Source organism: Oncorhynchus nerka, linkage group LG8, assembly GCF_034236695.1.
Source record: "Oncorhynchus nerka isolate Pitt River linkage group LG8, Oner_Uvic_2.0, whole genome shotgun sequence".
Lineage (NCBI taxonomy): Eukaryota > Metazoa > Chordata > Actinopteri > Salmoniformes > Salmonidae > Oncorhynchus > Oncorhynchus nerka.
This window is the reverse complement of record NC_088403.1, coordinates 25628722-25760382: the sequence shown is the minus strand read 5'-3', so window position 1 is coordinate 25760382 and position 131661 is coordinate 25628722. Positions and strand designations below refer to the sequence as shown.

General features: G+C 42.9%; 2 protein-coding genes across 5 annotated transcripts; both read left to right on the top strand.

Moving 5' to 3' along the window:
* Nucleotides 1-12409: 12409 nt before the first annotated feature.
* On the top strand, nt 12410-28837 carry LOC115133009 (putative ferric-chelate reductase 1). Of its 3 annotated transcripts, none has more exons than XM_029665806.2 (15): nt 12410-12694; nt 12893-13026; nt 21036-21133; nt 21318-21459; nt 22669-22863; nt 23159-23260; nt 23445-23589; nt 23922-24029; nt 24182-24297; nt 24683-24769; nt 24936-25027; nt 25138-25196; nt 25341-25478; nt 25740-25765; nt 25898-28837. In XM_029665806.2, exons 1-15 carry the CDS (start codon nt 12502-12504, stop codon nt 25985-25987), a joined length of 1725 nt encoding a protein of 574 aa, XP_029521666.2. In that variant the 5' UTR covers nt 12410-12501; the 3' UTR covers nt 25988-28837. The 3 variants fall into 3 exon arrangements, with proteins under 3 accessions (XP_029521666.2, XP_029521668.2, XP_029521667.2); XM_029665807.2 differs by lacking the exon at nt 12410-12694 and adding an exon at nt 13645-13735 and having other exon boundaries at nt 12939-13026; XM_029665808.2 differs by lacking the exon at nt 12893-13026 and having other exon boundaries at nt 12600-12694.
* A 13643-nt stretch (nt 28838-42480) lies between these two features.
* LOC115133008 (PRKC apoptosis WT1 regulator protein) lies at nt 42481-127370 on the top strand. 2 transcript variants are annotated; one of them, XM_029665804.2, is made up of 7 exons: nt 42481-42618; nt 42929-43646; nt 97232-97363; nt 115406-115440; nt 117752-117878; nt 120229-120333; nt 124125-127370. In XM_029665804.2, the coding sequence occupies exons 2-7, from the start codon at nt 43086-43088 to the stop codon at nt 124209-124211; spliced, it is 1047 nt and encodes a 348-aa protein (XP_029521664.1). In that variant the 5' UTR covers nt 42481-42618; nt 42929-43085; the 3' UTR covers nt 124212-127370. The 2 variants fall into 2 exon arrangements, with proteins under 2 accessions (XP_029521664.1, XP_029521665.1); XM_029665805.2 differs by having other exon boundaries at nt 42486-42618; nt 117755-117878.
* Nucleotides 127371-131661: the final 4291 nt, after the last annotated feature.

Sequence of the window (131661 nt, the reverse complement as noted above, 5' to 3'; positions counted from 1 at the left end):
ACCCTGCCTAGAAGGCAAACATCCCAGAGTTGCCTCTTCACTGTTGACATTGAGACTGGTGTCTGAATATAACCTCGGGCTTCACTCATTGTCTTTCTATTGTCACTAATGGGAAGGGTAGGGATTTCAGCACTTGTGTCCTTATCTTGTTCACCAGACACTTACTGGTTACTTGGCGTCTATTAGGAACCCCGAAAGGTTCTACCTGGAACCAAAAGGGGTTCTTTATAGTTCTTCGGCTGTCCCTATAGGAAACTATTTTGGTTCTAGATATGACCTTTTTTTCTACTATTGGAAGTTGATTTAAAGTGAACAATAATGTTATTTCAACAATTCATGTACAAATACCCTTTAGTGACATATTTTGAGATGATAGTAGATCAATTATATTTAAATGTTTGTAGGCTATAAAATATATATATTTTATATGGCCATCTAAATGGTTATAAAGGGTTAATTAATAATAATCATTTCTATTTTACTTTATTATTGTAATACAGTCCATCTGAAGCTCTGTGAGATGGAAAGATGCCATGTCTGAAGTAGGCCATCTGTGAAGGAGAGGCTTCTTCACTAGAGGCATTGGACTCTTTTGAATGTGTATGAAAGTTATTTCTTCAGAGCAAGCGTATTTGTATGTTTTGTATTCATCAACATTCAAATCCTTCCATAGCCTACTCAGCGCTTATTATCAGTCCCAAATGTAAGCAGTTAATTGTTTAAGTATTTCATTTGTCTTAATTTTGAGTAGCTACGTTTTGAATGGCAGGTCACACTACAGGTGTACCTGATTAGTTAATTGCTCAAGCCACAGTAAAAAACAAAACCAGTGTTTTTAGAATGTTCTAATCTAGAAGGTCCATGTCTGAAAGGTTAGATGTTGTTTTATCACATGATACTGCCATTTAGTTTTGTTTTATCGTTTTTGCTAAATGAAAGCTGCAATATGTAACTATATAGAGTTATAGATCAGTCATTCTCATTGAAAGCAAGTCTAAGAAGTTGTAGATCTCTTCTATGTGAGCAATTTCTATGCTTCCCATTCTTAAGTTTAGTTTTCGTGCATTTTACTTTAGGTTTTGTTCCCCAGCTTCATACAGATGAAAATACAATATTTGTGGTTACTGAAAATATATTTCACAGTGGTTTAGATGGTACAATGATTCTGTACACCAACTCTTACCCTACGAGGTCCGGAGCCTGATAGTTTTCTGTTCCAACTGATAATTAATTGCACACACCTGGTGTCCCAGGTCTAAATCAGTCCCTGATTAGAGGGGAACAATGAAAAAATGCAGTGGCACTGGCTTGGAGGTCTGGAGTTGAGTTTGGGACTCTACACCTGCTTGTTTTGTCACATAAACTGAAATTCGATAAACGATTTTAAAAAATTGCAACCACGAAATGGCGAAGAGATTTCTCCACCTTTAAGTATTTTTAAAAAATGTTTTACCTTCAATACACTTTTTAAGTCTTTAAGTCACGTGTCAAACTCATTCCACGGAGGGCCAAGTGTCTGCGGGTTTTCGATCCACCCTTCTACTTGATTGATGAATTAAGGTCACTAATTAGTAAGGAACTCCCCTAACCTGGATGTCTTGGTCTTAATTGAAATGAAAAAACACACAGACACTCAGCCCTTCGTGGAATGAGTTTCACACCCCTGCTTTAAGTGCTCAAGGCTACAGCCAGCTTTGTCACACTAGCTATCCAGGGCCGGTTTCCCAAAAGCGTCTTAAGGCTAAGTACGTCGTAGGCGCATTGTTAAATCTCCGATCTGTTTCCCAAAACCATTTTTTGCACTTGAAAACGACAGTAATCTAACACCTGTCTCAGACCGCTTGTAGAACAGTTCAGTGGGTTGTTAGATGCATTTTCCCCTTGTGCGTCACTTTATAAACAGAAGATCTCCGCTAAATATAGAATCACATGGTTTATCTGCCTACCTGTGACACCAATAACTTCAAAACAAGGTTGACTACAAATTCAAGGTTGCGATGTCTTTGCAATTGATACAAACAAGTGAAATATAAAAAGACGCTTCAAATTAAAACTGAGATGACTCATTAAAATATACTATACAGTAGACTATAGGCCTATTTCAATGGCTACCCCTACCCTGGTCAACAGCTCTGCACCCCCCACAGCAACTTTCCCAAGCCTCCCCCATTTCTCCTTCACCCAAATCCAGATAGCGGATGTTCTGAAAGAGCTGCAAAATCTGGACACCTACAAATCAGCTGGACTAGACAATCTGGACCCTCTCTTTCTAAAACTATCAGCCTAAATTGTTGCAACCCCTATTACTAGCCTGTTCAACCTCTTAGGTATCGTCTGAGATCCCCAAAGATTGTTAAACTGTCGCGTTCGTCCCTTTTTCAAAGAGGGAGACACTAGACCCAAACTATTACAGACCTATATCATTACTACCCTGCCTTTCCAAGGTCTTCGAAAGCCAAGTTAACAAACAGATCACCGACCATTTTGAATCCCACCGTACCTTCTCCGCTATGCAATCTGGTTTCCAAACTGGTCATGGGTGGACAGCCACGCTCAAGGTCCTAAACGATATCATAACCGCCATCGATAAGAGACAATACTGTGCAGCCGTATTCATCGACCTGGCCAAGGCTTTCGACTCTGTCAATCACCGCATTCTTATTGGCGGGCTCAACAGCCTTGGTTTCTCAAATGACTGCCTCGCCTGATTCACCAACTACTTCTCAGACAGAGTTCAGTGTGTCAAATCAGAGGGCCTGTTGTCCGGACCTCTGGCAGTCTCTATGGGGGTGCCACAGGGTTCAATTCTCAAGCCGACTCTTTTTTTTCTGTATACATCAATGAGGTCACTCTTGCTGCTGGTGATTCTCTGATCCACCTCTACGCAGACAACATCATTCTGTATACTTCTGGAACTTCTTTGGACACTGTGTTAACAAACCTCCAGACGAGCTTCAATGCCATACAACTCTCCTTCGTGGCCTCCAACTGCTCTTAAATGAAAGTAAAACTAAATGCATGCTCTTCAACCGATCGCTGCCCGCACCTGCCCGCCCGTCTAGCATCACTACTCTGGAGGGTTCTGACTTAGAATATGTGGACAACTACAAATACCTAGGTGTCTGGTTAGACTGTAAACTCTCCTTTCAGACTCACATTAAGCATCTCCAATCCAAAATGAAATCTAGAATCAGTTTCCTATTTTGCAACAAAGCATCCTTCACTCATGCTGCCAAACATACCCTCGTAAAACTGACTATCCTACCGATCCTTGACATTGGTGATGTCATTTACGAAATAGACTCCAACACTCTACTCAGCAAATTGGATGCAGTCCATCACAGTGCCATCCGTTTCGTCACCAAAGCCCCATATACTACCCACCACTGCGGCCTGTATGTTCTTGTTGGCTGGCCCTCGCTTCATATTCGTCGCCAAACCCACTGGCTCCAGGTAATCTATAAGTCTTTGCTAGGTAAAGCCTGGCCTTATCTCAGCTCACTGGTCACCATAGCAGCACCCATCCGTACCACACGCTCCAGCAGGTATATTTCACTGGTCACCTCCAAAGCCAATTCCTCCTTTGGCCGCCTTTCCTTCCAGTTCTCTGCTGCCAATGATTGGAACAAATTTCAAACATCACTGAAGCTGGAGATTCATATCTCCCTCACTAACTTTAAGCATCAGCTATCAGAGCAGCTTACAAATCATTGCACCTGTACACAGCTCATCTATAATTTTTGCTCCTTTGCACCCGGTATCTCTACTTGTACGTTCATCTTCTGCACATCTACCACTCCAGTTATTAATTGCTAAATTGGAATGATTTCTCCACTATGGCCTATTTATTGCCTTACCTCCCTAATCTTACTTAATTTGCACACACTGTATAGAGTACACCGGTATAAATAGAGGCGGCAGGTAGCCTAGTGGTTAGAGCGTTGGACCAGTAACTGAAAGGTTGCTTGATTGAATCCCCGAGCTGATAAGGAAAATATCTGTCATTCTGCCCCTGAGCAAGGCAATTAACCCACTGTTCCCCGGGCGCCGAAGATGTGTCTGTCGATTATGGCAGCCCTCCGCACCTCTGTGATTCAGAGAGGTTGGGTTAAATGTGGAAGTCACATTTCAGTTGAAAGCATTGTTGTACATGAACATCCGTTCATTGTGTGGACCGACCACAACAAGTGACAAGTATCCCCCTTTCCCTAAATACACCTGGAGGGGGTGGAGACAAGCACAAAGACAGGTGAAACAGATCAGACAGTACCCCCCCTGGAAACAGGAGACAAACGGCTATGAGACATGGGTTTTGATTCTAGACACATGAAAAGTGGGTTGTATACAGAGGGTACGGGGCAACTTAAGATAAACAGTAGAGGGGCTAATGACCTTGGAGTTGGGTCCGATAAACCGGGGGGAAAGTTTACGGGACTACACCCGGAGGGGCAGATCCCGGATGGATAGCCATACCTTCTGCCTGAGACGATGCCGGGGTCTGTTGGTGGTCCACTTGTCATCGATACCTGGAGGTGGTCTTGAGAAGGGCCGACCGGGCTCTCTTCCAGGTACAACGACAGTGACGGACAAACATCTGGGTGGCCGAAGGTATGCCAACCTCTTGGTTAGGGAAGAGCGGTGGCTGATAACCCAGGGAACGCTCAAAGGGAGAGTGTTGCGAGCGTATTCGATCCACACTAGTTGCTGACTCCAGGTGGTGGGGTTGGTGGAGACCTGGCAGTGAAGAGTTGTCTCCAGGTCTTGGTTGGCTCGCTCCGACTGGCCGTTAGACTGGGGGTGGAACCCGGAGGACAGGCTGGCCGACGACCCAATGAGTGTGCAGAACACCTTCCAGAACCGGGACGAGAACTGAGAACCCTGGTCGAGGACCATGTCCACTGGGAGTCCATGGAGCTGGGCCGTCTCTTTGGGAGAGGGTAGCTTGGGGAAAGGAATGAAGTGGGCGGCTTTGGAAAACCGGTCCACTACTGTCAGGATTGCGGTGTTGTCATCAGATGGGGGGAGACCCGTGACAAAGTCCAGGGACGTTGAGGGACAGGCAGAGGTTGAAGGAGGCCAGCTGGAGCTTGCTGAGGAGTCTTGTTCTGCGCACAGATCATGTATACGGCAACGAACACGGAGACGTCAGGAACCATGGTATACCACCAAAAGCGCTGTCGCACAAAGGCAGGAGTCCACCCGGGAGCCTGGGTGGCAGGCAAGCCTGGAGAAGTGGGCCCACTCAAGGACCGAGGAGCCGACCGCATCAGGTTACCCCCCGGGGATCGGCTGGGAATACTGCATCTCACGGAAATGCTTCCCTATTGTCCAACTGTGTGCCATCACCAGGCACTAGTTGTGAAGGATGGTTCCGGGGTCTTAGCCGTGGGGCTATAGCGGCTTGACAGTGCATCCGGCTTCTTGGATTCCGGTCCGTATGAGAGGGAGAACATGAACTGGGTGAAAAGCAGGGCTCACCTAGCTTGCCTGGAATTGAGACACTTGGTGGTGCGGAGATATTCCAAGTTCTTGTGGTCGGTCCACACAATGAACGGACGTTCTGCCCCCTCCAGCCAGTGCCTCCACTCATCCAACGCCATCTTCAACGTGAGAAGCTCACGATTCCCCACATCATAGTTCCTCTCCATGGCATTGAAGCGATGGGAGAAGGCAGCACAGGGATGGGGTCCAGGGCAGAACGCTGGGACAGGACAGCCCCCACTCCGATATCCAAAGCATTGGCTTCCACCACGAACTGGCGGGACGTGTCAGGATGAACCAAGATGGGAGCTGTGGTGAAATGGTGTTTGAGATCCCGGAAAGCCCGGTCAGCAGTTGGGGACAATGTGAACGGAACGTTGGGAGAGGCGAGTGCAGATGCTGTGACCCTGGATAAAGCAGCGATAAAAGTTGGCGAATCCCAGGAATCGTTGCTGCTGCACACTGGACGAAGGCTTGGGCCAATCCACCACCGCTCACACCTTCCTGGGATCCATCTGTACACTCCCTGCAGCGATGATGTAACCTAGGAATGGGAGCAATGGAATTCGCACTTCTCTGCTTTCACAAAAAGCTGGTTTGCCAGGAGGCGTTGGAGAATCAGTCGGACGTGGAGCACGTGTTCTTGGGTGGTCAGGGGGGAGACGAGGATGTCGTTGAGGAAGACTAACCGTTTCAACATGTCGCAGAGAACATCATTGACCAGTGCCTGGAACACTGCTGGGGTGTTAAGGCCAAATGGCATGACCAGATACTCGTAGTGACCGCTGGCCGCATTGAAAGCAGTCTTTCACTCGTCCTCTTCCCGTATCCTCATCTGGTGATAGGCATTCCGTAGGTCCAGCTTGGAGAACACTGTGACCCCCTGGAGCGGCTCGAAGGCCGAGGAGATGAGTGGTAGCGGGTAGCGGTTCTTCACCATGATGTCATTGAGGCTCTGGTAGTCGATGAACAGGGGCAGGGTTTTTGTCCTTCTCCACAAAGAAGAACCCTGCACTGGCAGAGGAGAATGCAGGGCAAATGAACCCTGCAGCTAGGGAGTCCTCAATGTAGGTCTCCATAGCCTCTGTCTTTGGACCCAACAGAGAGTACAGTCGTCCCCGGGGGAGGAATGGTGCCTGTGAGAAGGTCAATCCCGCAGTCATAGGGTCGGTATGGTGGAAGCGAAGTGGCCCGGACCTCCCGGATGTCCTGGTTCTCCTCTGGAATGGCGGAGAGGTCCGGGGCAACTTCCGAGCCCTTAGGAAGACATCCCGGGGCAGGCTGCGCTGACTTCTGGCAATGAGTGTGGCAGAATGGGCTCAAGCCCATTATGGGCTTGTTTCGCTGGAGGCAAGAGAATCCCAATACCATGGGAACCTGATGAGACTTAATGAGCAGGAATTGGATCGTCTCGCTGTGGTTCTCTGACACACGTAGGTTGATGGGGGTGGTAATTGTGGGTGACCCGGCCTATATAGCACCTGTCCAGCGCTCTAACGTCCATGGGAATGGCGAGGGGCTGAGTGAGGATGCCCAGTCCATAATCACTTAACCGTTTGGTAAACCTATAGATTTTAAACTGTCTTTCCTACTACAGATTTTGAGAACTACAGAACGAAAATGTATGTTTGTAAAGAATTAACATATAAAGTATGATATACTGTCATACTATTATGATGATTTATTATTTTACCCAGGAAGTTTGAAACAATCTGATTTGGACAAGATCAGAGATGTATTCTTCTTAACACAATGACTTCGGTCTTAATTGTTATCTGTTTTATCTTGTCAAAGTGTATTGTTTCAATTTTCTTCTGTTTTAGAGAAAATTGAGTGTCAAATTTGCAGTAACTACAAAATCCAAGTAAAAACTAAGGAAGACAGCAGTAAGTAAAGTTACTGCACTCTGGCTTGGTTCAACCATGTTTTGACTGCAGTTACTACGGTTTGCCTTGGTATTCTATCGGGTTCCGAGTTCAGGCCATCACGATCATGACACACCACGAGACGGCCAAGAAAGTTGGATAAACACATTTGCTTTACCCATGTAGTTTTAAGGTCATACAAAGGCAGAGTGCAGTATCAGCAATCCGCCTCCTGTCCCTCCTATCGCCATAGGTACACCTTCCTGAGAACTATGGCACTATACTTTGCTTAAACCTGTTCTGCCTTAAAGATTAGATGCCTTTAAAGATTAGAATGTTCCATTGTGGTTAGCCAAAAAGATGACAAAATAGTTCACACATTCATCATTCAGGGTTACTGTCAGAGATATGGTCAGATTTACGTTTTGTCCACAACATTTTCCCTACTTGTAGCAGGTCGCGTTTACAGAAATCTTTTTCTATAACCATGATTTCATGAGAAAATGTTTCTGCAGTGCAGGGTGTGTAATGCAAGTCAAGGTGTCCTTGGATGAATGTCAACAAACTGTATAAACAGCATTGTTAAATGGCAACCACTTTTCAACATATTATCTCCAGACTCAAACCGGGGCCTACATGTGAAAATGGTGTGTTTCTGTGGTGAAAAGGATTAGAAGAAGAGTCCAAATGTAAGAAAAACTGTGATTTTCAAAACTGGCAATGAGTTTCTAGCCAGAGGGAGGGTATTTTCTTGCTCCCCATGTTACTGCGAATCTCAGTGTTTGAAAAATCAGTTTTTTAAATGTAACTTATCATGTCATCCGGTAGAACTGTAAGGTTATATTTTTTTCCACAAAATGAAGATTGCACCATTTTCACATACTGATTTGGAGCTGGAGATAATGAATGAGGTTGAAAAGTGGCAGTTAATTTGTGGAATTTCTTTCCTTCTTAATGTGTTTGAGCCAATCAGCTGTGTTGTGACAGGGTATGCAACCTTTATTAAACTAGGCAAGTTAGTTAGGAACAAATTCTTATTTACAATGATGGCCTACCAGGGAACAGTGGGTTAACTGCCTTGTTCAGGGGCAGAAGACAGGTTTTTTACCTTGTCAGCTCGGGGAATTGATCCAGCAAAATGTTGTTTACTGGCCCAACGCGCTAGGTGTGATATACAGAAAATATCCCTATTTGGCAAGAACAGTTCAAATAAGCAAAGAGAAATGACAGTCCATCATTACTTTAAGACAAAGTCAGTTAATCCGGAAAAAGTAAAGAACTTTGACAAAAAAAAAAAAGTCAAGAACTTTCTTCAAGTGCAGTCGAAAAAACCATCAAGCGCTATCATGAAACTGGCTCTCATGAGGATCGCCAAAGGAATGGAAGACAGAGTTACCTCTGTTGCAGAGGATATGTTCATTAGAGTTACCAGCCTCAGATATTGCAGCCCAAATAAATGCTTCACAGAGTGAAGACACATCTCAACATCAACTGCTCAGAGGAGACTGCGTGAATCAGGCCAAAGTTGAATTGCTGCAAAGAAACCACTACTAAAGGACACCAATAAGAGACTTGCTTGTGCCAAGAAACACGAGCAATGGATATTAGACTGGTGGAAAACTTTACTTTGGTCTGATAATTCTACATTTTAGATTTTTGGTTCCAACCGCTGTGTTTTTATCGGAGTAGGTGAACGGATGATCTCTGCATGTGTGGTTCCCACAATGAAGAATGGAGGAGGAGTTGTGATGGTGTGGGGGTGCTTGCTGGTGACTGTCAGAGATTTATTTCAAATTCAGGGCAGGCTTAACCAGCATGGCTACCACAGCATTATACAGTGATACACCACCATATTTTATTTTATTTAACCTTTATTTAATTAGGCAAGTCAGGCTGTGTAAGGGCTATTTGACAAAGGAGGGATGGAGTGCTGTATCAGATGACTTGGCCTCCGCAATCACCCGACCTCAACCCAATTGAGATGGTTTGGGATGAGTTGGACCGCAGAGTGAAGGAAAATCAGCAAACCAGTGCTCAGCATATGTGGGAACGCCTTCAAGACTCTTGGAAAAGCATTGTGCAAAGCTGTCATCAAGGCAAAGGGTACTTTGAAGAATCAAAAATATATTTTTATTTGTTTAACACTTGTTTTGGTTACTACATGATTCCATATGTGTTATTTCATAGTTTTGATGTCTTCACTGTTATTCTACAATGTAGAAAATAGTACAAATAAAGAAAAACCCTTGAATGAGTAGGTGTCCGAACTTTTGACTGGTACTGTATGTGAGGCTTGATGTTTTTTCCCCCAGGTGTATGAACAATGAGGACAGTTACTGTGATGTCGATGAGAACCAATGGCCAAATGCTCAAGACGGGCTTGATTCAAACTAGTAGCTGCTAAACGTTATGTTTCATTCAATTCCTTCGTTTCATTTGATTACAGTTATCGGTTTGGATTTTTGTACTAAGAGTTTAGAAAATTGACCACATATAGTGGGGCAAAAAAGTATTTAGTCAGCCACCAATTGTGCAAGTTTTCCCACTTAAAAAGATGAGAGGCCTGTAATTTTCATCATAGGTACAACTTCAACTATGACAGACAAAATGAGAAAAAAAATCCAGAAAATCACATTGTGGGATTTTTTTATGAATTTATTTGCAAATTATTATACCCTTTGTTGGCAATGACAGAGGTCAAACGTTTTCTGTAAGTCTTCACAAGGTTTTCACATACTGTTGCTGGTATTTTTGCCCATTCCTCCATGCAGATCTCCTCTAGAGCAGTGATGTTTTGGGGCTGTTGCTGGGCAACACGGACTTTCAACTCCCTCCAAAGATTTTCTATGGGGTTGAGATCTGGAGACTGGCTAGGCCACTCCAGGACCTTGAAATGCTTCTTACGAAGCCACTCCTTCGTTGCCCGGGCGGTGTGTTTAGGATCATTGTCATGCTGAAAGACCCAGCCACGTTTCATCTTCAATTCCCTTGCTGATGGAAGGAGGTTTTCACTCAAAATCTCACGATACATGGCCCCATTCATTCTTTCCTTTACACGGTCCTGGTCCCTTTGCAGAAAAACAGCCCCAAAGCATGATGTTTCCACCCCCATGCTTCACAGTAGGTATGGTGTTCTTTGGATGCAACTCAGCATTCTTTGTCCTCCAAACACGACGAGTTGAGTTTTTACCAAAAAGTTGTATTTTGGTTTCATCTGACCATATGACATTCTCCCAATCTTCTTCTGGATCATCCAAATGCTCTCTAGCAAACTTCAGACGGGCCTGGACATGTACTGGCTTAAGCAGGGGGACACGTCTGGCACTGCAGGATTTGAGTCCCTGGCGGCGTAGTGTTTTACTGATGGTAGGCTTTGTTACTTTGGTCCCAGCTCTCTGCAGGTCATTCACTAGGTCCCCCCGTGTGGTTCTGGGATTTTTGCTCACTGTTCTTGTGATCATTTTGACCCCACGGGGTGAGATCTTGCGTGGAGCCCCAGATCGAGGAAGATTATCAGTGGTCTTGTATGTCTTCCATTTCCTAATAATTGCTCCCACAGTTGATTTCTTCAAACCAAGCTGCTTACCTATTGCAGATTCAGTTTTCCCAGCCTGGTGCAGGTCTACAATTTTGTTTCTGGTGTCCTTTGACAGCTCTTTGGTCTTGGCCATAGTGGAGTTTGGAGTGTGACGGTTTGAGGTTGTGGACAGGTGTCTTTTATACTGATAACAAGTTCAAACAGGTGCCATTAATACAGGTAACGAGTGGAGAACAGAGGAGCCTCTTAAAGAAGTTACAGGTCTGTGAGAGCCAGAAATCTTGCTTGTTTGTAGGTGACCAAATACTTATTTTCCACCATAATTTGCAAATAAATTTGTTAAAAATCCTACAATGTGATTTTCTGTTTTTTTTTTCTCATTTTGTCTGTCATAGTTGAAGTGTACCTATGATGAAAATTGCAGGTCTCTCTCATCTTTTTAAGTGGGAGAACTTGCACAATTGGTGACTGACTAAATACTTTTTTGCCCCACTGTACTTGTGATAATTGCACCAAAGCTAATGTAGAAAACCGTAAGCCTGGAAGGAACATTGGTACGGTATTGTGGGAAGCAAACATAGAGATGTATACAGCCCCACAGTGGAGGTGAACTAATACCATAAAACCTAGCGGTCAAAATTTTGATAAATGTCAACTTGTCCAAGAGATTTACACAGTTATTAAAACGTCACGCCAGGGTAAGCCTACACGAAACACAGCTCTTATTTTAAATGTTTCTAAAATCCCCTATGGGAAAACTGAATGGTGGAAAAACGATTGGAATCTTTTTCCTGTTTGACCACTAGATTTTATGAGTATTATGACTCATACTGTGGTACTCTATAGAGGTCTCGAGTGCCCAAAAAACAGTTTTAGCATGGGCAGCACCATTGAGGACTTTCACCATTTTAAAGTAGTCAACTGGATGGGAACTAGATTCGGCCACGGGCCATTTTTTTTCTTGAGTGGATGGTCAGGGGCCCGGAACATAATAACAAACAATAACATAACAAAACAGCTCTATACATCTCTATGGAAGCAACCTGTTATACCCTGCATTCATAACCCAGTGGGAAGGTGGTATTTACCATATACGACTGAAAAATCCACCTGAATGGCCCTCCAACTGGTAATTACTAAAGGAAAACTCGTCTATCATACCTGATCTCCGACTTCTCCCACATGCTGACCTCTGAAATCAAGGAAGTGACCTCGATAACAGCATTTTCGGCAGTTAAATGCAACAACAAAATACTATTTAAAAATAATCTATTAATGTGTTTTTTGAACACTATCATTCGTTTACAAGCATAATAGCTGTACTTTAGTTCATGGTTGATGGAGCTTGTTGGCGAACTTGGCCATTAGCCAATCAGGATTCTGTCAAGGAGTGAATGCATCCAACTTGTATTTACGACGTCACAATTGGTCCTTTCCACCATCCCACTTGGTTATGAACGCAGCATAACCTGTCGCGACAAGTCTACTCTCCACCCACAAGGCACTATAATACAAATTCTGCCCCTCACCCAAACTTCACAATTTGCCGGCATCGGTGGTTTATGGTCTCCATCAGTAGGCAATTTTTACAGTTTTCGTTTTAATAATTGAATCTAAATGGAACGATACATATTTATCATTGTGTTACTGGTGTGTTGTCTGCGTGCGGTGCGGTGCTACAGCTCCGGAAAGGTGACTGGGGCGTGTGACAATATGACACCGCAACACAAAAAAGGCGCGCAGCAAAGCCCCGCTCCATTCTCTGTCACCACTGACCGGTTCAGCTTCAAGGAGGGCGATGAAATTATCGGTGAGACATCATGAAGTTTTCTCTATTACTGGAGGGTTCATGCAGAGATATTGAACCCTCACCACTAGGCCTTTTGGTTTTATTAATCTATGGTTTGGCTGTTATGGGTAGATATGCTGAAAAGTAGATATGGAATTAATAACGGTCTCCATTTTCTATGGTGGTGTTTAAATCAACTAAACACGGTGTTGTTTACAGTCAGGCTCCTGGCAGCTTCCACTCCATTCATTGGGTTTATGTTACAAGCCAGAGAGGTTGGAGGAAGCAGTCCTCTGGGATCCTTCACTGTAACAAGTGGAGAGGCCCAGCTACTCACCTGCAACGGACTATCTGTGAGTCTATAACCATAGACTGTATAAATCCATTTCATTCTGTTTATTCCCACCTATCTATTACCACCTGACCTATTGCCTACTTTTCTGTTATGTTATGAGAGCTACAGTATTACATATAACCAGGGGCACAACTTTGGTTTTAGTAGTGGGGGGGGGGCATAACTTTTTTTTTGTATTATTATTTTTATCCACTCGGATTAACACTCCAAACAGCCTACCCGACCGCTCGGTATCTGCATGGTCCTAAAGCACACCATTGCCTCGTTTTGTATCACATTCCAATTATAGGGATCCCGAGTGGCGCAGCACTGCATCTCAGTGCTTGAGGCGTCACTACATACACCCTGGTTCGAATCCAGGCTGTATCACACCCGGCCGTGATGGAGTCCCATAGGGTGGCGCACAATTGGCCTAGCGTTGTCTGGGTTTGGCCGGGGTAGGCCGTCATTGTAAATAAGAATTTGTTCTTAACTGACTTGCCTAGTTAAATAATGGTTTAAAAAAATGCAATTTCAGAATGGGAAAGTTGCATCTCTGCATTTAACATTGAAACAGTAATGGTTGTTTAGATCTTAAATGTATTTATGAGACAGCATTCTTGTTTTACAAAAACAGATCAGTTATTCCGTGTTCCTGCATGGGTCCTCCTGCTACCCCGTGTTCCTGCATGGGTCCTCCTGCTACCCTGTCGGGTAGAGTAGAGGCTGTAAGTCTACACTGAAAACCTTTAACAATGCAGTATAAAAAAAAAATAGCAGTGTCAATATAAAAGTAAAAAATAAAAATAAATGTAAGTGTCAATGCCAGTAGAGAAAGAACACAAGAATGTACATGTACTGATATGACTGCAGGGATACTGGAGATACAGTTGAAGTCGGAAGTTTACATACACCTTAGCCAAATGCATTTAAACTCAGTTTTTCACCATTCCTGACATTTAATCCTACTAAAAATTAGGATAGGATCACCACTTTATTTTAAGAATGTGAAATGTCAGAATAATAGTAGAGAGAATGGTTTATTTCAGTTTGTATTACTTTCACCACATTCCCAGCGGGTAAGAGTTTATATACACTCAATTAGTATTTGGTAGCATTGCCTTTAAATTATTTAACTTGGGTCAAACATTTCAGGTAGCATTCCACAAGCTTCCCACAATAAGTTGGTTGGATTTTGGCCCAATCCTCCTGACAGAGCTGGTGTAACTGAGTCAGGTTTGTAGGCCTCCTTGATCGCACATGCTTTTTCAGTTCTGCCCACACATTTTCTATGGGATTGAGGTCAGGGCTTTGTGATGGCCACTCCAATACCTTTACTTTGTTGTCTTTAAGCCATTTTGCTACAACTTTGGAAGTATGCTTGGGGTCATTGTCCATTTGGAAGACCCATTTGCGAGCAAGCTTTAACTTCCTGATTGATGTCTTGAGATGTTGCTTCAATATATCCCCATAATTTTCCTCCCTCATGATGCCATCTATTTTGTGAAGTGCACCAGTCCCTCCTGCAGCAAAGCACCCCCACAACATGATACTGCCACCCCCTTGCTTCACGGTTGGGATGGTGTTCTTCATCTTGCAAGCTTCCCCCTTTTTCCTCCAAACATAACGATGGTCATTATGGCCAAACAGTTCAATTTTTGTTTCATCAGACCAGAGGACATTTCTCCAAAAGTACAATCTTTGTACCCATGTGCAGTTGCAAACCGTAGTTTGGCTTCTTTATGGCGGTTTTGGAGCAGTGGCTTCTTCCTTGCTGAGCAGCTTTTCAGGTTATGTCAATATAGGACTCGTTTTACTGTGGATATAGATACTTTTGTACCTGTTTCCTCCAGCATCTTCACAAGGTCCTTTGCTGTTCTGGGATTTATTTGCAATTTTCGCCCCAAAGTATGTTAAACTCTAGGAGACAGAACGCACCTTCTTCCTGAGCGGTATGACGACTGTGTGGTTCCATGGTGTTTATACTTGCATACTATTGTTTGTACAGATGAACGTGGTACCTTAAGGCGTTTGGAAATTGCTCCCAAGGATGAATCAGACTTGTGGAGGTCTACAATTTTTTTTCTGAGGTCTTGGCTGATTTCTTTTGATTTCCCCATGATATCAAGCAAAGAGGCACTGAGTTTGAAGGTAGGCCTTGAAATACATCCACAGGTACACCTCCAATTGACTCAAATGATGTCAATTAGCCTATCAGAAGCTTCTAAAGCCATGACATTTTCTGGAATTTTCCAAGCTGTTTAAAGGCACAGTCAACTTAGTGTATGTAAACTGGAATTGTGATACAGTGAATTATAAGTGAAATAATCTGTCTGTAAACAATTGTTGGAAAAGTTACTTGTGTCATGCACAAAGTAGATGTCCTAACCAACTTGCCTAAACTATAGTTTGTTAACAAGAAATTTGTGGAGTGGTTGAAAAACAAGTTTTAATGACTCCAACCTAAGTGTATGTAAATTTCTGACTTCAAATGTAGATGAGGTAGTTAAAAGCATACAATGAAGGGTAAAGTGGCTGAGAAAAAGGATATATTTATGTAAGGTTGTGTGTGTTTGTTTAACTATCCTTGTGGGCAAGGTAAAACAAGGAAAATTCCGGGACATTTTGCCGGTCCCCATGAGGAAAAACCCTATTTTAGGTTTAGGGATTATGTTTAGGGTTACAATTAGGTTTGGGGTTAGGAGTTATGATTAGGTATAGTTTTAGGATTAGGGGTTTAGGGTTATGGTTAGGTTAGGTTTAGATTTAGGGTTAGGGAAAATAGGATTTTGGATGGGAATCAATTCTTTGCTTCCCACAAGGATAGCAATACAAAACTGTGTGTGTGTTAGGAGAGCACATCCTGTAATTGTGCATAATCAGTGCAGATCAAAAATAGTGACTAAAATATGTCAAACACCTATTTGTCAGTGGCAACTGACAAGACTATAGCTGACTAAATAGACCCAGAAAAAAACTATACTTAAGCAACCATTACTTTTCATTTCAGTTGACTAAAACGAGACGATCAACAATATTGTAGTTAATCCACAATACTAATCTAATTGACACAGTGAAAGATGGAAGCATGTACAGAATAAAAAATATTCCAAAACATGCATCCTGTTTGCAATTCACTTTTTGTCCTGAATACAAATTTGGGTCAAATACAACACATTACTGAGTACCACGCTACATATTTTCAAGCATAGTGCTGGCTGCATCATGTTATGGGTATGCTTGTAATCGTTAAGGACTGGGGAGTTTTTCACAATAAAAATAAATGGAAAAGGAGCTAAGCACTGGCAAACTCCTAGAGGAAAACCTTTCAGCAGGACAAGAACCTAAAACAAAAGGCTAAAATGACACTGGAGTTGCTTACCAAGATGACAGTGAATGTTCCGGAGTGGTCGAGTTACAGTTTTGACTTAACTTCTACAGGATCGGTGCCGGTTGGGGGGGGGGGGGAACATTCACAATGTTTCTACAGGACGGTTGAGCTAACGTAGGCTAATGTGATTAGCATGAGGTTGTAATTAACAAGAATATTTCCCACAAACTTCAAAGTGTTTCCTTTCAAATGGTATCAAGAATATGCATATCCTTGCTTCAGGCCCTGAGCTTACAGGCAGTTAGATTTGGGTATGTCATTTTAGGCAAACATTTAAAAAAAGGTCCAGTCTTTTTAAATCTGCTTGAAAAATCTATGGCAAGACCTGAAAATGGTTGTCAAGCAATGATCAGCAACCAATTTGACAAAACAGGAAGAGTTTTGAAAATAAATGGGTAAATGTTTCACAATCTAGGTGTGGAAAGCTCTTATAGACTTATTAGTAAGAAAGACTCACAGCTGTAAACGCTGCCAAAGGTGATTCTAACATGTATTGACTCGGGGGGTTGAATACCTGTCTAATCATGATATTTTAGTGTTATTTTTTATGAATCTTTTACAATGTTAGGCATTTTCTTCCACTTTGACATTAGAGCATTTTGTGTAGATTGTTGACAAAAAAAGACAAATCAATTTGAATCCCACTTTGTAACACAACAAAATGTGGAAAACGTCAAGGGGTGTGAATACTTTCTGAAGGCACTGTATAGCCTAAGGTTTGTATCACAACTAAAGTTGCATAATTAACTCTAAATTAAGCATATAGGAGGACCTGTTTCTAATGATCACTTTGTTAACCATTCAACATAGAATAGCCACATGTACCCACTCCCTCAGAAATATCATTTCTATTTATTCAGCTATGTTGAATTGTATTCTTCTTACTATAACATATTTTAAAATAATGCCACAGGAATTATTAAATTAGCTATTGTAGCCCACAGCCATATGACATTGCCAGATCAGGGCCTAACATATGGACCACTCAGAATATGCTATTTGGTTCTTCTGAAATTGTAACAGCTTTCTTCCGCTGAAGGAGAGGAGGACCAAAATGCAGCGTGGTTAGAGTTCAACATGTTTAATAAAGACCGTACACGAGAACACTACAAAATACAAAACAACAAATGTGAAAACCGAAACAGTCCTATCTGGTGCAATGACACAAAGACAGAAGACAAACACCCACAAAGTACCCACCGAATATGGCTGCCTAAATATGGTTCCCAATCAGAGACAACGATAGACAGCTGCCACTAATTGAGAACCAATCTAGGCAACCAAACTATCTAGAAAGGAAACAGCCACATAAACATACAAAAACCCCTAGACCAGACAAAACACATAAATCCCCCATGTCACACCCTGACCTAACCAAAATAATAAAGAAAACAAAGATAACTAAGGCCAGGGCGTGACAGAAATAGACTACATTTTCTTCATATCATGTTTCTTTAGACCTGCCTTAAATAAATTATGGATTTATTATGATTGTATAGGTTAAATTAAATTGTTTGGAGTTTTTAAAATTTATATTTTCCAAAGGTCTGCATCAGAGACAGGGAACTACTAGTGTCAAGCACTTCAGTGAGACTTTGACCATTTGCTTTCACAGGTAGCAAGACTGACTCTCTCCCACTCTGCCTATCCTGAACACCATCTCCCTCTCTGGGCACTCAGTTACCTGAGAGCTTGGACTTACGTGGTGGACACATTGAAGCTTTGTGCCCTTGCTGCTGACAATAAAAACAGGTCCCTCACATCTGATCCCTTACTTACTCCTCCCAGACACAACCCCCCCAGAGTTACCTCCATCTTTGGTGTTCCAGGTGTCCCTTATGCCTCTGAAGCTTCTTGGAGTGGATGCTGCAGGTTGTGATGGGCCCCCTTTTCGTATGTTGATGTACTGCAGTGCCCGCTTGGCCGCCATAAGCCCATCCTTGGGCTCGTGCTCTCGGATCCGAGTGTTATGTAGAAGAACTTGTAGAAGTTGTTCGAGGATGACGACCTCACCGATCTTGTCCTGTGTCTTCTCCTCCGGTCGAACCCATCGGCAGTAGAAGTCCCTGAGGCGGTGGGAAGTCTTCGTCTGTGACTCTCTCGATGGTGTTGATCCAGCTCTGAAGCGTTGAAGGTAGGTGTCTGGGGAGATGTCCAACTTCACCAGCAGTGCTTCCTTCAGGTCCTTGTAGACTTTGGACAACCCCTCATCAGTTGCTGTGTAAGCCTCTATGGCCTTTCCCTTGAGCAATGGATTTAGATGGCAGGCCCACTCTTCCTCTTGCCACCGCCAAGCCTTGGCCATTCGTTAAAAACCTCAGCAGGTCATTTTCAATGTCCACCCTCTGCTGGTAAGAAGGCATTTTCGGCTCCTTCCTCAGGAATGCTGGAGGGTTGACATTGGTGCTGCTGGACTGGTCTCCTGGTGCTGGGGTTGAGATTAACATCATTGCTACTTCAAAACCCTGCTGTGGAGTTGAAGTCCCTGCTACGTCGACCCTCAGTCGACTTGGTGTTGGCAGACCCATTCATGGGCTCTGGCTGGCAAGCTCCGCTTGGGAGACGTGAGGGATGTGAGGATAGATTGTCATAGACCCTGGATCTCCTGCTTGAGGTCTTTGTCCCGCCTCTCCAGGTTACCATGGTTGGATTTGGTTCTGGGCCCTCCACCAGTTCTCCAGCCGCTCCTTCAGTCGAGCTGCTCCCATGGACCTTCTCTGGTTGTATCTGATTATTCCATCGGCAGCTCACGCAGGTCGGAAAACCTTTAACTTACGCAAATATTTGCGACGCAGGTAGGTTCTGTCGCTTGTATTTTCAATCTGTTGATGCATTGCGCGTGATGCACAATATGTAAACAATAGCTGAATGTAGTCGACAAAGGGAACGTTTTCTCGGCAGTTCGGATAGGCTCGGCCATATTGTGCAAGTGTTTGTCACATGTGAATTGCATCAGTATTGGAAATAAAAAATGTAAATAAAAATTAAATACAGACCAGCATACTGAAGGTCAGGTTGATAACACTACTCTGTGGATATTTGATGTCACATTCTTACCTGCTAAAGGACCAACCTCACGGACAACCGGTAAAGTATCATTTTATTCATCATTCTGGTTGGTAGAGGTCGTGAGAGGAAACTTTGCTCAACCAAACGCACATATCTGCCCAGATTAGAATTCTATGCAATACAACATCGGGTCTTCAGGCTAAGTTTAATTTTTTACATTTTATTTCACCTTTATTTAACTAGGTAAGTCTTTTATCAAATGGGGCTATCTTCTGTATACCACCCCTACCTTGTCACAACAAAGCTGATTGGCTCAAATGCATTAAGAAGGAAACTTAACAACTTTTAACAAGGCACACCTGTTAATGCATTCCAGAAAGAGTTCCAAGAGTGTGCAAAGCTGTCATCAAGGCAAAGGGTGGCTACTTTGAATAATCTCAAATATAAAACATATTTTGATTTGTTTAACACTTCTTTGGTTGCGACATGATTCCATATGTGTTATTTCATAGTTTTGATGTCTTTACTGTTATTCTACAATGTAGAAAATAGTAAGAATACAGAAAAACCCTTGAATAAGTAGGTGTGTCCAAACCTTTGACTGGTACTGTATGTATACTGCCTGAATCTCAGGTGGGAACAGTTCCGGCGACCTTTATGATTGCACATTCGGCAAATCACCAGCAGACAGAGTTCCATTTGAATCCATTTTCCCATTCACTGTGTTGGTGGTGCTCATAAAATGTATCATAACTCAAAGGTGGCGCCACAGATCCCAGAGTGGTGGGGCGATTATTTTCTTCTTCCTGAATGTAACCAGGTAAAACTCAGAAACCTGATTGTAGCAGGCACCTTAAGGGTTCCCCTATTTCCTGGGGCAAGTAGACTGAGAAGTCTTGGTTATTCCAAACGTCTTCCATTTAAGAATGATGGAGGCTAATGTGTTCTTGGGGACCTTCAATGCTGCAGAAATGTTTTGGTACCCTTCCCTAGACACAATCCTGTCTCGGAGCTCTACGGACAATTCCTTAGACTTAATGGCTTGGTTTTTGCTCTGACATGCAATGTCAATTGTTGGACCTTATATAGCCAGGTGTGTGCCTTTCCAAATCATGTCCAATTAATTGAATTGACCACAGGTGGACTCCAATCAAGTTGTAGAAACATCTCAAGGGTTATCAATGGAAACAGGATGCACTTTAGCTCAATTTAGAGGCTCCATGGAAAAAGCTCTGTATACTTATGTAAAGAAGGTATTTCTAAAAACCTGTTTTCACTTTGTCATTATGGGGTAATGGGTGTAGATTGACAATGAAAACATTTAATTTAATGCATTTTAGATTAAGGCTGTAAAATAACATTATTTGGAAAAAGTCAAGGTGTCTGAATACTTTCCCAATGCACTGTAGGTCTAAAAGGGCCTAAAATGGCCACTTTCATCATGATGCCCCCCAAAAAAAATGTAAGAAGCATAACAAACATCCCTCCTCCCAATTAAATTTATATGTGAGAATAGCCAGAACAATCTAAGAAACCCGAAATATCTTTGGGTCTCCCTGGCATGGAATCACCCTGTTGCATCTGAATAAAACCATCTTCATGGATCCTTTTTTTTCTCCTTTTCTCAGAATTCTGCAGTTTCTCACACATCAGATTCACCTAAATCCTCCATCCAGGGAATATGGAGGGCCCCCATATCAGGCAACCTCAACTCTATCCAATTCAGGTGATTCAACCATCCAATATCCCCTAGCTCGTGAAGCAGAATGTTCACGTCTTATAGCCTGGGGCCCGGTTTCCGGTACACAGATTAAGCCTCGTTCTCGGCTAAAACGCACTTTCAATGGAAAATCCGTCCCTTAATGTTATTACATTGCTTTACTATATGTTCTGCCATGCCATTTTTACAGTGCATCCTTTGTAAAAGATTACTCCACCTTCTGGGTTGGAGTGAGAAGTTCTCCAGTCACATACAACATCGCTGCTGCACCCCCAACTAACAGCAAATCCATATCCATCACCTCTACCTCCTCCTTCGCCTCATCCTCAAAAGTGAGTAAGATTACATGCACACAATAATACGATTATTGTGAATATTCAGATTAATATAATAATTTGATTAAAACATTTGCATGCTTTGCAAGAAGAATGATTTTCCTAATAATCCTGTTTATATGGACATGAAATCAGGCTCCTGATGGGACTTTGATAAATGCAGAAAATTGCCAATCAAAATATGTGCTACCATGTTATTTTTGGGAAGCCTAATTTGATTCTGACATTTTTAACTCCCTTCACTTGTGCAAAGGAGGGAGGCTTGCACTGCTGGTTTTATCACATGCGCAGATCAAATACACCCTGGAACTACGATTAAAGTGTTTACCCTTAAAGGTTATTCGGCTGTCCCCACAGGAGAACCCTTTGAAGAACCCCTTTTGGTTCCATGTAGAATCATTTTGGGTTCCATGTAGAACCCTTTTCACAGAGGGTTCTACATAGAACGCAAAAGAGTTCTACCCTGGAACCTTAAAGTCCCCTTCTATGGGGACAGCTGCAGAACCCTTTTGGAACTCTTTTTTTCTAAAGAGTGTACATGTCCTAATAATTCTAAAGGTTCCTCGGAAACCAGATGTTTTAATCGGCGTATGCTTACTTAGATTATGAATTTATGCCAATTAAGATAAGCAGAGTAAGTTGTTTACATGACTAATGCCATACTCGGCCTACTGCCATAATCAGTTTATCGAATTATTAGTGTGCATGTAAATGTACTCAGTATTTCCATTGAAATCCTTAGTACTTATGGTAATAGATAATAGTACAGATATGTTTTTATCTAAAACATAAACTTGTCTTAACAATGTATCACAAGTGTAATTGATAGTCTATCAAAGGGGGGTATTTGTCCTGTTTCATTGTATGTAGAAGTGGGTAACCTGTACGAGTGTGAGGTGAGAAATGGAAATGTGTTTTTTGCATTTTCCCAACTCCCCCTGAGAGTGGGGTCATTGACGGCGACCCTGGAGCAATTAGGGTTAAGTGCCTTGCTCAAAGGCAGATCAACAGATTTTTCACCTTGTCGGGTCAGTGATTCGAACTAGCAACCTTTCAGTTACTGGCCCAACACTCTAACCGCTAGGCTACCTGCCGCTCACTCTCAGACAATATTGTCATATTACATTTTCAAACAAACAATAACATTTATTTTTACATCAGTTGTCCCAAAGTGCTTTACAATAACGTTGAATATGTTTGTAATAGTTGTCCAACTCCAGCACTGGATGTGGCAGCACTAAGGTCTGTTTCAGCCAACCTCTGAACTGTGACCCTGGGGTCAGCCCAGACTGTTACTTCCTGTCTGCTATGACTTCTCCCGGTGATACAGCCGTCCAGTTGGAGATGACCGGCCCTTCAGATGGCTACATCGCCATCGGCTTCTCAGATGACCAGAGTATGGTAATGTAGCCTTTTCAGAAGTAGTGCATGCACATCCTGCAATTCAATATGCTTATTTAAATTTTGAGGCACTCGTCCAGATACTTTCACTTCAATGAAAACGGTGAACAAGTTTATTTTTAAAGAGGGATTGTATGAGGGCAGTTGAAAGGCAGCCTATAAACTGCAGGAGCATTCAACAGTGTGCTATTTTTATTTGATGAACTTTTGTTTCTTGTACCCTGCACCTTCAAGTAGCCTGTGGCAGGGTTGATTGCGTTCCTCTCATAATCTGTTTTCCTTTGCATCACATAAGGGAAATGATGACATCTATATTTGTGGACGGGACAGTGGCGGGCTCATCCAATTGCAACACGCCTTTTCAACAGGAAGGAAGATACCGGACATACTTCCTCTGGTACTTGCTTGCTATTATGACATATGAAATGCAAAGAGGAGGATAGAAATTGGAATATGGACTGGAATTAAAGTTCTGATTTTGACTGATTTGAAATGGAATGTACCCCCAACCCTGATGCTATAATGACTCGCAAAACAATCAAAAGTAATGACTCAAATGTCTCTTGTTTGTCCTTTTCTAGGGAAATGTTTCTGATGTTAAATCCTCAGTGAATAATAGTATCATTAGCTGTTCCTTCACGACTAGGAACCCCATTTCAACTCAGCGATCCGGAGGGTCCAGTTCCCTCTACTATCTCATGATCGTTCACGGACCCTCCAGTAGTGGTACAGTATGAGCCAAAAGCTTACAGCATAGTAGCACCAGTACTGGTACAGAGGAAGTGGTTGTATCCCTCTGTCATTTTATTTACATAGTACTATGACATCTTTAGGTAATAATGAGTGACATTACATGGACATGGAAGATGGGCTCTTAAATCAGCACTCCTACTCTGACATATTTTATCAATACGGGCCCTGTTATCTAATAAGGATTCAAATATTGTGGGCCTGGTACTGATGAAGAAAGCGGTCCGCTTCAGTCAAGCAGTCATATGTTTCATAATATCATTTCATTCTATTTCTCTTCCATTTCACTTTTCGGTTGACTTTGACAGGGACAATCGGCTTTCATACTGGCACCTTCATCAGTGACACTAAAGTGGACATTTCAAGTCCTCAAGTTGTTACAAGTGAAAAAGAGCCACCTATTATTAAAGCACATGGTAAGGTTGCCGTTTCCTTAGTGAGGAGAGTTTGCATGCATAACCTTGAACAAATTGTTATACGGTAATACACTGATTATAACTACATATACAAGCTTATAGATTTGTGTATTGATTATGGATAATTTATTTATTATCCTGTTGTGCTTCAGGTTCCCTGATGTTGATAGCGTGGATGACCACGGGTAGTTTGGGAATGATCATAGCCAGGTATCTGAAAGGTGTGGCCAAGGGGAAACATTATTTTGGAAAAGATGTTTGGTTTCTGGTGAGTTTCTATAATACTGTCCCTAATGTGTAAGTGTAACAAAATTAGATTGTACCGTAATTTAGATTGTACTTGAAATGTTTTCACTGCTATCGAATTGGTGCCTTTTCCACATATAGCGTGACTGGGAGAGTGTGTCAAGCAGGCGAGGAAGCTATACTGTTACTTAAGCAAGCAGACACGTTTCAAGTTTTATTAGTCTTATGTACGGGATACACATGGTATACACTGTCCAACAAAATGCTGACTTGCAGGTTCCTTCTCGACAATACAACAACAATAAGAAAAATATATATATAAGATTATGAACATAAACATTAGTAATGTTTTTAGTTCCAAATAATAATGTCATATAATCTGTACTCTTGACTTGCATGTTCCTCAGGCGCACGTGTCTCTTATGACACTCACTGTTGCCGCCACCATCATCGCCTTCATTTTGGCCTTCTCAGAAGTTGGAGGCTGGAGTGGGGTATGTATCAGAAACAATCGGCGCGCAGTAAAGGTTATTTAAAACAAACAGACCTGTCTGACAAATGCTGTGCCGTCTACAGTTTTATGAAACCTACTCTATTATGGAAGGCTCCGATAATTGAAATAGTTACGAGAGACAGTTTATGAGCCCAGTGTGTTTATAGGGAGCCCATCCTGTGTTGGGCTGCATCGTTATGATCCTGGCCTTCTTCCAGCCAATCGGTGCCATGTTCCGATGTGGACCTCATCATCACTGGTAAGGGATCCAGACTCATACCTAGTGTATGTCAGTTTGCTCATGTGTATGTAAATCCAAAAGTGGCTTGTTTTCTCAAGGTAATGTATTATATTTGTGTTTTTTCACAGGCGATTCCTCTTCAATTGGTCGCATGCTTTGAATGCAGTGGCAATAAAAGGTTTAGCTGGTAAGGAACTGTGATCATGACATTGTTTCTGTTGGATTTTATTAGCATAGTACAAAGTACCATATCTTCTCAGCCAATATCTGTCAAACATGGTTGCTGTTGCACTACTACCATGTTAGTAATTGTGTTGACATTATCTTCCAGTGGCAGCCATCTTCACTGGGCTGTCGTATTTTAGCACCTCTGAGGATAGTTGGCTTCTGAAGGTGATGGGTGGGTTTGTTGGATGGGAGGCAACGATGTACATCCTGCTAGAACTCCACATGCGCTGGAAGCTCAATGGTGAGATCAAATACATAATGATATCGATCTTAATTTTGTTAATGATATATGATGATATATAGCCCCCCTATAATATTGAATAACCTCATACTGTGGATCTGCCATATAATTTTTGTCGGCCTCTTGGCGCACGTCAAAAGCTCTGACGAAGGATAAAAGGCCGACACGTACTCTTGAATAAACAAAGTGATACAAGCAAGAGAAGTGTGCAGGTTTCTATTTTCTTTTCAAATACTTCAATAACTTTGGTTGTTCTTCTAGATCATGCAGAGAGTGCTTCTGAATCGGTACGCTGATTTCCACCATTTAATCCCACACATTTAAATGTACTTATTGTGTCAGTGAATTAGAAAAGTGACTCATTCTTAACAACTATTTTGTCTGCCACGGCTGTACTTGACTTTTCATTTCTCCCCCAGACAAGAATGGAGTTGTTACTGCTGGTCTTGTTTTTCCTTGGAAATATAGCCTTTTTGGTGGCACTACTTGTTGGAATTGGCTCGTCATGAAGATCTGCTGAGCAATGGACTGAGATCGGAATGTTGTGATACAGTACATCTATAAAATAGCTCACTGTACAGTATATTTTTAAGTTGTTTTATATTTGTTTGTTGTCAAATGTTTTAAAGTATCTGTCCATTGATTGAGGATTGAATGCGATCAGATCCTCAATTTATACAGTATCCCTCCATATAAGTATGACAGACTTTCCACGAGGACGGGCATATTGGAAATTTAACCAGGGTTTATTGACTGACTCTACTTTCTTAACACAAAGTAAGGAATTCTTAACGTACTTTTTCTTGCACAATACTGGTTCAGTGGACCCAATTATTGTACCTTTAGAAGCCATTCAATTCAATTTTCATCCCTAAAATGGTATCGGTCAACAGAGAAAAGAATTTCAACAGAAATAGAACATCTAACATTACACATCAATGGTGTTGAATGTAGTACTACAGAATCCCTGAATAATCTACACACAAAACAAAAGGAGATTGAGGAATTTATTCAGGAAAGACCAGGTTTATTATTATTTTGTTTTCCCAGAGCAAATTCAATATAGTAACCCGACCAAAAAGAACCTACAGAAAAAAAGTTACAAACGATGGAGAAATCCTTCTCACCAAAGGAGATTCTGAATGAGGAAGGTCCTCCAACCTGAGTTGATGATGAGTTGTGTGATATACAGTACCAGTCAAAAGTTTGGACACACCTACTCATTCAAGGGTTTTTCTTTATTTTTACTATTTTGTACCTTGTAGAATAATAGTGAAGACATCAAAACTATGAAACAACACATATTGAATTATGTAGTAACCAACAGTATAAAACAAATCAAAATATGTTTTATTCAAAGTAGCCACCCTTTGCCTTGATGACAGCTTTGCATACTCTTGTCATTCTCTCAACCAGCTTCATGAGGTAGTCACCTGGAATGCATTTCAATTAACAGGTGTGCCTTGGTAAAAGGTAATTTGTGGAATTTCTTTCCTTCTTAATGCGTTCGAGCCAATCAGTTGTGTTGTGACAAGGTAGTGGTGGTATACAGAAGATCTCTTTGGTAAAAGACCAAGTCCATATTATGGCAAGAACAGCTCAAATAAGGAAAGAGAAAAGACAGTCCATCATTACTTTAAGACATGGTCAGTCAATTTGTAAAATTTCAAGAACTTTGAAAGTTTCTTGAAGTGCAGTTGCAAAAACCATCAAGCTCTATGATGAAACTGGCTCTCATGAGGACCGCCACAGGAAAGGAAGATCCAGAGTTACCTCTGCTGCAGAGGGTAAGTTCATTAGATTTAACTGCACCTCAGATTGCAGCCCAAATAAATGCTTTACAGAGTTCAACAGACACATCTCAACATCAACTGTTCAGAGGAGACTGCGTGAATCAGGCCTTCATGGTCGATTTACTGCAAAGAAACCACTACTAAAGGACACCAATAATATGGAGAGACTTGCTTGGGCCAAGAAACATGAGCAATGGACATTAGACTGGTGGAAATCTTCCCTTTGGTCTGATGAGGCCAAATTTGAGATTTTTGGTTCCAACCGCCATGTCTTTGTGAGACAGAGTAGGTGAACGGGTGACCTCTGCATGTGTGGTTCCCACCTTGAAGCATGGAGGAGAATGTGTGATGGTGTGGGGGTGCTTTGCTGGTGACACTGTCAGTGATTTATTTAGAGTTCAAGGCACAACTAACCAGCATGGCTACCACAGCATTCTGCAGCAATATGCCATCCCATCTGGTTAGCGCTTAGTGGGACTATCATTTGTTTTCAACAGGACAATGACCCAACACACCACCAGGCTGTGTAAGGGCTATTTGACCAAGAAGGGGAGTGCTGTATCAGATGACCTGGCCTCCACAATCACCCGACCTCAACCAAATTGAGATGGTTTGGGATGAGTTGGACCGCAGAGTGAAGGAAAAGCAGCCAACAAGTTCTCAGCATATGTGGGAACACCTTCAAGACTGTTGGAAAAGCATTCCTCATGCATTTGGTTGAGAGAATGCCAAGTGTGCCAAGCTGTCATCAAAGCAAAGGGTGGCTACTTTGAATCTTAAATATAAAACATATTTTGATTTGTTTAACACTTTTTTGGTTACTACATGATTCCAGAATGTGTTATTTCATAGTTTTGATGTCTTCACTATTATTCTACAATGTAGAAAATAGTAAAAAGAAAGAAAAACCCTTGAATGAGTAGATGTGGCCAAACTCTTAACTGGTACTGTACGTTTCCCCCAAAATCATGTTAGACTATCTGCTACACAAAAATATATTGTGAAGGCCTAATTTCACAGGACTAACTATGATTGGCAATTGATTACTTTCAGACGGGGAAAATGCCTGGCCTCGATGGCATTCCAATAGAGAGAGGCTTTTTATAAACTACTGAAAGATCAATTAATGTCATAGTTTATATACGAGTAATTAAAACATCAGACACACAAAATGAGAGACTGATCTCTCTCCTACTGAAGCAGGAGCAGGGGGGCAGTAAAAGAGCCAGTCTCTTAAAAAAAAATTGGAGTCAACCCACCATGCTAAAATATTGGCAAAATGTACTGCTCATAGAATTAAAAAGGTCCTACCGGTAAATTAAGAGTCAACAACATTATTTGGGTATTAGCAAACAGAATATGAGCTTTAAAAATTAGATAAAAAAATACAACAAGATTTTCACTGGACAGTTACTTTAAAGAATTTGCTGTGAGAATCATGCCACAGAAATACCTATTTTTTTCATTGGATGGCAAAGTTGTGTTTTATACTCTGTCACACCATTATCATTGTATTACATGACATTTAATAGTGGAACTGATTTATAATAAAGTGATTTTACAACATTTTACAAATAATTAGTTTCTTATTTACATTGCTATTATAATCATACAGTATATTGGCACCCTTGCACTTTTCTTCAAATAAATTGGACAAATATAAACATTTAATATCTTTGGCTATGAGTGAAAGCCAAAATATAAGAATTTTATTCGTCCAATGTCATGTTTTTGGATAACGTGATGACATCGTCACTTCTCCTTGTGTGCACTGCGTGCTAGTGCGCAGGCGTAGTAATCCCAGTAAAACTGGCTCTAGAAAGATGGCAAACCTCACGAAACGGCATATTACGAACGTCTTTCTTTGATGCTGTCTCTACAGTCTCTTGTGACAAGGTAGGGTTGGTATACAGAAGATAGCCCTATTTGGTAAAACACCAAGTCCATATTATGGCAAGAACAGCTCAAATAAGCAAAGAGAAACGACAGTCCATCATTACTTTAAGACATGAAGGTCAATCAATTGGACGGACAAAGAAGATGCACGAAGCTGAAAAGTTATCACCGTTTCGTTAGAACTACAACTCCCACCAGCTGAATGTCTCACGTTCTCCACTTTTTGGGGGGCATTTTCTAAAAGTACTGGCAGTCAGTAAAAAAAAACGGCCTGCCTCAGTTCAAACAGGCACGCTCCGGCATGCTATCAAGGCGGAAGGAGAAGGCTAGTTCAATTGAGATTTTTCTAATTTTCGGCGAGGTGTCGTACTTGTGTCAAATATGTTTTATAAAAGGCATTTGGTATGAGTCAATGGGACAAGTGAGAAATTCTTCCTTAGTTGTTAATTATCTGTAAATATAGAGGCACAACCTAGAGTCGAGCCAATGTCTTAAGTAGATGGACATGTTGTGACTCCAATCTCGTGAAAGTGATAACTGCAATGTTTTAATTTAGGTCAAAAGGAACTTTATATCGAAGGAGTGCCTTTGATTTGTCAGTGCACATGCACAGTTCGCAAAACAAGACCGTTAGACCCGATGACGTGTTTCTGCGCATGAGCTTAGCTAGCCAACGTCGCCATGACATCGACTACAAGTGTGATCTAGTCTTTCTATTGGAGAAGTTGTTTCTGCCTTTCTTGATACTGTACTGTGTTTGATATTAGTTTGACACTTTTTTCAAACATAAAAGAAGCGAATGTACTACTTATGAATGAAAATAGCCTTAAAAACCGCAGCAGCCAAGCCCAAAAATAAGGCCTCTTTCCATCTCTATTGATTGACAGCCTTGCACTTTTCTCTATATCTTTTAAAATAAGTTGCTTGTTTTGCAGTTCACTTGTCTGTGCAACCAAGTATCAAATAAAATTGACGATCCAAAATGTTGTGGAGACCACAATATATATATATATATTTTTATTTCAACTTATTTGAAGAAAAGTGCAAGGGTGACAATATACTTGACTATCACCGTATGATTATAATAGCAAGGTAAATAAGACATTCATAATATGTAAAATGTTGTACAGATTGAGCAATCACTTGATTATAAATCAGTTCCACTATTAAATGCCATGTAATATAATGATAATGGTGTGACAGAGTATAAAAACAACTTTGCCACCCAGTGTTAGTGTGCCTGTTTGAACTGAGGATTTACAGAATGGTAAGAACCCATTAGTTACAGGCCACTTTTTTATTTACTGACTGCCAGTACTTTTAGAAAATGCCCCCCAAAAAGTGGAGAAAGTGAGATATTCAGCTGGTGGGTTGTTGTAGTTCTAATGAAACGGTGATAACTTTTAAGCTTCGTGCTTCTTCTTGGCCGTCCAAACGATTGACCTTCATGTCTTAAAGTAATGATGGACTGTCGTTTCTCTTTGCTTATTTGAGCTGTTCTTGCTCTCATATGGACATGGTCTTTTACCAAATATGGCTATCTTCTGTATACCAACCCTACCTTGTCACAAGAGACTGTAGAGACAGCATCCAAGATGGACGTTCATATACACCGTTTCATGAGGCTTGCCATCTTTCTAGAGCCAGTTTTACTGGGATTACAACGCCTGCGCACTAGCACTCAGTGCACACAAGGAGCAGTGACAATGTGATCACGTTATCCAAAAACATGACAGACATTGGACGAATACACTTTTTTATATCTTTGGCTTTCACTCACATCCGAAGATATTACAATTTTATATTTGTCCAATGTCATGTTTTTGGATAACGTGATGACATCGTCACTGCTCCTTGTGTGCACTGAGTGCGCAGGCATAATAATCCCAGTAAAACTGGCTCTAGAAAGATGGCATGCCCCATGAAGCGGCATATACGAACATTCACCTTGAATGCTGTCTCTACAGTCTCTTGGGCACCCCCTACTCGGGCACGGGGCAATGAGTAGACCATAGTGGTCCAGGTCCAGGAAAAAAATGGATGTGGAATGTCTTGTTGTCGCTACCATCTCTAGCACAGAAGAGAGATAGAGAGCAGTTGCTTAGGTACAGTATCTCTACCTGACAGAAACAATTTAAAAAACTCAGTATAATTGATTGATAGTTGTTATTCAGCAGTCTTAAAGTATGCCTTATCTATTTTTAAGAACTATTGAAATAGTGATTTCGTCAGGCAGCAGACAGTTTGTTGTTTATTTCTCTCATGATTATACTGTATGTTCCATGTATTGGGCCTAATTACTCTATTTAAACTGCGCTTTAGTATTTAATTTTCTTCTGTTTGTTTTTTCTTTCTTTATTGTAGTTGTTGTTTTATCTTTTTGTTGTCAATGTGGAAGATTAAATTCCAATAAGAACATTATTACAAAATTAGAGAAAAAAAATCTATATATCTATATACAGTATATTATTACAAAATTAGGCTGATGGCATCCCCTGGTGGATGCAGTGTGTTATGGCTGCTTGCAGAAAGTAAGTCATTGGCCATACCTACCCTCTACAGTTATGATATCGACAAACATAGAGGGCTATATTAGCCATGTTAGTATCTCTGTCAAAACTGCTACCTGTATTTTGTTTATAACAAACGAGTGTACATGTTTTTAGAAACTACTCATTCCTATTCATGTGTACCAAGTAAAAGTTCACGTTTGTTTTAACACACATCGAAAGGAAACACCCAGCTCAGCCGGGGAGAGCCCAACAACCATGCTCCTCTAGGCCTACATCCACCACCACCTCAGGTCAGTTTGTTTTAACACACATTGAAAGGAAACACCCAGCTCAGCCGGGGAGAGCCCAACAACCATGCTCATCTAGGCCTACATCCACCACCACCTCAGGTCAGTTTGTTTCACTTGCATTAATAGGGATGTGATTTAGACCCATGTCAACCATGGATTAGTTTCTCCTGGCCCATAGATTACTTTCAGGTTTGTGTTTTTTGTCATGAATCTTGTTCTGGAGGTAGCTCTGCAAAGTGGTCACTAGCTGGCACAGCCACAAAGTCATAAAATCAGATTTTAACCTTAACCACACTGCTAACTCTAATGGCTAACCTTAGATGAAGACCTAAAAGGTCATTTTTGTTTTCAATATAGACAATTTTGACTTTGAAACTGGCCTGTCTAAGGGGATATTGCTCATTTCTGCCTCCAGGACAAGACACATGACAATAAATGTCAAACTACTTCAGGGTTGTGGAACTGACTAACATCAACTTAACTAGGCTGGTGGCGCCCCCAGGGGTTGCAGTGTGTTATGGCCACTTGCAGAAAGCAAGTCATTGGCTATACCTACCCCTCAACAATTCTAATATCTATGAACATAGAGGGCTATGAGTGGTCTGGCTGACACAATTAAATGTTCAAATATTACAGTAACATCTGTGTGTTTATGCGTGCCATCATGTGCTTAATTGTATAGTTGATGGAAACTGGGGCGAGTGAGAGATGGACCAGTCCTAGTGAAGTAAGCCAGCAGAGGGGCTGAGCATAGCCCTGAGTCCCTTCTTAAAATAAGATGCTCTTCCTCAAGGTTGGGTTGCTGTTAAACACTTTGTGACAAATATTGCTTTTCTGCTATGCCGTGGTTGAGGACGAGTACACAGGACCAAAGCTTAAAGGAGGTAAGGTTATGTCGATAATACAATGCTTTGTACTCATATGCATGGTACGGTATAGAGGCCACTGCAACTCATACCATGCTAGACTATGGACTCTATGGAATCTCCAGTGGTGTAAAGTACTTAATTAGAAATAGTGTAAAGTACTACTTAAGTAGTTTTTTTGGGTATCTGTACTTTACTATTTCTATTTTAATTAATTTTACTTCGCTACATTCCTAAAGAAAATAATGTACTTTTTACTCCCTACATTTTCCCTGATACCCTAATGTACACATTACATTTTGAATGCTTAGCAGGACAGGAAAAATGTCTAATTCACACACTTATCAATAGAACATCTCTGGTCATCCCTCTAACTCTGATCTGGCAGACTCACTAAATACACACGATTCATTTGTAAATTATGTCTGAGTTACAGTTGAAGTTGGCAGTTTACATACACCTTAGCCAAATACATTTAAACTCCGTTTTTGACAATTCCTGACATTTAATCCTAGTAAAAATTCCCTGTTTTAGGTCAGTTAGGATCACCACTTTATTTAAAAAATGTGAAACGTAAGAATAATAGTAGAGAGAATTGTTTATTTCAGCTTTTATTTCCTTCATCACATTCCCATGGGTCAGAAGTTTACATACACTCAATTAGTATGTGGTAGAAACTAATCCATGTATCTGAGTCAGATTTGTAGGCCTCCTTGCTCGCACATGTTTTTTCAGTTCTGCCCACACATTTTTCTAAAGGATTGAGGTCAGGGCTTTGTGATGGCCACTTCAATACCTTGACTTTGTTGTCCTTAAGCCATTTTTCCACAACTTTGGAAGTATGCTTGGGGTCATTGTCCATTTGGAAGACCCATTTGCGACCAAGCTTCAAATTCTTGACTGATGTCTTGAGATGTTGCGTCAAAATATCCACATAATGCTCCTCCCTCATGATGCCATCTATTTTGTGAAGTGCACCTGTCCCTCCTACAGCAAAGCACCCCCACAACATGATGCTGCCACCCCCGTGCTTCACGGTTGTGATGGTGTTCTTTGGCTTGCAAGCCACCCCCTTTTTCCTCCAAACATAACGACGGTCATTATGGCCAAACAGTTCTATTTTTGTTTCAACAGACCAGAGGATATTTCTCCAAAAAGTACGATCTTTGTCCCCATATGCAGTTGCAAACCATAGTCTGGCTTTTTTATGGAGGTTTTGGAGCAGAGGCTTCTTCCTTGCTGAGCGGCCTTTCAGGTTATGTCGATATAGGACTCGTTTTACTGTGGATATAAATACTTTTTTACTTGTTTCCTCCATCATCTTCACAAGGTCCTTTGCTGTTGTTCTGGGATTGATTTGCACTTCTCGCACCAAAGTACGTTAATCTCTAGGAGATAGAACCCGTCTCCGTCCTGAGCGGTATGACGGCTGCGTGGTCCCATGGTGTTTATACTTGCGTACTATTGTTTGTACAGATGAACGTGGTACCTTCAGGCGTTTGGAAATTGCTCCCAAGGATGAGCCAGACTTGTGGAGGTCTACAATTATTTTCTGAGGTCTTGGCTGATTTAATTTTCCCATGATGTCAAGCAAAGAGCCACTGAGTTTGAAGGGTGGCCTTGAAATAGATCCACAGGTACACCTCCAATTGACGTCAATTAGCCTATCAGAAGCTTCTAAAGACATGACATCCTTTTCTGATTTTGTCCAAGCTGTTTAAAGGCACAGTCAACTTAGTGTATGTAAACATCTGACCCACTGGAATTGTGATACAGTGAATTATAAGTGAAATATCCTGTCGGTAAACAATTGTTGTAAAAATGACTTGTGTCATGCACAAAGTAGATGTCCTAACCAACTGGCCAAAACTATAGTTTGTTAACAAGAAATTTGTGAAGTGGTTGAAAAACAAGATTTAATGACTCTAACTTAAGTGTATGTAAACTTCCGACTTCAACTATGTCTGAGTGTTGGAGCGTGCCCTTGGCTATCTGTCATAAAAAAATTAAATGGTGCCTTCTGGTACGCTTAATACCAGAAATTTGAAATGATTTATACTTTTAAGTTTTAAACCAAATACTTTTAGACTTTTACTCAAGTAGTATTTTACTTGGTGACGCTCACTTTTACTTGAGTCATTTTCTGTTGTCCTGACGTTGTATTAGTTAATGTGACGACTGTTGCTCATCGAATGATTAAAGGTTTCTAATTGCGTGATTAACTGAATCAAGCAATTAACTCATTAACCTGGGGCACCATGGGAAAATTAGTTTTATTGAGTTTCTATTTCCCAAATTAACTAAAAGAATATCGATTTTACAACAGCCGCTAATTAATCAGTTACCTCTACAGTCTCGTTCTGAACGTCGCATAATCTGGGAATCTGCACGGACCCGGGTCTCACCAATGAGTTCGTACCACACCAATCTTAGTTGAGTATTTATTTACTAGAAAGCTAAAATGATGATAAAAGATATACATACACAAAAACACATTCTAGGCTATTAATTAGAACTTTGTATAACGGGCCAACACAATATGGCGCGTGTTACCCAAAATGGGGATTTAAAAGAGAGAGAAAAAGAGAAAGAACATGAGAGAAATATACATTTGGGTGAATTTGTCAGCTATGCTTATTCTAACCCTAGCCTTGCCCCAAACTGCCGCTCTTATGGGTCAGCATATAATGATGTAATTACGTGGGGAAGGTCTCTGTGGATTCTCCGCGTGAACCGCTCAGGCTGCACAATGACGCACTTCTCCGGCGCAACTCTTTGGTTGTCCTTTGGCTTAGGAGTCTGTTGTGTGGCCTAAGATTTACCAGGGTTGTGAGGGGTCATAAAAACCCCACATCTTCAGACCCCTAGATCTCTCCTCCTCTGTTGGGGTTGAGAGATAATCTGTAGGGTTGTGGTCTCCTGTAACCTGACCTGATCAGGACAGTCATGACATGACATCTTTACTTTTAAGTATGATGAGTGGGTACTTTTACCACCGCTGGGAATATCCCATCAAATGTGACATCTATTGTTTTAAACTTTCTTGTCTGTTCCTCTTCTTTTTCTCTCTCCCAAATCAAATCCGAGTTGATTTGTCACATGCACAGGATACAGCCAGTGTAAACAGTATAGTGAAATGCTTGCTGCTTGCAAGCTCCTTCTCAACAATGCAGTAAAACTAAGTTATATAAAATAAATACACACAAGAATATACACTACAAGGTCAATATCAGTGGCAACCAATGTCATGGATACTGCTGACAGTTATTTAATCAGGGTTAATTGATCCAGGGATCAGATGGGGAACAAATGATCTTACATCCACCTAAGAGGATCAGACCTCAAGCCAGAGTTTCAACAGTTCACTGCTGTGGTCAGTACATATCTCTAATCAAACCGATGGAGTTGCTTATTAATAAAGAGTATTTAATCATTTACATTGACTGCTCTTGGCAGAGAGAATGCCCTGCTCCAATGGTGCTCTTCAAAGAACCAACTCCAAGCTTAGATAATACTTTGGGGATAAGAGTCAGCATGCAAAATACTTGTATTTTTCCATTTCCTTTTTGCACAATGATAGTGGGACTGAGCCTGGTCTGTGTCTGGAGTCCATATGGACTTCCCTCCATAGCTACCTCAAACACATTGTCTTCTTCAGGACCTTGCGCAAAGCTAATGGGAAAAATATCAGTTGGGTAGCTTCCCAGGTTTAGAAAATGACCAGAGATAATTATAGAAACAAATGGATTTAATTAGTGTAGTCTATTCATTGCTTTCCCAGCATCCCCAAGGGAGAGAGTACAATGGTACTGTAGACCAGAAATTGTCATAATGTCATATGCTTGCATTACAGACCAAGTGTTTGAGAAACATAGTCAGGACACTGCGTATGTGGAGTTCTTATTAGTATCTGATGATACCATTATGATCCAACCAAACACATCTAGAGGACGTTTGTAGTGGTTTCTGTGTGTTTAATAACACACACACGCAGGGGCTGGAATCGCTCTTTTCACTGCAAAGGATGAACGTGTTCTGTTTTGCCTGATCTCCACTGTGAACCTGTGGACCAGACAGAAAACACTTAGATAACAACCTATCTGTTTCCCTGAGATTTCAGTAGGTAAATAGAATGAAGCATAAACATTTCATCAGAGGCAGACTTCATCTGTTGTATTTGATAGGGTAGAATTTTCCCTCACTGAGGCTCAAAGCAAATCACTGGGGGCTTAGAACCAAAAGCTGCTTATGATTGGTAGCGAAGCCTGATTCTTTGATTCCTGACAACTGTTCTGCCACAAGATTATGTGCTTTTCTGGGTTTGAAATCACCCAGAGAGGGGAATTAGATCTCCACAGCAGCTCCTGTCGTACACCGCGTTCTGATCCCTTCCCTTCTCTCCTCATTTTTCCCACCGCTGTCTGTGCCTTATTCATCTCCCTTTCCTCTGTCCTGCACTTTGCTGAAGTTGCAGAGTGTGGTGTGAGCTAACTAACAGAGGCAGAACAGAGCAGCTGACGAGCACAAAGCTCTCTGCCGCCCGTATCAGACACGCTGGGTGAACAAAGCCCCTCTGCTCCACAGACAGACAATGGTACAATAGCTGACCGGGCTGTTCCAACATGTGCCATACTCACATTATGGAAGCACAGATCTGGTAGATTGGACAATTCAAACGAGTTGGATGCATGATTAATGAAAACGCAGTGTTAATTGGAGCAATTAGAAGAACATTGTGCTTTGGAAGTGTTCAAATTGCCTCTGTGTCCGCTGTCATTCCCCACATACAGGACAGTACAGTAGGGCGGTTGGGAACGGAGTTACAAAACATTGGGAGTTGCCATTCCCACCCCCATACTCTCTGCTCCCTCACACTGAGGTGTCAAACAGGGAGTCATAAACATAGCCTTACTGCAGCAGACATACCACATATTATTCAGACACTCAGGGTATAGGAATGGATTAGACCAAAGCAAGTTCAGACAAGACAACACCACTTTTATGCAGCTAACCATATTAGCCTATTCTAGCCATGTTTATACATGGTTCTAACATGCAGCCTTTGTCCTGATCTTGTCCACACTCTGATTGTGCCAACATTTTTAGTGTAGATGATTATAAGACGCATTGTGATCGGACTGTGATCAGACCTTATAAGTGTAAATATACTAAATCAGGTCAAGATCAGGAGGACGAAGGATACATGCTAATGGAAGACAGAAATAGGGCTATCGATTCATGCACACACTGCCTACGGTGGTATGATACTTCTACTGATGCATCATCTGTAGCTGACATCCTGTTGGCTAAACCACAGTAGAAGCCAATCAGCAGAGGGATGTACTGACTCTGTGGTACAGAACATGGAACAGGTTGGCTAACTGTCCCACTTAGTCACCCACCACATCACACTCACCAGATGGCACCCCGCAGATGGCATGAGAAGCCGTTGGAGGGCACAGGAGGGGTAACGGACCTACACATACTGGACAGAGAGAGAGAGACGAATGGATCCATAGAGTCAGAGTTCACATCACCAGAGGAGTACAGGCAACCCTAAACCTGACTGGGGCCTTTGGTTCAGTAGAGAAGGATCTGGTTCTGATGTGGCTAGTCAACTTCTTTGCATGTCATTTGGGGTAGTCTCTCTCTCTTCCCTCACTCCCTCAGTGTGTGAGGAAGTCTCACCCAGGACTCTGTTGTCCGTCTGCCTCACTTCCTTCCTGCCTCTGGCCAAGCTTCTTTCAGAGGGCCAGCCAGCAATGCTGTTCATTCTACTGAGAGGCATATGCATTCTCCTCAGCTCTTCTGGTATGTCAAACACTCACAAGACTTGTAAGGCGTATGGTGCAGTCTGTGTTGTGAGTCTGATTGTCCAGTCACTTATAGAAAGGAGACAATGACTCAGACCATAACATTAAATATTATGACCCAAAATGGGTAAATAAGGGAACGTTATGTAGTGGTGAGGGATGATGCCGTTTGGTGAGAGTATCCCTTCAGAATGTGAATGTTTTCATAGAGTTAGTACAATATACACAGAGTGTACAAATCATTAAGAACACCTTCCTAATACTGAGTTGTACAACCCAATAAGGGATCATAGCTTTAACCGGGTCAGTTTATGTCATGTTTTGTCCACTCAGTCTAAGTTTATATCCAAGAAAAAGATCCAGTTGAAACTGAATAAAGGGAAATAATTTTCCTTTTATAGACCACCTCATGGCTTTTAACTTAATACATAACTGTGGGATGGATAAAAAAACTGTGAAACAAAAATGTTGGATATTATGTTATGTTTTGAGATGACTGGCTATGAAGATTTTACTGTTCGACTGCACTCTGTATTTTTCTACAACTCCACCAGAAATGAGCAGTCTGGGCTATGTGTAACATGGAGGAAAAAGTTCTCTTGGCATTTATTGAAAGTACCAGACTGCTTTTACAGAATGTCTTTAACCCACCAGAGATAAGAGTTAACACTGTGAGACATTCAGAAAGGGAGTTCACACAGTTATCTCTCCCAGGGGAAATGCATTATTGGAATGCTAAGTGGGGCTTAGTTGAAAGAGGAGCACAGTTTGTGTTGGCATGGAGCGAGCCTCTGTGAGCGACAACAACTGCCCTCTCGTATTTCAGCTTCCCAAAAAGCAGACAGAAAAATGCTAAATATGCAGCAGTGTGACCTCAACCCTTAGATGAGCCACTATTTTAAGACAACGGTGTCTAATTCCTTTCACCTAGGTACTTTTCTCCTTTATCTCCAATAAATAATTTCAGCACATGTACAATACTGTCTAATATATGTAGTTTACAAACAGTAGATTATTATATAGACATTGTATAATGTAGTTCAATTGCTAATGGATGACCTCATTGTTGAGGAATGTGTTTTACTTCTTAAATTGCTAGTAATATTGTATGTACTAATTATGTTGTACTGTATGTTTCAATGTTGTACATTTTATCAATTGTGTTCATGCAGGGGCTCCCTTGGAAAAGAGGCCTTGGTCGCAATAGGACTCCCTGCTAAAGGTTAAAAAAAGAAAAAAAAAGGTTTTCTAGGGCCTGGAGCTTTTCCTGGTCAGGTCACATGGTCAGAAAAAAAACCTGTCCTCTGACTGTGTGCCATGTCGTTATTGAACACATATCTGGACAATGTTGCCTAAACACCAGTGCAACTTTAGGAAACAGGCTATAGCTTCCTGCATACCTACCCTGAGCACACTCCTTCAGCAGTAACCAACCCAGTGCAGCAGCACAGCTAAGCTGTGGAGCCATTATCACGGCATGAAATTAGGTTTCAAACAGCAAGAGCCTATAAGTTTAGGGCTTGTCCGGGGCGAGTAGAGATGGAGTAATGGGCCCTCAGAGGGAGGCAAGAGCTGCACAGAGAAGTGGAATGGGAACACAGATTGAATAGCTAGGAATGTCAACCAGAGTTATTGGAGCTCTGCATTCATTGCTACACCGCAACAGATGCAGCAGTATATTTCCTTAAACAGAGATCCATAAACATAAGGACTAAATAAAAGGTAAATAACTCCAGGAGATATGGCAGCTTCCAAAGTATGTTGCAAGAGAGCTGAAAATAAGCACAGACCGTATTCACATCATCACAGCTTGTTATGTGAATATAGTGGGTTCCTAGGTTCTGTTTGGTATGATTGTAAAATATTTGAAACCGAACTGAACCTAATCAACCCAAAGAGAACCTACACTGTAAGCACCCCCTGTATTTACATCATTAATCTGGTTTGGTGAATGGTAAAGGTGCTATTGGCTCTATACTGGCTGTTCAGTCAAGGTCACTGTCATATTTGAACCTGGCTAGGATATCTGAGTGAGTCTTCTCCCATTCATCCATATGGCTGTATTACCATCACTATATAAGGGTGGCAGGTAGCCTAGTGGTTAGAGTGTTGGGCCAGTACAATGACAAAATAAGATTATTTACAAAATAAGAATTAGTTCTTAACTGAATAAAATGTCATTTAGTTCTTACCTAGTTAAATAAATAAAAATATATTAAAAAATCACTGTGAATCAGTCTGGCACCCTCACTCATCCTAGGGTTATTTTCAACCAGCTCTTATGGGAAGTGTGGAAACAACTATGCACTTACATCATGACCCTCACACATAGCCACATAGTGGGTTGGTATGCCTGTTTTGTTATTGATTAATAATGTTCACCTCTGAAGCGCTCTGGGGCTGGGTGACTCATCCAACGCCTTACCGCCACTGACCTCGTTCATCTTTATATCACCCACATGGGTAAATCCAATGAGGAGATGGCACGTGGGTACCTGCTTCTATAAACCAATGAGGAGATGGCACGTGGGTACCTGCTTCTATAAACCAATGAGGAGATGGCACGTGGGTACCTGCTTCTATAAACCAATGAGGAGATGGCACGTGGGTACCTGCTTCTATAAACCAATGAGGAGATGGCACGTGGGTACCTGCTTCTATAAACCAATGAGGAGATGGCACGTGGGTACCTGCTTCTATAAACCAATGAGGAGATGGCACGTGGGTACCTGCTTCTATAAACCAATGAGGAGATGGCACGTGGGTACCTGCTTCTATAAACCAATGAGGAGATGGCACGTGGGTACCTGCTTCTATAAACCAATGAGGAGATGGCACGTGGGTACCTGCTTCTATAAACCAATGAGGAGATGGCACGTGGGTACCTGCTTCTATAAACCAAAATACATTTAGGAATCTATATTATTCAAGTATTGCACCCACACTGCTCGCAAGCGTCTGCGTTGCCAAGGGCTAAAATAGAAGTCAGTTCTATTTGTGACGCAGATCGCGCTGCAAGTCCTGCCTCTCCCATCTCCTCATTGGTTTATAGAAGCAGATACCCACATGCCATCTCCTCATTGGATATACCCACGTGGGTGACTGAAGGTCGAACAAGGTCAGTGGCGGTAATGCACCTAATTTATGAAAGTTGCCAATTGCAATATAAAGTCCAGAGAAGAAAAAGCCTGGAAGAGGAGAGATGACTAGAAACGATTCGGCTGACCGTTTTACATGTGGATTAATTGTCGGAGTAGAGGACCTTGTGCATTTCAGGTAAAATAACAACTCAATGTTTATATCCCAGGACAACTTAGCTAGCAACAGCAAGCTAGCTAGCTTGCTGATCTGTCCCCAAATTAATGTAATTGGTTCAGAGTTTGTTTTGATATTTTAACCTGCGTGTCACGACTGTGTTTGGTGTGGGGGGACAAAATAAACGTATGCACGCACGCAGCCAGTTTGTGTGAGCAGTGTGGGTGCAATAATTTAATAATATAGATTTGTAAATTTATTTTGCAATGCTCGTGCATTTGACGCTAGCGGTGTAGTCAGACTGTTATAGCTCCTCTCACCAACCTCCACCTATACAGCCTATAGGTTAAAAATAATATACACTATATAGTCTATGATTAGGCTGAGACATTTTTTTCTTCTTTATTTCCACCTTGTAGCCTAGATGCTGTAAAAAAACAAAAAAACATTTCGTTTAAAAATATCATAGAAAGGTGTTTCGACACAGCAAGTACAACGCAAACATTTTTAATAACGGAATCGGCTCAATCCATTGAATTTCGAATGTATTCGTGAGTCTTCGTATGGGTTCGGAGCAGCCCAGGAGAGGGAGTTGAGTCAGAGCCGCACTGTTCCCTAGGTTGCATGTGACTCATCGAGTTTGCAGTGAAGTAGGCTACAATTCATTCCTACGGAATGTTCACCTGAGAGAGCGAAAGCACTGCTAAATAACAGGTGAGTCTTATTAGAAACGCATGTCACTGTTATAATGGTTCGCTAAGTGATTCATGTTATTTCCAATAAGTTACTTTAACATTTTGGGGGAGAAAATATAACTTCAAAAAATGATCGACTTGTGATTATCTACTGTAGCGCCAACTTTGCTATGAGTTATATATAGTTCAAACCCTGTTTGTATATGGGAAGGCTAGTTTGTAAAAACAATTTGATACACTTTACACACGGATAGTCATTTCGAAATGAGGTCGTTTCATTTGAAGTTTGTACCAAATTTACACTAACTGTGATTTTCCATTACCTGTAGACGGAGTCGTTTTGAGTAATGTGGTGCCATTAGAAGCGAAGGGCGATTGCACGGTAACCTGATTTAGAAACGGAAATTACAAATTCACTGCTGAAGGAACGTAGTTTACAAACTTAGTAAAGCCACTGGTGAAATATCCACATATTCAAAAAGGAACATGGCAACGGGTGGATTTAAACCAAATGCACAGACAGACTTTCTGGAGGAATGGAAGGCTAAACGGGAGAAAATGAGGGCAAAAATGCTTGGGGACATCGCTGCGGCCACCGGCGCGTGCACTGGTGGTATTGTCCCTGCGTCCCTGGGGAGCCACAGCAACAAAAGTGAGATGCGCAATGCTACCTCGAGCACCGAACTTAACAACAACGGCAACCCGGACCGCGGGACATCATACCCCATGGCTCGCTCATCATCATCCTCAGCCTTGAAGAGACCTGACGATGAACCACACCCGACACCAGCCGTCAGAGGAGCGGATACACCGGGGAGTAACCTGAAGAAGACACCGCAGCCGGAGAAAGTGCCCTGCACCCCACAAGAGTCCAGCCCCACTGCATGCAATGACCATGGCAGTGACAAGGAGAGCCCCTCACCCAGTAAAGGCAAAGAGAAGAAAAACAGTGGTCCAAGCGCCAGGAAGGGGAAAGGACAGATCGAGAAGAGAAAGCTGAGGGAGAAGCGCAGATCAACAGGTGTTGTCAGCATGCCGTCCACCGAGGTGAGTCCAAGCTGTCTAACTTTCATTTGTTTACAAATCATCTCCTAGTTATTAAGCATGATGCCTTGGTGTAGGATGAGACTGTTTATACTATGTGCTGGCAACCTGTAGGCCTATGTGAGAAATAAAAGTTGGACTTATCTGTCCATTAGGTTGTGTCATTATCGTTATGAAACAAACATTTTAATGTACCAAATGGGTTGGATGTTTGTGGGAAAATAATAGTTTGAGACCGAGTAGCTTTAATGACTAATGAGAAGTATTCAAATGGGGTTATAAAACGTTCTTCTGACCTTCAAAAGGCCTACTTTAACATGTCTGTTCCAGTGGAGTGTTTTTGAAGACCTTCTGTCTTGCACAGACATGAAAAAAGTATCTATGAGAATGCTGAAAATGTGCAGAGTGAGCAGTATCGTTGTTATTGCACTTAAATCGTGTCACAGCCTGGCAGCAGGGAAGCTGATGAAAGCTTGTCAACCACCAGTCCCCCACTCAATAATATGTCTGTCCTGTTATTCTAAGAACTTCCACCATCAGGGAAATTGTATGTATCCAGTGCCTTCAGAAAGTATTCACACCCTTTGACTTTTTCCACATTTTGTTGTGTTACAGCCTGATTTTGAAACGGATTAAATTGAGATTTTGTGTCACTGGCCTACACACAATACTCCATAAGGTCAAAGTGGAATTATGTTTTTAGAAATGTTTACAAATTCATAAAAAATGAAAAGCTGAATTGTCTTGAGTCAAGTATTCAACCCCTTTGTTATGGCAAGCCAAAATGAGGCAAAAAATGTGCTTAACAAGTCATATATTAAGTTGCATGGGCTCAATCTGTATGCAATAATAGTGGTTAACATGATTTTCGAATGACTACCTCATCTCTGTACCCCACACATGCAATTATCTGTAAGGTTCCTCAGTTGAGCTGTCAATTTCATACACAGATTCAAGCCAATGCCTCGCAATGAAGGGCACTTATTGGTAGATGAATAAGAAATCAGCCATTGAATATTCCTTCGAGCATGGTGAAGTTATTAATTACAGTTTGTATAGTGTATCAGTACACCTAGTCACTACAAAGATACAGGTGTCCTTCCTAACTCAGTTGCTGAAGAGGAAGGAAACAACTCAGGGATTTCACCATGAAGCCAAGATAGGAGAAAACTGAGGATGGATCAACAATGTTGTAGTTACTCCACAATACTAACTTAAATGACAGAGTGAAAAGAAGGGTGTCTGTGCAGAATACACATTTTACAAAACATGAATTCTGTTTGCAGTAAGGCACTAAAGTACAACTGCAAAAAATGTGGGAAAGAAATTAAACCAACTTTACACAGGCTATTGTTTGGCGTAGCCCACGCCAAATAAATGAAAGATAACCCACAAGCCAATCATAACCTTCTCTTGTGAAGTCCAGACGTAAGAGCGAGAACAAAGGCTAAACCCGGTCTTAACTTCCAATGCTCCACCCCCCTGCCCAATTCCCCTCCACGCCACTCCGCCAACCGCCAGGATGCCCAGCATCAGAACATTCCAGGCATTCCCGTGATTGGCAGATAGCAGGTTGATTGGCATGTTGGTCCCTGTGAACACTGGGTACTGGTAAATACAACACAACCACCTACTAGCCTAACACACAGCTGTCTGTGCGCGTCGCTACAATATTATAGGTATGCTCCAGTGTTTTATAGAAGGCAAATCCTAGAGGAAAACCTGGTTCCGTCTGCTTTCCAACAGACACTGGGAGACAACCTTGAAAGTTTCTTAGTGGCCTACTTAGTCTTGACTTAAATCGACTTGAATATCTATAATGAGACTTGAAAATGGCTGTCTAGAAATGATCAACAACCAACTTGACAGGGCTTGAAGAATAAAACAATAAATCATGTGAAAATATTGTACAGTCCAGGTATGCAAATCTCTTAGAGACTTACCCGTAAAGACTCACAGCTGTAATTGATGGCAAAGGTGATTCTAACAGGTTGATTCAGAGGTGTGAATACTTACAGAAATATCTCATTTATGTATTTCATTGTCAATAAATTTGCACACATTTTAAACATGTTTTCACTTTGTCGTTATGGGTTATTGTGTGTAGATGGGTGAGAATCTTTTCGATTGAATACATTTTTAATGTAGGCTTTAACACAACAAAATGTGGAATAGGTCAAGGGGTATGAATACTTTCTGAAGGCACTTTATATTGGGCATGTTTTATGATGTTGACACTGGCTCAGTGCCTTGAAGCCACAGAGTGTAGTCTACATATTAGGGGTCTGGCTTTTCTGACAGCTGCCCACACCCAGAGCATGCTGCCGACTGTGTAGTTTCACCTGGAGGTTGACCAGTGTCTCAGTTGGCTGGTGACAGCCTGTTATTAGGCGGTCGGCAGTGCCAATCAAGGAGTTTGAGAGGCTGGTCAGAAGCCAAGCCGTAATGCTAGGTTTCAACCCCACAGATCATGCCAAACTATGTGCGATCATGCCCCATGCGACAACATTGCCTGTGTTTATTGCGTTGCAGCTTTCCGATGGTAAATCTAAACCCTGACATGGCGATCACTGTATGATTTGTACCCTCTTCACACAAGGCCCCTTGTGTTATGAATTTTATTGAAAAGGTACGCTGGGGCATAATCAGCCTGCGTGTTCTGTGGGGCACAATAGCTGTTGAGGGGGTTTCAGAGCAATAGGAAACCCAATCGCGCCACTCTTCCTATGATGGGCTGATAATGGCTTCACGGTTAACCGAAGCAAACACTGGCTCTTCTGTGGAGTGTCAATCAGGACCACCTCCCCCATTCCAGGAAGGTGTCTCGTTTCAGCCTCCCTGTCCGTCTCACCCTCTCTGACGGAGAATGGTATGTGTCTACTGGCTGTTGGGGACCTCTGACCTGCTTAACAAATGCTTACTGAACAATGAAATACTGCTTAAGTGATGTGTGCGTTTGTCTCATTCGAGGTGAGTACTCACTCGGACAGCGTTATCTTCAATCTTGCTCTCTCTCCTTTTCTCTCTCTCTTTAGGATGTGTGTGTTGTCAGTGGTCCGTTTCCTGTTGGCCTCACCGTGCCTTAGGCCTAGTTGATGAGCCTCATTGTCTGGGGCCATCCATGTTTTATGACCAGCAGTGTGTTATAAGGCTCGGCTTGGAGACTGAGTTGCTTTCACTCGGGAGCATGAACTTTGTTTCATGTGGTGGGCTGGATCTCTCTGATCAAGTCTGCTGCTGTTGTGTCTGGAACACCCAGGGCCGTTCGTCAGTAGCAACCGTGAACAAGCGGTATGATAGGGCAGGCTACACATTGGTGCCAATCAGCACTGGGAAATTCCATGGTAACGGAATACACCGAGAGACTCATTTTTCACTTTAAAATGTATACCAAACCAAAAGCATTGATTTCAAAGTTGAACTAATCATACACAAGGGCTACTTTTAACGTTTTCCACGGGACATTTAGCAAAAACACAAAATTTGCATCTGCACTGTGTTTCCAGTAAATGTTTATTTATTTATTTTCTGTGTAAATTGTTCCAAGTGTGCATAGAGTTGTATGGTTTGTTAAACTTTGAAATCAATGTTTTTTTGTTTAGCATACATTTTTAAAGTGAGTCTCAGCGTATTTCCGTTTAATGTGGTGATGGGTAGCTTAGCGATTTTAAGAGCGCTGGTCCAGGAACCAAAATGTCACTGGTTAAAATCCCAGAGCCGACTTGTTAAAAGAAAATCTGTAATTGGGCCGTTGAACAAGGCACTCAACCCTAATTCTGCTAAATGACTAAAATGTAAAAAGGATAGGGCCGCAGGGTATAGCCGAGGGGATTTCTCAGAGCTTCTTCCTGGTTGCTGTTGAATCACTTTTGTGTAGTTTATGCATATCTGTCATGAGCTAAGATGAGTGTGTGTTCCCTGTACATAATCATGCTGATATCTTTCACTCCACGGACAAAGCAATGTGATTTATAACATTTGTTTTCCTATTAGAATCTGCATCAACAAAGTGCTAATAAATGGAAGGCCCATTGCTTGACAGTTGGCGTTGCCTCAATGTTTATGGCCCATTTGGAGATAAAGCCACAGCTCCAGCCTGATTGGTTGGATTATCATTTTGAGCTCAAATTGCAACCGCTTTGTTTTGTGAGGCTACAACAAGGTAGCACAGTTTGAACTCACAGTTTCTAAAGATCCGTCGGATCATATCTATCTCTGGATATATGCACAACAGGCTCTCTCCAGGCGAGTGAGTTGAGTTTTATCTGCAGACAGACCACAAATGTATTTCAAAGCCTTCGTGTTACAATTACACCATCAAAACATCTGTAAACGCTCTTGAGTGACATACTGTCATGTTGAAACACAGTTTCTCTTCAGCATCTCTTGCTATTGTTGTGCTTAAAGTAGCAGTGCTGTCAATGAGGGGTAAAGCAGAAAATATGGTATGTGGTGAGACAGAGTTTTGCCATATAACTACATGAACTCCCCCCTTGACCTGTACTGAAGCCCTGGGGAATGAAACATTGATGTGATAAAGTGGCCTGGCTCTAGTTTATATTTTTATCACCCCTATTGCTTTCAAAAAAAATCCTGGTCAAGCCAGTCTGACTCTCACAACCAGAAGGTGTGGGAATGTACACACCTCAAAGCACAACGCCTCTCCACCATGTGACCTACTTGTTGTGTGTATGTACTGTATGTACAGTACCAGTCAAACATTTGGACACACCTACTCATTCAAGGGTTTTTCTTTCTTTTTACTATTCTCTACATTGTAGAATAATAGTGAAGACCTCAACTTTGAAATTACACATTCTGGAATCATGTAGTAACCAAAGAAGTGTTAAACAAATCAAAATATGTTTTATATTTTTGATTCTTCAAAGTAGCCACCCTTTTTTTTGATGAAAGCTTGGCATTCTCTCAACCAGCTTCATGAGGTAGTCATCTGGAATGCTTTTCCAACAGTCTTGAAGGAGTATGCTGAGCACTTGTTGGCTGCTTTTCCTTCACTTTGCGGTCGAACTCATCCCAAACCATCTCAATTGGTTGGAGGTCGGGTGATTGTGGAGGCCAGGTCATCTGACGCAGCACTCCCATCACTCTCCTTTTTGGTCAAATAGCCCTTACACAACCTGGAGGTGTGTTTTGGGTCATTGTCCTGTTGAAAAACAAATGATAGTCCCACTAAGCACGAACCAGATGGGATGGCGTATCGCTGCAGAATGCTGTGGTAGCCATGCTGGTTAAGTGTGCTTTGAATTCTAAATAAATCACCAACAGTGTCACCAGCAAAGCACCCCCCCCACACACCTTCACGGTGGGAACCACACATGTGGAGATCATCCGTTCACCTGCTGTGCGTCTCACAAAGACACGGTTGGAACCCAAAATCTCAAATTTGGACTCCTCAGACCAAAGGACAGATTTCCACCGGTTTAATGTCCATTGCTCGTGTTTCTTGGCCCAAGCAAGTTTCTTATTATTGTCCTTTAGTAGTGGTTTCTTTGCAGCGATTCGACCATGAAGGGCTGATTCACGCAGTCTCCTCTGAACAGTTTATGTTGAGATGTGTCTGTTACTTGAACTCTGTGAAGCATTTATTTGGGCTTCAATTTCTGTGGCTGGTAACTCTAATGAACTTATCCTCTGCAGCAGAGGCGACTATGGGTCTTCCATTTCTGTGGCGGTCCACATGAGACAGTTTCATCAGAGCGCTTGATGGTTTTTGTGACTGCACTTGAAGAAACTTTCAAAGTTCTTGAACATTTCCAGATTGACTGACCTTCATGTCTTAAAGTAATAATGGACTGTGGTTTCTTTTTGCTTATTTGAGCTGTTCTTGCCATAATATGGGACTTGGTCTTTTACCAAATAGGATTATATTCTGTATACCAAACCTACCTTGTCACAATACAACTGATTGGCTCAAATGCATTAAGAAGGATACTTTAAGAAGGCACACCTGTTAACTAGGCCACCTCTACGCAGACAACACCATTCTGTATACTTCTGGCCCTTCTTTGGACACGGTGTTAACAAACCTCCAAACGAGCTTCAATGCCAAACAACACTCCTGCCGTGGCCTCCAACTGCACTTAAACGCTATTAAAACTAAATGTATGCTCTTTAACCGATCTCTGCCCGCACCTGCCCACCTAGCATCACTACTCTGGACAGTTCAGACTTCTTCCAGACTCACACTAAGCATTTCCAATCCAAATTAAATCTAGAATCAGTTTCCTATTTCGCAACAAAGCCTCCTTCACTCATGCTGCCAAACATACCCTCATAAAATAGCCCAACCAACCTCATCTCCATATTTTTTTTTTGCACATCAGTGTTTCTACTTTGCACATCCTCATCTGCACATCTATCACTTGTGTTAATTGCTGAATTGTAATTACTTCGCCACTATGGCCTATTTATTGCCTTACCTCCTTACTTCATTTGCACACACTGTATACAGATTTTCTATTGTGTTATTGACTGTACTTTTGTTTATCCCATGTGTAACTCTATTGTTTTTGTCGCACTGCTTTGCTTTATCTTGTCCAGGTCGCAGTTGTAATTGAGAACTTGTTCTCAACCGGCCTCCCTGGTTAAATAAAGGTGAAATATATATATATATATATATTTTGAAATGCATTCTAGGTGATTACCCAATGATGCTGGTTGAGGGAATGCCAAGAGTGTGCAAAGCTCTCATCAAGGCTACTTTGAAGAATCTCAAATATAAAAATATATTTTGATTTATTTAACACTTTGTTGGTTACTACATGATTCCATATGTGTTATTTCATAGTTTTGATGTCTTCACTGTTATTCTACCATGTAGATAATAGTAAAAATACAGAAAACCCTTGAATGAGTAGGGGTGTCCAAACCTTTGACAGGTACTCTGTGTAACTGATAGATGCGTGCACACACACAATTCATGTTTTTAAATGTCTGTAAATTGTTGGCGTCGGCTAATGGGGACCTTAATAAATCAAATCGCGCATTCTTGCGCGGCAGTCCTCTCATGCTGCTACACTCTCTGTCCGTCCTCTGTGAGCTGTGTACGTTTTTGCCCCTCTACTTCCTTACCTTATGCTGTGGCTGTGGTACTTTCTCTCATCCATCTGTGTTCAGTTTCCACCTCTGAAGATACCTCTCCTCCTGCTGTAGTACGATCATACATTATTCTGTTCTAAAGGCCTCCCACAGACTGCAGCTATGGATGGAGTTGTCGTTCACTTCTTCGGATAGGCATGAAAGCAATGGCCAGGGAATGTTTTGAGTAGCAGTGCAATAGGGTGTTATTTCATTGTAAGGTAATTAGGTCAAATGTAAAGCTTCCTATGCATCTGTTTGAAATGAATGTAAGTGTGCCATTGGGTGGAGCCTGTTTTACTTGCTCATAAAACCTTTCCCAAACAAGGTCACATCATCACTGGAAATACCATAGGGATTGGATCATGGACTTGGGTAAGCAAGGAATTATTTGGGCATGGTTTTGGGTTGTTGGTGGAACAAAAGGAATTTGTGAAGTTATGTTACTCTAATCCAAAGAGTGTTTTATTTAAAAAAAATTATACTCAGGCTCCTTTGCCAGTTATGTGAGTTTACAAGAACATTTGACAGGTTGACTAATTAGCAGGAGTTGTAGATTGTTTACGAGAATATTTCGCAAAATAAGTTTTAAGGGGGGTGGGATTAATAGAAAGAAGTCCCAATAGAGCTGTGTGGTGAAAGTTAGGGGAATTCCACAGGAAGTTGTGGAGGAGGAAGAATGTGGAACTACTGTTCGCCTTGTTACATGACATGGTTACCAGGTAGGCCCCTAATGCAGGGAGCACCCGAAGTTCTCTCAGCACCTCATAAAACACCCCGCTCCCGCTAATGGGATGTGACACAGGGTTTTGTGCATGTTTTTGGAATCTTGAATAAACGACAGCTCTCATTAATGTGCCCTCTGACTAGGTGAGGCCCAGTGAATAGCTGTCCATTACCCTGTCAGGGTGAATCATATCACTTAAACAGACCAAGGGTATGTGAAAACTGGAGCCTTCACTCAGAATACAGTAGTCCTGGCTGCTCCTCTAATGGCCCTCTGACTGACCTGGCCTCTGCTTACTCCCCACATCCTCTTTGCTTGTCACAGGTTAATGAGCTCACTTTCTGGCAAGGAATCCAGTTTTAAATGTTTTGTAACAAAGCACGATCACAGCACAGGAGTATTTAAAAAAATATATATATAATGTATGCATTTCAGCAGGCCTGACAAGAAAATAGCCTGCCTAATTTGGAGTCATGTTCCGAATGTGTAGGTTTGTAGAGTGTTCTGTTCTAACTAGAGGTCGACCGATTATGATTTTCCAACGCTGATACCGATTATTGGAGGACCAAAAAAGCCGATACCGATTAATTGGCCGATTTTAAATTTATTTTTTGGATAAATGTATAAAAAAAAAAATGTAAAAAAAAAAATGTGTAATAATGACAATTGCAACAATACTGAATGAACACTTATTTTACCTTAATATAAAACATCAATAAAATAAATTTAGCCTCAAATAAATAATGAAACATGTTCAATTTGGTTTAAATAATGCAAAAACAAAGTGTTGGAGAAGAAAGTAATATGTGCCATGTAAAATATGTGCCATGTAAAAAAGCTAACGTTTAAGTTCCTTGCTCAGAACATGAGAACATATGAAAGTTGGTGGTTTCTTTTAACATGAGACTTCAATATTCCAAGGTAAGAGGTTTTAGGTTGTAGTTAATATACACTGCTCAAAAAAAATAAAGGGAACACTAAAATAACACATCCTAGATCTGAATGAATGAAATATTCTTATTAAATACTGTTTTCTTTACATAGTTGAATGAGCTGACAACAAAATCACACAAAAATTATCAATGGAAATCAAATTTATCAACCCATGGAGGTCTGGATTTGAAGTCACACTCATAATTAAAGTGGAAAAGCACACTACAGCCTGATCCAACTTTGATGTAATTTTTTTTTTAACCTTTATTTTACTAGGCAAGTCAGTTAAGAACAAATTCTTATTTTCAATGACTGCCTAGGAACAGTGGGTTAACTGCCTGTTCAGGGGCAGAATGACAGATTTGTACCTTGTCAGCTCGGGGATTTGAACTTGCTACCTTTCGGTTACTAGTCCAACGCTCTAACCACTAGGCTACACTTTTGTTTTAAGGACAAAATGATGGATCGAGACATAATGTCCCAGATGTGCTCAATTGGATTCAGGTCTGGGGAACAGGCAGGCCAGTCCATAGCGTCAATGCCTTCCTCTTGCAAGAACTGCTGACACACTCCAGCCACATGAGGTCTAGCATGGTCTTGCATTAGGAGGAACCCAGGGCCAATCGCACCAGCATATGGTCTCACACGGGGTCTGAGGATCTCATCTCGGTACCTAATGGCAGTCAGGCTACCTCTGGCAAGCACATGGAGGTCTGTGCGGCCCCCCCAAAGAAATGCCATCCCACACCATGACTGACCCACCGCCAAACCGGTCATGCTGGAGGATGTTGCAGGCAGCAGAACATTCTCCACGGCGTCTTCAGACTGTCACGTCTGTCACGTGCTCAGTGTGAAGAGCACAGGGCGCCAGTGGTGAATTTGCCAATCTTGGTGTTCTCTGTAAGCACAACCCACACCTGTGGACGTCGAATTGGGATTGACTTGGAGTTACATTGTTGTTTAAGTGTTCCCTTTATTTTTTTGAGCAGTGTAGAATTTATAGGACTATTTCTCTCTCTACCATTTTGTATTTCATATACCTTTTGACTATTGGATGTTCTTATAGGCACTATAGTATTGCCAGTGTAACAGTATAGCTTCCGTCCCCCTCCTCGCCCCTACCTGGGCTCGAACCAGGAACACATCGGCAACAGCCACACTCGAAGCATCGCAACCGCCACACTCGATGCAGCGCAAGGGGAATAACTACTCCAAATCTAAAAGCGAGTGACGTTTGAAACAGTATTAGCGCACACCCAGCTAACTAGCTAGCCATTTCACATTGGTTACACCAGCCATTTAGGCTGATAGGCTTGAAGTCATAAACAGCGCTGTGCTTGCGAAGAGCTGCTGGATAAAACGCACGAAAGTGCTGTTTGAATGAATGATTACGGGCCTGCTGCTGCTCAGTCAGACTGCTTTATCAAATCAGACTTAATTATAACATAATAACACACAGAAATACCAGCCTTTGGTCATTAATATGATCGAATCTGGAAACTATCATTTCGAAAACAAAACGTTTATTTCAGTGAAATACGGAACCGTTCGGTATTTTATCTAACGGGTGGCATCCCTAAGTCTAAATATTCTTGTTACATTGCACAACCTTCAATGTATGTCATAATTATGTAAAATTCTGGCATATTAGTTCGCAATGAGCCAGGCAGCCCAAACGGTTGCATATACCCTGACTCTGCGTGCAATGAACGCAAGAGAAATGACACAATTTCACCTGGTTAATATTGCCTGCCAAACTGGATTAGTAGTTTATAACTAGTGATTATGATTGATTGTTTTTTATAAGATAAGTTTAATGCTAGCTAGCAATTTACCTTGGCTTCTACTGCATTCACGTAACAGGCAGAATACTCGTGGAGTGCAATGGTTAGAGCGTTGGACTAGTTAACTGCGGTTGCAAGATTGAAACCCCTGAGCTGACAAGGTTCAGCGGCAGAACGACAGATTTTCACAAGGCAGTTAACCCACAGTTCCTAGGCAGTCATTGAAAATAATAATGTGTTCTTAACTGACTTGCCTAGTTAATGAAATAAAAGGTATAAAAAATAATCTGATATCGCCGCCCAAAAATACCAATTTCCGATTGTTATGAAAACTTGAAATCGGCCCTAATTAATCGGCCATTCCGGTTTAATCGTTTGACCTCTAGTTCTAACCCAGGCCATAGATTTATCTGCTGTAATTGGGTCAGTGCTCTTTAGTTATGAGGCTATAGGAGCTCCATGTGATAGATTATTATTGTTAAAAAAAGAATGCTCCCCTGCGCTGCCTCTCTGAGAATGCTGATTGCCCAGGGTTAATGGGCATTGACGCCTGGAGCACGTGTCTGCTGAATGAGTAACAACCCCTCCATTTATCACAACAGAACCACACAGTCTTGGTCCCAATGGACAGTAGTATGCCGGACCCTATGAATCTACCTTTTACAGAGACGCCTGTTTGCCTTTTTTGTTTGCGTGAGAAATTACATGCTCCTCTGTCACTGGATGACGCAGTGGCTGTCTGACTGGACAATCATTAACTCACAATCAAAACCAGGACGTGCCGCAATATGGGAGTGTTTGTTACTTAATATGGTGGTGTTGAGGTTAATGTCCTACTGTGTTGTGGAATGTGATGAGTCAGCTGTTCTAATAGTAAATCATAGCGTGACTGATCTTCCCTCTTGGTGTGTTGTTGACCCATACTTTTAACTTTTCGTTGGACACAAACAATTTGGTACCAATTCCCCCGCAAGGCACGTCTTGATTTACATTAAGACCTAGAGTAAAATGCCAATGCTTTGGAATTGTCGCGGCACATGTAAGCCTTCTCCTTTGAACTAAATGGGGATTTCTAAGTCGTTGTCTCCCCTCGTTGAGGTTAACACCTTCATAATCCAGTACCAGATGTGGAGACAGTGATTTCCTTTCACCCGTCATACGTTTAGGCTTAAGTTTTCCTTTTTCCGTATCTGTTCCCTCCAATACCAGCCATCACGCTAATGGTATTAACATGAACTGTTGCATGTTATTGTAACTGAAATGTCCTGCCCCTGATATCTACTAATAGCTAATGGTTTCACACGGACGCATGGGGTAGTGGTTTTCATGCCTCCCCTTTGGAAACTGCCACTTAGCCCCCCTCACTGTGTTCTTGTGGAAGCTTGGGCTGCCACATTCAACTGCTGCATGCAGAAATCCCATAGAGAGATTCAGTGGATTGGGGTTTGTCTGCTGATCAGCTTGCTGATTGACAGTAGCTGTGGTGTGTGTGTGTTCCTGCATAAATGTATCTTGTTTGTTGGACATTCCTGTGTGCTTGGCAGCAGTGGGGGATTTGTGAGTCCGCTGTAATCAGGCCACTGCATGATTAGGCATTCAGGAGAACTGTCTGTTTGGATTCATTACAGAACAGAATAGTATGCAGCTGCTACTTCTGTCTGTCTCCTTTCTCTCTCCTCTTTCTATGGGCACGGAAAGAGTTGTTTTGGAGTTTTATTCTTGGTAAAACCTTTCGCTTAATTTGTATGGATGAGCTCTTAGATGATATGTCAACATACAGTGTCTCTAAAAGAGTTCCGGAACGTTATGTTGGTACTGCACACACAGCTAGAGAGATTCAGCACCACCACAGGCCAATGGGTTCTCTCTCCTCCCATTATGGCACCATGGTTCCCTGTCACACTTTGTCCCCTGATAAGCGTCAGCAGAAGTTGGCTACGGTATCAGACTTGGCAGCATAACAATATAGCTAACCATGGTGATGAATAATAAACATGCAAATCATACGTCACAAGTCTTTGCTCTTTTCATTCTGCTTCACCGTGTGGATAAGGGGGAGAGAGTGTCTTCTGGGTGTCATAGCAACACCTAGCTGAGTGTAGGATTAAGATTGGATCTACAGGTGGAGGCTGTCAGGAGTGTTTGGCATTCCACTGTGTGCTGCTGGGAGGACTGTGGGGGATGGGGGTCTTAAGCCTAGCTCTCCACCTTTAAAAACACATTCACTTTACATGCATACCTGAGGAGGCTTAAATTGATTTGTTGGAAGCTGGAGAAATGGGAGGAATTCACAATGCTTTGAGGAAATGTAATATTCTGACTGTTTACGTGTATGTTGTTAGCGTGGCTCATTTAGTTGATTTTATGGAAAATACAGCCAGGCAGGCTCACATCAAAAGAGGAACCAAATGAAAAAGTGGTTCAGGAAAACAGCTTGAGAATGTAGCCGATAAACACTCTAAATCGAATGAAAATGTGGGTTCAAAGTGCCTGTGGATATAAAGCCTTGATCTTTAAGTTGTTGAACCAAACAAAGACGAATTCATGTTTTAGAGGATTAAAGTAACCACATGCCATCCTACCCCTGGCTTTAAATCTAGAACCTCATTCTGTGTGTTTGTGTGTGTGTGTGTGTGTGTCCTTCCCCTACTGATACTGTTGTGGGTAGACGGAGGGCCAACTTAGCTGTGTTGAACTATGATGCATTACTGGCACGCACCCCACAATGTCCACAACAGACCAGCGATTGGCTGCTACTGGCAGCATACCTACCTTCCGCCCATCCCATGTGACCCACGTATGTGTTCCCAGGTGGCCTTCCAACCAAGACGCCAACCTCACATCTTTCCAGCAAGCCTCTGGGGCACTGGGATGCTGTCCAAATCCATGTTTTTATTTTTGTGCTGGAAGCCCCAAAGACTCAAAGACGTTATGTGGGTCATGCCGGCCATGTGCTAGGGTCTGGAGGAAGGCTTGGTTTCCTCCCTGATACTGCTAGGAGGTGTACAAGGCCCAAAGACAACAGAGACATGGAGCAGAACACCTGGATTAGTAGTCGCCACGTGCTCCTGGTCTGGCCCGCTTACACCCCTCAGTGACATCCCCTCTTAGAGAACGCTTGTGCGTTTTGTAATGCCCACAGCGACGATTAACCCAGCTGAAGGTTCCATTTTTCTGCTATCAGAAGATTGCTTTATTTATTTATTTAACATTTATTTAACTAGGCAAGTCAATTAAGAACAAATTCTTATTTTCAATGACAGCCTAGGAACAGTGGATTAACTGCCTTGTTCAGGGGCAGAACAACAGATTCTTGCCCTGTCAGCTCGGGGATTCGATCTTACAACCATTCGGTTACTAGTCCAAAGCTCTAACCTCTAACCCGGTGGCCTTAGGTGACACGTGGCCTGGCATGAAAAGTTAACACGGTGCTCTAGAATCACATGGGCAGATACATAAACAAACACTGTGTCAGTGTCCCCAACCCGGAGCTGAGGATTTTTGACAGTATGGACACGCCCTGTCAATAGGCACTCTTTCCTCATCACACGTCTTATCAAAACAGAGCATCCACGTAGCTACAGTATCTAGGGTCATTCTGTTTACTCAAGGCTGGTTTATTACACCCAATTGCATGCGTCTTGGCATTTAACAAGCTGTCAAGTGCATGGGTTGTGAGCTTCCATATATCACTGATAATCATAGCCATTATGAAGAGGTGTTGGCATGTATGGTGTCTTTCCTCTAGGTGAAAGCTCCGAGAGAAGCTGTTGTCCAAGACCGCAGTGACCTGCCCACCATTGCAGTTTGAAACTAAACAGAGTAGCACTTCTTTGTCCTCCTCAACGTATTTGAAATGTATTTTCACCTTAGGGGACTTCCATCAAAGGACCCATGAGCTCCAACATGTTAAATTCATAGTAGAATATCAAATTGGGTGCCAAATGAAATCTGTCTATTTTTGGAAAATGAGTTGGTTTGTTTTTCAACTGTTTTCCATCTTAAAAATTAGACATAAGTAAAGGCTTTGATTTTGGGGTAAACCGATGGAAAAGTGAACTTAGAAACCAGAAAAGTCTTAAATGGTATCAGAACATAATGTTGACCTAAAGACTCCTGCCAAATAATATCAACACTTTATATTTAATATTTTTTATTGTTAAGCTTCTGTACATTTTAAGAAATATTGCCTTGTAATTCCATTACCAAAAACATCTAAGATATTTTCTCATTTCTCTCCCTCATGAGGGAGGATAATGAAAGTTCACAGAAGTAACAAGTAATGGTAGACCTACCAATTAGTTCTAGTGATTTTACTTTTATCATTAAGTGATTTAAAACTTGTAATTCTGTTAGAAAATTGATAATGCAAGTGAAAACTAAAGACTGGCAAATCCAGCTTATAAAGTTATAGAAGCGTAGCTACCCAATGTAATTTTTGGTGAGGGCAGACATCTCCAAGCAAACATGAACAAGATTCAATTATGCAAATGTACAATGTTGTGATCCATGTTTTTCTGAAGGACGAGCAGCATGTGTACATGGAGCAGAGGGGAGAAGAACAGAGCAGGAAAAAAACACTAGTGGGAAGCACAAAAAAACTCATCCGGAGCTTTGACTTCTGGCAGAAAGCCATTCTAAGATATCTGATGGCAAATATTTTGTAGTGAATTGCATACAAGTGTAATTTCTTCACCTCATGTGCACCACATAACAGAGGCCGATTTTAGATATAAAACGCTATGGACTCACCAGATCCTCGCCTTCTCCCGTTATGCTATTTACAAACATACACGCGACTGGCTCAACTGGTCTGGGGAACTACGGTAAGCTTCATAATGTAAACTGTGACAGGTGAAATGAAGAAAGCAATCTGCTTTATCTCCTAATATATTGCAGTTGACTGCAAGTATTAACTTAAAGTAGCTACAAATATTCACATTTATTGAAAAAACGTCAAATAAATTGTCTTGACGATATAGAGAAGATCCTGTGGCGTTTTCTAAATACCCGAGTATACTGTATACCACCCAAGCTTATTACAGATCGGGGACCAATTATATCATTCCGTTAGCAGAGTTCCTTTACCGGGTGTAAATCTACTTCACTTACTATAGTTCAATAACCGAAACCACACTTACTATAGTTCAATAACCGAAACCACACTTACTATAGTTCAATAACCGAAACCACACTTACTATAGTTCAATAACCGAAACCACACTTACTATAGTTCAATAACCGAAACCACACTTACTATAGTTCAATAACCGAAACCAATTGTTTTCAAACTCAAGGTGCGATGTCATAGCTGATACCGCATCGTTTCTGCAGACATCTCTGAATCTTAATTCAAAGCAGATGTTTTTGTTTTTGGAAAACGTGTTTGCATAAAAACCTGAGGGAGTTTTCACCCTAATTCCATTACAAAAATATGCATCTGCACAGATCTTCCACTAAATTAGTTTTTGTACAATTTTCAGAGGACATTGTTAAAAGTAGTCCTTTTTATTAGTTTAAACTATTAGTTTAGTTTACATTTTTGTTAAACTTTGAAATCAATGGTTTTTGACATACATTTTAAAATAAGAAAACTAAGTCAAAGGGCAGTTGTGTTACTGTTGAATTGCCCAGTAGCAAGAAATTCCACAGTGACAAAGGGTTATATTAAACAGCGACACTCAGAACGGCAATGTAATCCCAAACAGACAGAGCATGTACATGTCATTTCCTCTCTGTTTGTCTCTAGGAGTCTGTTACACCTCCAATGTAGATCATCTGCTCGCTTACATTGTAAAACTGATCCAGTGATCAGTTTTACAGTCTGTTACTGCTCTGTCCCCGCCAGCACTTATCTCTTGTTAGACGTTCTCCTTCTGCATACTGATAAGTATCAGTTTGGAACAGTCCCCCCCCCCTTCAAAAGTACTCTGTTGCATAATTAATGCAGGCTTAATTGGTTTTGCCAGTTTGTGTCACCCCCCCTCATTACCTCTCATCTAAAACCCTGCACAAAAGTTTAAGTTGAAGAGCAAGAGTCTCTGAGATGGAGAATGCCTCCCTTTAATCTCCTGGGTGATGACTGCATTTTCATAGAGAAGAAACCAAATGATAATTTCCAGCAGGCTTGCCCTGCACCATGTTGCCTCCGCTCCTCTGTGGGTATGAACCTTTTTGTCTGTGGAGCTCAGCGGCCTCTTAAAAGATGCACGGCCAATGAAACGCTCCACTCTGGTGTGACCGATGGGATTCTCATCCCCAAAACGCCCTCATTGATTGTGGATGCCTGGTCTGGGATTCTCATCCCCAAAACTCTCTCATTGATTGTGGATGCCTGGTCTGGGATTCTCATCCCAAAACGCCCTCATTGATTGTGGATGCCTGGTCTGGGATTCTCATCCCCAAAACGCCCTCATTGATTGTGGCCTGGTCTGCCTGGTCTTGATTGTGGATGCCTTCTCATCCCCAAAACGCCCTCATTGATTGTGGATGCCTGGTCTGGGATTCTCATCCCCAAAACGCCCTCATTGATTGTGGATGCCTGGTCTGGGATTCTCATCCCCAAAACTCTCTCATTGATTGTGGATGCCTGGTCTGGGATTCTCATCCCCAAAACTCTCTCATTGATTGTGGATGCCTGGTCTGGGATTCCGCCCGTCCCCCTTTCTGTTCCCTTTTTCCATTTCTTGTTCTTCCTCTCTTTTATGCTCGGCTAGCTGCTCGAATCCTCGCATGGTATTTAGCCTGTGGATACACATGATTTATTTATGTTAGGCCGGTTCCACATTTTTGCATTCCTTTCTTTCTCTGGACTGGGGACTAGAGGTCACTCCTCTCTGACTTATCTTGTGAAACTGTTCATTTGCATGGCAGTCGTCTAGTCTGCCCAGACCGTGTTTGTTTGTGTCCGCTGTCCAGAGAGTTGGAGATACACTGCTCCTCCTTTTGCGTGGCCCGTGCTCATGAGGTGTGGTTCTCTCTCTCTCTCTTGCTCTTTCTTTCGCCCTCTGTGTCTTGCTCAGTCTCTCTCTCCCCTTCTTTCCCTTTCCCATGTGGGCCAGCGGTGAAAGCTAGATGGCTGGATCCTTCCCCAGCAGGATGAAGAGGCTGGTTCGTCTGTCTGTCCATAGCTCTGGATTTATTTTCCTCAGCCTCAAAGGTCACACAATCAAGTCTAAATAGTCCATGGACCAGAATTCTCTAGAGCTGGAGAAAGGGACAGAGTGCCTCCAGTCAACTCCTTTTTACGTGAATGATGCAAATGAATACCGCATGCTTCTGGGTATATGGAATTTAAATTTCAAACGGAATGCACAGGAAGAAAGTCAACCAAATTCATGCAGTGCAATGCGCTAAGGCATTAGCCAATTTAATGTTTTAATATCAGACAGATGTTTCATGACAACACTCCCCCCTTGGTTATAATAATGATATTTATTTGAAACACTTGTGTCTAATTTATCTACCTAACTTAGTTGTGTGCTTGTCGTTTAATGTAATGACAGGGCATTGTGCCAAGACAGTATAACGTAGTAGTAAATCATGGTAGATCTGTTTCTGATTCTCTCTTAAAATGTGTTAACAACTTGACATAGGGTTATAGTGGTCAGGAGGATATTCTCTCACCGAATAACTCACTTAGCCTTCATTCTGTGAGCGTTCTCCCAGTATTCCCAGTGAGTATAACTCAGATGCCACCAGGAGAACGGATGATCTTCACAAGGGGAGCTCCCGAAAGAGCTGATCCCAAAATTTTTACGAGGACATTTCCAGCAATTGACTTTAACTGCAGCAGCAGCTTTTTGATGTGGTTAGCACGGCACATGAAATTGAATTTCCTGTTTCCCGAGCTTCGCTGTTAACCCCCCACGCTAACACAGCAGCCTTGGTAGGAAAAGCTATTTGCTCTGTGAACAACTGTCATTTAAAATCACTCTCTTTACAGTTCAGCTCTTGTACTGATGTCTTGTGTCTTCTGTGTCATGTCTGAACATCTATAGTTCCCAGGTGAAAAGGGGAATGCTGTTTTTTCCCCCTGATCAAACATGGACTTAACCTTTCCCACAATTCCCAGTGATCCCAATGGCTCCTGCTTGGAACCCAGACAGTGCTCTCTATGACTCATGGTCTACTCTAGTCTGCCAATGCCCTAACACAATGGCCACTGTACACAAAGCCCCCTTTCTCATAGGAATGCAAAACATGCCTTAACCGTTTCCCGACACAGAATATTGGGAGATTGTGTTACTCGTTAGGCATGCCATGCAAGGTGCGCTTTATTTTCCCTGAATGTTACTCCCAAAACCACATTGTCCCAAGCACAATGGTAAAACCACAGTAGGAGTGGTTTCTTAAATTAAAACATATGAACTTTGAGGTGTCTTCTATCAGTAACTTAGCACTTTTCCACAAATCCACAAAATGAGGTTGTCACCACCATCAATCCACAGTAGGTGTTCTGTAACATAATACCTAATTATTAGTATTAAAGTTTTAGTTTCTTGGAACAGGCAGTGTTGGCAGAAGGTGAGTGAGGGATTTCTGATGTTTCTCTTTGCAGCTAAAAGTCACGGGGAGGAAGGTAAAGTATATGTCACATTAGACACTTCAGACAGATTGTGGGGGAGATAGCAGGCACAAAGCCTTGCAGCAGTCACATGCAGTCTGTCAGGTTTTTCCTCATGTTCCCAACAGTCCCTCGCTCTCCTTTCTTCTTTGCTTCTCTCAATTGAAGGGGTTTTACTGGCATGGGAAACATATGTTAACACTCTCTCTCGCTCTCTCTTTCAATTCAAATAACATTCTAGTTTGCTATGTTTTTTTTTGTTAATTCTTTCCAGTGTTGTCAAGTAATTATCTTTTTGTTTTCTCATAATTTGGTTGGGTCGAATTGTTTTGCTGTCCTGTGAATAGAGCCCCTGGACCAGCTTGCTTAAAACCACTTAAGCTTAGGGCTTACTTTTTCGAACATTCTGTTAAACATCGCGCAACATTTCAGCGTCCTGCTACTCATGCCAGGAATATAGTATATGCATATGATTAGTATGTGTGGATAGAAAACACTCTGACGTTTCTAAAACTGGTTAAATCACGGCTGTGACTATAACAGAACGTGTGTTTCGTCGAAAAGCGCAAGGAAAACTGATCACCAAAAACTGGAAAAAATATCAATGCGCCACTTGCATGTATTGTCTATGGGACAGCAAATTAGATGGGGCCGAGCTTGCAAGTCCTACAGCTTCCACACAATGTCGCCAGTCTTGTCAATTGCCTGGGTGTTGTTTCTTGGTCAACCGAGGAAGAGAGACCCCATTCCTTCTGGTCTCCGACAAGATGTTTTGGAAGAGAGATTTCCGACCATGATTTGAAGACGTGGAGCTATTGAATACACATCGCCCCGTGATCAATTTGATAGATTATTAACGTTTACTAATACCTAAAGTTGGATTACAAAAGTATTTCGAAGTGTTTTGTGAAAGTTTATCGTCGACTTTTTTAATTTAAAAAAGTGACGTTGCGTTTTAAAACGCTGTTTTTTTCTGGATCACACACTTTTCATAGATCGATATTTTGGGTATATATGGACCGATTTAATCGAGAAAAAAAAGACCCAATAGTGATGTTTATGGGACATATAGGAGTGCCAACAAAGAAGCTCGTCAAAGGTAATGAATGTTTTATATTTTATTTCTTTGTTTTGTGTAACGCCGGCTATGCTAATTATTTTGTTTACGTCCCCTTCAGGTATTTTGGGGTGTTGCATGCTATCAGATAATAGCTTCTCATGCTTTCGCCAAAAAGCATTTTAAAAATCTGACTTGTTGGCTAGATTCACAACGAGTGTAGCTTTAATTCAGTACCCTGCATGTGTGTTTTAATGAACTTTTGAGTTTTAACGAGTGCTATTAGCATTTGGCGTGGGGCATTTGCATTTCCTGATGGCTAGATGGGACGCCTGCGTGTCGGGTCGACTTAAGAGGTTATTAAGGGGATTTTCTCCATGTTAATTTCTCTATAGGTGATGGCTTTGTTATGGAAGGGTTGGGAATCGCTTCCTTTTAGGTGGTTGTAGAATTTAACGGCTCTTGTCTAGATTTGGATTATTAGCGGGTATCATCCTAATTCTGCTTTGCATGCATTATTTGGTGTTTTACATTGTACATAGAGGATATTTTTGCAGAATTCTGCATGCAGAGTCTCAATTTGGTGTTTGTCTAATGTTTTTTGAAATCTTGGGTGGTGAGCGGACCCCAAACCTCACAACCATAAAGGGCAATGGGTTCGGTAACTGATTCAAGTATTTTTAGCCATATCCTAATTGGTATGTCAAATTTTATGTTCCTTTTGATGGTATAGATGGCCCTTCTTGCCTTGTCTCTCAGCTTGTTCACAGCTTTGGAAGTTTTTTTGTGTGCTCTAGGGCTACGGGTCTAGATGGAATTTATATGTGTGGTCTTGGCTGAATCTGCATCCCTGTCTCACCCCACTGCCATGTGGAAAGAAATGTGTCTCTTGCCAATTTTAACCTCACATTTGTTGTTTGTGTACATGGATTTGAATCTCCTCCCACCCCACCTGCAGGTGATTATGCTTCTTTGTTGTCACATGCCTGTTGTGTGGAGGCAGTTGGTTTCCCGTCACTCCCTCTTCTCTCTCTTTCTCCCTCTCTGACGAGGGTTAATATCTCTGGAATAATTACTCAAAGTACAGACCTCAGTGTTCTGAATCTGTATCTCTCGCTTTGCTTCCTCTCTCCTTTTGATGAATTATTCTTGTGAGATCCAGCATGCTGTCACATGCAGAGAGATGGAGGGAGAGGTTCTGCAATGGTGCGTGAGGATAGAACTCCCCCTGTCTGCAGCCAGCCTACTTAAACAAAAGCTGAGAAAGTTCCAGTAAAACATCAGTGCTTTATGTTGAAATGATTATTAGTAGTGGATCAATTGGTCATGGAAGCTTGTCATGAATTAATATTGTGAACAGTGTATTTCAAGTTGGCTTCCCTGATAACATGTGAAACGCTGCCTCCTCCCTCTCAGGTCCTTTTCCCTCCCTCTCACCCCCGAGTTGCGCTTTGAAGCAGGCAAACACATTGCTTTGGTTTTAAAATATTCACGGCTATCAACTAGCTGTGATAAATGATGTGGTGCCGTGACTTTATCTCCCCGTAATCTCGCTCTGGAGGCCTTCCCTTTCGTGTTTTGCCTATTTTTAGATGTAGTAAAACTCATGCATGCCTTAGATGTATGCCTCCAAGTGGTGTTTGAGATTTAGTTCAACTTGAGGTTTTTCCTCATTGTCCGGTCTATGCAGGCATGCATACACTTTCTGCCTTATGATTGTTTTGTCAGCTCGTCATTGGTTGAACTTGTCTGCTTGCATATCTGCAAGGCTCTGAAATCCTCACTCTATTCCTCTCTCTCTTTCTGTCGCTCACTATATCTCACTTCCCCTGCCTCTGTCCTTCTCCACAATTTTCCCTGATGAATTCTTGGAGACTGTTACCCAGTGAATGTTGGTCTACTTCCAGGGAAATCCATCATCTGCACCCTGAACTCTCACTCTTTCTCTCTCTCTCACTTTCTCTCTCTGTCTCCACCCCCACCTCACACGCTGAACTCCCCTCTGCCGCCCTTCCCTCTGTGCCAGATAAGAAGTGATGGGGTGAGCGGTCATGAACACGGTAAAGGCGGTGGGTGGCCATATTGGTCTGGTTTCAGATCCAGAGAGCAAGGGAGAGAGGAGGTTACTTTGTCCAGACAGTAACATTCCCAGTTCCTCGTGGGGGGGAGCAGAGACCCATTAAAAAAAAAAGAAAGAATAACAAACGTCATGCTGGGCTGCGCTCTTGGTCGTTTACTTTGACTGTTTGTCTCTCTGTTTCCACGTTGGACGCTCCGGCTCCCTTGAACGCCACACCGGGTCCATTGCACATTTCTATAGTGATCCTCTCTGCAGGCGAGACTTAAGCAAAGGGAGATGTAGTATACTATGAATGCGACGGTTGACAGACTAATACCCTCTTGGTGTTGTTTAGATAAACAAGGGAGGAAGTTGCCATGCGGCTGTCCTCTACTGATGGGAACCAATGGAATGTGAAGACCTCTAGACGCCTCTTATCCCGCAGCCACCTGTCCCGGAACCACACCCGGTGTGTCAACTGTCAACCACCCACACAGCCCACTAATTATGGAAACTGTTGGTGTAGCAAATGGCGAGTGGGAAAGCTGCAGTTACCGTCAAAATTACTCGCCAACGTACAATCACTGGACAATAAATTAGACGAAGTACGATCACGAATATCCTACCAATAGGACATCAAACTGTAACATCTTATGTTTCACATAATCGTGGCTGAATGATGACATGGATATTCAGCTAGCGGAATATACGCTGCACCGGCTAGAACAGCACACTCCAGTAAGACGAGGTGGTCTGTGCATATTTGTAAACAACAGCTGGTGCATGAAATCTAAGGAATTCTAGATTTTGCTCTCCTGAATTAGAGTATCTTATGATAAACTGTAGAACACACTATTTGGCAGGAGTTTATCTATACTATTCGTGGCTGTTTATTTACCACCACAGACGGACACTGGCACTAAGACCGCACTCAGGCAGCTGTTTAAGGAAATAAACAAACAGGAAACTGCTTACCCAGAGGCGGCGCTTTTAGTGGCCGGAGACTTTAATACTTTAATGCAGGGAAACTTAAATCATTTTTACCTCATTTCTATCAACATGTTAAATGCGCAACCAGAGGGAAAAAAATTCTAGATCACCTGTACTCCACACACAGTGACGCGTAGAAAACTCTCCCTCGCCCTCCATTTGGCAAATCTGATTCCTGCTTACAAGCTAAAATGTAAACAGGAAGCACCAGTGACTTGGTCCAATTTGTAAGTCGCTCTGGATAAGAGCGTCTGCTAAATGACTTAAATGTAAATGTAAATGTATAAATAAGTGGTCAGATGAAGCAGATGCTAAACTACAGGACAGTTTTACTATCACAAACTGGAACATCCTCCGGTATTCTTCTGATTGCATTGAGGAGTACACCACATCAGTCACTGGTTTTATCAATAAGTGCATCTAGGACGGCGTCCCCACAGTGACTGTACGCACATTCCCCAACCAGAAGCCATGGATTACAGGCAACATTTTCACAGAGCTAAAGGGTGGAGCTGCCGCTTTCAAGGTGCAGGACTCTAACCCGGAAGTTTATAAGAAATCCTGCTATGCCTTCTGACGAACCATCAAGCAGGTGCCAAAGCGCCAATACAGGGCTGAGATTGAATCGTACTACACCGGCTCTGACGCTTGTCTTATGTGGCAGAGCTTGAAAACTATTACAGACTACAAAGGGAAGCACAGCCACGTGCTGCCCTGTGACAAGAGCCTACCAGATGAGCTAAATCACTTCTATGCTTGCTTCGAGGCAAGCAACACTGAGGCATGCATGAGAGCATCAGCTGTTCCGGATGACTGTGTGATCACGCTCTCCGTAGCCAACGTGAGTAAGACCTTTAAACAGGTCAACATACACAAGGCCGAGGGGCCAGACGGATTAACAGGACAGATCCAGAGATGATGCAATCTCTATTGCACTCCACACTGCCATTTCCCAACTGAACAAAAGGAGCCGCTACGTGAGAATGCTATTTATTGACTACAGCTCTGTGTTCAACACCATAGTACCCTCAAAGATCATCACTAAGCTAAGGATCCTGGGACTAAACACCTCCCTCTGCAACTGGATCCTGGACTTCCTGACGGGCCGCCCCCAGGTGGTAACACATCTGTCACGCTGATCCTCAACAATGGAGCCCCTCAGGGCTGCGTGCTCAGTCCATCCTGTACTCCCTGTTCACCCACGACTGCGTGACTTCAACACCAACATTAAGTTCGCAGATGACACAACAGTGGTAGGCCCGATCACAGACAATGACGAGACAGCCTATAGGGAGGAGGTCAGAGATCTGGCCGGGTGGTGCCAGAATAACAACCTATCCCTCCACGTAACCTAGAATAAGGAGATTATTGTGGACTACAGGAAAAGGAGGACCGAGCACACCCCCATTCTCATCAACGGGGCTGTAGTGGAGCAGTTTGAGAGCTTCAAATGTCTTGGCGTCCACATCACCAACAAACCTAGAATGACCCAAATACACCAAGACAGTCGTAAATAGGGCACGACAAAGCCTATTCCCCCTCAGGAAACTAAAAAAATTGTCATGGGTCCTCAGATCCTCAAAAGGTTTTACAGCTGCAACATCGAGAGCATCACTGCCTGGTACGGCAACTGCTCGGCCTCCGACCGCAAGGCACTACAGAGGGTAGTGCGTACGGCTCAGTACATCACTGGGGCTAAACTGCCTCCCATCCAGGACCTCTACACCAGGTGGTGTCCGAGGAAGGCCCTAAAAATTGTCAAAAGACCCCACCCACCCCAGTCAAATACTGTTCTCTCTAGTGCCACATGGCAAGCGGTAGCGGAGCACCAAGTCTAGGACCAAAAGACTTCTCAACAGCTATTACCCCCAAGCCATAAGACTCCTGAACAGGTTATCAAATGGCTACCCAGACTATTTGCATTGTGTGTCCCCCAAACCCTCTTTACACTGCTGCTACTCTCTGTTTACCATATATGCATAGTCACTTTAACTAAACATTCATGTACATACTACCTCAATTAGCCCGACTAACCGGTGCCCCCGCACATTGGCTACCTGGACTATCTGCATTGTCCCGTCACCCACCACCCGCGAACCCCTCTTACGCTACAGCTACTTTCTGATTATCATACAGTTGAAGTCGAAAGTTTACATACACTTAGGTTGGAGTCATTAAAACTCGTTTTTCAACCACTCCACAAATGTATTCACTATTATTCTGACATTTCACATTCTTAAAATAAATTGGGCATCCTAACTCACCTAAGACAGGGAATTGTTACTAGGCTTAAATGTCAGGAATTGTGAAAATGAGTTTACATACACCTTAGCCAAATACATTTAAACTTCTGACTTCAACTGTATATGCATAGTACCTTTAACCATACCTACATGTACATACTACCTCAATTAGCCCGACTAACCGGTGCCTGTGTATAGCCTCACTACTGTATATAGCCTCGCTACTGTTATTATTCACTCTTTTTACTGTTTTTTTTAAAAAAATGTCCTTATCTATTGTTCACCTAAAAATTGCACTGTTGGTTAGGGCCTGTAAGTAAGCATTTCACTGTAAGGTCTACATCTGTTGTATTCGGCACACGTGATAAACTTTGATTTGTGTGTGTGTTCCTGGCGTGAGGTGATTCCTCTCGTCATTATCTCTGGGGCGACCTCCAACTGTGTTGTTTCTAATCTCTTTGTGTTCCCTCATCCTGAACCGCCAGGTTAAGGGGAGTGATAGGAGGATTTCTGTAACGGTTCTCAGGTAACACAGTGCCCATTTTTATTCTGTCTCATGTCTCGGAGTGATGGAAGGACCCGGTGGGTTTATGAGTAAATTACCACCGGTGATCCATTCTAACAGAGAGTGTGTGTCAGGCCTGTCATTGTTGCACTAAGCCTGTCTCTGTCTGTCCTAACTGTTTTGCCAATGGAGCGGCAGTGCAGGAATGCACTATTCACGCAACTCTGCCCTGCCCTGCCTAGCCCTGCCCTGCCTAGCCCTGCCCTGCCTAGCCCTGCCCTGCCTAACCCAGCCCTGCCTAACCCAGTCTGCCAGACTGCTTTCCTTTGTCAGCACTTCAAAACAAAAGTCCTCAGACCAGACCCGGGCAATTTGGCTACATTCTCTCTCTCTCTGGCCCAAACAATGCTGATGCAGAGGAAGTTTCACTGTTGTCGGGAAAGGGTGTTGTTTTTTTTGTGTCTTGTTCTGCCAAGAAGAGCACCCCCTCCCCTTTTCTTGTTTTGCAATGAGTGGAATGTTGTGACACAATCAGTAATCTAGGCTGAATCAGTGTTTCCTCTGAAAAGAGTTGCAGTGGGGGGGAATGTTTGCGGGGGGGGGGGTAAATGCAGATGGGGTAAATGCAGATGGGCTTAAAAGTTGTCCCCCGGATAACTTTTATGTAGAAGGACTGGTAATCTCAGTTCTAGTGACTTTTTAAAAGGACATTCTATTCCAAAATGAATTTAAATCAAATTATCCTAACACTGTCAAAAATATAATTTCCACCTCCAGAAATGAGCCCAATAACATATTGGTAGAATGATTTTAACATATTGGACCATGCATATAGCCTATTCATGGTCAATATTATCAGGTATGCTATTAGCAATAAGCATTATCACCTGTATCCCAACTGATGCAGCATAGTGGCTATAAGTAAATAGGCTGAAGCATGGGGTTGCCTACCTGCATTTACCCTGTTGAGCTAATCATTAGCAAAGTCCCAAATGTGATCATTTATCATCAAATTGAGTAATTTTATATCCCAGAAAACGTATATAAATACAGTGAATATAATGTTAGGGTAACTTAGGGTAAACCGTGGGGTAATACGCCCCTGCCTGTACATCTCACTGAAACCACCCCACTCATCACAATTTGTCACTCCAAAAATATATTTTGAGGTAGGGTCTCGTTGTACCCCAAGCTGCCCTATAATTGACCAGTGTTCCATTCAGCCCCACTCTCCCCTATGTACTCATGGTGGATTAAAGAGTGGTAAGGTGCTTCACCATGCCGCTGCTAAAAACTCTGGGGTTAAAATTCGCAAAATATTTAGTAGTTGAATAATAAATAAAGTAGGAATGGAATGCTGGGATCCTCTTTATAAGAAAGGCTATTAAAACGGATGTTTTCCCCACGATTGCATTATGAATTGTTGTGCGTTGACACTGCTTGTCAGAATGCATGTTTCTGTCCCTACACATGCAACTTGAGGGATTTTTCTCTTGCATAGAACTACTCTACCTTAGGGGGTTGTATGCATTTTCTCTTCATTACTCATTTTGTTGCAGAGGAAAATAAATGTGGACTGTTCTAAGCATCTTCGAAGTGCGCCTCTGCAGAAATATTTTTTCCTGTCCCATATTTTGTTGCCGTGGATGGCAATCATTTTGCCAATGGCGCAGCGCCACAGTGAATTAACTGCCGCGGAAACACTGGGCTGAACGCTCTGTACCACAGTGAAACAATGGACCTCATTCACAATGAATGGTGTCTCACCAGGATGGGAGTTTTTACAGCAGCTATGGCAGCACCACACCTGTCTTGCGGTGTTTGACCAACATTTCCAGACTTGTCTTTCAAATGCACACAGACAAAGGAAGGAGCGCCAACTTCACGGCATTGTGGCATTCTCGCTTGATCTGGCAATGGAGTCGCTTGAAGCTGGCTTGTGTGTGCCAAAGTGAAAGTTCAGCTTTCTTTAGCCTCAAATAAACAACTGTTTCACTCATGAAGCTTCACTTAATCTGTTTTATGTGACTGTAAACTGAGTTATGTGCTTCCCAACAATATTTTCGTCAAAGGGAGCCGCACATTCCATATGGTAGTGGGTTGTTTTCAGCCTCAGAAGTAGAGCTGTTTCCATTTTAGTCATTTAGTAGACTCTCTTATCCAGAGCGACTTGCAGTAGTGAGTGGATACAGTTTTCCTACCTTTTTTGTACTGGTCCCCCGTGGGAATTGAATCCACAACCTGACGTTGCAAGCTCCATGCTCTACCAACTGAGCCAACTCTCTTTTATACCAGGCAAGACATGCCCAACACATCCTCATTATTACAGTGCCAAAGAGGTGTTTTACGGCCTCTCTATGCCAAGCATATTTCAAGCTGAGAGTTTAAAAGTTCAACATTTTCTCCCCATCTGATCTTGAGCAAAACCGCTGTTTTGATGTTTTAGCCCCAAGAATTCCGAAATGTTCGTTTTGAATAATACGTTTCTTGTGTTTTCTCTACTCTCCCTTGGAATATTTTTTATCGTATTAGAAATGTTTTACATTTTAAAATCAATGATAGTCAAGATGGCGCCTTTAGACATGGCCGCCCTGTTTCTGGCTCCTAAGCAACTTTGCACGAGCATTTCGCAACACCCGCAATAACATCTGCGAAATATGTGGATGTGACCAATAACATTGGATTGACATTCAAAATTCTACAAACACAACTTGGTTCAGAACCCAGTCTTTGTGCCTGCCTCACTGGTGAATAACTTCCTCAAGTCAAATCAAATCATATTTTATTGGTCACATACACACGGTTAGCAGATGTTAATGTGAGTGTAGCGGAATGCTTGTGCTTTCTTCTAGTTCCGACAATGCAGTGTTTCTTCTAATTCCGACAATGCAGTAATATCTAACAAGTAATCTAACAAATTCACAACTACCTTATACACACAAATGTAAAGGGATGAATATGTACATATAAATATATGGATGAGCGATGGCTGTGCGGCATAGGCAAGATGCAGTAGATGGTATAGAGTACAGTATATACATACGAGATGAGTAATGTAAGATATGTGAACATGATTAAAGTGGTGTTATTTAAAGTGACTAGTGATACCTTGATACCACAATCAGCTGTTTTGTTGACTTTGAATGAGAGGTTATTTTCCGGACACCACACTCCGAGGGCCCCCACCTCCTCCCTGTAGGCTGTCTCATCGGTAATCAGGCCTACCACTATTGTTGTCTGCAAACTTGATGATTGAGTTGGAAGCATGCATTGCCACGCAGTCATGGGTGAACAGGGAGTACAGGAGAGGGCTGAGCGCACCCTTGTGGGGCCCCAGTGTTGAGGATCAATGGGGTGGAGATGTTGTTTCCTACCTTCACCACCTGGGGGCGTCCCGTAAAAGTCCAGGACCCAGTTGCACAGGGCGGTGTCGAGACCTAGGGTCTCAAGCTTAATGACGAGTTTGGAGGGTACTATGGTGTTAAATGCTGAGCTGTAGTCAATGAACAGCATTCTTACATAGGTATTTCTCTTTTCCATATGGGATAGTCATTTAGTTCAGTTACCTTTGCTTTCTTGGGAACAGGAACAATGGTGGCCATCTTGATGCATGTGGGGACAGCAGATTGGGATAGGGATTGATTGAATATGTCCATAAACACATCAGCCAGTTGGTCTGCGCATGCTCTGAGGACATGGCTCGGGATGCAATCTGGGCCGGCAGGCTTGCGAGGGTTAATAGGTTTAAATGTTTTACTCACATTGGCCACGGAGGACGAGAGCCCACAGGCTTTGGTAGCGGGCTGTGTCATTGGCACTGTATTGTCCTCAAAGCGGGCATAGAAGTTGTTTAATTTGTCTGGGAGCAAGAAGTCGCGACGGGGCTGGTTTTCTTTTTGTAATCCATGATCGACTGTAGACCCTGCTACGTGTCTCATGTTGAGTTGTGACTACTTTGTCTCAATACTGACGCTTGTTTGATTGCCTTGTGGAGGGAATAGCTGAACTGTTTGTATTTGGTCATGTTTCCAGTCACCTTACCATGATTACAAGCGTTGGTTCGCGCTTTCAGTTTTGCATGAATGCTGCCATCAATCCTAGGTTTCTGGTTAGGAAAGGGTTTAATAGTCACATTGGGTATGACATCTCCGATGCACTTGCTAATAAATTCGCTCACCAAGTCAGCGTATTTGTAATTATTATTATCTGAGGCTATCCGGAACATATCCCAGTCCACGTGATCGAAGCAATCTTGAAGAGTGGAATCCGACTGGTCAGACCAGCGTCGGATAGAGCTGAGCACGGGCGTTTCCTGTTTTAGTTTCTGTCTATAGGCTGGCAGCAACAAAATGGAGTCATGGTCAGATTTGCTGAAGGCAGGGCGGGGGAGGGCTTTGTATGCATCGCAGAATTTTAGACTAGCAATTATCCAGAATGCTACCAGCTCGTGTTGCACATTCGATATGCTGATAGAATTTAAAGTCTTGTTCTCAGGTTAGCTTTGTTAAAATCTCCAGCTACAGGCCCTTGGATTCATATTTGCTCTTTCATGCAGATAGAGATAACTGACGTTTGATATGTGTCAACCTTAAAGGCTTTATGCAAATACACCACATTGAAGCCAAATAAGTAGCATTACTCGTATGTCATGTTTGACAGGAAACTGTGATGCCCCAGAGTATTTTTTAAGATGGCAAGTTCTCAAACTATTCAGTTACTGTGTGTGAGGGTATGTATTGACTATTTTAGAGAGAGTGTTTCATAGGACTGGTCCAGACTCTTACCTTTCAAAAAACATGACAGAGTGAGAATCTGATTAATGATTGCTGAAAACCAGACGTTTTTTGTTTTCCACACTGATATCAGCTCTGCTCTACACTGTCTGTCTGGTTGTTAGTTTATGTTGGGAGGAAAACAATTTAGTCATTCGACAAGTATTTCCGGTTTATGGAGTTATTTGTTGTACTCCATTTTAGATAATGTTCGCTAGATGCTAAATATGGCTAAGTTAGATCTATGTTGGTGTTCTGTGTCTTCCATCGAAGCTGAGCAACACAGGCACATCTCTGAAACAAATGAAAAGGGGTTTGGAGACAACGGGGCCTGCAGAATTACGTTGGGGAAAATGATGGTCTTAAAAATGTATGTTCAAACTATTGCAATACTTTCTCCTTGAAGCCCTAGAGAAACATGAGGAAGGTTGTGTTATCTCCTTTTTCAAATAAAGATAATGTTTTAACATTTCTGTGTATCTGTAGAATTTGCTTTATTAAAAATACTCTTCTCTTCCTGACCTGTAGTGGGTATCGCCACACTGACCAAACCAGCAATGCTTACACGATCATTGAAGGTCTTTTAACTTACACTGAAGAAACCCTTGTTTACCATCTTTCATTTATTGTAATGTGTTAGTAATGAACAGATTAGCATTTTATGGATCTTCACTTGAGTCATAAACTCAGGAACTCTGCAACAACAGGTGTAGGTCACATGAGCTGGCGAGTTCCACTGCCTTGGCGTGACACCCTCTCACTTCATTAGAAATCCAGATCTCTCTGAAGTGTCTCCAGAAGAACAATGCCCTGGAAGCCATCAACACATCCTGGATAAGAGCCATAGAAATAGTCTTATGTAACACTGTCGTAAACTAGCCATTGATCCAGTTTCTCCCCACATTCTCCCTCTCCCACTTAGTCTCTCTCTCAAACCCACCCCCTCTCTTTCTTTCTCGCTCACTGTCTTTCCCTCTCCCCCCTCTCTCTCTCACTCGCTCTTACTCTCTCTCTCTCTCTCTCTGTCTGTCTGTCTGTCTGTCTGTGTCTGTCTGTCTGTCTGTCTGTCTGTGTCTGTCTGTGTGTGTCATCGTCTCCTCAGTTATCTCTCTTTCCCCTCTGTCTTCATCTCCTCAGTTCACCCTCTCATTATGTTTCTACAACCCCTTTCTCCCACTCTAGGCATTGAAACATTGTCAGTGTGTTCTGCCTGTATGATAAGTATATGTCCCAAGTCGGGGAATGCCAGTCAAAACAGAGTGTCTTGGGATTTCCTTGACTTGCTCCGCTCACACACTGATCAAAGCACAATGTATCAAACATTGTGCCCAGTCACCGCCCTGGGCTCCGTCCATCTAGCTCCGTAGGTACTTTACATTGCTACAGTTGAAGTCGGAGGTTTACATACACTTAGGTTGGAGTCATTAAAATTAGTTTTCAACCACTCCACAAATGTCTTGTTAACAAACTGTAGATTGGGAAAGTCGGTTAGGATATCTACTTTGTGCATGACACAAGTAATGTTTTCAACAGGTGGTTACAGACAGTGAGTTATAAGTGAAATAATCTATCACAATTCCAGTGGGGTCACAAGTTTACATGCACTAAGTTGACTGAGCTTTTAAACAGCTTGGAAAATTTCAGGAAATGATGTCATGGCTTTAGAAGCTTCTGATAGGCTAATTGACATAATTTCAGTCAATTGGAGGTGTACTTGTGGATGTATTTCAAGGCCTACCTTCAAACTCAGTGCCTCTTTACTTGACATCATGGGAAAATCAAAAGAAATCAGCCAATCAAAAGAAATCTGGTTCATCCTTGGGCGCAATTTTCAAACGCCTGAAGGTACCACGTTCATTTGTACAAACAATAGTACATAAGTATAAACACCATGGGACCACGCAGCCGTCATACCGCTCAGGACGGAGACGCGTTCTGTCTCCTAGAGATGAACGTACTTGTGGGGATGCTTTGCTGCAGGAGGGACTGGTGCACTGCACAAAATGGATGGCATCACGAGGAAGAAAAATGATGTGGATATATTGAAGCAACATCTCAACATCAGTCAGGAAGTTAAAGCTTGGTTGCAAATGTGTCTTCCAAATGGACAATGACCCCAAACATACTTCCAAAGTTGTGGCAAAATAGCTTAAGGACAACAAAGTCAAGGTATTGGAGTGGCCATCAAAGCCCTGACCTCAATCCTATAGAAAATGTGTGGGCAGAACTGATAAAGCGTGTGCGAGCAAGGAGGCCTACAAACCTGACTCAGTTACACCAGCTCTGTAAGGATGAATGGGAAGAAAATCACCCAATTTATTGTGGGAAGCTTTGTGTTGAGTAGTTTAGTGCATTGCCTTGTGAAGCAGCAGGTGTGAAAGGGCGTTGGCTTAACATGTTCTGACTGGATTGTGTATTGGAAGGGTAGGACTGGGAGAGACCGCTCTGGGGGACATGCGAAAGAGAGACGAGAGAACAAGTGTCGGTGTGGAAGAGCAGTGTTATTGAAGCCGTGTGCTGTTAAAAACTAGTGCTTATGGGAATCTTCTACAAAGGGCAAATGGTTTAAATGGATCTAATAGCTTCTGATATCAGAGAGTTGATGGAATTTAATTATGCTCACTCTTCTACGCTTCACGGAGGATTTGAGGTTCTTAGACTTTGGTTTCAATTTCAAATTGCTTATCGGCCCTGGATTTTCTTTTTTTTTGCTCAACATCAAAGCAAACATTTTAATTTCAGGTTAATTTAAGCTAAGCAGTGGCGGCCAAAGTTGCTACATGGTAAAATAGGCTTTGTTTGATATTGTGATTATCAGCCAATCTTCTCAGAGTCGGTGGTCTTGCCCTCTCAGGGCCTGGAGGTGATTAGTTGATTTGAACCTGTAGACTGTAATTCACACTGATTCTCACTCTCATTACCTCACTCGGTGTGGCCACGGCTCTGTTCTCACTCAAATCCTTAGAGGTGGCAGTGTGTCCCTTAGCCAGACTTGTTTTAACACGGTGGGCTGCCAGAGCTGGTAGCGGGGGTGGTGGTGTTAGGCCAGCCAGCTCGTCCCGGAAAGGAGGGTAAACTGGCATTAGAGCGCTGGTTCATACTTTATAGCTCGGTAGTGTTGTGAAGTGCTTTATCAGCCTTTGGCATTGGTTGGGGATTTGGCACGGCGGCCATGTTTTTTTAATGCCCAGTGTACCAAATCCCCGTCTGTTTGTCTCCATGTGCAGTGGACGTCATCGTGTCTATGAACAGATGCCAATGAATCTCTACCCTTTTGCATGACTCTCTTCTCTTCCCATAGTGCTTGTGGATTTGCAGTGCATGCTGGGACTTGTGCAAAGCTTCATTGGACAACTGGGGTATTTTGGTATTACTCCATTCAAAGTGTACCTGTGGTTTGTGGATTGTATTTTAAACACTGTTTTTATGGGCTGAACTGAAGATGAGGTTTAGTAGCTCCAGAGATGTACAGTAGGACTGAGGAAATCAGATTGCTCTTTCTCTCCAGTGTACTTATACCCTTTAGGGGTCTGGCAGGAATGGGGATGGGTAGTCGTCCTGCAGGGAAAATAGTTCCTCTACAAAAGATAAGGACCATTAGACACTAATGCAGAGCATAATCAAAACTTAATCAGTATGGAGCACAAACTGGTATGGAACACGATGGTGAGCCTTCTTGCTGTGATTATTACAGCATTCTGTTAGACCCAATTGAGATGACATAAGAGAATCACACAGCCAAACCACGGGCAGAGGCTTCTCCCTCCAGCTCTAAGCCACCTACATGTGATTCCACCCACAGCAGGCTACGTGGAAGAGCGCCTCGAGAGCACACTGTTCAGTCCGAAGTACTCAACCTAGAAACAAATAGTAGGTTTATTAGAGAAAGAGTTCACAGACAGAAGCCTCATCTGCTCTGATCCAGCCTCAGGAGAGTTGCATTACCCTGCTTGTCCTGATTCAGGAAGCATGAAATACACAAAGAGAGAGCGATGTCATGAAAAAAAAATAGTTTCCCCTTGATATCTGAAGTTCTTGTGCTTGAATGCCACTCTTGGCAACAAAAAAAAGACATTGAATGTTTGTCCCCGGCCTGGAGGCGCAGACTGAGTGAGAGAGGAAGTCCAGAATGCCTCCAAAGCTCACTCACACATTTTTTTCTGTTTTGCCTTACAAACATAGGAGGATAAGAATAAACCTGGCCCTGAAATAAGTGGGATGTCTGTGGGTGTTTTGTGTGGGGTCTCGATCTCTCATGGCACTGTTCTGTTCAGGTCAGTTTTTGTCTGTCATTCTCATCAATTCCATACTTTCTAGTCTTCAAAATGAGAAGTCAACACCATTTTATTACATAGTTGGTTTGGGTCTCCTGTCCTGAGGTTCTAACCAATAACAGGCTTCTTTAGCTCCTGTCGTCCCGTTGTCACCGCAGCATCAACCATAGCCCAGCGTTCTTGCACGGTGTCGACGCCGAAAATATTTGGCCGGTGGCCCCAAAAATGGAATCACTCAACCAGACTATTTTCTTGTTTGGGAGCTGTTAGACATCTGGTTTATTTGCTTAAAAGTCTGCTACTCGTCCCTCGCTATGGCTGGGAGTGCAGAGAGCTCAAAGCAAAACCCTCAGAAACCTGATGAGCTTCCCACTGGCCACCACTGCTCAGATGGTCCGCACTCCGTTCATTTACATTCCTCTGATATTAGAACTCACTCTGGGGACTCAGAGACTCATTACATTTCCCCCAGAACACAAGTTATCTGCAGACACACACACACACTGGGCCCCGGTTTGGGAATCATTCAAGTCCATATTTACCTTCTGTGTGTTTATACAATGGGCTTGGAAAGTTAACGCTGTTATTACAGTATATAAATCACAAAGGAGTCTTTATGAGATTAAGCATTATACATATGTGATATACACCAAAGCCATAATACTTTATGATTATCCCATTAACTATTGTTTCCCTTTGTTTTAATGCAGAGAGAGTATTTTAGACTTGTACATGGGCCCCAAGAGACTAGTCTCTGGGCCTTCTGCCCTCATTGGACCAACCCCAGCCTGAACCAATCAGAATGGGAGTGTGGTGGCTGTCCTCAGCACTCGTCACTCTTCACCCACTGCCCTGCCTGGTGAATATTACCTGGCTTGGACACTGTGATTCTTGGACTTTGAGCTATGTGTGGGTTTTTTGATTCACAACGAACATATGTGCAAGTGTACACAGTGCATGCTCTCGGTTTTGCGTTGTTAAATGGTAACAAATGGGTGCGGAATGTGTTGACGTTGTTTGGTTGTGCTGCCGCAAGGTCTGTGAGGAACCCGGGAGCCTGTTGCGCCGTGTGATTTATCCAACCTTTACATGGGAGCTCCGCTCGGCTCGTTAGTTCCTCATTAGTTAATGCCCAGGAATTCAGGGAGCTTCTCTGTCTTGCTGAATAATAAACTCTTCAGCGGAGCTCTCTTTTTTTTTTGTAGAAAACATCTGTGTTTTTCCGAGCCTCCTGTTCCCAGCTTCCCTTTCGGTCCCCCTTTTCAAGAACCCTTGGAGGAAATGAAAGTAGGAATGAGCTTTGAAGGGACTTGGCTGGGGGGAATAAGAGGTGGGAGGGACGTCTTCATTGTTCTCCTGTTTTTTATTTTTCTTCCAGAGGGCTGTCAATCAGATATAGTAGTCCCCCGGAGTTCCCACAGCCGTGCGGTAGGTAGTTAGGTTAATGTAGGTGTTCAGTCACCCCTGTGTGTGTTTAGAGAGGCTGTTCTTGTGAGCTTAACACTGGACTTAACCTCAATCGAATTCTTCATGTGGGGCTAGGGTGCAAGGGCCAGGGTCGTGCAAATTTTTTCTTTGGGCCATTGGGCTTTTAAACACATTCCTTTTTAAATGCTTTGTTTGGGAGAAGTGCATTAACATAGTTCTCTAAATATAAATGACTAATAAACACTATAATGTAAATTGTGTCAACTGCAAAAGTGTTAGTCAAAGCCCAAGAGGAGGATGTCCATCAATTTGATGCCAAACCTCAACTTTGCACCATGTGCCTCAGTTTATAAATTGCCATAGAAACATGCAGTGTTAACCCCCCCAAGGAAATGCCATATTTTGTGAGCCCATGTTTAGATTGTCCTGTTTAGTATAGTAAACATAATGTTTTGCTGGTTAAAGCCAGGTTTTTCTGGTTGGTTTCCAACATCTCACAACCTAGATCCTAAATGTTTAATCTTGTGAACTAAGTTTGCACGGTACATGTAAACTGTGTACCGTGCATCTGCACAAATGAGTATTTGTGTAAATAAATGGTGGTTGATGGAACATGGATTGGTGCAGATGGATTGATATTTTGCCAGAAACCCTTCATGGATCTGAGGGTGGCTGGCATTTTTCCATTCCATGTATTGAGCGGCTTAAAACGCTGCCTCCTCATGTGTTTGACTAACAGATGATCCGGGGTACAACTGGGAGATGACGCGGTATACTCTGTGTGTGGCTTTTCATTTTAGAACCTAGCCTAATTAAACATTCACTCCATCTTTTGATTCCTTCAAATTAAAGGGGGATGATACAAAAGCTAAGAAGAAAATGAGCATGAATGACAAAGCTAATAAGAAAAGAGGAGGACAGTTTGTTTCCCAAGGCTCGGTAATCCCATTACTACATTTGATTCTTGGAGTCAGTCTTGGTGTGTTCTGTTTTTCTCTCATTGTGAGAACAAGGAGCTCCATCTGAAATAATTGAATTGTGACCTACTCTAGATCAGTGCCCTGCGCTGGTTGCCAGAGGTATTTGTTTTGTTGCCATAAGACATTATCTCCTTAATTAGCTTGTTGTAATGTTGAAATTGCTTTTGAACAGGCCAGTCCCCTTACTGAGATGGAGGCAAAATATCCTGTCCTTTCAGTGCCATACTTAGAGCTGTTGGAACTAGGCTACACAGCAATACCCCACCACTCTAGCGTTCCTGAGAGTGAAACCACATTGAAGGCAGTATGTGTGTGGTATTTGATTGAATGATGAATACCCCTTCAAACTCAACCTCCAATGTGAAGTGAAGGATGACGCGGGAAATAGAAAGGGACAACATGTTCTCCCACTACTCGATGTCCTCAGTTCCCCCTCAATAACAGTGTGGTTTGTGCTATCACACTACTTTGAAATTGCCCTGGGTGCCAGACCAACAACGCCACATCATTACAAGACCAAAAAATGTTAGCTAAAGCAGAAAATGAGACGGACGGGCCTGACAGAGTATGAGAGAGGTAGAAACTATGCATTTAACATCAGATTGTTCTGATTGATACATATACTTCTGCACTCTGTCCAGCTCCATGCTCCCTACATGTACTTGTGGTCAGTGTGTTTCTAGGAGACCCGTTGGAGGTGTGTGTTTTGTTGTTGGAGGTGTGTGTTGTGTTGTGTTGTGCTGTGGCTGTATCTGTGGTAGACCTGTAAAGGTGTATAGTGGAGGAAGGTGGCTGCCTGGCAGGGGAGGATGGTTCAGTACTGCCATCAGGTGCCTTCAGTCTACTACTGCTCTGCTCTCTCCTATTGGCCCATCAGTAACCATAGAGACACAACACACTGGTCTGACTCACCGCTACTTTTCTTTTTATCTCCTCATCTCCTTCTGTCACTTGATGAGCAGGCACCATGATGTGTTACAGAAGAGCTGCACAGACATCTTATTCCTCTTGTATTTGTCTAACCTGAATCTAAAGAACCTTGATTCCAAGCAAAGGTTGTGACAGTTATTGAGACCTCTGTTGGAAATGGACTCCACAACCTTGCGGTCAGAGAGGACTTGTTCCATTCTCATGCATTGTGTTTGTCCTGGCTCTGTGTTTTACAGGGTCATAGTTGTGAAAGGATGTGGAAAGCCAAATACATTCTCATGTTCTAGACAGAATATATTATTCTACCCCATGAAAGGACAAAGGAAGCTGGTATTGAACCATGGCCCTTTAGGTTGTTTGGATTCATCCTGGCCATGAGAAGTGATGATATCTTCCAGTCTGACAATGTGATAGACATTTGTTGCTGCTACTGCTCTAGCTGGCTGCTGTGGACCGTCTTTGCTGCAGCCCAGCGTCTCTTTTGATAGCTCTATGAAACCCCAATAGTCCCGGAGTTGAGAGACTGTATGAGAGTGAAGAAGCTGCTGCCAAGAAACCGAGCCCAAAAAATGCGAGGGCTCACACAAAGGAGCGAGGGACTGAATGGCGCTTGGCTCTGACTGTCGTTGGCAATGGGTTTTTTTTTTAAACGTTTTTTTTTTAGACGAACCCAATCTAAGGGACGAAGAACCAATGGTGTTCTTTAAGCGTCCCGAGAGGTCTTATTGGCTCGTACTGGCCCAGCCAAGACATCTCTTCATCTCTCTATTGCCTCCTTTTGTTGGGGCGAACCACTACTGACACAATGACCCAGTGTTAAGTGCTGCTGTTGCTGATTCCCCTGCTGCTTGGATGAGCCCTCCTCTCTGTGCCAGGTTGCTAGGTAGCCTTAGATACAAGCATTCAAAAGGCTGACACAGAATATTATGTGGTGTCAGCTATTGTGTAATGCCCCATTTTTGTACTGGTATTCTTAAAAACAGGTCAGACAGAGGTTGATGGGTTGTTCATGTGTACAGATATTATGCATTCCAAAGATGACGGGTGTGTGGAGAATGTGGGTCTATCTGCCTCCTACAGGGTGTATGAGGCTAGAGGTCAGGTTGTAATGGGCTGGAGACACAGTAGGACTGGAGATAAGCAGACCATTAAACCTTGGGTTAGCCTCATACAGTGCATTCGGGAAGTAATCAGACCCCTTGACTTTTTCCAGACCCCTTATTCTAAAAAAAAATCTTCCTCAATCTACACACAATACCCCATAATGACTAAGTGAAAACAGGTTTTTAGAAATGTTTGCCCATTTATTACAAATACAAAACAGAAATACCTTATTTACATACAGTGGGGCAAAAAAAGTATTTAGTCAGCCACCAATTGTGCACGTTCTCCCACTTAAAAAGATGAGAGAGGCCTGTAATTTTCATCATAGGTACACTTCAACTATGACAGACAAAATGAGTGGGAAAAAATCCAGAAAATCACATTGTAGGATTTTTAATGAATTTGTTTGCAATTGATGGTGGAAAATAAGTATTTGGTCAATAACAGAAGTTTATCTCAATACTTTGTTATATACCCTTTGTTGGCAATGACAGAGGTCAAACGTTTTCTGTAAGTCTTCACAAGGTTTTCACACACTGTTGCTGGTATTTTGGCCCATTCCTCCATGCAGATCTCCTCTAGAGCAGTGATGTTTTGGGGCTGTTGCTGGGCAACACGGACTTTCAACTCCCTCCAAAGATTTTCTATGGGGTTGAGATCTGGAGACTGGCTAGGCCACTCCAGGACCTTGAAATGCTTCTTACGAAGCCACTCCTTCGTTGCCCAGGTGGTGTGTTTGGGATCATTGTCATGCTGAAAGACCCAGCCACGTTTCATCTTCAATGCCCTTGCTGATGGAAGGAGGTTTTCACTCAAAATCTCACGACACATGGCCCCATTCATTCTTTCCTTTACACGGATCAGTCGTCCTGGTCCCTTTGCAGAAAAACAACCCCCATGCTTCACAGTAGGTATGGTGTTCTTTGGATGCAACTCAGCATTCTTTGTCCTCCAAACACGACGACTTGAGTTTTTACCAAAAAGTTATATTTTGGTTTCATCAGACCATATGACATTCTCCCAATCTTCTTCTGGATTATCCAAATGCTCTCTAGCAAACTTCAGACGGGCCTGGACATGTACTGGCTTAAGCAGGGGGACACGTCTGGCACTGCAGGATTTGAGTCCCTGGCGGCGTAGTGTGTTGCTGATGGTAGGCTTTGTTACTTTGGTCCCAGCTCTCTGCAGGTCATTCACTAGGTCCCCCCATGTGGTTCTGGGATTTTTGTTCACCATTCTTGTAATCATTTTGACCCCACGGGCTGAGAACTTGCGTGGAGCCCCAGATCGAGGGAGATTCAGTGGTCTTGTATGTCTTCCATTTCCTAATAATTGCTCCCACAGTTGATTTCTTCAAACCAAGCTGCTTACCTATTGCAGATTCAGTCTTCCCAGCCTGGTGCAGGTCTACAATTTTGTTTCTGGTGTCCTTTGACAGCTCTTTGGTCTTGGCCATAGTGGAGTTTGGAGTGTGACTGTTTGAGGTTGTGGACAGGTGTCTTTTATACTGATAAGTTCAAACAGGTGCCATTAATACAGGTAACGAGTGGAGGACAGAGGAGGCTCTTAAAGAAGAAGGAACAGGTCTGTGAGAGCCAGAAATCTTGCTTGTTTGTAGGTGACCAAATACTTATTTTCCACCATAATTTGCAAATAAATTCATAAAAAATCCTACAATGTGATTTTCTGGATTTCTTTTTCTTCTCATTTTGTCTGTCATAGTTGAAGTGTACCTATGATAAATTATTTGCCTCATCTTTTTAAGTGGGAGAACTTGCAAAATTGGTGGCTGACTAAATACTTTTTTGCCCCACTGTAAGTATTCAGACCTTTTGCTATGAGACTTGAAAATTGAGCTCAGGTGCGTCCTGTTTCCATTGATCATCCTTGAGATAGTTCTACAACTTAATTGGAGTCCACCTGTTGTCCACCGGTCAAACTGAGCAATCGGGGGAGAAGGGCCTTGGTCAGGGAGGTGATCAAGATCCGGATGGTCACTCTGACAGAGCTCCACAGTTCCTCTGTGGAGATGGGAGAACCTTCCAGAAGGACAACCAACTCTGCAGCACTCCACCAGCGTGGGCTTAATGGTAGAGTAGCCAGACAGATGCCACTCCTCAGTAAAAGATACATGACAGCCTGCTTGGAGTTTGCCAAAAGGCACCTAAAGGACTCTTAGTCAATGAGAAACAAGATTATCTGGTCTGATGAAACTAAGATTGTACTCTTTGGCCTCAATGTCAAGCTTCACGTCTGGAGGAAACCTGGCACCATCCCCAAGGTGAAGCATGCTGGTGGCAGAATCATCTTGTGGGTATGTTTGAGACTAGTCAGGATCGAGGGTAAGATGAACGGAGCAAAGTACAGAGAGATCCTTGATGAAGAACGAGCTCCAGAGCGCTCAGAACAAACTGAGGAGATGGTTCACCTTCCAACAGGACAATGACCCTGAGCACACAGCCAAGGCAACACAGGAGTGGCTTCAGAACAAGTCTCTGAAGGTCCTTGAGTGGCCCAGCCAGAGCCTGGATTTGAACCCAATCGAACATCTCTGGAGAGACCTGAAAATAGCTGTGCAGTGACTGACCGAGCTTGAGAGGATCTGCAGAGTAACTCCCAAATACAGGTGTGCCAAGCTTGTAGTGTCATACCCAAGACGACTCAAGGCTGTAAACGCTGCCAAAGGTGCTTCAACAAAGTACTGAGTAAAGGGTCTTAATTCTTGACTTTGAAGTTTTATATTTTCTATAAATGTGGAGGATTTAACATTTAAAAAAAAACTGTTTTTGCTTTGTCGTGTGTAGATTGATGAAGAAAAAAACAAAAAGTCAAGGGGTCTGAAGACTTTCCGAATACACTGTATATCTGTCCCATCATTCCCTGCCACCACAGTGGTAACTCCCGAACAGCACCGGCCACCTCCCCTGACGCCCATACATCCCCCTAAGCGTGAGTCGGGAGCCAAAGGAACGGCCACGCATGGTTGTCCATGAAGGAAGGAAGGAAGGAAGGAAGGAAGGAAGGAAGGAAGGAAGGAAGGAAGGAAGGAAGGAAGGAAGGAAGGAAGGAAGGAAGGAAGGAAGGAAGGAAGGAAGGAAGGAAGGAAGGAAGGAAGGAAGGAAGGAAGGAAGGAAGGAAGGAGAGAGAGAGGACTCATTTGAGGCTGCCCTGCTTTCCCTTTTGTCTCCTGGCTACCTGCACTGCTTCCCCCTGCATGCTTCTGTAGGACTGTGTGGATGGTGCGGTGAATGGCAGAACAATGGAGGGACCTTGGCAGCCTGGCGCTGGAGGAGAAACAGCCTCACACCACGGGGTTGTTCTAAGTGTACCGGAGTGCAAGTCGAGGTCCAAAAGGCTCCTTGACAGCTTCTACCCCCAAGCCGTAAGACTGCTGAACAATTCATCAAATGTCCACCCGGATTATTTACATTGATACCCCCCCCCTTTGTTTTTACACTGCTGCTACTCACTGTTTATTATCTGTGCATAGTCACTTTACCCCTACCTACATGTACAAATGACCTCGACTAACCTGTACCCTCGCACATTGACTCGGTACCCGTAACCCCTGTATATAGCCTCCATTATTTTTATTCAATTGTTTTTTAAATATTAAAATATTTTCTTAACTCTATTTCTTGAACTGTACTGTTGGTTAAGGGCTTGTTAATAAGCATTTCACGGTAAAGTCTACACCTGTTGTATTCGGCGCATGTGACAAATAAAATGTGAATTGATTTACACCTCGATCAGACAGACAGCGTCATTGCATCAATGTGGCGTAATAAATTCTGCAGCCCAATTCCAACATTTGTTCTGGACGTGTGTGCAACAACAGTTCAACATTCACCTTTTGCTGCTATTTCTGTCAAGTCTAAAAAATACAATTTGATGAATACGTTGGATTTATCCATTGGATATGAATCTACTTCTGGTGTATCCAAACCAATGATGCTGTCAGTCTGATCGAGGCCTTTGACAAAACACAGGACCAGCTTCCCTGCTGACTCCATATACCACCACCATACACCCTGTGATTACTTCTGGTTTACAGGGATTCATTATGATGGTCCTGGTTCCAGAGCTGTAGGTCTAAGTACTCTAGCAGGTCCCAGTCACCATGAGCCTGGTCTCACTGTTTCACACTGGTTGAGTTACGGTACAGTACAGGCACCTTAGCTTGTGGATAGAAGACACTTGCCTTCAGACAGTTTCAAGGCCCTCACGCCAACTCTGGAGACGTGATGGTGTTGTTGTCATACAAACAGGAAGAGTATCAACCGTGTCATACTAGAAGAGTTGGACGTAACTGTTGGTATCATTTGAAAACCACACTGCCTTTGAGTAGGGGCAGCAGGTAGCCTAGCGGTTAAGAACGTGGGGCCAGTAACCGAATGGCTTGGTTCAAATTCCAGGGTCGGCAAGTTGGAAAAATCTGCCCTTCTGCTCTTGAGCAAGGCAGTTAACCCCCAACAACTGCTCCACAGGCGCCAATGATTGGAACATCGATTTAAGGGAGCCCCCCCGTACCTCTGATTCATAGGGTTAAATGCAGAAGACCCCTTTCGGTTGAATGCATTCAGTCGGTGTGAGGGCCTTGAAACTGTCTGCAGGCAACTGAAGATGGATGTAACATCTGGCAAATGACTAGTTACCCCCTTTCTCTTTCCCTATACCTGTGGACAGGCATGTCTGAACCTCGAGGCATGCAGAGGTTTCCTGTCATCATGATAGCACAATGAGTCTACCTGCACCAACCAGCTGCTCTAGGGTAGCCAGAGCAGTGGACCGGACCGAGTGTGTTTGCATTTGAATTTGTTTGCAGTTGAATGTGCGTGTGGCACTCCTCCCTGGTCAAACACTAGAGAAAACAAACAGTAGACTTGCTAATGGGGCCTTAACTACAAGCTGCATACCCTTCTATCAGACCCAGGCAAGCAGAGTTTATGCAGGGAGCTAGAGTCAACACACAGAGATAAAGACCCCCTGGCCAACAGGTTAGTTTGGTCTGCACAGTATACAGTCCTGCTGGCATGCTTCTATAAGAGGATCTGATAGGTTACGAAGACTAGACCGATGTATTAAACACTGCTCTCATTGGACGCTGATGAGACCAAATGTGCTGTATGGACTCCAACATAGAATTATTGTCTTGAATATTCACGTTTTATTTCATGAATGGATGCCATGTCCTGGTATGAAAGATGTACGTTATGGTCCAAAATCATAACAGCTGGAATGGGCTGTACATGTGCCTTCACGTCACACTGCCTTTTTACACAGGGTAAGATCACGTTGTTCTGGAGGGAAGACAATGGGGGGAGAGTGGATCTGTTGGCCATCACAGTTACAAGGTGAGTCTGTGTACAGACAGTCTAATGTGTACAGTAGCCAATTTCCTCTGTTGCATAAATTCAACCAAACATCCAGCCGCTAATTATTCATTAGGAATGAAGAGGCAACCATGTAATTAAGCAATTCTCCATACGACTGGAAAATTGCTACATCGTAACATAAGATCAGCGAATGACATGCATTCATAATATTTTACACCATTTTTCAGAGCTTGTTGTGTGGCATCTTCTTACCAAGGTTGTTTTCTCTGTTTGAGTCATTTTAAATAATGCTCACCTGAACCGATCATCTTTTCTGTCACTGTCTCTGACTGAATGTCTGACTGTCACTGTCTCTGACTGAATGAATGTCTGACTGTCACTGCCTCTGACTGAATGACTGTCACTGCCTCTGACTGAATGACTGTCACTGCCTCTGACTGAATGACTGTCACTGCCTCTGACTGAATGACTGTCTGACTGCCTCTGACTGAATGACTGTCACTGCCTCTGACTGAATGACTGTCACTGCCTCTGACTGTCTGACTGTCACTGCCTCTGACTGTCACTGCCTCTGACTGTCTGTCTGTCACTGCCTCTGACTGTCTGTCTGTCACTGCCTCTGACTGTCTGTCTGTCACTGCCTCTGACTGTCTGACTGTCACTGCCTCTGACTGTCACTGACTGTCTGACTGTCTGACTGTCACTGCCTCTGACTGTCACTGCCTCTGACTGTCACTGCCTCTGACTGTCACTGCCTCTGACTGTCTGACTGTCACTGCCTGTCTGACTGTCACTGCCTGTGACTGTCACTGCCTGTCTGACTGTCACTGCCTGTCTGACTGTCTGACTGTCACTGCCTCAATGACTGTCACTGTCTCTGACTGTCACTGTCTCTGACTGTCACTGCCTCTGACTGTCACTGCCTCTGACTGAATGACTGTCACTGCCTCTGACTGAATGACTGTCACCGCCTCTGGCTGAAAGACTGTCACCGCCTCTGGCTGAAAGACTGTCACCGCCTCTGACTGTCTGACTGTCACCGCCTCTGACTGTCTGACTGTCACCGCCTCTGACTGTCTGACTACCTCTGACTGTCACTGCCTCTGACTGAATGACTGTCACTGCCTCTGACTGAATGACTGTCACTGCCTCTGACTGAATGACTGTCTGACTGTCACTGCCTCTGACTGAATGACTGTCACTGCCTCTGACTGAATGACTGTCACTGCCTCTGACTGTCTGACTGCCGCTGACTGTCACTGCCTCTGACTGAATGACTGAATGACTGTCACTGCCTCTGACTGTCTGACTGTCACTGCCTCTCTGACTGTCACTGCCTCTCTGACTGTCACTGCCTGTCTGACTGTCACCGCCTCTGACTGAATGAATGTCACTGCCTCTGACTGAATGACTGTCACTGCCTCTGTCTGTCACTGCCTCTGACTGTCTGTCACTGCCTCTGACTGTCTGTCACTGCCTCTGACTGTCTGTCACTGCCTCTGACTGTCTGTCACTGCCTCTGACTGTCTGTCACTGCCTCTGACTGTCTGTCACTGCCTCTGACTGTCTGACTGTCACTGCCTCTGACTGTCTGACTGTCACTGCCTCTGACTGTCACTGACTGTCACTGACTGAATGACTGTCACTGACTGTCACTGACTGAATGACTGTCACTGACTGTCACTGACTGAATGACTGTCACTGACTGTCACTGACTGAATGACTGTCACTGCCTCTGACTGAATGACTGTCACTGCCTCTGACTGTCTGACTGTCACTGCCTCTGACTGTCTGTCTGTCACTGCCTCTGACTGTCTGACTGTCACTGCCTCTGACTGTCTGACTGTCACTGCCTCTGACTGTCTGACTGTCACTGCCTCTGACTGTCTGACTGTCACTGCCTCTGACTGTCTGACTGTCACTGCCTCTGACTGTCTGACTGTCACTGCCTCTGACTGTCTGACTGTCACTGCCTCTGACTGTCTGACTGTCACTGCCTCTGACTGTCTGACTGTCACTGCCTCTGACTGTCACTGCCTCTGACTGTCACTGCCTCTGACTGTCACTGCCTGTCTGACTGTCTGACTGTCACTGACTGTCTGACTGTCACTGCCTCTGACTGTCACTGCCTGTCTGACTGTCTGACTGTCACTGCCTGTCTGACTGTCTGACTGTCACTGCCTGTCTGACTGTCTGACTGTCACTGCCTCTGACTGAATGACTGTCACTGCCTCTGACTGTCACTGAATGACTGTCACTGCCTCTGACTGAATGACTGTCACTGCCTCTGACTGTCTGACTGCCTCTGACTGTCTGACTGCCTCTGACTGTCTGACTGTCACTGCCTCTGACTGAATGACTGTCACTGCCTCTGACTGTCTGACTGTCACCGCCTCTGACTGAATGAATGTCTGACTGTCACCGCCTCTGACTGAATGAATGTCACTGCCTCTGACTGAATGACTGTCACTGCCTCTGACTGAATGACTGTCACTGCCTCTGACTGAATGACTGTCACTGCCTCTGACTGAATGACTGTCACTGCCTCTGACTGAATGACTGTCACTGCCTCTGACTGAATGACTGTCACTGCCTCTGACTGACTGTCACTGCCTCTGACTGTCTGACTGCCTCTGACTGTCTGACTGCCTCTGACTGTCTGTCACTGCCTCTGACTGTCTGTCACTGCCTCTGACTGTCTGTCACTGCCTCTGACTGTCTGTCACTGCCTCTGACTGTCTGACTGTCACTGCCTCTGACTGTCACTGCCTCTGACTGTCTGACTGTCACTGCCTCTGACTGTCTGACTGTCACTGCCTCTGACTGTCTGACTGTCACTGCCTCTGACTGTCACTGCCTCTGACTGTCACTGCCTCTGACTCTCTGACTGTCACTGCCTCTGACTGTCACTGCCTCTGACTCTCTGACTGTCACTGCCTCTGACTGTCTGACTGTCACTGCCTCTGACTGAATGACTGTCTGACTGCCTCTGACAATGACTGTCTGACTGCACGCCACATTTAAGGCTGGGAATAAAACATGAGGCAGAGAACTCTCCTAGTAGCAGGATGCCTATGAAAAATCAATGTTAATTTTGCACCAGGAATGCATAATGCAATACATGTAATTTAAGTATGTTGTCACCTATTTGTATCCATGAAAAAGACTTTGATATTTTCATGGCGGTTGAGCAACTCGCTAAACTATCATTCATTGTTCTTATGACCGGTCTGACAGCTTGCGGATGAAACCGGGGAGATGTCATGACCACACATCCTCTGAGGTCAGGGCTCATCCTGCCTAAAGCAGTGCCTCTAAGGAGACTGACCGGTGGTCCTTTGTAGCTCCGTTGGTAGAGCATGGCACTTGTAACGCCAAGGTCATGGGTTCGATTCCCATATGTAAAATGTTATGCACACATGACTGTAAGTTGCTTTGCATAAAAGTGTCTGCCAAATGGCATATATATTCAATGTTTAATAAGGTCTGCCTCAGGCCTCTCCTGGGGGCTACATAGACCGATGGACAACCAAACAGTTGTTATCCATTAGCTACACATGGCAATTATTGCTCCATTTAATTGATTCTCTTTCACAGTCTATATAAAATCGTAATGCTCTCCAAAATAAGACAACCTCATTCTGTGATACAACATTAGGAATGGGGTTAGTACAGAGCTGGGTGGTATTGCAGTGTAAGCTACCATTTTAGGAGTTTAGGCCCTGAGTCTGTTTTAATACCTTCTCTGCCCTCTCTCAAACTCTTCCCCAAAGCCTCATAACATGCCCAGCAGTTCAATTCCTGGCTCTTCAGCCAAACCACAGAGGTTATAGAGCATAGAATGAGGCTGGCAAAACAAGAGCACAGTGAGAGACACAGTGCGTTGTTGTTGCATGGTCTATTCCCACAGATGGATTAAATCTGGGGCCAGAGGTCAGACAGTAGACCTCTGCTTGGCCTCCTGGCTGCCCAGGTCTAACTACAACAGAGAGAGAAGCTGATGCTGGTACTGTCTCATGATTGATGACCACGGAGGAAATATAGTGCGTTTCCTAGTAGTTGTAGCCTATGTTTTGTAATGGTATACTTTTACTGTCACCCCACATGGAGATTCCGTCCCTGTGAGGTCTGGTGGAGTATTAAACATGCTTGTTAAAACGTTATTGCTGTAAAGTTTGATAAAAAGGGGGAAATGTGGACTTCTGCTTTAGACCCAGTTTAATGGTCCTTTCCCAGTCCAGGCTTGTGCTTAATAAACATTGATTAAAAAAGATATATACATAAAGAAGTTGTACTCACAGCCAAGACAAGCTGCATTTTATGAGAATGTCTTGTACACGGTTTGACTTCAAGGCCCAAACCAACCCCTGCAAGGAAAAACAAGTTTATTTGGAATTTCAACCCAGAAGTTAAATGAAAAACAACATATTTTGGGAACAAAACCAGTCTGGGATTAACAGGGGCGATAAATCCCGCTTTCTGAGTTTGGGGAGAGAGAGTTGGCACTGACTTAAACCATCCCTGAGCTTCTAAGGTTGGCCCAATAGCTGACCAGCATCTCCATCTGTCTGACAGCCCACTGAGCAGTTTGCAGCCTCTTCATCGCTCTCATTGTGTGTGTGCGGGTGCGCGCCATGACAGCTTGCCTGAATCCTGGCACTGAACACCACTCTCTTGGACTCTTTATGCCGCCAAAAGGCATTGTGGGTAATGCATCATTCACCTAATCTGCCTCCATGATATTATTATTCCACTTGGGAACATAAGTTGTTGCGATAACCAGACAGTCATATTTTACACCAGCTCTTATGACCTTGTCAGATGATATGGTTCAGGCCTCATAGCTGGCAAACCTCTACTTTAACCCACATGGGCAACAACGTCCTCAAGTGTCACATTTATCCCCCCGACTCTCGCTGTGGATGTTTTTTCTCCCTAAGATCTCTGACAGACCTGAGTTCCTCCAGTCCCTCCAGAGAGCTCTGTGTTGTATTTGTGAGCCAGGTCATACCTGAGGCTGAACGAACAATGCTGATTATTAACGAACAGTGGGCAGTGTGTGAATCACCTCAGTGCCGTTGTTCCTCTCCTTTCCTCACTGCTCCTCTCCATCTCTAACACATCATCCAAATGAACTCGGTCAGTGCCAGGGCATGCGGCAGGTAATTAATGCACATAAGTCATTAAGCACGGTCACACAATAACACCGTAGCAGCAGCCTCCAGTGGGAAGACAATCCAGTGGACGGAGGTGCCCTTTGCTTGTTGATTAATACATTTGAGGAGTAAACGGACAGAGCGCTGGCACGTTAACAAGTCGGCGCTGGCGGTCAGGTTCGATTTTTCAAATGGGTCCTCTGGGGAGGGAGGGAGATAGGATACTATGAGTGTTAGTGTTTAGGAAGGGGATATTTAGATATAGGACCACACTGAGGAGAGAGAGAGAAGATATTGTTAGTGTTTAGGAAGGGGATATTAAGTATGACCACACTGAGGAGAGAGAGAGAAGATGTTAGTGTTTAGGAAGGGCATATTAAGTATGACCACACTGAGGAGAGAGAGAGAAGATGTTAGTGTTTAGGAAGGGCATATTAAGTATGACCACACTGAGGAGAGAGAGAAGATGTTAGTGTTTAGGAAGGGCATATTAAGTATGACCACACTGAGGAGAGAGAGAAGATATTGTTAGTGTTTAGGAAGGGGATATTAAGTATGACCACACTGAGGAGAGAGAAGATATTGTTAGTGTTTAGGAAGGGGATATTAAGTATGACCACACTGAGGAGAGAGAAGATATTGTTAGTGTTTAGGAAGAGGATATTAAGTATGACCACACTGAGGAGAGAGAAGATATTGTTAGTGTTTAGGAAGGGGATATTAAGTATGACCACACTGAGGAGAGAGAGAGAAGATACTATGAGTGCTCTGCCTGTACGAGCTGTCTGCAGCTATAGTTCTGTCAAGGAGCAGCTGTTGGAAATTGTTCTTGAGGATTAAAAAAAAAATCTAACAAGGTGAGGATGCTGTAAACAGTTCAGATTCTTCACCTCCATTACATAAGCAGTGTTATTTGAGACACTGAAATGTCCATTCAGGGAGGTATAGACAGTCCATTCAGGGAGGTATAGACACAGTCCATTCAGGGAGGTATAGACACCAAAAGTCAGACATTTAGCAAATTCCTCCTGCCATGGCTACAGCATTAGAATGATAGATTGCAGATCACTTTACCCCAAAAAGACCACATTTCCACCCAGCACACACATTCCTAATGGACCGCCACAGTCGGGTCCAGATGTAGCTTCTTAACTGGACTTGTCTTCCCATGAACACGGGTGTTATGGCGTTTGGAGACCTCAAGAACATGTTGAGTAAACGCTCTTCAGAGGCCTCACGCTTTACGCCTGCCGAGATCCCACACATTATAAACAGGAAGAGGAAGGAATGTTGGGACTCGGCTGCTTCTTTTCAGAACTCACTCCTCCACTTCCCCTCTGGTGTGTGTCATCATCACCACTTTATCTGAGTCCCTCGATGGGAGGAAATGTACTCTGTGTTTCCCAGGGCAACCACTATGTTAAGGTTTTCTTGCGTCGAAGGAGAGGAGGACCAAAATGCAGCGTAGTTATTTTGATACATGTTTAATAAAAGAATAAACACAAACAATACAAAACAAGAAACGTGAAAACCTAAATAGCCTTATCTGGTGCAAACTAACACTGAGACAGGAACAATCACCCATGAAACACTCAAAGAATATGGCTGCCTAAATATGGTTCCCAATCAGAGACAACGATAAACACCTGCCTCTGATTGAGAACCACTTCAGGCAACCATAGACTTTTATAGATAACCCCACTATACCACAATCCCAATACCTACAAATAAAACAAGACAAAACACACCACATAATTAACCCATGTCACACCCTGGCCTGACCAAAATAATAAAGAAAATACTAAGACCATGGCGTGACACACTAGTGCCCACTTCCTGATTTCAGTAGGTGATACTTGTCCCTAGTCGAGGTGTGTGTATGTGTTCTAAGTGTGTTTATCTGTATTTTAAATACAGCTGTCTGTTGGATAATTTGTGAAGTTACACCATGATACTGTATACCCATTCGTAATAGTTAGTTTCTGTACATTAGTCATATACAGTATACTATTATTTGTATGTCTCTGCCTCCAGTATGAAGTTTTGCGAGCCAATGCTAGCTAGCATTAGCACAATGACTGGAAGTCTATGGTATCTACTAGCATGCTAAGGACAGTATCCTATAATACTTCACTATAAGACTTGGTAATGTGAAAGGGAATGCTGGACCAAGGTTATATACCCATATGACTTTACATATGACTTCACATAGTCTCCTCACTGGCTGAAATCAGAAACAAAAACATCCCTTTAAAAGGATGAGCCTAGATTTCCCATTGTTTTATCTGGAATAAGACAAATGCATGGAAATTATTTGAAGTAATAGTGGGTAAAACAGCCAGCACCGTGATCCAAAATAAACGTTTGTAACCCAGTTTCAGATATACTGTTGCATAGCAACGTTTTTAGTCCTAAATCACTGTGTCGATGTAGACGGACTTCTGTTAGACTGTGTAATATCCCTCGTTATTCCATATGTGGCTGTTATTAGTTCAATGTTTCTGACCCCTGAAGACTACAGCTGTGTATCGCTGTAGGCAGGGAAACATTTTGGCAAATCAAACCGCACAGAGCATCCCTGTGCCCTTTGCAGGGGTCAGACGGCTAAAGGCAGGCAGTGTGCGTTTACTGAGGAGGTTTGCACTGACACAGGTAGCGTGTGTGTGTGTGTGTGTGTGTGTGTCAATATGTCATAGGCCAGACAGGAACAGCTAGCGTCCGCCTCTGGCTGAGTTAGAGGAGAAAGGAGTTGGCATCTCCCCAGGCGTGCTGATAAATGTTTTGGCAGGAAGGTCTTTGCAAATGACTACATTCCTTTTAGCCTTTTTTAAGGCTATTTTTACCATTCAAGGGCCTTTTCGTTCAGTAAGCACTTTTTTTCTTCGTTGCACAGTGTGGAAATAGGAAAGACTGTTTTTTGTTCTGTACGAGTGGGAGGTTGGCTCCTGTTTCTGTCAATGCAGATGATACAACCATCAAGTTCAAAGTCAAACTGCATTTTCTCAATGTATCTTCATTTATTTTGAGCCTCTACTTAACTTAATCGCATATTTCATGAATAAGTTGCCTAAATAGGAAGTCAAGATGATATATTATAAACAATTTAAGCTGAGAGCAGAGATGCCTCAGTAAAGTTGGAAGCATTCTCAGAATTTCTCGCTGTGCCCTGCATCACATGGTGTTGTTGACTCTGTGTTTTCGGGGACATTCCACTTGTCAAAAAGGCCTCTCTGACTACACGTCCACAGCAGCAGTGTAAGGACCCCTTGCCGGCCGTCTTCCTGTTTCCTGCATGTCCCGGTGAATGTGGACTAGGCTGTGTTAGAGCTGTTTAGGGGCTGTAAAATAAATCATGTCTTAAGAGGATTAAGGGGACCTGGGCCACATCTCTCTGGAGGTTACCACGGTTACAGTGAGAATGACCTCGGCTGTCAACAGTGGTGTCTCACTCCCCGTGCCTCTCTCACTTTATTTCTCTATTTCTCTCACTCTTACAATAATGTACATCCTTTTGATATGTTACTTAGTGTATAGCATAGTTTAAAAAAAAATTGCACCTAAAAACCATTCAATAAGTTGACCCCTATATTCACATCTTAATTGTTCAATAAATGTGTGTTCGACTCTCTCTCTCTCTCTATTGCAGAGCCTGGATGAGCTGGATGATGACGACGGAAGGGATAAGGCGAAGGAGGAGGAGCAGCAGCTGACACAGCTCAACACGGAACAGAACGAAGCCATGACCTCTGACCCTGGGGCCACCACCCACTTACTACAGGTGAGGACAAGGTCACATGTCACCCAACCTCACTGACCTTTACCCCTTAGTGTAATACCTAGGGCCTGGAGTTTAGCCTGACCATGTAACCGGACCAGGAAACACTCTGGGCTGAAGTCCTATCAACCAATAAGGCTTTTGGCTCCCCAAGTTTTGTACACACTTATATGGTTCTTTGATCACTGAAACAAAATGGTTCCATATACTGGAGAACACTGAATGGTGCCATTTATGAATTATGGCTACTACTATTAAATAATCATATTTTGAGCTAAGGATATACTTTAATAAACAATTAAATAATGGGCAAAAGAATACCAGCATAGTTTTTAGAATTATTTGCCATTCAATGCGAACATAGTTAGGAAATATGAAGTACAATACTTTGTCCATTAGTTAGTGATCAACAAAAAGGTGTCTTCTGCTCCATTCTCAACCACCACCAAACAGCAGACATCACACATACAGTTGAGACAACCACAGGTTCAAGCTGCATGTATCGCCCCTTGATGGAGAGCATGTTGTGGGGTTAAGGGCCTTGCTCAAGGGCCTAACATAAGGGAATGTTTTGAGGATATGAACCCAGCAGCCCTCCAGTTGACAGATCAATTCTGCCATTTTTATTTTCTCTTAACGCCCGACCCGGGATTAGAACCAGCCACCTTTCAGCCACAGGCCCAACTCCTTAGGCACTGGACTACCTGCTTGACTGGTTCCAGATAAGAAGAAAAAATGAACATGAATTAATCTCCAGAAATAAGCATGTGTTAACCTGCCAAAATGCTATGCAGACATACAATTATTATGATGTAGAAGAACAACTTGCATGCCGTTGTCCGCAGCAGCCGAAAGAGAGAGCCTCTGATAGTTCTGGGATACCGAAAGAGAGAGCCTCTGATAGTTCTGGGATACTGAAAGAGAGAGCCTCTGATAGTTCTGGGATACTGAAAGAGAGAGCCTCTGATAGTTATGGGATACCGAAAGAGAGAGCCTCTGATAGTTATGGGATACCGAAAGAGAGAGCCTCTGATAGTTATGGGATACCGAAAGAGAGAGCCTCTGATAGTTCTGGGATACCGAAAGAGAGAGCCTCTGATAGTTCTGGGATACTGAAAGAGAGAGCCTCTGATAGTTCTGGGATACTGAAAGAGAGAGCCTCTGATAGTTATGGGATACCGAAAGAGAGAGCCTCTGATAGTTATGGGATACCGAAAGAGAGAGCCTCTGATAGTTATGGGATACCGAAAGAGAGAGCCTCTGATAGTTCTGGGATACCGAAAGAGAGAGCCTCTGATAGTTCTGGGATACCGAAAGAGAGAGCCTCTGATAGTTCTGGGATACCGAAAGAGAGAGCCTCTGATAGTTCTGGGATACCGAAAGAGAGAGCCTCTGATAGTTCTGGGATACCGAAAGAGAGAGCCTCTGATAGTTCTGGGATACGGAAAGAGAGAGCCTCTGATAGTTCTGGGATACGGAAAGAGAGAGCCTCTGATAGTTCTGTGATGCTGAAAGGGAGAGCCTCTGATAGTTCTGGGATACTGAAAGAGAGAGCCTCTGATAGTCCTGGGATACTGAAAGAGAGAGCCTCTGATAGTTCTGGGATACTGAAAGAGCGAGCCTCTGATAGTTCTGGGATACTGAAAGAGCGAGCCTCTGATAGTTCTGGGATACTGAAAGAGAGAGCAGAACATAGATTGTGTGTTAAAAGTCATGCAATGATTAACTAGGCTATTGAATCACCAATACTTATTATTCATAATTTATTATAAATCATTTATTACATACCTCTTCTCATTCAGAAACAGTCTTCTAATGGTTTTAATGAACATAGTCCCTTCAATTGACTCTGAAACGAAAGAGAGAATTAGCTAATTACTAATGTCAGACTGGGTCTGTAGCTCTATTTGGCATATCCCATAATAAAAAATGGTTTATTAGAAAGAGAAAGCTAGCTTGTGAAGTGGCAAATTAAAGTAGCCTAGCTTTTTCTGTTTAGCTAGCTAGCTTACAAACATGCTCATTCTAATAACGTTTCAACTTTATTTATCTAGTATATAGCTTATAATAAGACTTTGGCTTCATATATTTTTTATAAAATAATCAACTTTGTGTGTGTATGTATATATATATATATATATATATATATATATATATATATATATATATATATATATATATATATATATATATATATATATATATATATATAATTTCCTCTTGCTTCTAGCTAGAATTTAGTTTGCAACAGCACAAGTCTGTGCCTGGCTGTTTGCCACTCAGACCTTGGCAACAATGTTGCAAAATATACATTAGCTCTCCATGGCAAGGGAAAGATTAAACGTGTCAGACTTCAGCTCGCCATTTTCCTGAACAGGTGAAGTCATACAGCACCATCATTAATATGGATATATATGTCAATGGAAAACGGCTAAAACAAATGAAGAGGGAATGTTAGCTGTCATTTCAGAGTTTGATGTGACTGGGTTAGCTTTTGTTTGCTGTTTAATTTCTAAAATCCCCATTACACTCTGGAGAGGGATAGAACCCTCAAGGTTTTTTGTCTTCACTGGATATATATATATATACATTTAGTATAGGCTTCTTTAATATAATCCGAAGAACCAAAAGGTTCTATATAGAACCCCAAAGTACCCTTTTTATTCTAAGTGTATAGTACAAAACAGGATCTCTTGATTCCCATGGTGATCTACAGCTGAGTCCAGCCCCAACTTACACACTCCCCTCCCTTGAGCAGAATGTGATGATGAGATAGATAGATAGATACCACAGTGCCACCAAACAGAGGCACTGTTGGTCAGAGAGAAAGCACTCCATAGGCTGCTTGAGAAGGAGGACGCCGCAACCAGTGCATTGCTCTATATAAACCAGCTCGTATTGCAAAATGATGCACTACAATACGCTACAAAATACACATGCATTCCATAACCATTCTCTGGGTGTGATGACATTAGCAGTACTAAAAACATATTGCTTAGATAGCTGTGTTTTTGAGACTGTCACAACACAGCTCAGCTCCAAGGTCCACAGGGCTAAGTGCTTATAGCTTCATTTGGAGCCTGTGTTGCAGCAGGAATGAATCTGCATGTATGACATGCTATTGATATGGAGCATGCAGTTTGGGAACATTGAGGCCTCTGCGTTAATAGATGTCATAGGAAGGCCAAACTGATTTTATATATACAAAGTTGAAAACTTCATAATGAAGAAATATACATGTTACATTCACACAATGAATCCAGACTAATTGTAACATTGCTAAGAAATTGGCCATTTTACGACTTATTCGAATTCTCCCAACAGGGTGACAAATATTTACAATTATTTACACATCCAGACTGAGATACAGTATATGGTTTTGCAAACAATTATATTTTGATTGTGCAATTGATTTTAAACCAAAGCATTCCAGAGCATAACATACGTGAATAAGATCGAGACCCTACTATCAGGTTGGTTATTATTGATGTGATTGTTTCTATAAGCAGTGACTTTGGAAATATCATTTTCTGTTACTTTCGCCTTGAGGAGATCATTACTGTGCAGTCAACAAGTGTGCAATTGAAGTGCTGTCAAACGCTCTATGCAGAGACATGAAAGGACTTGAGAATATGTTGGTAACGAAGGCAACCGCGGAACCGCGGAAACTATTTGGATTTCCTCCCTGTGTTATATTTACAGATATGGTTTCTGTCTGTACAATACAGTATCAGATGATACATTCATATAGAGCTTTCCAAATGTAGTTAATCATTTAATGTATCAAGTCAGTAGGTCCACAAACACTCAATTCACTAGAAATAAGAGCCACCCACTCGTTTAACCTATGTGTCACGTGTGTTGAAAGTGAAGAGGCTTCTACTCCGTTGACATGCCGTATAGTGTACCCAGAAGATTAAGATCACGTAACACGTCCTTCCCGCTGAAACATAAGCAGATTACACTTCAGCCCTAGGAAATGAGAGATGGAGGTGCCTGCTGAGCCCACCTTACCACTACAACCTATTCCCCTTAAATCAGAGCAGATGTGGGCACCGCCACGACTAACCACTGGGGATCTCCCTGCACTGCATCTCACCCATTGCTCTGCCACTCCCTGCCTTTGGTCTAGGGAATTTTGACGGCTGTGTGTCATGCCGTTGTGACCTTAGTGACGAGCTAACAGAGGAATAGCGACCGTGCTTCTACACCTGCATTGCTTGCTGTTTGGGGTTTTAGGCTGGGTTTCTGAAAAACACTTTGAGATATCAGCTCATGTACGAAGGGCTATATCAATAAATTTGATTTGATTTGAAATTTGATATAGACAGGAGGGAAGGAGAGACAGACAGACAGAGAGAGAGAGAGAGAGAGAGAGAGAGAGAGAGAGAGAGAGTAGGGGGGGGGGTTGGGGAGAGAGAGAGCAGTAGAGAATTTAAGAGTGGATTTACAGGGAGCTGTCAAGCCGACATCTGTAAAGACGGAGCGTTCCAAAAATGTGCCATTTCATTCTGACCCCATTTATCACACAGACAAGCGGTTGCCATGTTGTCTGGGTAATATACAGCTACCTCGAGATCAAACTGTCAGGCTTTTTAGCTTCTGCACCGGTATCAACTTGTCTGGACTGAGACAGGACTGGCAACTTCAAATACTAGGAACAGTTGACGTTTCTGCGGAACAAAATAATCCCCTACCGTTTTGAGTCCACACAGATTTGCATCAATAAGAAGTGAACTTGATTAATGAGCTTTCTGACTTTCATTTGATAGTTGATTCGTATTTCTCTCCTTTCATCCTTTCTTGGGTCTATCTATCTGAACCAAGTAAAACACTGTCCTCCCCTTCTTCTTCCTCTGTGGAGAGCTGTGTGTTCCTGCCCTATAACAACCTGTTCATGGAGATGAGACTAGGTAATAGCAGTGTAACACTGTCCTCCCCTTCTTCCTCTGTGGAGAGCTGTGTGTTCCTGCCCTATAACAACCTGTTCATGGAGATGAGACTAGGTAATAGCAGTGTAACACTGTCCTCCCCTTCTTCTTCCTCTGTGGAGAGCTGTGTGTTCCTGCCCTATAACAACCCGTTCATGGAGATGAGACTAGGTAATAGCAGTGTAACACTGTCCTCTTCTTCTTCCTCTGTGGAGAGCTGTGTGTTCCTGCCCTATAACAACCCGTTCATAGAGATGAGACTAGGTAATAGCAGTGTAACACTGTCCTCCCCTTCTTCTTCCTCTGTGGAGAGCTGTGTGTTCCTGCCCTATAACAACCTGTTCATGGAGATGAGACTAGGTAATAGCAGTGTAACACTGTCCTCCCCTTCTTCTTCCTCTGTGGAGAGCTGTGTGTTCCTGCCCTATAACAACCCGTTCATGGAGATGAGACTAGGTAATAGCAGTGTAACACTGTCCTCCCCTTCTTCTTCCTCTGTGGAGAGCTGTGTGTTCCTGCCCTATAACAACCTGTTCATGGAGATGAGACTAGGTAATAGCAGTGTAACACTGTCCTCCCCTTCTTCTTCCTCTGTGGAGAGCTGTGTGTTCCTGCCCTATAACAACCCGTTCATGGAGATGAGACTAGGTAATAGCAGTGTAACACTGTCCTCCCCTTCTTCTTCCTCTGTGGAGAGCTGTGTGTTCCTGCCCTATAACAACCTGTTCATGGAGATGAGACTAGGTAATAGCAGTGTAACACTGTCCTCCCCTTCTTCTTCCTCTGTGGAGAGCTGTGTGTTCCTGCCCTATAACAACCCGTTCATAGAGATGAGACTAGGTAATAGCAGTGTAACACTGTCCTCCCCTTCTTCTTCCTCTGTGGAGAGCTGTGTGTTCCTGCCCTATAACAACCCGTTCATAGAGATGAGACTAGGTAATAGCAGTGTAACACTGTCCTCTTCTTCTTCCTCTGTGGAGAGCTGTGTGTTCCTGCCCTATAACAACCTGTTCATGGAGATGAGACTAGGTAATAGCAGTGTAACACTGTCCTCCCCTTCTTCTTCCTCTGTGGAGAGCTGTGTGTTCCTGCCCTATAACAACCCGTTCATAGAGATGAGACTAGGTAATAGCATTGTAACACTGTCCTCTTCTTCTTCCTCTGTGGAGAGCTGTGTGTTCCTGCCCTATAACAACCTGTTCATGGAGATGAGACTAGGTAATAGCAGTGTAACACTGTCCTCCCCTTCTTCTTCCTCTGTGGAGAGCTGTGTGTTCCTGCCCTATAACAACCTGTTCATGGAGATGAGACTAGGTAATAGCAGTGTAACACTGTCCTCTTCTTCTTCCTCTGTGGAGAGCTGTGTGTTCCTGCCCTATAACAACCGGTTCATGGAGATGAGACTAGTTAATAGCAGTGTAACACTGTCCTCCCCTTCTTCCTCTGTGGAGAGCTGTGTGTTCCTGCCCTATAACAACCCGTTCATGGAGATGAGACTAGGTAATAGCAGTGTAACACTGTCCTCCCCTTCTTCTTCCTCTGTGGAGAGCTGTCTGTTCCTGCCCTATAACAACCCGTTCATAGAGATGAGACTAGGTAATAGCAGTGTAACACTGTCCTCTTCTTCTTCCTCTGTGGAGAGCTGTGTGTTCCTGCCCTATAACAACCCGTTCATGGAGATGAGACTAGGTAATAGCAGTGTAACACTGTCCTCCTCTTCTTCCTCTGTGGAGAGCTGTGTGTTCCTGCCCTATAACAACCCGTTCATAGAGATGAGACTAGGTAATAGCAGTGTAACACTGTCCTCCCCTTCTTCTTCCTCTGTGGAGAGCTGTGTGTTCCTGCCCTATAACAACCTGTTCATAGAGATGAGACTAGGTAATAGCAGTGTAACACTGTCCTCCCCTTCTTCCTCTGTGGAGAGCTGTATGTTCCTGCCCTATAACAACCTGTTCATGGAGATGAGACTAGGTAATAGCATTGTAACACTGTCCTCTTCTTCTTCCTCTGTGGAGAGCTGTGTGTTCCTGCCCTATAACAACCGGTTCATGGAGATGAGACTAGGTAATAGCAGTGTAACACTGTCCTCCCCTTCTTCTTCCTCTGTGGAGAGCTGTGTGTTCCTGCCCTATAACAACCTGTTCATGGAGATGAGACTAGGTAATAGCAGTGTAACACTGTCCTCCCCTTCTTCTTCCTCTGTGGAGAGCTGTGTGTTCCTGCCCTATAACAACCTGTTCATGGAGATGAGACTAGGTAATAGCAGTGTAACACTGTCCTCTTCTTCTTCCTCTGTGGAGAGCTGTGTGTTCCTGCCCTATAACAACCTGTTCATAGAGATGAGACTAGGTAATAGCAGTGTAACACTGTCCTCCCCTTCTTCCTCTGTGGAGAGCTGTGTGTTCCTGCCCTATAACCTCCCGTTCATGGAGATGAGACTAGGTAATAGCAGTGTAACACTGTCCTCCCCTTCTTCTTCCTCTGTGGAGAGCTGTGTGTTCCTGCCCTATAACCTCCCGTTCATGGAGATGAGACTAGGTAATAGCAGTGTAACACTGTCCTCTTCTTCTTCCTCTGTGGAGAGCTGTATGTTCCTGCCCTATAACAACCCGTTCATGGAGATGAGACTAGGTAATAGCATTGTAGCACTCAGCAGTTTTGCTGTGACAATACCAGTATTGCAATATGTTTTCCACAGAAAAAATGAAAACACGAAGCAGACCAAACTCTTTGGTCCTTTAAAAACCTGTTGTATGTAAAATACTGTGTGCTACAGCTTGGAAAATAAATAAATGTGACTCCGGATGAAAGCATAATGATTTTTGTTTTCCAACATCAGGTCTGTTTTCCTAAAGATGTTAAACCCACTTCGTGTTTTGTTTCCTTCCCCCGATACTAACGAGTATGGTGATACTGGTATCCTCCCGGCCCTACTGACCAGCCCGTCTCAGTGAGAGGGAGAACAGAGAGAGTTCTGTAATGGCTGCAGCACTATCTCCTCCACTGTCATCCTTTCTCTGTTCCTACTCATCTATTTCGTATCCCCATCGCCTGCTGCCAACCCGTCCTCCCCCACACAGTATCACCTTGTGATACACATGGAATCACACACACACCTGTATGCACGCACATACACAAATACTCACACACACACACACATGGGTGTCTTTCTCTCCTTGCCTGTGGTTGCGTTCCTCTGTGAGGTAGTGTAATCAGTGATGTCTGTGTCACAGAGGGCCTCTCTCTGGGGACCCCATGTGTTCCTGGTTATCAGGCCTTACCCCTCTGTGGTATGTGAGCCGTACAAGGAAAACACTTTCCCTAAACCTGGAGCCTTGTCAGATAAACAACACCATAGGTAACATTCCACCAGCTTATCTGCTTCTAATGTGGCGCCTGGTCCAAACGGGGGAGTGGTTTGGGTTCTGAGTTCTGAAACTGTGTGCGTTATAAACACTGATTATATGAAACATTAAGAACGCTAACGACCCCCCCCCCCCAACACTGCCTCAATTCGTCGGGGCATATTTTTTATTTATTTTATTTATTTCAACTTTATTTAAACCGGTAGGCCAGTTGAGAACAAGTTCTCATTTACAACTGCGACCTGGCCAAGATAAAGCAAAGCAGTGCTACACAAACAACACCGAGTTACACATGGAATAAAAAAATGTACAGTTAATAACACAATAGAAAAGTCTATATACAGTGTGTGCAAATGAAGTAAGATTACAAGTTAGCAAATTAACACTGGAGTGATAATGTGCAGAAGATGAATGTGCAAGTAGAGATACTGGGGTGCAAAGGAGCTAAAAAAATAATAACAATATGGGGATGAAGTAGTTGGATTAGCTATTTACAGATGACCTGGAGCCAGTGGGTTTGGCGACAAATATGAAGCGAGGGCCAGCCAACGAGAGCATACAGGTCGCAGTGGTGGGTAGTATATGGGGCTTTGGTGACGAAACAGATGATACTGTGATGGATCCAATTTTCTGAGTAGAGTGTTGGAGGCTATTTTGTAAATGACATCACCAAAGTCTAGGATCGGTAGGATAGTCAGTTTTATGGTGGTATGTTTGGCAGCATGAGTGAAGGATGCTTTATTGCAAAATAGGAAGCCAATTCTAGATTACATTTTGTATTGGAGATGCTTAATGTGAGTCTGGAAGGAGAGTTTACAGTCTAACCAGACACCTAGGTATTTGTAGTTGTCCACATATTCTAAGTCAGAACCGTCCACAGTAGTGATGCTAGGCGGGCGGGTGCGGGCACCGATCGGTTGAAGAGCATGCATTTAGTTTTACATGCATTTAAGCGCAGTTGGAGGCCATGGAAGGAGAGTTGGAGTGGAATTGGGGGCTACAGGGCCTGGGTTAACCTCTACATTATCCTACTCTTATACCCGTATCCTTCTGCTCCTCGGTTCCTCTGGTGATGTAGAGGTTAACCCAGGCTAAAAGGCTATAAGAACTGGTTGTCTAGTGCTTTGGGGACAAAAAATAAAAGAAGCAGATTTCTGGGTGTTGTAGAATAGATTCAAGGCATAATGTACAGACAAGGGTATGGTAGGATGTGAGTACAGTGGAGGTAAACCTATGTGTTGCGTGATGATGAGCGAGGTTTTGTCTCTGGAGGCATCAATTAACATAAGTGGGGTCTCCGCATGTGTGTGGGGCGGGACAAAAAAGCTATCTAAGGCATTTTGAGCAGGACTGAGGTCTCTACAGTGAAATAAAGCAATAAAAACTAGCCAAGACAGCAGTAGACAAGGAATTTTGATATTTGAGAGAGGCATAAAGCAATCACAGGTGTTGATCGGGAGAGCTAAGACAACAATGGGTGAATGGCGAAGAAAGGGCAGAGCGGGTCAGTTGGATACATACAGGACCTGAGTTCGAGGCTGGTGCCGATGGCGAAGAAAGGGCAGAGCGGGTCAGTTGGATACATACAGGACCTGAGTTCGAGGCTGGGGCCGATGGCGAAGAAAGGGCAGAGCGGGTCAGTTGGATACATACAGGACCTGAGTTCGAGGCTGGGGCCGATGGCGAAGAAAGGGCAGAGCGGGTCAGTTGGATACATACAGGACCTGAGTTCGAGGCTGGGGCCGATGGCGAAGAAAGGGCAGAGCGGGTCAGTTGGATACATACAGGACCTGAGTTCGAGGCTGTGGCCGACAGGTAAACAAAATGAGGTACCGTGTTATTGAAACTGTCCAGGGGCCATCAGCTGTGTAGCTGAGTGATCATAGGGTCAAAAGAGTAGCAATAGGTGAGTCGGGGTGCTGTACGGTATTCACTACAACGCTGGGCGAGCATGTGACACAGCATTCAGAAAAAGCTAACGGGCCGGGGCTAGTAGACGGTTCTGTAGTTGCGGCGATATCGTAACAGAATAGCCTGTTGAGTCCACATCGGGTGATCACGTCGGCAGTCCAGTCGTGATGGATCGGCAGGGCTCTGTGTCGACAATAAAGGGTCCAGGCCAATTGGCAAAGGAGGTAATTGTAGCCCTAGAATTAGTTGGTATATGGGCCTAACTCGAGGCTAGCTCGTGCTTGCTTCGGGACAGAGGCGTTAGCTAACAGTAGCCACTCGTTTGCAACTAGCTAGCAGCTAGCTAGGAGTAATGATCCAGAGCGGCAGGAATCCGGTGATATGGTAGAGAGAAGCAGTCCGATATGCTCTGGGATTGATATCGCGCTGTGCAAGACTGGCAGGTGTTGTCCGAGCTAGGGCTGGCTGATGGCGGGGGGAAGTTGAGGACTGCTAGCCGCAGCTAACAGACTACTAGCTAGTTAGCTGGCTAGTACTTGATGGAAGTTCCAGTTATAAGGAATAAAAATAGCAGATCTGTACAACATTGGGTGAGGCAGGTTGCAGGAAAGTATATTTAGTTCGTAGATAGAAGTGAGATTAAGATATATATACGAAAAAAGACTGGCTATTTACAAGGGATAAGACAAAGACCGATATACACGTCCTACTGCGCCGCCATCTTGGATTGAGAATATACTCTACAAGATGTTGAAAGCATTCCACAGGGATGCTGGCCCAAGTTGACTCCAATGCTTCCCACAGTTGTCAAGTTGGCTGGATGTCCTTGTTGTGGTGGATCATTCTTGATACACATGGGATACTATTGAGCGTGAAAAACCCTGCAGCGTTGCAGTTCTTGACACAAACCGGTGTGCCTGGCACCTACTATAGTACCATACCCCGTTCAAAGGCACTTAAATATTTTGTCTTACCCATTCACCCTCTGAATGGCACACACAGACAACCCGTCTCAATTGTCTCAAGACTTAAAATATATTTTGGGTCCTCCCAAGTGGCGCAGTTGTCTAAGGCATTGCAGTGCTTGAGGCGTCACTACAGATCCGGGTTCAATCCCGGGCTGTGTCGCAGCCGGCCGTGACTGGGAGACCCCTGAAGCGACACGCAATTGGCCCAGTAATTATTTTAAAATAATACCATGTGATTTTCTGGATTTTTGTTTTAGGTTCCGTCTCTCACAGTTGAAGTGTACCTATGATAAAAATCACAGACCTCTACATGCTTTATAAGTAGGAAAACCTTCAAAATTGGCAGTGTATCAAATACTTGTTCTCCCCACTGTATACACATGTAGCTACAGTATATGGTTTTGCAAAACAATTATGTTTTGATTGTGGTACTGTATGTGCAAATGATTTTAAAGCAAACCGTTCTAGAGCATAACGACATGAATAAGACGCATACCCCATTGTGGTATCCAACACCTTAACAACCCTCATTTCCATTTGTTATTTGCACCTGTCAGTCCAGCAAAGCTTGAGAATCCTTTCTTTAAGGCAGGCACTTTCTCCTCCCTGCCTAGACAGTTTTCAAATGCATTAAATGAAGGTTCCCTGCTTAGATGTAACATTCTTTAAGCTGTTCAGAAGTTTGGTTGTATAGCCCGAGACAATATTTTCAGAGGGTATCACGTTTGTTGATCAAGATTACAAGTCTGTAAATCAGGTTAACCAGATTCATATTTATCCTTTACAAGACTGCTGCCAGCTAAAATAGGTCATTGGCTGTAGTCTTTTCATTTTTCCAGTTGAATTCTTAGGCCTCACCTTTTGAAATGTCAATCGTGTACTCCTAATACGACCGAGAGCCTCCAGAGTAACAGATAGGGATATCTAGCAGCTTTGCAAGGAGACATAGATGGAGAATGCTGGAACGCAAAAATAGGCCTATTGTGGAACTTTTATTAGGGATGCCTTCTGGGATTTCAGACATGTAATGGGCTGTCTCGCACACAAAGGCTGTCAGATTGCAAACCCTTCAATTCCTTCTTTAAAAAGATATGCGCATGTGATTTATGAGTGGGAGAACATTGTCATGAATTATATATTTGGCCATGGATAGATGGGAAGACCGACACAGACTGACTGACTCGAAAAGCTGTTAACTTTACCATGAAAGGTATTGTCTGTAAAAAAGCCTGTACATTGATTTTCTTTGGCGAGGTAGTCTTTAATGCAGTAATCTGTTTAATAGTCCCACCAACGCCTCAGTATAAAACGTTGCCTTTTATCTTACCGGCTTTGGCACACAATAAATCATGAACAGTCTCTTCTTGTCCGACATCAAACTTGTCAATTACAAAGCTTCACTGAATTCCTTTTAATGCATTTATTCCTCCATTTACATTATTGTAGTTCTGTCCTTGAGCTGGACTTGTCTATTGTCACAGAAATGCTTTAGCATTTAGCCTGAGGGAACGCACACAGAATCTGCATTTTATATTTTTGTATGGACATTTAACAAGGTACATTTTTAAAGGTCCTTATATTTACCTAAGAACTTATGGCTAAATATACATACGTGTCAAACTTAAACTACAACTCTGCTTTTAATGTGAACTTTTATTAAGCTAAATGCCTTCTGGGATTTCTGACATTTGAATGGGCTGTGAAGCGCCAAAGGCTTTCAGATCGCAAACACCCATAAAATCCATTTTAAACAATGTGCATGTGATTTATGAGAGGGAGAACATTGCCACGGCACTATTCCTCTTTTCCTGGAGTCACACAAAGCTATAGGCTTCAATAACTTGTTGACATTTATGTTGAGCATGTTCTGCTACTGTAGTGAGTACTGAGTAGGCTAAATTATGATCTAAACCATCCCCCCCCCCCCCTTTAAAAGCTCAATAGCTACATTCTGACAGTTTAAAAACATTATTTGTAGAGGCTGCTGCCTAATGTTTTCAGGTTTATAGTTAAACTCAATACATGTATCTGTGATACGACGAGCTCCTAAATGTGTAAACCAACATGGATCATTTAGCTACTTGATTGAGAATTTTAGGACCCCTGTAAATATTATAAAAAACAATATATATATATATATATATCACTATTGTAAAGTGGCTGTTCCACTGGATGTCTTAAGGTGAACGCACCAATTTGTAAGTCGCTCTGGATAAGAGCGTCTGCTAAATGACTTAAATGTAAATGTAAATGTAGTGGGAAGTAATATTTGACCGTGTAGATGATATTATAAATACCTCAAGGGCAACTCGTAATAAGACTAAGTATTCAGCATATTAAAATGTTTATCTTACTCCATAAAGATAATTAGCAATATGAAAGAACACTATAGTTGAGTTACAGTAATAGGCAATGAAGAAATCTCTGAGAATGGAATTTGAAATACAAGTGTATTTTACTACTTTGGAAAATGAATGGATTCACATACAAGGCATAAAGCTGAAGTTACAAGGCAATACTGACATTAACAAATCATTATTCTATGCGTGATCAGAGAGGGAAGGAGAGAAATCATAGCCTGAAAGGCCATGCCCCAGAAATCTATGGGGTAGAGAAAGAAGGAAAGAAAGAGGGAGTATCTCACTAGAGCAGGTCAGGAAGACAAAAAGCGAAAGAACAATGAATGTTAAACTCTTTTTCTTTTTTAAAGCATCTGCTTCTCAGAGGTGAGACAATGGGGGGTTGGAGAAATAAAACGGAGAATGTTGAATTCCTAAGACAACACAGAGGAGATTCTTACATTTGGTTGTTAAAGTGACTTCGGCGGCTGAGCTGCCCTACCCTACAATTAGTCCTATTTACTGTAGATAACTATCTGCTGCCTACTATTAAAAAGGCAGTTGGCTAACATGTGTTAGCAAGATATCAATGTGCATGATGTCTAACAAAGCAGAGTGAGGGTAGGAAAATGTATGAAACGTGGATACAACAGTGACTTTTTCAAATCATCCTACGGAGGTTCATCCAGGTCAGCTTTTACATTTCTTTACATGATCGGAAAGAGCAGATTCTAAGGTTTCTAACATACAATCACTGACAAACTCTGAAAAATGAGAGCTCTGTTTCAAAATAGAACTTGTTTGTTAACGTGGCAACGTTTCCATGCGTTACCGTGTCACTCAAGTTGCGGGAAAATATTATTGATATTTGATAATGTTACAGTATATTCCATTATATTGTTACTATAAAATGTGTTGACTGTGATCAGAGCAGGGGAATGTAAGTACGTCTTCTCTGTTTTAATTAACAAAATAGCCAACTATTAATTTAATCTGCATGGCGCAGCCATGTATCCTGCAGGCTGCATAGACCAGTAACACAATTAAACAAAACTAAATGCTATTTCATTCCTTTGAAAATGCATTTTATTAGTCTTATGGTTCTTAGCACCTGCCTAAACCAAAGTAATCATAGATTTCTTTGTGATGGTGTATATTCAATGGATTTATTGAAATAGACACCCACCCACATCTGCATACCCCTACTCCCTCAATCACCGGTGCCGGCATGTGCACAGTATATATAAATGGTTAATGTCCCCCCCCAAAACATACACATCACACAGGATTTACAGTATCTTAGACACACACACACACACACACTCCTGTTTGAGCAATATAGAGGTATTTTTCAGTTGGATTGTTTTCTATTGTTAAGATCCCGTTGTACATCTCTGTCTTCCATCATATGTATTCCTATGAAATCAAAAGAAGGCCAACTGTCCCTACTCTGGCTCCCTACTCTGGCTTCATGAAAGACACAACTCTACACTGACTCCTAAAGTCTAAATTCAGAGACTGGCTACCCCCTGACCGGAAGCAGGAACACCCGCAGCCAAAACAAACAGACTATTACCAAAGTCTAGAACGGAAAGGTACATGACAAAACCAATCCATGTCTGCCCATTGATTAATGAGTCACTTTAAGACCACAAGACATTATTGATATTTTTTGTTGTTGTTACTCGTTTGTTTATTTTGTTGCTGTTATCCATTAATATGTTGTATGCTCATGGATTTCTGTTTGTATTGACTTCTATATGAGTGTTATCAATAGAACTTGAAACCAAAAACAATGTAAACATAAGAGCTGGGAATGTAACATGAATAAGGCTCCTTCATAGTGTTGTTTCCGATGCTCTCTGCTTTTCTGAGGCCTGTCTGTTCTCTGTAATAATGTCGCTTAGGGCCGCAGCAGAGGCTGTTAAGCAAGATAAATGGAGCCCACAGCCCTATAATGCAATGCTGCGAAGTATCCTCACTTAAATGTCATTAACCTTGTCTCAGCAACTCCCAGCCCGGGATGCAAGACGGCACACGGGGAAGCAACCGCCGCACGGTGGACTGTTAATGTGATGAATGCAAACTGGGAGAATATCTGAGGAACAAGTCATTTTTTTCAACGTGACACGCAGCAGCAGTGTCATGTTTCTCTCTCACACAACTCTCGACAGAACAGCCAGGCAAGCCTCAAGAGTCCTTGACTCCCTTGGTATTCGTGGAGTCGTGCAGAGCAGCACACAGCTCCGTAAAAGGGCTGACAGACGCTCGCATTTAAGCCAGTATTGTTGTGTAACCATTGTGTGTGTTTTTATACACCCCAGATGAAGACACTTTCAGGTATGCATGCATGTTGGGTTGTGAGCATGAAGACATTAATTCCGTTCTCTGCAAGCTAATGGACGATAAAGGACATCTTGTTTTGTCTAGTCAAATATCCATTTGATCAGTGCATTGCATGCGAGAGCTCTACAACATGCGAGAGCTGCTGTAATCTACTACTCCCTTGATCATGTGTTTATAAATCCCAGGGTTTATAGGAAAACATTTGCTATGTTCACTAACCTTTTGGATCTGATTTGATCTTATCACTATGGAAATATACAGACAACTGCCAAAATAAACGAAACACTCGATTGAGTAAATGAGGGATAAAAAGTACTGTATATTGAAAGCAGGTGCTTCCACACAGGTGTGGTTCCTGAGTTAAGCAATTCACATCCCATCATGCTTAGGTTTATGTCTAAAAATGCCCAGTTGCCCATTATTTTGGCTACTATGGCTAGAAGAAGAGATCTCAGTGACTTTGAAAGAGGGGTCTCAAAGAAGCATAGAGAATTTAAAGGGTGTGTGTGTGTGTGTCTGTCACCAGATCTCAACCCAATTGAACACTTTATGGGAGATTCTGGAGCGGCGCCTGAGACAATGTTTTCCACCACCATCAACAACACACCAAATGATGGAATTTCCCGTGGAAGAATCGTGTTGCATCCCTCCAATAGAGTTCCAGACACTTGTAGAATCTACGCCAAGGCGAATTGATGCTGTTCTGGCGGCTCGCTGTGACCCAACACCCTATTAATACAATTTATGTTGACGTTTCCTTTATTTTGGCAGTTACCTGTATGTGGCTGGTGTACACGCAATGCATTATTTAGTGTTTCTCATACTAACACCAGGTGAAAAACAACAGTTGACAGTAGAGCTCTGTGTCAGTGCCTCTTTCATAAAGCTGTCAGCAGTGTTTCCACCATAGAGGAGGATATAAGCATAATCATCCCAAAGCCCAAGGACATGAATAGATTGATATCGAAAGCCAGAGCCTCTAGGAACAACTGTAGTCAATTCATAAAACATAGTACTTTACACACTACACTTACAGATTTGCATTTAGACAACCATTTGAAGTGCTCTGTGGAAGTTCTGTACCATACAAAATTATTCTGATTTCTCTATAGCGAGAAACCTACGTCTTACGTATTTGAAGCCCTAAAGCCTCTGAGTAAGTGTGATTCCTTTGAAGTTCTTCCAGAGTTTATTAAGGGGCCTTTCTGGTTCTACTGTCAGGGAGACGGCTACAGTAGGGACTAAGGTCCACCACCGGCACCAACTAAACCACACTCTCTGATCGAGTGGAGTAGAGGCAGAGACCCTCAAGCACACCAGAGGAGTTTCACTGTTCAGGGCCTGAGGGGATGAATAGATATCCATCCGTAGTGTGTATGCATCTCTGGTCCTGACCTCTTTTTGTGTGTTTTTTTTTTATGTGATTTTTGTACCATAGGGGATCAGTGGGGGCATCGCCAATGTATGGACCTTTAACTCTAAGATTATACTAGAATGGGAAACATGATTAACGTGTGCACCTCGCGTTACACAACTGATTGTATGCATGGTGCAACTGGAGGCTGTGTGGTGATAGGTAAGCTATTAGATTCAGAGGAGCTATCTATATCAGTTCAGCAGTAGAGGTTCAAGAAGGTTTATACACAACCTACAGGCTTTCTGGAATAGCTACTCCTGATGATTCTCTGCTGATGATGACGCAATGCTATTTTGTTGTCGTGTCTCTGTTGCACACAACCACCTGCCCCTGCACTGTATGTGTGTGAGCGTAGCTGTGCGTCTGTACGTCTGTCTGCGCGTGTGTTTTTGTCTGCACCCAAGGCAGATTCATGAGGAAAGGTGGGCTTTGTGTCAGGCAGTGAGCTTTTCAAGCTGATTATTTTAAGTCTCCTCTGTGAATTTCACAATCTGGACACAAGTGTTGAATACGAAAATGCTGACTAAACAGTTTCATAACTCAAGGTACAGATCATCAATTTCCTCCGGCATAGTATTCATCCTAACAAACCTCTGATGTGTATGATCGACTTCCCTTGCCTTTGTTCATGTATTCCTTAGCAGTTAGAAATGGCCCTCCCCCTGACATAGCCCACCAGTATGTAATATACTTGTACAAAAGAACCCTGGGCCTTTTTGTTGTCTGAGTATCCCCTTCCTCTGACATGGCTCTCCTTTGTTTTCCTAGGATACTCCAAGATCCGGGAGTGGCCACCACCAGAGGTGAGAAACCTTCCCTATTACTTCTGTTGAGAATGAGGGCGTGTATTATTGTTTCTGGTATGGTGGGAGGGAAGGTGGTGATTAGGTGAAGAAACAGAGAACCTGGAAGACCAGGAAGAGAAGGCAGCAGTTTAGGTCATTAATTACCATAGCAGATGACCTTGTATGTACTTAAATAGATTTAAAAGTTTCACAATTGAAAATGTCCTCTGTGTTTACGGTGCCTGTCAAAACATTTAGTTCCAGGTTTTGATATCAATGCATCAGAAATGACAGAACAGCTTAACTCGCCGGGTGTCTTCTCGTACAGGGTTTCCCAACCTCGGTCCTGGGGCCCACCCTAATTCAAGTAAGCTTTGATTATTTGAATCTGCTGTGTACTTAGGGGGGGGCCCCAGGACCGAGTCTGGGAAAACCTGCTCTAGTAGTTGACTGTACGCCAACAACAGGCGTGTTGTTCAGACTATCGTTTGCAGGCGATGCAACGTTGAGGTGACATGAGGGCATATCAAGCCGATCAGATGTCTCGATAAGGGGTTGAAGTTCAATCAAGGTCGGAAACAGTAGTTGCTGATTACAGCTGACATCCTCTTTATACCACACACTTACTATGATTGACCTATCGGAGCATACAAGAGCCAATTAATCCACACCAAGTCAGTATATTTCTTGCTTATGGTGTGGCCATTGACACCTCGTTTTTTCTGGACACCACACTGCTAAATTCCCAACCACCATTTGGGCATTCTTTTCCACTGTTTGCTTAAGGACAATCACCATCAAATTGTTAAGTTCTGTGTGATCCCGGCCAAGTTCACACCGGCTGACGCTCCCAATCTGGCCCAGTATAGATATCCTCCTGTGATTGGCTGGCCTCCACTGTCGGATGGTCCAGTGTTGTGGAGTGGAGTGGCTGCCAGGTGGGCGCCACAAGATGGCTGAGAGATTGGACAACCCTGTCTCTGTGAACGCGCCAACAAAACTATACAACAGGCTGCTAATGCATTCACACCATCCTCTCTCACAACACTATCATTATGGTCGAAATGGGCTATTATAGCGATCAGCCTGTTGCTGGTTGTCAGTCTTTGGAGATAGTTTGACTTTAAGATGGATGGGCCTTCTCTGTTCCCCTTGGCTCTGCTAGCAGACCACACCAGGCATCTCAGTGCTTGTTGTGTGTGGCCATTGGGTTACTACTCTGTTATTGGCTCTGCCTCTCCTCTCCAACCCCCACCTGCTGAGACCTCCAGGAGTGGATCATTGCCTCTGCCTGTCTCCCGTGTGGTCTCTGCGGGGCGCTAATGGACCAGATGGGGTGATTAGCACTGAGGACATGGCTGTTTAGACTGGGTGCCTGGCAGATGCTGCAAGCCCTAGAGACAGAGGGATGTAGAGAGAGCCAACGTGTGCGTGCGTGTGTGTGTGTGTTTGCTTGCATCTACAAGGGAAGAGTGGCCTCGAAGACCCTCAGCAAAAATAATATATATATATATATATATCTTGGCGTAGGCAAGTGCCATGGAGAGCATTTCAAGGACTTTATATCAAAAGCAATGGGCACAACACTCTTTAGTTCTGAAAAGAGTGAAAATAATCTCTGTGGGCTCAGCCTCTGAGTTACTGAGGAAGTAAATGTCAAATAGCCTCAAAAAACGGCATTATTATCTGAGTGTTTTTATTATGAGTGGTGGCGCCTCCTGGCTAAAAAAAGAGATGGAAGGGGAGATGGGTCTGATTTCTGTGTGTGTGTGTGGGGGGGGGGAGAGCGCGAGAGGTTTATGTTCCTCACTAGCTGCAGACCATGGACCCCGTAGCACCTCTCTTCACTAGCCGATGAATAGGGACTCTTTGTTTGCTAATGACATGAAGTGGATTTATGCAGGGCGCTCTTTACACATCTCCGCATTCAAGATGGTCATATTGAAATTGCCTCATATTCAGAATCCATTCTTCGCCCTTTGAAATAGAATATTTGATGTCATAATGGAATAAAAGGTAAAAAAGCATCAAAGGTATAAGTACTTGTTCTCCTCACACTTATGACTGACCATTAGAGCTGTATTGTGTGTTCAGCAGGCTCTGAGTCATACGCTGCAACAGCTTTTCAGTTTTTATGTGATGCTTTTGAATGTCAGGGAACTTTCAAAAGGTTTACACGTTGTTTATTGTATTTACTTCACAAACTACGTGTGCGTGCGTGTGCGCATTGTGCACATGTACCGTACCCAGTTCTATTGTTGACATGAGTCGGTGTTGAAAGAATGGACATTGGTGTTGGTCAGAAGTATTGATGTGTGTGTTGTGGCAGCAGTAGCTCTGGAGGTCCTGGTTCTGAGGAGGCGGCGGGGGGGAACAGTCGACACCGCCATGGCAACCGCCACGGCAACGCCGCCGCACCAGGAGGACTGGAGAGGAGGATGGAGGAACTGGAAAAGGTATTCAAAATTAGGCTTGCTCTACCATTCCCCCAGAAGTGTGCACTCGGTCACACCCCCTCATGCATTGGATTAGTGGGATCTGCATTAGGCCTATTGTTCACCAGTTGACAACTGAATTTCAACGCAGGTCTATCCAGCATCACTATCCAATGTTTTTATTTCATTTAATCTTTATTTAACCAGGTAGGCTAGTTGAGAACAAGTTCTCATTTACAACTGCGACCTGGCCAAGAATAAAAGCAAAGCAGTTTGACACATTCAACAACAGAGTTACACTAGTGAAATACAGTGGGGCAAAAAAGTATTTAGTCAGCCACCAATTGTGCAAGTTCTCCCACTTAAAAAGATGAGGCCTGTAATTTTCATCATAGGTACACTTCAACTACGACAGACAAAATGAAAAAAAAATCACATTGTAGGATTTTTTATGAATTTATTTGCAAATGATGGTGGAAAATAAGTATTTGGTCAATAACAAAAGTTTATCTCAATACTTTGTTATATACCCTTTGTTGGCAATGACAGAGGTCAAACGTTTTCTGTAAGTCTTCACAAGGTTTTCACACACTGTTGCTGGTATTTTGGCCCATTCCTCCATGCAGATCTCCTCTAGAGCAGTGCAATTTTGTCTGTCATAGTTGAAGTGTACCTATGATGAAAATTACAGGCCTCTCTCATCTTTTTAAGTGGGAGAACTTGCTCAATTGGTGGCTGACTAAATACCTTTTTGCCCCACTGTATACCTGCTGGAGCACATGCTACAGGTGGGTGCTGCTATGGTGACCAGTGAGCTGAGGTAAGGCAGGGCTTCACCTAGCAGAGACTTGTAGATGACCTGGAGCCAGTGGGTTTGGCGACGAGTATGAAGTGATGGCCAACCAACGAGAGCGTACAGGTCGCAATGGTGGGCAGTATATGGGGCTTTGTTGACAAAACGGATGGCACTGTGATAGACAGCGTCCCAATTTGCTGAGTAGAGTGTTGGAGGCTATTTTGTAAATGACATCGCCCGAAGTCGAGGATCGGTAGGATAGTCAGTTTTACGAGGGCAGCATGAGGGACGGATGCTTTGTTGCGAAATAGAATGCTGATTCTAGATTTAATTTGGGATTGTAGATGCTTAATATTTATAATGTGACTGTGATGTTTGAAATATGAAAATACGACATGTCTTTGTTGATTATTTCAGAATGACTGTTACGCTTCTTGGCACATTTGACATTTTATTGTTGGTGTTTGATATCCTTCCTGTCTACTGCTATTTCTATATCCATCTCACATTTCCTGAAAGCCCTGTGTTGTCTGTCTGTGTTGTCTGTCTGTGTTGTCTGTCTGTGTGTGTCTCTGTCACAGGGGCAGAGATACTTTGATAGCAGCAGGGCCTGGGGAGAGGTGACCTATAATTGTTTTTAAAGCGTCTATCAGCATCCTGATAAATCTTGAGGATTTATTTTTAAAAGATTAATTCCTCTCGGGATCGTTTGAGCGGCTGCCCAGTCTGGCCTCGCTGTTCGTCTTCAGTCAGATGTCGCCCTTCCTATAATCCTGGCGGCAATAACTCCTCTGCGTTCAGTCAGAGAATGTATTTTACTGGAGATAGGGAGAGGGGGAGTTCTCTCTTCCCCAACACTCTGTACTCCCTCTCAATCACTTTTTAGATTCTCAAATGTCACCCCGGTCCAGTCCATTTTTAAAAGAAATACTACTGCTTTCACTTGCCACGATGCCTGTAAATGAAGAGTTTGCACATCACTGGCGAGTTCGAGAGAGCAATCGGTGCACTATAGTTTTGTATTGATTTCAGCAAGTTCTGTCGCTGGTCTCAGGCTTGTTGTTTAAATGCAGCAGATTTCATAGCTTTATACAACATTGACAAATGTGCAGCGTCCTTGATTGCTTTGAGTATCGCATTGTAGTGTCATTCATCATGATAATGAAAGTATTACTTTGAAGCTTTAGTTACTCATGTAACTCGGGTAACCCTCCATAAAATAACATTTATCTTCCGCGTCCTGAAGATTTATGGTTGCCACGGTATGGACATCGTGCGACATTCATTATGTTTGATTGTTTTCTCGTTGCTCTATGGGTTTCCATGGAAACCAGTTCACGCTTAACTTTGTTTTTACTACAGATAAGTTGGAGAGGCAGATTCCTGGCGAGCCTTTGTTTAGCAGCGTAAAGATCAACGTCAAGCGTGACCACGTCCACACGGCTAACGCTTCTATATTTGTTCTCTGTCTCTCTGACTCCGTCTCTCTCTGTCTCTGTATGTGTGTGTGGACCGTACCAAAGTGCTGCAGTATGTGTTCTAACGTTAAAGAGCTCTTTGTCCCTTCTTCCTCAGGAGCTGGCCAGACACAGGCAGGAGAACGGGCAGCTGCTGAAAGCCCACCAGGATAAAGACGACCTAATTGGAAAGCTGAAGGAGGAGATTGACTTGCTTAATAGAGTGAGTGTTGGAGAGGGTTCTCCCAGGGTTGAGAAGGTAGAGTTGGGCAAGGCTGGGGGGTGTTGGAGACAGTCATTCAGGGTTGAGAGGGTAGAGGTGGGCTAGAGTGTTGTGGAGGGTCACCCAGGGTTGAGAGGGTAGAGGTGGGCTAAGGTGGGGAGTGTTGGGGAGGGTCACCCAGGGTTGAGGGGGTAGAGGTGAGCTAGGGTGGGCAGCCACTAAGGCACTGAGAGTTAAGTCATTTACAGGTATTTTGAAGAGGTTACTATACAGATGTTAGCGCAACAAGGCTAGATCTACTTTCGCAATTATTAGTAATTAATAGTATGCTCCTTAAGTTATAACGTGTGATATGTATGGTTCCCTTCTAGTCTAGAACACAGGTATAGTAATGTATATCTACATGTTGTTTTCTTTACCAGTAATCCTTTGATGGCCAACTCAGTCTTGCCACGTCTAACTATGCACTATGCAGAAATTCTAATAGTTTTCTTAATTTCAGTTTGTGACAACTGGCAAGTATAGTGTAGAGAATCATTATACCATTTAAGCTGTTGGGAATTATATTTTCCATAACCCAAAATATTGTATTTTCATTTGCTTAAAGCTGGTGTACAAAACTAAAAGTAAAAAATTTAACTTAAGGGAAGCATATAAATAGCACACATTGAACAGATCTACCACTTCTTAGCCTTGCTTTCAATGAGTGACTGATCTATAACACCCATTTCTATGTGAATCTTATTATAGTTTCTCTTATTTGTCAGTTGAAAGCTTGTCATTTTTAGTAACTGTGCACTGCAGAGGAAACTTGGGGATATTCAGTCTCACACAGTTGTGTTGAGTGAAGCTGGGGACTGAATAGAACCGATTGCCAAATTACCACGTCGCTATCTGCAGGCAATCAGCTTGATATTGTAAAGCTGCTTCTCGGATAAGCAGAAGATTACAATTATCCAGCGCTTGCAAGGATTAACACTCGCACAGGCACCCCCCCCCCCCAAAAGTGATTTTCTCATGTTCTCTCTCGCTCTCTTTATCTCCCGTACCCCAACCTCTGAACTGGATCTGATTTTGGTATTTTATCAACATTTTAAACTCATTGTCAACCGCACGGGTCGTAACCCCATCCGGTTTTGGTCTACAGATCCTGAAGTAAACGATATGCAGACCCGTTCAAGGTGCAGAGCTCTTCAGTTCCACTCCCCTGCACCCCTTGGCAGTTTGGAGAAAACTTTTGAGTTTCGCTGTGTGCCTCCTAACTTAAAACAGCTGCTCTTTTCAAAACATGACATTTTCCCTTCCCTGACAGTCTATTGGATCTAGTCTTAAGAAAACACTAGGCCCCTGCTATAAGTCAGAGTCCTTATGCCAATCAACATCCTACACACTGTGGTCAAGAGACACCCTTCTAGTGTGGAGTACAACTCTGATTTCAATCATCCCTTGAGATGTGACATATAACCACTAGGGTTATCAGCCTGTAAGTAGTTTGTCATTAGTCAATAGTTACTAAATCTCCACTCCGATCTGCTCCTGAATGTTATGTAACCATTTAGTAGTCCACGCATTAGGCTAAATCCACAGACTCTGAATTTAAAGAGACAGCTGTGTCGCATGTGCCTCTTTCTCTAGAGACCAATTATATTACTTCTCCTTGGCACCAGGGAGTCAGATCTGTGACAGCCTACAGGCAAATACCCCACACCCTGTCTCCATACCTACTATAGACCCACACTGTATACAGAGGCAAAACCCCCACCCCCTTTCTCCATACCTACTATAGACCCACACTGTATACAGAGAGGCAAAACCCCCACCCCCTTTCTCCATACCTACTATAGACCCACACTGTATACAGAGAGGCAAAACCCCCACCCCCTGTCTCCATACCTACTATAGACCCACACTGTATACAGAGGCAAAACCCCCACCCCCTTTCTCCATACCTACTATAGACCCACACTGTATACAGAGAGGCAAAACCCCACCCCTGTCTCCATACCTACTATAGACCCACACTGTATACAGAGAGGCAAAAACCCCACCCCCTTTCTATACCTACTATAGACCCACACTGTATACAGAGAGGCAAAAACCCCACCCCCTTTCTCCATACCTACTATAGACCCACACTGTATACAGAGAGGCAAAACCCCCACCCCCTGTCTCCATACCTACTATAGACCCACACTGTATACAGAGAGGCAAAACCTCCACCCCCTGTCTCCATACCTACTATAGACCCACACTATGCAGAGAGTCAAATACTAGGGTCCTCAGAAACACAAATTCCTCAGCATTTCTCCCGATGTTGTTATTTTGTATTTTTCTAAAGTAGATGGCATTCACTCACTTTGAATGTTTCATAGATCATTGTCTAGCTCCTGGCATTCAATATTGAGAACAGCGGGTCTCTTTGCTGTTGGTTTCATAAGAGGTCAGAGTTTCTGTTTCCTGAGTCTACAGTCTTGGGCTAGTATTCCAGTGTTCCCAGCGCTCTGAGACCATCAACAAATTCTCCCCATCGCATGACCCCTGCTCCTGTTATCTGGGTCACAGGTTTTGGCAATGTTTTTGGCATTGGGAAACCCAGCAGGAGGGCTCCCAAAAGCCTTTCATCTCTGAAATATTCCAAAAGAGAGTTTGCAGCCCTCCTCGATGAGGCATTCCAATGCAAACAAGCCCTGAGTCTCCCCTGCCAACAAATACAGTTGCTGGTCAGTGTTGATTTTGCACATTTCAGGAACTTGCAAGGGTCCTCTATGCCTGGCTGTCTTTATTATCGTCATATGTGTTCGATAAGATAGGCCACTGCAGTCTCCACAGCCTATGAGCCATCTGGCCATGTGGAGGAGGCCATATAACTGTTGGATCAGAGAGCCCTGATAGCATCACATGAACAGGACCTCATAAGAGGAAGTCTCCCTGTGGGAACTCTCGCCGGTGCGATAGTGATCAGAAATGTCCCTCTGAGAGGTTACTGCAAGGCCTGATGGGAAGGCAGGAGATAAGGAACAGATCCAGTGTGGCGTCTCTTTCTCGCAGCGCTTGAAGATTGAACTGTGACTCACTAGCAAAGTTTGTAGCGAAGGCTTGGATACGGCTGAGGTGCTGGCAGACAATATGACCCCGGAGAACATCTGACTCTGGGTATTGGCTACATAGAATACAGGCTCAAGCAGGTTGCATGCAAGTTGAAGTACATGTAGATATAATCTATGTTGGGAGATTAAATGAAATATGAATAAAGTTATTAGTCGGTTGTAACTTTAAAAACAATGTCATGGCTATCGAGTGAATCTAGCAGCCGTTCTCCCCTTGTGTCAGAGCTCAGACAGTGAGCTGTTCTGTAGCCACACCATGTCTGTGGCTTTGTGACCTCCAGTGTTTGACTTGCAGACTACCTCGCTTTTTAAGTTTCCGACAAGTGCGGCTTAGCTAATCCTGACGGTCGCCTGTCGCTTCCGCCAGTGATGGAGGAAGCCGAAAATGAGAAGTGTCACTTTTAGATCAGCGCTTTGATGAGAGGGCATCGTGGCAACAGGGCTCCTCATTTGTGCCTAATTGGAGCTGTTCAAGTTTAATTCGTTATTATCAAGGCAATTCTGCTGAAGGGAGACCCGTGAGGTGAAACTCTTCGTTCCACCTCTCACTCTCTCATCTTTCTCTAAACTGACAAGCTAACTCCTCTAAGGTAAAAAAATAAGGCAGATCTTGCATAATGATGGTATATGACTTCCTTTAGATCAAGCTGAAGTGGAGCTGTATCCTTTGTTTTTGTTTTGCAGGACCTCGATGACATTGAGGATGAGAACGAGCAGCTGAAGCAGGAGAACAAAACTCTCCTGAAGGTGGTGGGCCAGCTGACGAGGTAGAACCCAACGAGCCACGGATCTCCACTTCCAAAAAGAAAACAAACCACCCCCCACCCCTCCAACGGAGTGCCCCTCTCAAGGCCTTGCTCTCACCCACCCCCTTCCCTTTCCACCCTCGTTCCAAGTCCAGCAGCATATCCTTTCTCCGTGTCGGTGGTGTCTCTGTTGTTGTCGATGGGTGGAAGAGGACATTTTAAAAGTAGCTTCTAGATCCTTTGTGTCTTAAATGCACCTTGAGCGTCCTCCCTAAGGATGCTTTTATTCAGTTCTGAGGGGAAACTGAAGCCACCGAAAGCTCTAGTCCTATTTAGATCCCATGGGATGTCTAAATGAGGTTCTATGATGGTATATTTAATGTAAATCTCTTGTACATAGGCCATTTAGATTTGTTGTTCTTTTTGATGAATCTTAAAAAGGAAATTGAATGTACGTGGTGCATCACAGAGCACATGAGGGATGTTTTGTAGGTTTTAGGAACTAAAAGAGTTCTTGGTTATTTTGACTCTAATGATCTGTTGACCAAGGTATACAGTACTTGCGTAGATTATGTGCAACCGGCTCTCTGTGCTTCTGTTTATCTGCATCATTACAGTGTAAATGCATTGTCAGCTCAGAGGCCGTATTGTCCTTCAAAGCACTAAAACCTGGTCTCCATCTGCACGTGAAAGAACCGGCTCTGTGATGGAGCCTGTGTCATTTAGACCAAATTCAAAACAAAATCCCTGCTACCATCAGCCAAAGTGGGCATAATGCCTTGCATGTTACGGACGTCTTTTTTGAAAATCCATTAGTTCCATTTCCCCAAGGGGATAAAAAAAAAAGCCTGGTGCTTTTTCTGTTCATGTCGATGCCGCTTTTACTCTCTTGTTCCGATTTCTACTTGGTACATTTTAATCAGTGGGGTTGTTTCAGCTAAAACTAGGGTATGCCGGTGACATGGGTGGGGGGGGATCAAGTTCACGCTTTATTTACTGCGTTTCTACGCAATTTATAACTCTAAAATGCTATTCAGAGAACAGCAAAAACCAGCCAAATTTACTCCAGTCATAATACATTAAACTGCTATTACCTTTTAATGGTGATTGGAATGATTTTATATTGTTGGTGTTGAGCTAGGATATGATGACTGCCATACTCAATTGACGCCCTGATTTCAATCCAGGCGGTATATTTTAAACCTGTCATTCAAATATATATATCCCCATTTATAAATCATAAAAAGCAAGCAATTTGTTTTCATTTCATTCTATGCTTTATAGCCATTTCAATGTTGAAAATGAAATATTATAGTATTGTTGATGGTGAGAAGTCCTGGGATTACACCCCGGTAGAAATACATATGGAATCTTTTGAAATGCGTGTTGCATCTGTAACTCAAGCATTTACAACTTGTTTTGTTTGCAATATTGATCGGTGTAGCTGCTCTTGGTATATAGTGAGCAAGAGTTCTAGAGGAAGCTACTGCAGTGCATTATGTTGTAACCAAATCAACAGAAGGAACATACTTTTTTGAAATGCATCTCTCTTTTTGATTTCTCAAGACTGTGATTTTGGCTGTGAGAAGTTATTTGACTTTACCCCGACCGTATTTAGATCTTTGCGTTACATACAGGGGCCCATCTTTGTGCTGAAACAAACAAATGTGTGGCTGTTGCATTACATGTTCTGTAAAGCCCACTGGGTGGTAAATATTTTAGGTTTTTAGACTTTACTGGGGTACATCTTGATATAGAAACCCTGCTTACCTGTAGACACACACACACACACATACACACACACACACACACACACACACACACACAGAGCCCTTACAGGAAAAAACACGTGAACCAATGTGTTTTTGGAACACTTCACGTGATGATGTTACACATGTGAAGTTTCACATAACCTTTCACATTTTCATTCAAATGTGAATCTTTTTGGGGGGATATTTTTCACTTTAGATTTCACAGGAGATGCCCTGCAAATAAAACAAGAGTTGTTAGAACACACAAACAGGGCTTATAACATCATGTTTTCAACTTACATATTTGGCACACTTTGACATACATGATTACATTGTGTATGTTTGTTTAGACAGTAATTATTATTCCACATGTCCTCACCTAGGATTTCAACTCACAACCTCTTTGTTCATGGCATTCTGACATATTCCTCCTACACTTTGGACTTTGGACAAAGTCAATCTCAGCTTTGTTAAAAGTACATATTTATCAGTGAGTGATTCAGGAGTAATGTTAAAACAGAATAATATGCCCCACAAACATTAGGCAACTATACAGAAAATCCTCAAATTGCTGAAATAAGTTAATTAATTAAATGATGAGAGAATAGTCACTGCTAACTAAAATAGCAGTGTAGACTGCACTATTTTGGTAAGTGTAGAGGTGTAGGGGAATGCTACAGAGTTTGTGGCGCAGCAGAAAGATCAGTTTACCCCAAATCCAGAGGTTGTTAGTTCAAATCCCAGGTGGGGTCATATTGAAAAGTCAGTACTTAACTACCAAGTGATCATGTCTAATGTAATCATATTGACATTGATTAAATGTTTGAATTATTTTAGCTGAACAGCTTACCACTTACTTTAAAACTCCCATACCATGTAATTACTTGACTTATCGTCACGTTACGTCCTGATGAATGGTAACACAAAGGTCTTGAGAACATCTTACAAACACCCTAACATGTTCCTCAATGACTAGTTCCAGTTTTGTTCCAGGGATTTTCCCCAGGGATGTTTTTAGGACATTCTTGGAATGTTGTGTCATGGTCCCCTGGAGGTTTTATCTAGTTCCCGGTTTGTTTCAAGGATTTTCCCCATGACGTTTTTAGGACATTCTTGGTATGTTGTGTCATGGTCCCCTGGAGGTTTTTGTCTCGCTCAAATGTTGTCACATGTTAAAGTTTTTCATCCCCATCCCCACATTTACTCAAATGGTGTCAAGTGTAGTTTAACGGTGTCATGTTGACATTTTGCTTCCCATGTTGTCACATGATATTTCACACAATATCATGTTATCACATGTTGTGTTACATGTTGTCACATGAACTTCACGTGATCATGTGACATGTGTTTTTCTGTAAGGGACACCTCTTTCTCTCTCTACGTTATGCATGTACAAAAGATGAAGTCATTTAATAAAAGTTTGATTATCTCTCTGTCGACTCGTTAGTGTTTCATTAAGACTAATTTGATGTGATGATACGATGCCACTGAGCCGGTAATGTAATGTGACAGCGGTGGTTCAGTTGTCACAATAGACACACTGTGTGCTCCCCCGACCATGGTTATTCATCATCGCCAATCACCTCGCAGTCTGACTGGAGAGGGACCACCCATCCCTGGCAAGCTGCGCCTCCAACACAATGTGACGCTGCACTAATACAGCAATGCCATCCAAGTCATTAGTCTCCCTCACCTTGAGAGAAGAGGGACAGGAGGGTTTCCTATCAGGACTAATGTAAAGGTAATTGTCTCATTTTCCTAGAACTGCCCCAGGGTGGTCCAGCACCATTCCTATTAGCATTTTTATAGGAAGTTGTAAGGTGCGTGTGATTTAGTAATATATTATAGGAGGCCTGAAACTATTCTGTTCATTCCTCATCCTTCCTCTAGTTTGTGAAATAATCTCCTTTTTAAACCCCCTGCTTTGTCTTTTTTCCAATCTTGTTATTCACAATCTTGACAGTCTCTTCACTGCTTCTCCTCTCTGCTTAGTAAAACTATCATTAACTGAGTTTCAACTTCAGCTTCATTTAAAAACCCCTCATCTGTTCCTTAACCAGCCCTCTGAAAGGCTCTCACCACCACCACACAGCCTCACGGGGACATGTTTGGAAAATGGAGGTATGTAGGTTTTGTTCATGCTAAATTAATGTCATTATTATTCTTACTGGTACACGACACAGTTGGGCTCTGATGGCACTAATGAAATTACAGGACTACAGCGTTATCAGATACCCATTTTACCTTTGTACTTTTAAGCAATAACTTTGTTTTTTTGGGGGTAGATCTGAAATGTAATAGAGGTAACATTTTTTATTTCAGTGAAGACCTTAGATCTTCACTGAGATGAGGCCTGGAGGCTAGTTGATATGGATGGAATGGGCACATCCGTGTCCACCGAAATGCATTTGATCTTTTGGAACTGATAGTCATTGGAGAAAAAATAAAACAAACCCTTATCTTGTTTCTTGAAGGAGGCCATATTTCATTATCAGCGATTTCTTGCTCTTGGTCCTCAGAGCCAATCTCCTCCATCTCTGGGATCTCTGGTGCAAGGAACCACTCACCCAGCTGAGGATGGCAGGGGTCGGGGAGAGAGAGAGCGGGAGAGAATATATGTGGGTTATTTCTTCTCCCCTGAATTGGCCGGCTGGCTTGGAACCATCTGCTCAGAAAAATGCCTCCTAAAATAAAAAAAATATTGCCCATAATATAGAGTTTTGTTTAGAATAAGATAACATTTCCCTAAAACCTTTTGTAACCAGTACATCATGTTCTACTGATATGGAACCTACGAGATCTCCCACACGTTGCACTCGTATCAAAATTAGGATACATTCTGCAGTGAGTCTTTTGTAACACAGATTATTAGCGTTGGCATTTGTGGAAGCCTGATGGACCTCTGTGGCTTGCTACTCTCCCACCAACGCTCTGAAACGCGAACAACACCATGTCAGAGAGAGGGGAGGTGGAACAACACAAGACACATGCATTTCCCTGAACACACCAGGACCATGAGCTGGGCTGCCCTTTCAGAAATGCCCTGTAAACATCAATAAGGAGGAAAGGCGCTATTTTCACACCAATAAGCAACATAAACCGTTGACAGACCAAAGGCATTTCATTCACCACAGAACTCCTACGACTGTATGATTCATAGTGCGATAGATTATCATGCTTTCATTTTCCCACAACTGTTACCATAGCAATGACTGAGATATGGTTTGGTGTAAATCACACATTCTTGGTGTTTGTGTACTTTGGTTAGGCTTATAGTAAGTTGTTATTGCTGTAGTATTACATTTCTGATACAGTATGTCTTTTACATGATTTGTAAAACTCTGCAAGCATTTCAATATGATAGAATATACTGCGATTGTTATACAGTATACCGTCGTGGCCAAAGGTTTTGAGAATGATACAAATATTAATTTTCACAAAGTCTGCTGCCTCAGTTTATATGATGGCAATGCTAAGTCCCTCTTTGCCATGCAAATGAACTGAATCCCCCCAAAAACATTTCCACTGCATTTCAGCCCTGCCACAAAAGGACCAGCTGACATGTCAGTGATTTTCTCCTTAACACAGGTGTGAGTGTTGACGAGGACAAGGCTGGAGATCACTCTGTCAGGTCTAAGACTGGAAGATTCAAAAGGAGGGTGGTGCTTAGAATAATTGTTCTTCCTCTGTCAACCATGGTTTCCTGCAAGGAATCGGGGCATCACCAGTACAGAGCTTGCTTAGGAATGGCAGCAGGCGGGTGTGAGTGCATCTGCACGCACAGTGAGGCGAAGACTTTTGGAGGATGGCCTGGTGTCAAGGGCAGCAAAGAAGCCACTTCCCTCCAGGAAAAACATCAGGGACAGACTGATATTCTGCAAAAGGTACAGGGATTGGACTGCTGAGGACTGGGGTAAAGTCATTTTCTCTGATGAATCCCCTTTACGATTGTTTGGGGAATCTGGAAAAAAAGCTTGTCCGGAGAAGACAAGGTGAGCGCTACCATCAGTCCTGTGTCATGCCAACAGTAAAGCATCCTGAGACCATTCATGTGTGGGGTTGCTTATCAGCCAAGGGAGTGGGCTCACTCACAATTTTGCCTAAGAACACAGCCATGAATAAAGAATGGTACCAACACATCCTCCGAGAGCAACTTCTCCCAACCATCCAGGAACAGTTTGGTGACGAACAATGCCTTTTCCAGCATGATGGAGAACCTTGCCATAAGACAAAAGTGATAACTAAGTGGCTCGGGGAACAAAACATCGGTATTTTGGGTCCATGGCCAGGAGACTCCCCAGACCTTAATCCCATTGTGAACTTGTGGTCAATCCTCAAGAGGCGGGTGGACAAACAAAAACACACACTTTCTGACAAACTAAAAGCATTGATTATGCAAGAATGGGCTGCCATCAGTGTGCCATGTGGCCCAGAAGTTAATTGACAGCATGCCAGGGCGGATTGCAGAGGTCTTGAAAAAGAAGGGTCAACACTGCAAATCTTGACTCTTTGCATCAATTTCATGTAATTGTCAATAAAAGCCTTTGACACTTATGAAATGCCTGTAATTATACTTCAGTATTCCATAGTAACATCTGACAAAAATATGTAAAGACACTGAAGTAGCAAACTCTGTAAATTAATATTTGTCATTCTCAAAACATTTGGCCACGACTGTATACCTCACGTGACCCATGATAAGACTATGCAATTAGCCTGTTTATCTGATTCCATAAAGAGACATCAAATATGCAAGAGACTATTGTTGAGTTAGTAATAGGCAATCAAGAAAGGAATGGGAATGAAATTCTAAATACAAATGTATTTCATTCATTTGTAAGATGAATGCTACACTATACAAGGCACAAACTTAAGTTACAACGCATTAACAAGCATTACAAGGCACTATTCTAAGGATGCTCATGAAGAGTGAGAGAGGTCATAGCCTGAAAGACCATGCACCAAGAGTCCCTGGGGTGAAGGAAGGAAGAAAGAAAGTGTATCTAGCCGGTGCAGGTCTAGAACAAAAGAGAGAAACAATGAATTTTAAGACCCCTTTATAATATCGGAGTTGTTTCTATTCAAAATCGGAGTTGTTGACCAATATTATTACTGTAAAGTTAACCTCAATCAGATATCAGACCTATAGGATGTAAAGACAACAGAACCTCTTCTTCCCACAGGTGTGATGAGAGGTTGGTCAGACAACACAGAGAATGTTGAATTCCTGAGAAGACGATAAAACCCCTTTGTTGATAAGAGTCCCTTCAGGGGCTACATAGGTTGATAAGAGTCCCTTCAGGGGCTACATAGGTTGATAAGAGTCCCTTCAGGGGCTACATAGGTTGATAAGAGTCCCTTCAGGGGCTACATAGGTTGATAAGAGTCCCTTCAGGGGCTACATAGGTTGATAAGAGTCCCTTCAGGGGCTACATAGGTTGATAAGAGTCCCTTCAGGGGCTACATTGGTATAATAAGGAATCGGTAAGACTTGAAGGTTGTTCCTTTTTCTTGTTGACTTAAAATGTATATTCTACTTTTTTTGGGGGGGGGGGGGTTGCTGACATCTAAGTAAAAACAAAAATGGAAGCACCCCATGTCCTCTTGGCTTTGCTGTGTGCCCCACTGCATTCTGAAATTACAATCAGTTTCTCTTCCTCTTAGTTGAGTGCCTCTCCTCAAAGCCACAGACATTGGTCTGTGACGGCCAGTGGGACAAGAGAC

Coding starts and splice junctions, on each gene's coding strand:
- LOC115133009 (XM_029665806.2), top strand. CDS start 12,502: ATGGAACGATACATATTTATCATTGTGTTACTGGTGTGTTGTCTGCGT. Junction 22,864..23,158: donor TCTCAGATGACCAGAGTATG/GTAATGTAGCCT, acceptor GCATCACATAAG/GGAAATGATGACATCTATAT. Junction 23,261..23,444: donor TACCGGACATACTTCCTCTG/GTACTTGCTTGC, acceptor GTCCTTTTCTAG/GGAAATGTTTCTGATGTTAA.
- LOC115133008 (XM_029665804.2), top strand. CDS start 43,086: ATGGCAACGGGTGGATTTAAACCAAATGCACAGACAGACTTTCTGGAG. Junction 97,364..115,405: donor CCACCACCCACTTACTACAG/GTGAGGACAAGG, acceptor TTGTTTTCCTAG/GATACTCCAAGATCCGGGAG. Junction 115,441..117,751: donor GGGAGTGGCCACCACCAGAG/GTGAGAAACCTT, acceptor GTGTTGTGGCAG/CAGTAGCTCTGGAGGTCCTG.